Below are 124,386 nucleotides of genomic sequence, written 5' to 3' on the forward strand. Positions count from 1 at the left end.
CTGCAATCGATTGAAAAAGGAAAGATTTTTATACACAATCGATTGCAAATTGCACGATTGCTACAATCCATCTCTGATGTATGGGGGGCTTAAGACTGTGAATAGCTCTCACGGCTGCAGAGAGATTTAAGAGGGACTCATCAAACCTAAAGACGACATGTGAAGGTGTTGCCAATGGTAACCAAACTGATTGTGTCTCAGAGCCGTAACTAGACAATTTGGTGCCCTGGACAACAGCATCTCTCCCCCCATTTTGTACTCAACCACTGTAATCGCCAATCTGTTTTATGTATTACGCAGTCACTTTGTGTCTTTAATTGCTGTGGCTGCTGCCTGTTCATTGGAAATGATTGAAGCTAACAGCGTACCATAAATATAAATATATATATATATTGTTCTGTTGAGTAATGGTGACTAATGTGGATTTACCCTTAAGCATTGCATATTGGGTTAGAATCACCGCATATATGTTTTTTATTAAATAAAATATAATCTATTTGACCAGCATGGTAACACAATGATTGACTTGCTGCCTCGCAGCCTTGATGTCCTGGGTTCGATTCTCACCAGGGCCCTATATGTGTGGAGTTTGTATGTACTCACCAGTTTGCTTGGATTTCCTCTATGTGCTCCTGTTTCCTTCCACAATACAAAAACTTATGTACTGTTTGGTTATAGGTTTCTGAAGCAAATTAACTCTAATGTTTATGTGTATGTCCATGTGATAGGTAATATAGATTGTAAGCTCCACTGGAGCAGTGACTGATGTGAGTGACTAAATATTATCTTAAGCACTGTGGAATATGAGCTCTCTCTATATAATAACTGTTAAATATTTACATTTTTTAATAGGGTCATTTAATCCTGCCCTTGTGCTGTGTACGTCACTACGCTCCCCGCGCCCTGTATTGCCTCTCGCAGAACCTGTCTACTGTAGGGTGGGTGCCCTTTTAGTCCCAGCCAGCAGGGAGGATCCTTGTTTGCACCAGTAAATATGAGTGATGGGAGATAGAGTAGAAATCAGATATGAGGGAGATGATATATGAGAGAGGCAGAAAAGTGCAACTTTTGTATATCCCTATTAAATAACCAGCCTAGATCGCTATAGAGATATTAGATTGCAGAGAGGTAGCGAGATATGAGAGAAAGATAAAGTGGGCAAATAAGTAGAAAGAGATGGGACAAAGTGGACGTGAGTGTGGCGGGGCATCACTGAGGGGCAATTATTGCCTAGGGCAAATGAGTAAGGAAATGAGTCAACTTAAATGTGTCAGCATAACTAGAAATAAATGATATTAAAGTACTACTAATGATAATAAAGTTATAAAAATGATAAATAATAAAAATATTATACTATAAAAAAGGTGGGATAGAATGATAGGGATAGAATGATAGGGATAGAATGATGTGGATAGAATGTTAGGGATAGAATGATAGGGATATAATGATAGGGATATAATGATAGGGATATAATGATAGGGACAGAATGGTAGTGATGGAATGATAGGGATGGAATGATAGGGATGAATGATAGGGACAAAATGATAGTGATGGAATGATAGGGACAAAATGATAGTGATGGAATGATAGGGACAAAATGATAGTGGTAGAATGATAGGGATAAGAATGTTAGGGATAGAATGATGGGGATAGAATGATAGGGGTAGAATGAGCGGAATGTAATGATAGGGATGGAATGATAGGGACAAAATGATAGTGATAGAATGATAGGGACAAAATGATAGTGATATAATGATAGGGATGGACTGTTAGGGATATAATGATAGGGACAGAATGTTAGGGATAGGAATGTTAGGGATAGAATGATAGGGATATAATGATATAGGGATAGATTAGAATGATAGGGATAGATTAGAATGATAGGGATAGCATGATAAGGATAGCATGATAGGGATATAATGATAGGGATAGAATGATATAGGGATAAAATGATATAGGGATAGAATGATAAGGATATAATGATATAGGGATAAGATGATATAGGGATATAATGATATGATAGAAAGATAGGGATAGGAATATTAGGAATATAATGATAGGGATAGGAATATTAGGGATATAATGATAGGGATAGAATGATATAGGGATAGAATGATAGGGATAGAATTATAGGAATAGGAATGTTATTGATAGAATGATAGGGATAGAATGATAGGAATATTAGGGATAGAATGATAGGGACAAAATGATAGGGATAGAGTGATGGGGATAGAATGATGGGGCTAGAATGATAGGGACAGAATGTTAGGGATAGAATGATGGGGATAGAATGATAGGGGTAGAATGAGAGGAATAGAATGATGGGGATAAAATGATGGGGATAAAATTATATGGATAGAATGATGGGGATAGAATGATGGGGACAGAATGATGGGGACAGAATGATGGGGACAGAATGATGGGGATAGAATGTTAGGGATAGAATTATATGGATAGAGTGATGGGGATAGAATGATGGGGATAGAATGATGGGGATAGAATGATGGGGACAGAATGATGGGGATAGAATGATGGGGATAGAATGTTAGGGATAGAATGTTAGGGATAGAATTATATGGATAGAATGATAGAGATAGAATGATGGGGATAGAATGTTAGGGATAGAATTATATGGATAGAATGATGGGGATAGAGTGATGGGGATAGAATGATGGGAATAGAATGATGGGGATAGAATGATGGGGATAGAATGATAGGGATAGAATGATGGGGATAGAATGATGGGGATAGAATGATGGGGATAGAATGATAGGGATAGAATGATAGGGATAGAATGATGGGGATATAATTACTGTGGTTGAAGAAGAGAAATGGAGGAAAGAAAGTATCATTCTTTCACAATACAGTATTAAACGTTTACTTTAACTATTTTCTATTATCATTTGTTCTTTTTTGCTGTAACACCCCACCCCTTATTAAATTAATGACTTTCTGCCACCCAGTGCCCACCACCTCCTTTGTCACTTACATGCCCCTTCACAAAAACAGCTATTTTATTCAGTGTTACTTTCTGCAAGTTGCAGGTAGCTGGGGGCCGCTGGCCATGTTCCACGCTCCTGATCCCTACCCCTTGCTGCTCTTCTTGGGAGATGAGACCTCATTACATCCCATCTCCTCGCCCAGTGTCACTGGCATGCCACAGGAGGTGGAGAGGTGGAGATAGCCGGTTGCACCATTCACATTTTAATTATCATGGTGGGTCCCGCCATTATTCACTGAGGCAGTCTGATAGTGGGCTGGGGCATCATACCCAGGGTGAAGGCACTGGCCGAACCGAGCCCTCCTTACGGCTCTGTTCTAGCTATCATTTACCAACTACATTCTATAGAATTATAGCTAGACTATGATTGGGTTGCTGTTTGCAACACCTCCGTTTTTCCATTTTAGAAGGGCTGATATCTCTCCCTCTAAAGCACATATTTATTAAGGGGATTTTGAGGGAAATCCCTTGTAAGCAGCATTTTTTAGGGTATACCCATAAAAACTAAGGATCCGTAGGATTTATGAATGGAGGGCTGTGGCAGATATCTGCAGCAGTCCCTCCATTTTCTGTCGCATAAGCAGCCCCCGTAGGTTTCACTGTGAGTTGCTAAATTGTCAATTTTACCAAGATGAAGTTAGCCCAGAGTAGGTTACAATATGTATGACTCAATCGCGTTTTATTACTGGAAAAGGATACTTCAGATCCCTCCCCGCCGTCTCGTACTGGCACGTATGTAGCACATTCAGATCCCTCCCCGCCGTCTGGTACTGGCACATGTATAGCACATTCAGATCCCTCCCCGCCGTCTCGTACTGGCACGTGTGTAGCACATTCGGCTAGCCAGGTCCGTATCTGAAAACAAATCTAATGTAATTAGAGATGTGCGCTGACCCCCATGTTTTGTTTTTGGTTTTGGATCTGGATTCATTTTTGTGTTTTGGTTTTACAAAACCACCTTTTGGTTTTGGACCTGAGATTGTTTACAAAACAATTATAAAAAGTTTTTAAAAACAGCTAAAATCATGTAATTTTTGCAATCCAAAACCCTCCGAAATTCCGATTTAAAACTTTGAATTCCGAACAGCGAGAAGATCAGAACCGCGACTCAAGTCTGTCCGGATTCACGAAATTCGGGTGGATTTGATTTCCGGGGATCCGAACCGCACATCTCTTATGGTAATAATAATATATATATATTTTTTTGCTTTTACAGTAATAGCACGAAAAAAGATATAAAAATAATAAAAGGAGGAAAGGTGAACTAAAATGAAGAGATGGAAACATTTCTGAAATGCCGATCAAAGGCTGAATCTGTGAATGGTTAACAGGAACTTTTGTTAGAAGGTATTTACTAAGGACGACTGTAGGCGCTGAGGTTAGAAAAAACATCGGTGGAATCTGGTCCGCCTTGTAAGAAATGTGTAGAAAGGTATAAAGCAAAGTATAAAGCACACATGTCTGAAGGGATGATTAAAACAAACACGACAGGTGTTTGGCAACGGGTTATAAATATAGTTACCAAGGTAAAGGTGACCTGTCAGCTGCGAGATAAATGATCTCCAGGTCACTGCTCATTCATGGACAAGTTATTGTAGGTTGGATATCTCACACGTTAGTGTAACAAGTTGCAGATTAAATCTACACGCAAATAACATGTCATGATAAATAGAGATTGGAGAGCTTTAGCAGACACCAAAGATTTTTCAAAATAATGTCGTGTATCCCAGTTCCGTGCACCTGTATTTGCAGCAGGAGCAGTCACTGCATCTGTACATTCCTTGCAGCAGGTACATTAGTCTTCTGCTCTATGGCAGCCCCTTCCCTGAAAACACTCATTTATTATGTACCGTGTCTCGGTGCTTATTGTAAAATGACTGTAATGCCTGATTGTACCATGTGTGCTTTATACCATTATACGGACCTCTCAGATCTGCCCTGAAAGCAAGCATATACTGTATATAATTATATATATAAACTTTGGCCATATATCTTGCCAATTTCCCCTTTACTTTTCCATTGCTCCACCCACTGTGTGATATACTGTACCCCGGCACTAAATATAAGAGCCTAGCATTCGGTGCATTGGTCCATTACCCTGATGCATCTGGTGTACAGCAGATCACAGGTACGTTTAACACTGGGCTTGATCCTAGCCTAGTCCTTTCCACTTAGCTAATGGTCACGTATTAATGTTGGGTATGCATCTTTTCCGCGTTGCACATATTATTATTGCAATCCTTTATATGGCCCACGAGGGTTCCTCAGCGCCTTACAAAGTACAGAAACAATAGGAACAAAACAAGAAACAAATGTGAAAACTTCATTTGCATACTGTACGCCACGTACATACTCTCCTGTATATCATTTACTTGTCTCTCTTTGAGACTGGAGAATTGGACTAGAGGGAGAAGGAGCAGACACACATAGGCCAAGTGCTGTAGGAGCGAAGGTGTATCTATAATGGGTGCAGGGTGTGTGGTGCACACGGGCCCTTGGTCGCAGGAGGGCCCACCCTGCACCCATATATAGTTATGCTTACCTCTCCGCAGTCTCCGAAATCCTGTGTCTGCCACCAGCACTGCAGAGCAGCAAAAATCACAGGGAAAGTGTCGCAGTGACCATTTTCCCAGTGATTTGAGCATGAGCAGTAGAGACGTCCCTCGGGTGCCATTTTCCAGAAGACCTGTAGAGTCTACTGTGTTGCCAGAGAGGAAGGGGCCCACACCATGGAGTCTTCACATGGGCACTTCTCCTCTCTAAACTGCTCCTATATAGGAAGGTGTTTATGTAACTGCAACCCTGCTAGAAGTAGATGCATCAGGATATATACGCCAGCTGGATACACAGGGAGGATGAAGGCCATCAAAGCACCAGCTACCTACCTCCCGATCTCCTGATTGTATCATTATGAAGTTGTATTCATGTATTTACATTGCTCAGTGTGGACTACTGCAGAAAAGAAGAATTGAGTCTTAAAACAATGAATGTTTGTATTTTAATGTATTTGTGTTTATATAAATTTAAATTACCCCTTGTCACCATTTCTAGACTCAAATGATAGTCAAGCCATTGGTACACTTAGGGGGTTTTTCCTAGTGCCCAGAAAAAGAGAGCTCTGTCTTTGTATCTACTCCAGCCGTGGTCAGTGCTCTAGAGTGCAGGATAGTAGATAGGCATAGGAGAACTGCTGCAAATGCCCTGTAACTCATCTCATGGGTCTTTGCAGAGCTCTAGTGCTCATTTCTTTATAAGGAAGATCCAGCGAGGTTAGTGTGACAAGTGCTGCAGCAATAGAAGACTGCCTGGAAATACTGTACAATGTATTAATATTAAGTCACAGCAATCATCATTTGCATTCTGTCAGGCTCAGAAAATGAAAGATATTATTTAATTCAAAGCCAGACCTAAAAGGCATATAACACATAGTAATACATATATAAAACAAAGCAACAAACCATAAAAAAGGAATAACATACAATATACTGTTATCGTAAATGAACAGACTCTGTTTTAGATCTGTAGTTTCACTCTGTTTTTCTGTGTATGTTTCATCACTGTGATATTGTCAGCGGATACATTGATAGGTAGCGGTATGTGTGAGCAGGTGAGTGTGTGAGCAGGTGAGTGTGTGAGCAGGTGAGTGTGTAAGTGTGTGAGCAGGTGAGTGTGTAAGCAGGTGAGTGTGTAAGCAGGTGAGTGTGTAAGCAGGTGAGTGTGTGAGCAGGTGAGTGTGTGAGCGGGTAAGTGTGTAAGCGGGTGAGCAGGTGAGTGTGTGATCAGGTGAGTGTGTCAGCAGGTGAGTATGTGAGCAGGTGAGTGTGTGAGCAGGTGAGTGTGTGAGCAGGTGAGGGTGTGAGCACGTGAGTGTGTGAGCAGGTGAGTATGTGAGCAGGTGAGTGTGTGAGCAGGTGAGTGTGTGAGCAGGTGAGTATGTGAGCAGTTGAGTGTGTGAGCAGGTAAGTGTGTAAGCGGGTGAGCAGGTGAGTGTGTGAGTGTGTGAGCAGGTGAGTGTGTGAGCAGGTGAGTGTGTAAGCAGGTGAGTATGTGAGCAGGTGAGTGTGTGAGCAGGTAAGTGTGTAAGCGGGTGAGCAGGTGAGTGTGTGAGCAGGTGAGTGTGTGAGCAGGTGAGTGTGCATATACTTGTGTTTCTTGGAGTGTTGTGTGTATGGGTTCAATGCTGGTTAGAAATAGGCTGATACGTTTTTTTTATATTGCGCACAATTCTAATGAATGCAAGCAATGAATACACTGTATATAATTATAAAATGTAAGTGTACTCCCACATATGCTTAGTGAAATAAATAGTGTTAATGAGAGTATTATTCCATCATAGTCTATAATGCTTCAGATTACACTGGCAGAGCAAGCAGCACGTTGGTGCCTACTCATGTAATATGGGTGGAGAGCTGGATATATAATGTTATAAAGAGGTGAGGAAGGTCATTAGTTATTTAATGGTGGGTGGGTGATGTTCTTTTAGTAGTGGGATGATGGTGAGTGCTAGTTAATAGTGGGGACATGGTAGTTCCTATTAATATAAGGTGTGGTGATTGAGTGTTTGGGGGGGGACTTGATTGTGGGGCAAAGTTTGGGGATAAGGATGACAATTTGTTAAGAGTGCTGTATAGACATGACAGTAGGACACATAGCATTGCCTGTGTGTTTTGAAAGGTTTGGGAGAAATATAGCAATGTATAAAATAGGGATGTGCAGGCTCGGATAGGTTCGAGTTTGCACGTGGAGTTCGGATTTTTCCCTCCAAAAAAACGGAACTCAGAACGAGGCAAAACGTCATCTTACATGGACGAACATCATCATTCCTGGACAAAAGACTTAACGCAGGTGATATGACTAATATCTCCTCGTTAAGTCAGTCTCCGTTAATTTCCACACTCCCCATACTTTAGTATGGGGATGCGGAAATTACTGCATTTACCAAACCCTGAAAATATTATATTTTTGGTATTTGATGTTGCTAATGAATGCCATCTGTAGACGGCGTTTACCCTCTGAAAGAGCTCACAAGCTCTTTGTGACTGCACAGGCTGCTTGTGTAGCAGCGCGCTCCTCCTCCCTCCCTTGAATCGGCTCCCGCTGACCGCGCCAGCCACAGTGAGTGACACATTGCATGCTGGCTGGTGCTCCGCGGCGCTGACCGATCCCGCTCACTGCATCCGCATTGCTTGCTGTGGCTGGTGCTCCTGTGGCGCTGACCGCCCCAGTCACAGTGTACAGGTTGCGCATGCCCACTGCAGGTATGGCAGTGTTAAGCATATGATATCGGAGCAGTAAAGTATCACTATCCGAAAAAATGCTTGTGCAGAAATGGCAGTTTTTTGGATTCGATACTTACGTAGCTTCATCATAACGAATACTGCAAACATTTTTTAAAAAATCAATGCTTATTCTAAACTAATTTAACACTTAACAATTTTAAGTGTTGATGAATAGACCCCAAAGTGAGGTGGAGAGAAACTTATTATTCATGAATTTTAGAGAGAAAAAATATTTTTTTATTGAGAATGGAACAGAAAACAGTGAAGCTTCGTCCTTCCAAATAATCAATTGAGCTCCGTAACAGCACAAAAAGCAAAAGTTGAAAAAGACATCTGTCAACACCCATCTCGTTCTTTGAATCTTTGTGATGTCATTAAGCTTCATGTTTTACAAATCACGTTGTCTCGAATCTTGTGATATGAATTTGTCATTAGATTTAAACATTTTAATGAAAAGTGTCCGAAAAAAAAAAAATTTGGTTGGCAGGGTAAAAAAAATTCTCCTATATGGAGATCTTTTTATTTTTCTCTGATGATATTAGCACAAAAATATTTCCCTCACAAAAAGCGCCCCTGAATTCCGATAGCCTCCCAGAGGTTTCGCCTGAATTTGTGTATCTTCGTCATCTCCTTTATATAAATTTTCATGTGTTCGCTTCATACGGTTCTCCAAATTACAGTATTTGCATAGTTGTTGAAATGATTATACTTGAAATGTAAGTGTCTGTTATTTTACTTGTTAGATGTCGGAATTATTGAGCTTCATGGATAACTGTCCTTTGTTGGTTATGAGGTTATTCAGTAAGAGACAATACACTAATGATCTATTTTCTTCTTTTCCCAGCAATGGGGTGTTCTCAGGCTCTGTCGAGCCTATTTCTGCTATGTCTGGCGTACAGTAAGTATATTTTGATGCTTCAAATCCTGAGAGTGATTTAAAAATATACAAAAACAATAGTTTGCTTTACAGGCTGAGTTTATTTAAATGCAGAAGGGGGTCAGTACCATTTGGGGAGGTGTAACCTGTTTTCCAAGTGGGAACACAATTTTCTTACTGCAAAACTACATCCTTTGTGCACCTGCTCTGAGATGCTGAAAGTCTATCAAGTGCAATTTCCTCTGGTGCACTTTACCGTTTTTACATATAACACAGAAATTACCGGAGTCCCCTCACTTTGATGTATTAATTAAAGGTATAATCCAGAGCTATACTGACCAGTGATTTATGAGAAAGACTTAAAAGGTGAATCCACATGAAACGCGTGGTCCTAAAGTGGTGCTAGCTTAGATTTTGAAGTCACATATTTACTGATTCCACTATGCACATTTTTAGGTTGATCTGAAAACCTGCAAAAGTAGGTGCAACCCCATTATTAGTATCTCTCAAAGGCTCTGTGAGGAATCTGCAACAGAATTACTTTCTTTATAGTTGTATGAGTACATAGATCTACTGATATTTTATATACAGTCAGGTCCATAAATATTGGGACATTGACAGAATTTTCAGATTTTGGCCTCTATTCACCACCACAATGGTTTTGAAATGAAACAAACAAGATGTGATTTAACTGCAGACTTTCAGATTTAATTTGAGGGTAAGTATATCCAAATCGGGTGAACGGTGTAGGAATTACAACAGTTTCAATATCTGCCTCCCACTTTTTAAGGGGCCAAAAGTAATGGGACTATCAACTCAAAAGCTATTTCATGGACAGGTGTGGGCTATTCCCTCGTTATTTCATTATCAATTAAGCAGGTAAAAGGTCTGGAGTTGATTCTAGGTGTGACATTTGCATTTGGAATCAGTTGATGTCAACTCTCAATATAAGATCCAAAGAGCTGTCACCATCAGTGAAGCAAGCCATCATTGCAGATGGACAATGACCCGAAGCATACTGCAAAAGCAACCAAAGAGTTTTTTAAGGCTAAAAAGTGGAATGTTATGCAATGGCCAAGTCAATCCCCTGACCTGAATCGGATTGAGCATGCATTTCACTTGATGAAGACAAAACTGAAGGGAAAATGCCCCAAGAACAAGCAGGAACTGAAGACATTTGCAGTAGAGGCCTGGCAGAGCATCGCCAGGTATGAATCCCAGCGTCTGGTGATGTCTATGCGTTCCAGACTTCAGGCTGTAATTGCCTGCAAAGGATTTGCAACAAAGTATTAAAAAGTGAAAGTTAGATTTAGGATTGTTCAGTTTGTCCCATTACTTTTGGCCCCTTAAAAAGTGGGAGGCACATATAGAAACCGTTGTAATTCCTACACCGTTCACCTGATTTGGATGTAATTACCCTCAAATTACATCTGAAAGTCTGCAGGTAAAGTACATCTTGTTTGTTTCATTCCAAAGCCATTGTGGTGGTGACTAGAGGCCAAAATAATATGAGAATTCTGTCAATGTCCCAATATTTATGCACCTGACTGTATATCTCTTTCTCTTTATGTAAGAAAGAGAGAGAGAAAGAGAGGGGTGGATAAAGAGGGAGAAAGAGAAGGGAGGGAAATAGAGAGAGAGAGAGAGAGAGAGAGAGAGAGAGAGAGAGAGAGAGAGAGAGAGAAAGCTTCAGAGAATGAGAGGGGGGAAAGAGGGAAAAATAGAGAGAGGGAGCATGATAATAAGCATCTTCATTGCATCGTATTGATGCATATTGATGAGAATTGAATAAATGCATTTCATGTCTGAAAGGACAAATATTGATAGGGCCACATCACAGAGCATTATATCTTACATGTAAAATATCAGTAGATCTATTTATTGTTATTTTATTTATTGACAGTTATTTATATAGCGCACACAAATTTCGCTGCTCTTTACAGAGAGAATATTTGGCCATTCACATTAGTCCCTGCCCCAGTGGAGCTGACACTCTATATATCTATATTTCCCTATCACATGCTCACACACACACACACACATGCACACCAGGGTTCATTTTTTTTGTTGGGAGCCAATTAACCTACCAAGCACAGGGAGAATATATAAACTCCACACAGTTAGTCCCATAGTGGGATGCAAACCCAGGACCTCAGTGCTGTGAGGCAGTAATGCTAACCATTACACCATCTGTGCTGCCCTATGTACTCATATATGTATAAAGTATGTAATTCTGTATTTTACTGAGTTACTGTACTCAACATCCATTAGCAAATCAAAATTCCTGTCTTGGAATCAGCGGTCCCTGAGGGTCTGTAATACGTTAAATTCTGTAGTCATTATGTGTTATTTCTTAAAAAATGAGAGGGGTGGAATGGACAGGGGCAAAACCTATGGATTACCTAAAGCCTCATGAGATCTTTTACAGGCATTGACTGTACTAATTCCTTTTTCCAATCCCAATATCAGTATATGTTATGTTGAATTTTAAATTGTTGAAATTTTTTTATGAATGTTTTACTAGGCAAGTCTGAGTTTTAATCCTTTATTTATTGGGGATTTATTTTGCATGAGAAGTTGTTAGTATAGAGCTTTAGTAACCAACCACCTTTAAGATTTTTCAGATATTTTCAGGGTCATTGAGACATTAATTCACTCAAACTTGGCATGTTCAGTATAACGTGTTGACAATTGTAATAGACAAATTCTAATACTTTTACAGATGTCGCTGACAGTTTGTTCAACAGCAAATACAATCTTGTTACCTTGGTGACTTGAAAAATACATGCAAAGTGCATAATATAATTGTGAGCCGTCTAGTGATAAGCAACTCGATACACTTCAGGGGCCATATGGGCAGCAATCTAACCTGCAAAAGAGCTGCACAGTACCCTAAATCTCAGTAACGAGGGAAATCTATACGATTAATAAAGGAAAGATACACCTATCTGATAATATCAGCAGGCATTTTATACAAGTGTTACAAGCTATAAGATACAAATATGATGATAAAGCAGGAAGAAGCACAGGGCTGAAAGTGAAGGTTCAGATGGGCACATGGGGGCTGCCTGTTGACTATCAGTGCTGTATTCTCCAAAAAATATATTAAAACTTCTAATCATTTAAATGTAAAAGCCTCCATGTTTAATGGCGAAACGCGTCATAGGTTTTACCAATTGCTGCCGAGGACATCAGCAAATGAAATCACTAGACAGCGCTGAGTACTTTCTCTATACCCTCTGCCACTGGAACGAATCATTCTATCTAATCATTAGAGGGAATCCTAAAGTGGGGAAGGGGACACTGCACATGTGCTGGAGCTGGGAACTGTCTAAGCAGCCAGAAACTTGTCAGAATATATATATATATATATATATATAGATATATATATATATATAGATATATATACTATACCCCTTATATTAGTCCAGACTTGAATATTGCTGCAGGCATAAGAGCACACTCCTTTTTGGGACTTGTAGTTCCACAAGCATTCTCCTCAAGGTGGCTACACAATATATTTATCTCCATGCCCACTTTTGAACTCATGGTTATTGTTTATTAACTTAATGAGCAGTGATCACCTCTGCAGTGTCCTTTATTTAGTTTTTAAGTGCTATTAACATTGTTCATATTGTGATTAATATTATGTGATTACTATTTCTTATTTTTTTTTCAATTATTATTACTATTTTCATTATACTGAAAACACAAAGCTGTATCCATACAGGAACTATTAATTAATTTAATCTCTTTCCCTATTGATATTGCACTTAATATCTATTTTTATCATGTGGGGAGGTGCACCTAAGAATAAATAACATCAATCTAAAAAAAAAAAAGAAACAAGTATTCTTATATAGGGCACACACAGATTATATGTTTTAATAATTCCATGGTTAGATAGAGTTCTGGTTATATAATTAAAGCTTAACTTTTATTGAATTATAGTTATAAGGTGAAATATAATTTACAAAAAAATGTGCATAAATTATAATAACGTGATTGTCCTAATATATAGGTGAAGTAAAATTATGACTTTAATGTTTGTATTATTTTTGTAAGTTATTCCTTAAATTAATAAACTCTTTAATATATATTTGTTTTCTTATTGACCTTAAATGAATAATCTCTTTAATATAAATTTGTTTTCTTATTGACTGCCAAGCTAAGTGTACATCGCTTTCTTTCTGTACAACAGAAAAATTTATATTTATTATTATTATTATTATTATTATTATTCTCAGATATCTAAATTAGAAATTGATCTTAAGTCCAGATATGGTATAGTGACCTGAGGAAATTTCTCAATTCAAATGGAGTAGTAAATGTATACTGACTATATGAATTTATTCTGCTTTATTTTATTTATCCCACCAACATTAATTTTATATTGATTATAATTATCATATCATATATGGTTATATCTGTGGGACTTAATATTACATATAGGTTAGAAATATGTTAGATATTCTCCTCTCCTTTTATCTTTATGTCTGGTCAGTATATATCTCTTTTTCTGGATTTATTATTAGAAATACTGATTACGTGACTGGATGGACTGGCAGGATGTAAATAGCACTATAAATATCCATCACACCACTATTAGTATCAGATAGATGAGAGCTGCTGGAAATTCTTAATGCCATATATTTGTTTATAGATTATACAAAACATCATATTCTGTTTCATTGTTGTACCATTGTTATAGTATCAGCATTGCCGTTCCTCACATGTACAATTAGAGGAATATAATGCTCACATCAGTGGTGAGATCAATCAGGAACGCCTCCGTCTGGGCAGCCACGCCCCCCGCACACCCACCAAAGGGGGCGTGCTGTCACTCATTACTCATTACTCATTATTATTATTACTGTCACTCATAACATTAAGGTTGGTGGGATAAATGTAATAAAGCATAATAAATTCATATTGTCAGTATATATTTACTCCTCCCTTTGAATTGAGGAATATCCTCAGGTCACTATACTATACAGTATCTGGACTTAAGATCAATTTCTAATTTAGATATCTGAGATTAATAATAATAAATATACATTTTTCTGTTGTACAGAAAGAGAGCGATGGTCACTTAGATTGGCGGTCAATAAGAAAACAAATGTTTATTAAAGAGTTTATCCATTTAAGAAAAAACTTATAAAAATAATACAAACATTAAAGATGTATAGTCATAATTTTACTTCACTTATATATTATTTAGGACAATCACTTTATTATAATTTATGCACATTTTTTGCATTTTTTGTTAATTCTATTTCACCTTATAACTTTAATTTAATAAACGTTAATTATATAACCGGAACTCTATCTAACCTTGGAACTATTAAAAGTATATAATCTGTGTGTGCCCTATATAAGAATACTTGTTTGTTTTTTGTTTTTGAGATTACTATATTAAATATATAATGAATTTATATTCAACATGTCTTGACAATATTCAGTTTTTCCTCTATATCAGTTTGAACTTTTACTTTTATTAGCACAATTACTCGTGATATATTAGTAAACATCTAAGGGCCGTATTCAATTAGGTGCGAAAAGTCAGTTTCTGTGGAAAAATTTCGCCGGTGACATAATTTCGCTAGGCGAGAACTTATGTTCAAAATCAATTCCAAAGACATTTTCGCCGGTGCGGAAAGTCAATGCATTGGAATTGGCGAAAAAGATTCGCCTATGAAACCAGGCGAAAAAAAGTGCAGAATTGGGGTTCTGGGGTGAAAACTTGCGGGAACCACCCAGCACCCTTGGGACAGTCCCCCAAAGGTAAACTGTGTAAAAAAAAACTAAAAAATAAACTTAAGAACACCCAAAAAAGTACTTTCATTTTGGGGGCGAAAAAAAACAAAGTTGGGGGATAAACTTAAAAACGAGCTAAATAGACTCCAGGGGGTCCCCCAAGTATGCCCCAGGTGTTTTTAAGATTGTAGGTGTTTGCGGCAAGATGATTTTTAACATTTTTTAAAACTTCACTTTAGCATCTTGAAAATATGCTAACACCCATTTCATGTACCCCAAATTTGTTGGGACTACTTAGTTTGTAGGAAAGATAAAGCAAAATGCTATTCTGCACAACAAATGTAAAGATGCTAATTAGCAGCTATTGATAGCATTGAAGTACCCTAAATACTTGCAGCAAGGCTATTCGGGGGGATCTATAGTGATCCCCAATGTCAATGCATCTTTTGGGGGGTGTCAGGCTGATTTCCCCAAATCTGACAGGACTTTTTGCTGATTTTGAATTCGTCGGGTCCTTTTTTCGGCGACCTGGAATTGAATACGAGAATAAACGGGGACGAACGCGATACTTTTCCGCATGCAAAACCAGCGATGACGGCGAAAACCTCGCCAGCAGGACTTTTCACACCTAATTGAATACGGACCTAAGTGTGTAAGCAAATAAAGAGGAAACAGTTTTGCCAACATTTTATTTATGTTTACTTTATTACAGCCCTCTGCTCCGCTGGGGTTCCAGGGACGGAATTTATAACCGCGTTCATGCAGAACTATAATAGCGCTGCCGACAGTGATCCCGCCCTGTCCATCACCGCCTTCTCCGACTCCACAACTGTCCAAATCAAGGTCAACACAAATTCATTCCGAAAGACGGTCCGATTAGATAAATTCGAGGAAACTACAATTTTGCTCCCACGAGTAATCCTAATGAAAGGTTCTAAACGTTCAACTTATTCTGTGATTGTGACCTCCGACAATCCAGTATCCGTTATTTCCATGAACTTCAATGACCAGAGCTATGACAGTTCCTCTCTGTACCCTGTGGTGGTAAGAAATGTTTTATCCCATATAATGAAAAAAGTCTCTTCTGTTTTTTTGGCTACTATTTATAAAGATTGACATACTGTAAATATTTGACTGATGCCGCGTATCCACTACGCGACATTACTGAGCGATTGCACGATCAAGACATCGTAATCGGGCAATCGCTCAGTAACTGGGCACAAATCGCGCACATTAATGTCAGAATGGGGATGATTGATGTGCCTATACTGAACGACTGATCGGTCAGTGTAGGCACAGCGCAGACTGTGAAACGACTGCACGATTACAATGTCATAATCGTGCAGTCGTTTCACAGTCTGCTAGTGGATATGCAATGACTCTGTTTAGTGATTGGCCACTACTGGGAGTTAGGGTGACTATTTTCTATTTCAGCATAGTATGGCTGTTTCTTAGGGTCTTTATTGTACAGTCTCTTATGAAAACATTGATTGAATAATTGGACTCAAAATGACTTGCACCCTACTCATGTTTATTAAACTGGGTTTCAGTACCAGAACATTTTGTTCTACATCTCTCCTCTCCTACACGGAAATTAATTTTTTTTACGAGATTTGGAATATGATGATAATAGATAAAATTTGGAACATGAGTACTCAACGCGTTTCTCCATCTGTTACATGTACAATATTTATTAGAGAAATGGTCCCAATTTATCATTGATGGATTGTGTGCAAACAACTTTTATGATCCATAATGATGTCTTGTAGTTAATTTGTCTAAAATTGAATTTCTTCTCTTCTTAACTTTAAATGAAAATAGCAATCACTTCACCAAATGGGTAATATTTATATTATATACTGTACAATATATTATTCGTTCCTCCCTCACTGTCAGGATGTTTTGACCCTATGGCCTGTATTCAATTAGCTGCAAAAAGTCAGAATCCACGGATAAGTATGGCGGATGACTTAATTTCACCAGGCGGAAACTTTTCGCCGTATTTAATAGCAAAGACTTTTCGCATACGCAGAAAGTCAATACAATGTAATAGGCGGAAAAGATTTGCCTATGAAAGCAGGTGGAAAAAAAGTACAGAATTGGAGTTATAGGGTGCAAACGCCGGAAAACCACTCAGCGCGCTTGGGACAGCCCCCCAAAAGATAACTGCGTCAAAAAATCCCTGAAAAAAAAGTGAGGGACACCCCAAAAAATTACTTTGAAAAAGGGGGTGAAAAAGCTCAAAGTTGGGGGACAAACATAAAAAGTAGCTAAATAGACTTTTGGGGAGTCTGCAAGTAGGGTGAGGTGTATTTTTGACTGCAGGTGACTGCAACAGGTGGGTTTTTCTCAAAATTTTGAACTTCACTTTAGAGACTTTAACATACGCTCACACCCATTTTGAAGTACCCCAAATTTGACAGAACTACTTTCACCTTAAAATCCTGCTTTATGCCATTCTTCACCACTTGTGCGAAGATGCTAATTAGAAGCAATTGAAACAATTTAAGAAACCCAAACAGCTTTATTAGGCCTATTCAGTGTTCCCCAAAGTTAGTGCACCTTTTTGCGGGGTTCAGGCTGATTTCCCCATTTCTGACAGCACTTTCCGCCTGTTCCGACATCGCGGCTTGCCGTTCTTCGCGTCCTTTGGAATTGAATAGGGTGAATAGAGGGGGCATGCCCGATAAGTTTCCGTGGCCAAAACACGCAATGTAGGCAGAAACTAGATTCCGCCGTTGGCGGTGAAATTATTGTGGCTAATTGAATACGTCCTATGCCTGAGGCACTCCATAGATATTTAAAATAAACTGAGATTAATTACTGATAGTGAAGGGTACTTATAGCAGCACCCGACCGAAATCCAGATCATAATATTTTAAATGCAAAAGTAGGAATGAGCAAATCTTTTGTGATCAGAACCATATTGCGAGTAATCCCAATATTTGGCTTTCATTGAACAAATTTTAGCTTTGCTTCTAGGTCTGCAAATGTTTTGCAATGAGTAACAACTACAAGGTCACTAGATTGATTTATTGGACCTGACAATGAGGTTTTCCTATTGTGCATACACAAAAATATGTTCTCTCTGTGTGTATACTAGAGATGTGCGGATCCGGATTTCTGAAATCCAAACACATCCGAATTTAGGAGTTCAGAGTAGAACCAGGTAAAGGTTTGGATTCACTTCTGTGACCCGGTTCGGATGTGTTGCCGGTTCGGAACATGGATTTAAAGAACCTAAGGTTTTGGATTTGGATATTTTAACTGGTTTTATTGAATTTTATCGATTTTTATCCAAAACCAAAAACAAAACACTTGAGGGTGGTTTTGTAAGACCAAGACCAAGACCAAAACACAAAGATGAATACAGATCCAAAACCAAAACACGGTGGTCTGCGCACATCTAGTATACACATAGAGGTGCACGGTGTGTGAATTGTTTTGGAAATGTATTGGGCAATATTGGTTGGTGTCTGGTTGGTACCATCTTATGGGCGCATTATGGAAGTTTCACAGGAGCACTGCTGAATTACTGCAGTTATGTACAAAGCTACAGTACATCGCTCAAATTGGATGCCATACGCAGACAAATGATCTGCACCTAGTAGGATGTTGCATCTAAAGATGCATCAAGCGTTCTTTAAGCATCTAAAGAGGCACCAAGTGGGCATGTTAGTCCTAGCACATGCAGATGCAATTATGTAACCAGGGAAGGGCTTGGGCAGTATTAGTATAAAGTCATATGCGCTACACCAGCAAAAGACGCACACAAGGGCACTGCAACACTTGCTTTTATCCAACCCAATGTATACCCAAATGTCGCCCATAGAACTCTTCTGCTAATAAGACTTGGGGGCCTATTCATCAACACTAAAAAATTGATGGAGGTAATTAGGTTTAGAACTTGCATGGAGTTCTACCAAATTACTGGAGGAATTCATCATTCCTCCTCTCCATCAGTATCTATTCTGAAAAGCTGTAATTGTTCCCCTCTTCTCCCCTCTCTCACCTACCTGGCTGCCTGTCACAGGCTGCAGCCGCGGATCCCAGCCTCTGTCTGAAGATTTTTTTTTTTTTAAACTTTATTTTGTTTAAAAAACTTTACTGTGTTCTTCCGGGAGAACACAGTCAGAGCAACAGCAGGAGCCAGAGGAGGGACCAGAGAGCCAAGGAGGGAGCCAAGGAGGACTTGCTCACGCTGAAAGCAGGTAAGTATCACCCACTATATGCAACCTGAGAGTGGCGTATAGTAACGCCATCAGATTCCAAAAATACATAATTTTTGGAATTTGATGAATTTCTACATCCCCATACTAATGTACTAATGTACCCATACTAATGTACTAATGTATGTGGAGTGTGGAAATTAATGCAGGCAGATTCAACCAGGAGATATCAGTGATATCTCCTGTGTAAAGTTTGTTAATGAATACTAAAAAATCAGTAATTAAGGAAAATGTCCTTAGCCACTTAACTGACTAATTCTTTTTCCAAAAACCGCTCCAAAATTGTCGGTTTATTTTATGATTGACTTAGGTCAAGAACATAATCTGAAACTTATCCATAACTATTTTATTTGAAATTTATTTTGTTTTAAAACACAGTATACCATAAAAATAGCGATTTTTATGTTATACTGTAGTGATGGCCATTGACATCTGTACCATCGATGGTGCAACCATCTTTAGAAGCCATGAGTTGTTTAGCGATTGGTCGAGGAGATCTGTGTAGACCACAACTGCCGATGTTTCCTAAACATCGATTGAGGGTTGCCATCGATGGTGCAACATTGATGCCCACCAACAATGGCAAACTACTTGTTTTCAGTCAGACCATCGATGGTTTGCAACCATCGATGGTCAGTTGCCATCCCTAATCAAAGGCTCTGCGATATATATATATATATATATATATATATATCGAACATATATATATATATATATATATATAGTATATATGTACATATATTTATATCTGCTGTTGCTTACACACACGTGTGTGTGTGTATATATGTATATATATATATATATATATATATATATATATATGTATATTTACACACACATTACATATAAATATATATATATATATATATATATATATGCACACATATGCGCCTAATCAGCCGTGTGTGAATCATTTATTCCAGAGTGCCGCCGTGTGGATTACACACATATATATATATATATATATATATATGTGTGTGTGTGTGTGTGTGTGTGTGTAATCCACATGGCGGCACTTCCGGAATAAACGAATCACACAACGCTGATTAGGCGCATATGTGTGCATATATATATATATATATATATATATATATGTATATGTAATGTGTGTGTAAATATATGTGTATATATATAGAACAGCGGCGGCTACCAGAGCCGCCGCTGCTTCTTCTACACAGCGATCACTGTGTGTTCCCGGAGCCGCAGTGGGAGGATGTCCCGCTGGCGGCTCTGATACATAGCAGCTGCGGTGGCTATCAGTGCCGCCACTGCTGCTTCTCATTGAAGGGGGTGGGGCCGGCCGGTCTGCCCGACCACTGCTGGCCACAGTGATCGGGGTCACAGCAGCAGCCGGGGCTACATGAACCCTGGCTGTTTCCTCCATTGAAGTGGCGCCAGGAGGGGGGTGTTGATGGTTCCCGATCACTGTCGCCAGCAGTGATCGGGACACAAAGGAGGGGGAGCCGCGGGTGTAGAGGGACCAGAAGGTCCCTCTGATATAGGCGGCAGTGGGAAGATTAACTTCCCTTAGCCACCTAGTGGCCATTTCTGACTGGTCATATCAGATACGACCATGTCAGGGAAAGCCCAGTCTGGTATGGTCGTATCTGATACGACCGTGCCAGGCAAGTGGTTAAAACTGTTATTTTAGTGTTGATGAATAGGCCCCATAGTGCCTAAACAGGAAGGGATTCAATCTTAAAATCTGTTTATGGACAATAAAGACAGCCATAGTTTATTTATGGAAAAGTAAAAAGTAATTAAATCCGCCCATACGTATATGCCGAAGATCTGCCTGTCTGCATGTGGAATCCTAGCCACAACTGTCATCATTGTAATTGGACCCCATGGTGGATGTAAACGATCCAGCAGTAACAGGCATCCAATTTCTGCCCACTCGCTACAATCGAGCAAGGAAGCCAGCATATATGCCCGTACACTCCCATGACACTTCCACGAGACAGAATAGTTCTGCGCCTCCCAGTTACCGCCTCAGATCACCCATTTCAATGAAAGTGTGCTCCTTTGATGGATGGATCAATCCGTAAGCACTAGCGATCCATCGCTTGCGCAGTTGCTGAATTCTTACTATAGCGCATGCGTAGTCTGCTGGAATCATCCCCGAGATCCGTCACTTTCATCTGCCTCAGAATCAGGTCCAATAAGATCCTAAAAGTCGTCACCATTGACCTAAGCAAACACATGCTGTAAGAACACATACTGTACAAAAACTTTAGATTCTGTAATTTAGAGACATACATACAGTAAATGGAAAGTAAACTCTATCTTTCTGACTAATAATATAGTAAAAATATAATTATTACTAAACTGAGTGTTGAGGCCAAGAGGTGGAATAAGCTTGTACAGTATGTAGCGATCTTCCCATTTCAAATATGGAACTTAGATGGCATCTTTATTTTCTATCTCTGGTTTTAAATGATCCTTTTCATTCTGCAGGAATGGGGAACGGAGTATTATGTTTTCACACCTCCTGATGGTTCCTTCAAAGAGTTTGCTATAATTGCCAAGGAGCCTTCTACGTCAATAACAATCACTCCCACTGGAACACTAAACTACCTGGGCAAAAACTACGACAAAGGGAAGACCTTCACTTTTAAGCTTGACGACTATGAGGTGATACAATTCCAGAGTGAGGATGATCTGAGCGGCTCCAAGATTGTTTCCTCCAAAAAGGTTACTGTCCTGAGTGGTCACACCTGCTCCATGAAGTTCACCAGATGCAATCACATCTATGAACAGCTGCAGGCTTTGTATATTTGGGGAACTACGTACTTTATACCAACAGTCTCATTCCAGAGCAAGTACGACCTGGTATACGTAATGGCAGGAACTCAAAACACACAAGTGACCTATCAGGCTGGGTCTTTGATGGAGAAGAAGACACTGAACGCGAGTGATGTGATAGCAATTGAACTCCAAGCAAATGCTCCAATCTTTATCAATTCGACTGAAGGGATTCAAGTGATGTATTACAGTACTGGGGGTCACAAAGGTTCAATAGAGTATGATACAGCTCTTATGACTGTCCCAGATGTAACCTCTTTCTGCACTTCATTCAAAGTGGTTGGTCTGGAACATTTCAGTAATGAAGTCCTTTTTGTGGCTGAAACAGCAGCTTTGAAAGAACTAAGTGTGAATAAAGCCCCACTGGAGGACATCAGCTGGAAGACCATTCCAGGGACTCAGTATTCTTGGGGGGAGTTCCCACTGACGTCAAACTTAAAACCCTACATATTTGAAAGTAGCAAAAGCCCTTTTGGTCTCAGTATAGAAGGGATCTCTTCATCAAATTCCTATGCAGAATCAGCTGTCTGTATTGGCGGTAAGTGTCTGTGTGTTGTCATCAACAAGCAGCACAGGTCTGCAATTGGGTGTGCGTTACCTGGGATATGTGCAGGTACAGGGGTAAATGTGGATTCAGTATGAACCACCGCACGGCCAGTGGTTCAAATCCCGACAGCGGCATCCCGGCAGCAGTGACAATCAAGACCGTCCCAAGGTAAGTATTTCCTACCATATTCTACCCCCTAACCCTCCTCCAAGTGCCTAACCCTAACCCCCCTTCCCCGCTGCCTAAACCTAAGTCCCCCGGAGGGGTGCCTAACCATAACCTCCCCCCAGGGGTTCCTAACCCTACCCTTCCCTTCCCCTAGCCTATCCCTAAACTCCTGGGTGGGTGCCTAACCCTAAGTCTTCCCCGGTACTCTAAACCTAACCCTACACCCCCCCACCTCTGTCCACGGCCGGTTTACCTTCGATCGGTAAGCCAGGTGTCGGGCTCCTGGCGTAGGTAAAATGACAGGTGTCGGGATCTTGACGCCTGTCATTTAACCCCTTGCTGAGATTACACAGTCGGGAAGCTGACGGTCGGGAGATCAGTCTGTCGGCTTCCCGTCTGCTTCCCGTAAATGTAATAGCCTGTGTGATGCTGGCATCAGTGAGTATCTGACGAGTCTGCCCAATGTTTTAAAGGGGCAATCATATAAATGGCAAAACCAACCTGAATATTACATTGGCTTGGGTAAGAGATGGTGGCACTTGGAATCCTGGCGGTCAGAATCCCGACTCAGCATCCCGACAGGGTTAGGCTACTGATACCTGCCGGTAAGTATCCTAACCTTACTTATAACCCTAACTCCCTGCACCCTAAACCAAACCTCTGCCCCATGTGCCTAAACATAACCCTCCCCACTACTGCCTAAACATAACCCTCCCCCTCCAGTGCCTAACCCAGCCTCTATTGCCTAAACCTAACCTTACTTGGGGGTGCCAGCACTGGGGTTCTGATTGGTGTCTGGATTCTGGCATTCTGAGCGCCGGCAACCTGACAGCTGGGATTTCAACTAGGGATGTGCTGGCTCAGAGTTTGGATTTTCCAGCCAAGTTTGGATTTTTTCCGCCAAAAATCGGGTCTCAGAAAGAGGCAAAACATCATCTTTCATGGACTTTTGTCTAGGAATGATAATGTTTGTCCATGAAAGATGAAATTTTGCCTCTTTCTGAGACCCGATTTCTGGCAAGAAAAATATGAACTTGGCTGGAAAATCCGTACTAATCCAAGCCTGCACATCCCTAATTTCAACTATCTCACATTTGCTCCTTACATTTTGTGGGCCTGGAGCAGAGTTGCAAGTAAATTGGGGGTATTGTGCTTAAAAGATGGCTTCACGGAAAAATAGTTACCCCTATTTCTTGAGTTGTACTCCACTTGCATGCGCCTGATTTACTACAACTGTATTCATCACAAGTGCGGACTTGAACCTGCCCAATACTAGGTGAAAATGATACCCCTACAAGAAGGAATATTGTTGCGTATTTCCAATTCTGCAGAGACCGCAATTGTGTGAACGCGCCCTCAATGCACTTTGTTTATTGAGAATGCCCCATTACCATCCAGTTTTGCCTCTTCAGTCATAATTATTGATGTGACTGAAATGCGATCCAGTACTTGGGTGCGCTCAGGTCCAGGGCATGTGAAGTACAAATTCACAAGATATGCACCACAAATGGGCGTGCATACAACTCTGCATCGCCACCTATGTGGGTATACCATACATGAAGCACAAGAAATGTTGCCATTCATTATGTCGACACTGATGATAAGCCAACATGGTCAAAATGTCGACAGTGTGCTTCTGCAGTAAGTCTATCCCTAACCACTAAACCTAAGCCTAATGTTTTGACAATGTCGAAATTTCATATATCAAAACTGTGTCCATGTTGACATTCATAATGTTGACATTTTAACCATGTCAAAATCATAACTGTTAATACTCAGGTGTTGACATGATAAATAGCAACATTGCCAATGCTGACTTCATGACTGCATACAGTTTATATAATATTTCCATAAAGGATGAATGATTTGATTTTTGTGTTTTATTAATTTATTTATTTCTACTTTTTATGTCCACTCTTTAGTTAACACAATTCCAATCTGCTAATCTGTAGCCTATGCCTCTGATATATTCTGTTCCGTTACACAGGCTCCTCCCGGCCCTCCTGCACCCAAGTGAAGTGCAACAGGAAAGAAGTCTGTAAGATCGTTCACGGTAAAGCCGTTTGCCTATCAAATGCAGTGGCCACATGCTGGGCATGGGGAGACCCTCATTACCACACCTTCGATGGAAAGAACTACGATTTCCAGGGGACCTGCTCATACACCATGGCCAAGACCTGTAGCTCCAATACTGACCTTCCTTATTTCAATGTCGAGACCATGAATGAAAACAGAGCTACGTCTCAAGTATCTTACCTCAAATCAGTCAACATTCAGGTGTACGGATTTAATATAACTGGCTTCAGGTCTGAATACGGTGTAGTGAGGGTAAGTGTTGGGTGATGTCAATTTGTTTTTTTCAATTAATAACCTTTTTTTCTTTCTAAATTGCTATAACTGGTCCTGACTTAAATGTAGATGCAACAACTTTACAATGAATATAAATACCCAATAGTTCAATACCCAATAACTGCCATAGCAGGTATACTTACTGTCAGGGGCTGTCTGGCAACTTTCAGTCTGGGGGGCAAACATAAGCAAGTGGCCCTGGCAAATTGCAATTCAAAAAAATGGGTGTGACTTAACTGCTATAGGTGTGGTTTATCTAATGTGGGTGTGGCTTAAAATCGGGAATGACATATTGTTCTGTCAAAAAGCTATAAACAAATATAATACCTACGATTCTCATCTGACAAAGCAGAGACTATTGTAGTGACCACTATTAGAAACTGAGCATTCCTTAAACTGTATACAATACAGAAAGGATTCTAGTTACTGATACACAGTACAGCGAGCATCGACAATACCCAAATAAAATACAGATACTATTCTAATGATCAACATACACAGGAGAGGATTTGGAATTTACAGTGTCTTGTCTCTCCAGCCTCCTGCCACTTGTCTCTCCAGCCTCCTGCCAATTGTCTCTCCAGCCTCCAGCCACTTGTCTCTCCAGCCTCCTGCCACTTGTCTCTCCAGCCTCCTGCCACTTGTCTCTCCAGCCTCCTGCCCTTGTGTTTCTGCAGCCTCCTGTCTCCTGCATCTCTCCAGCCTCCAGCCACTTGTCTCTCCAGCCTCCTGCCACTTGTCTCTCCAGCCTCCTGCCCTTGTGTTTCTGCAGCCTCCTGTCTCCTGCATCTCTCCAGCCTCCTGCCACTTGTCTCTCCAGCCTCCTGCCACTTGTCTCTCCAGCCTTCTGCCACTTGTCTCTCCAGCCTCCTGCCACTTGTCTCTCCAGCCTCCTGCCAATTGTCTCTCCAGCCTCCAGCCACTTGTCTCTCCAGCCTCCTGCCACTTGTCTCTCCAGCCTCCTGCCAATTGTCTCTCCAGCCTCCTGCCACTTGTCTCTCCAGCCTGCTGCCAATTGTCTCTCCAGCCTCCAGCCACTTGTCTCTCCAGTCTCCTGCCACTTGTCTCTCCAGCCTCCTGCCACTTGTCTCTCCAGCCTCCTGCCACTTGTCTCTCATGCCTCCTGCCACTTGTCTCTCATGCCTCCTGCCACTTGTCTCTCATGCCTCCTGCCCTTGTGTCTCTCCAGCCTCCTGTCTCCTGCGTCTCTCCAGTCTCCTGTTCTCTGTGTCTCTTCAGCCTCCCGTCTTCTGTGTCTCTCCACTGCCTACTGCCCCCTGTCACTCCAGCCTCTAAATTCCACCTTTATGGCAGCCAAGGATCCATCCCATGGGGGTAGGGAAATGCTGTGCTGCTGTTGCATATGCGCTCAGTCCTCAGCCATTGCCTGCACGCTGCTGCTGTGTTGTGTGGCCATGCAGCGTGAATCTCTTGGTCTTGGTGGTGCTGCAAACAGCAGTGTGCATAGGCTTGCCATATTATCCCTTTAATTTGAGACACATATGAATAACACAGGTTCTGTGGCTGGCTTAATTCATGTCTGAATTTCACCTGGTATTAATTAGCCAAATGAGTCCCGGATTAAAAGAATATTATGGCAAGCCTATGTATAATACAGGATGGGTGACAACACTACCCCACCCCCCTGCCTTCTATATTTTGTTTTATAACCTCCTCTCTGTCCTCTGTCCTGCATTGTTCTTTCCTCTCTGCCCTGCATTGTCCTCTTCTCTCTGTCTTTCTTGATCCCTCTCATCTTCCCTCTGTTTTGCATTGTCCTCTCCCCTCTGTCTATTATTGTCTTCTCCCCTTTGTCCCCTGTCTTGCATTGTCCCCACAGCTCTGCCTTGCATTGTCCTCTGCCATCAAAGTTCCCTGTCTTCCCCTGCTCTTTTGTGCTCGGAGCTCCTCTGTCCTGCTGCTGCTTCTCCAGGTACACCGCAGAGTTGACAGTCAAACGGCATTGACGGCAGCATCATGACATCATCGCCTGACGTCCGCACCGCTGCCTGGATGTAGTATGCTGCGGAGGAGGGGATCAGTCCCATGGGCTTCCACCGGCCACTGACTGAATGGCTGGGAGGCAGGCTGACGATTCTCCCTGTAAGCTGGGCCAGCATGCAGGGAGAATCGTCCACCTATTTCCCGCCGTCACTACAAAAGTGTTAGTTTTTAGACCTGAATTTCATGAATGTGGACAGATCCGACTCACGGTTCTAATCTCCTGAAGAGGTCCGGATAAATCAGAGATGCAATACTGATGTTCCATTGGTTCAGAATTTGGATTTTAAATTCGACTTCCGGGTTTTGGATGGCAAAAATTACATGATTTTAGTTCCAGATCCAAAACTCAAACCAAAACACTGCAGGGGTGATTTTGAAAAACCAAAAGATGAAGATAAATTCAGATCCAAAAGTAAAACCAAAACACGGGGGTCAGCGCACGTCTCATGGCGTTCCTAGGTACAATACCACACAAGGGAGGAAAGTGTGAATACAGACTATAGATGGACAGTTAGACAGAGTAGCCATAGAGGTTGTGATATTACCTGTCTTGGGTCACCTTAATCCCCCACATTCACGTAGGGCCACTTAGATCGTTAGCTCTGGTACAGTGGATCAATAATCCCAGTAGCTGGTACCAAGGCACAGAGATGGTACATATTACAAGAACAGCAGACAAGACTTATTACTGTATGATCTACATGATTGTCACAGGGTCATTTGCAGGTGACATATATGTGTTACAGTAAATATATTTCCACAGAAAGCTGTATCTACTGTATGAACAAGATAGACAAGATGCAGGTAACGTTCCATACTGTTATAGTAAATGTGCACACAGACTCCAATACAATCCTCCAAGATTGTCTTTTTTTCCCCTATGGATTTAGGGCCTGGTGGTGGTCTTGGTGGTCGATGGTGGCCCAGTACGCATGCGCATGACGGAGAGGGCTCCGTCGTGCGCATGCGCGAGACCCGGATAGCGACGGGCAACCGTCGCTCCGGGTCTTGTACCAAAGGGGGCGTGCTGTCGATGTTGAGTGACAGCACGCCCCCTTTGGTGGGCGGGCCAGGGGAGTGGCTGCCCAAACGGAGGCGTTCCCATGAGTGATGTCAGTGGGAGAGATTTCGGCTCTGTGAGAGCTGAAATCTCTCTGGGGCTTGCGGCCACGAGACCCTACCACAAGGGATCTATTTCTGCAATGTTGGTTGTAGTGCCTCAAAACCCGCAGCATGATTGACACGCTGCTGCCCTTGGGGTGGCGATGGGGCGGTGACAGTGAGCGTTCCAGAAGACGGTGATGCTTTTGGCCTCATTCTCTGGGCGTACCAAAGCCAAGGTCTGCCTCCTTGGATGCAGCGTCACTGGCCTCAGCAGCATGATTTACCTGGACACCCTGAGTAACCTGAGGGTCACTCAAATGTCTGATACTAACACAGCTGATCCATTGCTGAGTCTTCAGATGCCTGATTCACAGATGAATGCAATGTTGTTGTCAGACCCAGGGGAACGACTTATTGGTAGTATGCATGCGCCCAAGCCGCACTGCGCACGCTCAGCTATAGGTTAGCGACGCCAATCAAAGAGAGGATTTTTTCACAAAGTGAGTGACAGCTGGTCAGTGTTTGGGGGAGGTAATAGGGCGTGGCTAGGAAAATGCAGGCACAACGGGACCATTTTCTGGGGTTCTGCAAATTCGTACACAGCTGGAGAGACCCTGGCATCCTAGGTGAGCCGTTCTTTCTGAGACAGCATAGGCTTACTGAGAGGTTCAATGTGATGGTTTTGCAGGTAAGCTGCGGATGTTAGATGCAGTCAGAGGGTGTCTCTGTGCCCAAGAAGGCGGCTGAGACCATTAGTATATTTATGCAAGTCAGTTTATTACGGGATTGTAGCAGCGAATGGCATTTCATGCATCTATGAACCACTGTGTATTCCCAATTTATATACATGACAGGACCACAGTGATGTACTTACCATATATAGAGAGCTTGGGCATCGCAGAAATCATTTAGGGGACCTGCAAGGCTGCAACACACAGATGATATATCTGAAATACTTTGTAATACTGCAGGTGTTTTATATCATTGACGAACCAACACTTATAATTTTGTTATTTATATACTTTATTCATAATGGCACCATTTTGGTACTAGTGATAGTGACATGTTTATATTGTTGCGTGAAATAAATAGTTAGATCAATATTGTTATAATTGTTTCCCATTAGAATTGATATATTTATTATTTTTATTTTAGATAAATAATCAAAAGTCTCAGCTTCCAGCCCAGCTGTTAGATGGGAAGCTGACGATATCCCAAAGTGGAACATCTTTGATTCTTCAAACAGACTTTAAACTTAAAGTCCTCTATGACTGGGACATTCTCCTGAAAATCATTGTTCCCGGGAGCTACTATAACAATGTCTGTGGTTTGTGTGGCAATTATAATGACAACCAAAGCGATGACCTCACTAAAGGAGGCGTGGCATTAAGTCCTATAGAATATGGTAAACTTTGGAAAGTTAATGACAACAGCGATGCGTCATGCTGGGATGACTGCAATGGGCCGTGCGTGACTTGCACCCCTGAACAAAAGTTACTGTATGGAAGTAGTAAGAGTTGTGGCATCCTCAGAAGTACTGATGGACCCTTCAAAGTATGTCATGAAAAAATTGACCCCGGGGTGTACAAGGATAACTGTGTCTATGATCTGTGCCTAAACCAAGGCTTCAACCAGATTTTGTGCCAGGCATTGAAAGCTTACAGCGATGCATGTGCAAGAGAAGGTATACAGGTTGGCGAATGGAGGAGTCGAACGGGATGCCGTAAGTACAAACACGTCTTCTCCTCTGTGACAGTGTCACCTTGAGGTTCTGTTGGAGGTATAATAAAGAGTGACTCATCATCTCATACACAATGGGCTCTATTCATTATGTTAATTATCGGGGCCGGAATGGCACGCGAGCGCTGGAGCAATTCATCATTGCTCCAGCGCGGAGACAGCTGATCCGAAAATCATCTATCTCCCCGAATGCTTTCACTGCTTCTTTCACTAGTGCACCTGCGTGACCTGCAATATTTTCAGAGCTTTACTGCGGGAGCATTCACCATCATCAGATGGTGTTTTCTCCCGCTACCCGTTCCTTCCCTACAGGTCACGCATGCGCACAAAAGCCCTGGCGTCCGGCAGAAGGAGGCAGACAAGGGTGGAGGATCTGGAAGAATCCTTCTTCTGAAGATGGTGAATGCTCCCGCCGTAAAGCTCCGAAAATATTGTATTGTCAGACCTTGATGAATTCTGTCCCCATACTAGTGTATGGGGACAGTGGGCCTTTCCGTCAGAGAAAGGTAAGCAGGAGATATCTGTGATACTAGTGTATGGGGACAGTGGGCCTTTCCGTTAGAGAAAGGTAAGCAGGAGATATCTGTGATACTAATGTATGGGGACAGAGGGACAATCCGGGAGAGGAAGGTAAGCAGGAGATATCTGTGATACTAGTGTATGGGGACAGTGGGCCTTTCCGTCAGAGAAAGGTAAGCAGGAGATATCTGTGATACTAATGTATGGGGACAGCGGGCCATTCCGGGAGAGAAAGGTAAGCAGGAGATATCTGTGATACTAGTGTATGGGGACAGCGGGCCATTCCGGGAGAGGAAGGTAAGCAGGAGATATCTGTGTTACTAGTGTATGGGAAAAGCGGCCATTCTGGGAGAGAAAGGTAAGCAGGAGATATCTGTGATACTAGTGTATGGGGACAGCGGGCCATTCCAGGAGAAGAAGGTAAGCAGGAGATATCTGTGATACTAATGTATGGGGACAGCGGCCATTCCGGGAGAGGAAGGTAAGCAGGAGGTATCTGTGTTACTAGTGTATGGGGACAGCGGGCCATTCCAGGAGAGAAAGGTAAGCAGGAGATATCTGTGCTACTAGTGTATGGGGACAGCGGCCATTCCGGGAGAGGAAGGTAAGTAGGAGATATCTGTGATACTAGTGTATGGGGACAGCGGCCATTCCAGGAGAGGAAGGTAAGTAGGAGATATCTGTGATACTAGTGTATGGGGACAGCGGCCATTCCGGGAGAGGAAGGTAAGTAGGAGATATCTGTGATATTAGTGTATGGGGACAGTGGGCCATTACAGAAGAGGGAGGTAAGCAGGAGATATCTGTGATACTAGTGTATGGGGACAGTGGGCCATTCCGGGAGAGGAAGGTAAGCAGGAGATATCTGTGATACTAGTGTATGGGGACAGTGGGCCATTCCGGGAGAGGAAGGTAAGCAGGAGATATCTGTGATACTAGTGTATGGGGACAGTGGGCCATTCCGGGAGAGGAAGGTAAGCAGGAGATATCTGTGATACTAGTGTATGGGGACAGCGGGCCATTCCGGGAGAGAAAGGTAAGCAGGAAATATCTGTGATACTAGTGTATGGGGACAGCGGGCCATTCCGGGAGAGAAAGGTAAGCAGGAAATATCTGTGATACTAGTGTATGGGGACAGCGGGCCATTCCTGATATCTGTGATATCTCCTGCATTTCCTTTTTTGATGAATGGCCCAATAACTTAATTTCTACAAAAGCAGGTGAAAATGTTAATTTTCCCCTGCTTTTGTAGAAAGTAAGTGATGATGAATAGACTCCATTTTTCTCTACTGCTTTTCTGTTTGGCGAGAACAGGGCTTTTCAGTAAAGAAATGTAGGTATGTGTATAATACAAAATAATTGCTTATATACAGTAGGACTAATTAATTTATTCTTATATTTTATCAGCTATGGAATGCCCCGGTAACAGCACTTATAACCAAAGAGGAAGCGCTTGTCCCGCCACGTGCCAAGATCCAGAAGCTCCATCCAAATGCACGGAGCCCTGTCTAGAGACCTGTGAGTGTAATTCAGGCTTTGTAATGATCGAGGGAAAATGTCAACCCCAAGACAACTGTGGCTGCACTTACAAAGGACTTTCTTATCCTCCAAGTGCCTCATTCTGGGATGACACTGTTTGCAAGAGGAAGTGTGTCTGCGATCCAGACACTCGTATGGTTCGATGCTACAACACCAAATGTGCAAGTGGACAACGATGTTTTGTCAAAGATGGTATACTGGACTGTTACGCAACCTCAACCAGCACCTGCACCGGCTCTGGAGACCCTCACTACATCACGTTCGATAACTTTCACTATGACTTTCAGGGAGCTTGCCAGTACCTGCTCTCTGAGCTCTGTAAGCCAAAAAGTTATTTACCCTATTTCCAAGTCATTGTGCGCAATGAGAATCAAGGAAGCCTTGTTGTCTCTTATACCACAGCTGTTACATTCAAGGTCTTTGAAAGGGAAATCCAGGTCCTTAGAGAATATCCGGACGTCGTTTTGGTAAGTTCAAATTTGAAGCAAATGTCAAACTGTGGTAGACCTGAATTATACACTTCTGAGAACACGTCAAAAGGACATTCAGGGTCTGATTCAGAGCAGCATGCAAAGGCGAGTTTCACGTAGTTGATCAATTTTTGCTACTTTGCGCATGGAGAAATCCCTAAAAACTCTTTTGGCGATATGCATTATGCAGTGTACGCACCAAGACGCTGTTGCGATTAAAATGCCCAGTTTCAGAAATGTCTGGAAATGTGTTGGGTGTTCCTGGGCAGAAACTGGGTGTTATGGGCGTGTTTTGGACCTGTAGCTCCAGTGTTTTTATACACAGATGCTCAATCGTTCTCATTGGAATGCCATACTCAGATAGAAAATCTGCACTCGCCATTGGACTGGCGGAAGTGTTGATAGTACGACTGATGGTGGTATCTAAAGATGCATCAGGTGGTAATGCAGCATCTACAGATGCTCAAAGTGGGCGTGTCATTCCTTGCACATTCGTATCCACGGATGTATAACAGGGAATGGTGTTTAGTGGCATTTGCATAAAAACAGGCGACCGCCATTAGACGCAGTCACGGATGTGAATTAGGCCCTAAGAGTCATTTATAAATGGCAATGGTGTATGACCGCAGTGTAATTGTTCTTTTGTGATGTACTGCACGCTTTACTGCGATTGCAGTGGAAAGTGTATGGAGCTGCCAGACCAGATGGTGGCGCCGGCGGGTGTGGGAACATTTTCATTGTTTCACGGGAACAAGCGGCCCTACGACCACAGCTGCAGGAAATAAGGATAACACTAAAGCATGTGACACTAATGGACTGCTTGGAACTTTCGGTAGCGTTAATGATGACTATGGTCCTCATTCAGAGCCGCTCGCTAGCGGCCGTAAGCTCGTTCCGAGCGATGTTCGCACATCTGCGCATGCGTATGGTTTTTAGTACGCATGCGCGAACCAGTCAGTGTGGCCGAAAATCGTTTGTACGCTATATAGCGAGTGCCTGCTATTTTGAGTGACAGAATGAGGCGTATGTGGGTGGTAACAGGGGAAGGTGCTTGTAAACGGGGAGTGGAGATCAGAACGCAGGCATGCTTAGAGGTCAAAACGGGCGTTTTAAGGGTGTGCATAATTAATCCAGCAGCGTCATTGACCACGTCACTTGGTTTTTTTAACTCAGAACTGCTCGCAAAATAGCGGTTGAAAAAACCAACCACAAGAATAGCGAGCAGTTCATACGCTGTACGATGTACTCGATTAATCTAATAAATAGCGGACATGACGTATGGTGCGAGCGGCCAGGGGGCGTTTTTAACAAATAAACGAGCGTATGTTTTGCTCGCTCGTTCAGACTTAGTAGTGTGAACAGACTGCAATTTGCGAACGGATCATTTGAATAGCCACCCCTTGTTTTAGAACGAACGACCGCAAATAGCGAGTGGCTCTGAATGAGGGCCAATATTAGTGTAAATTGACTTTATTTTCCTCATCACATGTAAAATTGGAAATAACTTCAACAACTTACATAAAGAAACGGATGCAAACAAAAATGTAGCCCGCCACGTTTCAGAATGAGAATTGGCTCCCGACCATAATAGTATTGAATCTTAAATGGACATGAAAGTATCACTCATCTCTGCTGTGTTCCCAGTGGAATTAAACGTTGAAGATAATATTGTAAGTGCTGAACATGTCCGTTTTCTTTATGCTACTTAACTCTTTGTTCTCTTTACAGGTGGACGGTGTAAAATCTAACCTGCCAGTGTCACTGAGGCTAGCGGTTGGCAATATTGCTATATCCAAGGCCGGAAGGCAGTGTATAATTCAGACCAGCCATGGGATCCGTGTTACATTTGACTGGGAAGCTCGGGTTGGCGTGACGCTCCCCTCCACTTACGCTGGATCAGTGTGTGGTCTCTGTGGCAACTTCAACAACAATACAAACGATGAACTCATTAGCAGGGAAGGTAACCTGCAGCCTAACATTACTCTCTTTGGTCATAGCTGGAGAGAAGGCGAAGATGCAGATTTATGCAAAATCGTCAAGGAAAATAACTGCACTAATCTCCGTCCGTTGGAAGTCGAACAGAAGAAAAACCTGAAGCAGTGCGGTATGGTGCTGGACAAAAAAGGACCTTTTAGAAAGTGCCACGCCCTAGTTGACCCTACCCCTTACTTCCAGGACTGTGTCTATGACATTTGTGCATATGGAGAAAGAGAGGACCTTATCTGCCGACTGCTGACTGGTTACACTGCTGCATGTCAGGAAGCCGGAGCTGACCTCGACCAGTGGAGATCTGACATAATCTGTCGTAAGTATAATTATTGCTGGGTTAGCAAACATACATTATAATCGTGCACCTATGGGCTCATGGGAGACAGAAGGCACTTTAGCTATAGTAACCACACTACTGATGTGATAGGCGGAGACTTTTCACAGGAATATTTAATTGATTACCCAACCTTTGCTGTAGGATTGTCAGTTATATGTCCCCAATAGCTCAGATCCAACATGCCTATGCAACCTCTACACCAGAGGTTCTCAAATACGGTCCACAAGGCTCCCCAACAGTTCAGGTTTTAGAAATATCCAAGGTTGAGCACAGATTACTTATTTAGTACCTGTCACAAGTCCCCACAGAGACCCCAGAACCAGACCCTGCTACTTACCTTTGTGGGTGCTCACATGGATGCTGCAGCGGCTCCATCCTCTCCGGCTGGCTCCGTCAGCATCCTCCCTCCTGGACACAGGCACCTTTATTCTGCTCCAGCTCCAGCTTCTGCATGGTTGGGCTGCTGCCCTCCGGTCCATGGGCGCACCATATTGGATTTGCCCACGTGACTCCGCCTCCACTAATGGAACAGCTCCTTCACAGTTCTCCACCAACCAGCCTCCTGCAACCTCTATAAAAGGATACCTGCTGCAGTAACAAGTTGCCAGTGCAACAGGACTCTTAGCCTCATCTAGGGAGCTTCCTTACTGTGCTCCACCAAGTGTATCTGCTGATTCTTCAATTGCTACACTTCTTTGTGTATCCAGCTGTCCCCCATTACACCTGGAGTCCAGTTATCCTCCGGTCCTGCCTGGAGTTCCAGCCATCCTCCATTACACCTGGACTCCACTTATCCTCCGGTCCTTCCCGGAGTTCCAGCCATCCTCCATTACACCTGGAGTCCAGTTACTCTCTGGTCCTGCCCGGAGCATAAGCCGACCTCCATTACAGTATATCTGGAGTCCAGTTATCCTACGGTCCAAGCCGGAATTCAGACGTCCTTCAGTATTCACTCAAAGGCCACTTCAACCAATATATTACTACATGCGCAGGAACTTCATTAAACCAAATTCTTTCCAGAGCATACCTGACCCAAACAAAACAGACCCAAGACCCAGCCCGGGAACACAGCCTCAATTCCTTCATCTGTGACAGTACCTCAGTCATTTTGATTCAACCACATGCGCTCAATCATGGATACCTCTAAAACCTACACTGTTGGGGAGCCTTGAGGACCGCGTTTGGGAGCCTCTGCTCTACACTGAAGTAATAGCAAATTATAATACTCTATTGTGGTCTGGGAGGGCAAAAGAGGGGGAGAAGCGAAACAGAAGGCGGAGGGGGAACTACAAATGCCTGAGGATACTTTAGAACTATCAATTTACCAGTAGCTGATGAGAGACACAGGGGGCCTGTTTCTGAGTCAGATGTAGCGGCGATGTCGGACGCAGTCGAGCGATGATTTTCGTCTGCGCATACATCTGAGTTGCGCCATGCATGCATCCCGACTTTGCTTATACAGAGTCACAGTACACATTTAGACGCACGGTAGCAGAAATGTGAGGGGTGGTCCTGGATGGGAGGTAACAGGTAGGCACCAAGATGTTGGCCCTGATTTAGAAGTGCACGCGATGGCAATGCCACATGCAAGCAGCCAAGGTTCTCAGTCTTTTGGGAGTTGGGAGCTGCTGAACAAATTTGGACACAAAAGCTGGGGATTTCAGTGGGCGTTCCTGTGGGGCAACATGGGGTGTGGCTAAAAGGACGCAGACGTGTCAAGGTCAGCGACTTCATCTAAAGATACAGGCGGCCATGTTCAGACGCATTATCTGCACCTCCCTGGGGCTGGTGCAATGTAAGATGATGGTGCGACCAATTGTGCATATTAATACACGCAGCGAGGGATTAGCGCAGCAGCTGGTGGGCGCCTCTGTATGACTAAAATCGGCCACGGCATTAGCATTAAGGTGTAATTGGGGGAGATGTACTAAGTCTTGGCGAGTGATAAAGAGAACTCGGTACATCCCTCCTCTCATTGGGTACATACTGCAGTTGATTACCGCGGTATGTATCTAGAATATCGCAAAGGACAGCTGTCCCGGTAAGATCTGTCCTTAGCGATGGCTCCAGATACAGGGAATTCCAGATTAACACCCAGGACTCCCTCTGGCATCTTTCTGCACATGAGGGCTGCAGGGGGGGGGGGGAGGGATCTGATTGGATCCCTCTCAGGGGAGGCATCCCAAAAAGAAACCTATAGGCCTCTATTGGGTAACGTCACCTGAAGATGGCGTTATCCATCGGGACGAATCACTGGAATGCATCTTCTTTGTACAAATGAAAAAAATGTGGTTAAGCCCCCCAAAACTGCATTTTCCCCTTTAGTACATCTCGCTCAAAGTAACAACCAATAAGCTCCTCACGGTCACTTTGCAGTCTACGTTTGTAAAAAGACAGTTAGGAGCTGTCTGGTTGGTACTTTTTCTCCATCCACTTTATCTCTCACTTAGGCCCTGATTCAGAGCCGGACGCTCTGACCAGAGCGCTCGCTCTGAATCAGGGCCCTCCTCCATTAAAATGGAGCGTCCTCCTGGACGCTCGTATAGCTGTGGGTCACCACCCACAGCATATACGAGCGTCCATCAAGATGGTCGCGATGGTCTTGGCCATCACGACCATCGGACTTGCCAGTGAAACCCTGTGGTCGGGTTTCACAACCGCAAGCCCTTTAGTGATTTTGGCTCTATCAGAGCCAAAATCACTCCCACTGACATCACTAGTGATGTCAGTGGGGCCGGCTTCAGACGTCTGGCAGGCACACCCCCGGCACGGCCACCAAAGGGGGCGTGCTGTCAATCAACATCGACAGCATGCCCCCTTTGGTGCGAGACCCGGAGCAATGGAAAGTCGTTCGCTCGTCGGGTCTCGCGCATGCGCACGACGGAGCTCCCTCCGTCGTGCGCATGCGCAGTGGGGAACATAGACCCACTTGTGAGCGTACTGCCGCTCGCGAGTGGGTCTGAATGACCCCCTTAGTACGCCTATCCCATTGCCTTATGGGAGTGCTGTGGGCGTGTCGCTGATAATGGCTGCGTTCATAGACACAGAACCGCTCACCACACTGGAGGCCATACTGGTTAACCTGCACCTGCCATAGGACTGGTAGAAGAGTCAATGCTGCAGCCAATGGTGGCGCCTAAAGACACAACAAGCCGGGATTCAGCATCTACGGACGCTGACTTTAGGTGTCTCAGTCCTTGCACAGTTAGACACAAGGACGGACACCAGGGACGAGCTTTGTAGCAGCATTCGCCTAAAGTCAGAGACATGCATTACATCGTAATCGCGCAATCGCTCATTAACCATCCACAAATCGTGCACTCTAATGTCTGATACGATCAGCGATGCGCGCTCCCGCTAGTCATTTCCGACATCAATCACGGTGTGAACATGCCGGTCAATCTGCCGATAACGACAGATTGCGCATGTTCACAGATGATGGAGGCTGCCTGCACTGAATGACAAATCGCTCAGTGTAGGCACTCGGGGAAACAGGAAAGACTGTACGATTACGATGTCGTACTCGTACTGTGTTTCCGGAGTCGGCCAGTGGATGTGCGGCTTTAATTATTGTTTATTGCTGAACGGACCTGTTCCATCTATGGATATTTGTGTTGATGTTAAGTCAATAGTTAGTTCCCCAAAACATAATTTTTTTTAAACCTGATTGTTCTCCCTTCGGTGCCTGTAATTAGCGATGACTGATTAATGCAAACTGGCTGAAATGTCATGAAATTTGGCCGGTTTGAGGCCTCAAACGTGATTTTAACAGCAAAAGTGACTTTTTTTTTGTTGAGTTCATCGTTTGTTGCTGGCTCGGAAAGATGTTAAACTATAGACATTAAACTCAAACATTATAAGCTTGGCAGCAGGGCCCTCTTACCTATATGCCTGTCTCTTACAACCCAGTCTTCCTCTTTTAATGTTGTTTCAAATTGTAAAGCGCAACGGAATATGCCGCGCTATATATTAAGCTGTTAATAAATAATAACATAAATTTGGCCGGTTTGAGCGCTGTCGGACCTATTCACCCAGACAGACTTTGAGTTTTGAGAGTTTATCTCAAATTTTCAAGCTCATCGAACGGAAGAACTAGTTTGGCCGAATCAGAAACCACTCTAAACTCTTTTGGTTATCTCTATATCCTCTAAATTAGCACTAGGGGCCTTATTCTGTGTTGTACACAGCTGAGTCTGTCTTTTGCTGGAGTAGGGTCTGTGACTAGGCTAATACAAGCCCCTTCCCTGGTGTACAGCCATGTGTCTGATTCTGCAAGGACTGATACAGTGTCAGACACTATGCCGGGATAACACTAATTGTAACTTCTCAGCAGACACCTGCCCAGGGCCGAATTAAGGCTTGTGGGGGCCCCAGGGCACCTAAGTGGTGGGGGCCCCCTCCAAGCCACAATATTCCCAAACCCCCCCCCCCCCGCTGTTGACTCACCTGGCGTGCCAGCCGGCAGAGCTGCTACTGAGTCCCCTCCTCAGTGTCACCCTCCTCCCTTATTATTACCCAGCTCATATCACCCCCTGATCATTACCTCCTCACATCACCCCCTTCACTCATCATTACTTAGCTCACGTGACATCACCCTCCGTCATTACCCTCCTCACATCACCCCATAATCATTACAGCGCTCACATCACCCCCTCCCCTCCTATCACCCCATGGCCCGTCATCATTACCTCCCTCCCATATCACCTGGCTGCTTGAAGTTGTCAACAACTATTCATTTTCTCCAGCGCCTCTCAGCCCGCCCCTTGCGTGACATCAGGGAAGTCTTACAGAGCTTAGGGGTCTATTTACTAAGCTTTGTTAGGAGATAAAACGAACGGTGATAAGGTACCAGCCAATCAACTCCTAACTGCCATTTTTCAAACGCAGCCTGTGATATGGCAGCTAGGAGCTGATTGGCTGGTACCTTACCTCCGTTCACTTTATCTCCTAACAAAGCTTAGTAAATAGGCCCCCTTAGTGCGGCCACATCCACTGGGCGATAGGTGCTTCCCCTGTACTGTACAGCCGCTGCCTGTGTGTGGGCCCCTCTGTGTGTGGGGGCCTCGGGATATCCGCCCCCTGTCGCCCTCCCCTTAATCCGGCCCTGCACCTGTCAATATTAAGAACAAGTTTAAAGGTACAATTAGTATTATACCGGCTTAGTGTCTGACGTAACATCAGGCCCCGTGTGTCGCACTGCCATATTGAAAAACCACTTCATTACATTTTGATATTGAAAATGTAACTCAAAAAGTTTAGTAATTTATTCTGAATGCAAATCTTTCCTTTTCTGTTTATTTTGCAGCAATTAAATGTCCTCTCAACAGCAAATACACCATATGCGTTACTGGCTGTCCCTCCACATGCCAGTCCATGACGATGTCCTCAAAATGTGATGTTGATTGCAGGGAAGGTTGTGAGTGCGAGACGGGCTACGTACAGAGCGGCAGCGAGTGCGTCCCCATGTCCCAGTGCGGCTGTATTTACGACGAGAAATATTACAAACCTGGGGAGATCTTCTATCCCGAAAACACGTGTGAGAATAAATGTACCTGCAGCAATGGCGGGGCCGTAACCTGCGAGCGCACCTCGTGTCGGCCCTATGAGGAGTGTAGCGTGGTGAATGGGGTGCAGAGCTGTAACCCTGTGGGGATGTCCGTCTGCTCAGCTATTGGAAAAACAAGCTACAGTACGTTTGATAATTTGGGGTATGACTTCATCGGAAATTGCACTTATACATTGACGAAGACCTGTCTAACCGAGGGATCCACGCTGACTCCATTCCATGTCCTGATGAGAAATCTAGAGAGCACAGCGTCAGCCAATAAGAACGTATGGCTGGAGGTCTACAATTATACCGTCACCATTCTTCAAGGACCAGAAAATAAAATCCTAGTAAGATAATGTCCTGCGTTACTTTTTACGCTTGTAATATGTGTTATCTTGTGACTCAAAGGGCAAGATTTACTAAGCGGCGGTTTGACGGCGGGTTCTATTCTATTCTAAACCCCGGCGGTTTGACGGCGGTTTCTATTCTATTCTAAACCCCGGCGGTTTGGTGGCGGTTTCTATTCTATTCTAAACCCCGGCGGTTTGGTGGAACCTTTAACAACAGACATGATCATTTTATTGTGTGTTAGGCTACAGACTATGGTGAATTTCACCAGGTCAGTTAACCTACTAGTTTATGTTTGTATGTGGGAAGAAACCATAACATGAGGGAAACCTCTGATAGCATGAGGAGAGCATACAAACCCCACACTTAGAGATGCTCAAAGTACATCCGTAGCACTGTGGGGGGGTCAATGCTAACCACAATGCCGGCAGTCAGATTCCCGACTTGGAGCCGTATTCAATTTGAGCAGACCCGCGATACTTTTCCGCCTCCCGGACTTTTCGCCTACGTCGCCTGTTTTGCAGGCGGAAAAGCATCACACACGTGCCCATGTATCCCCGTATTCAATTTGAAAGTAAGCGAAAACGGGACCAGGCGAAACTTAAACAAGCGGAAAGTCATGTCAGATTTGGGGAAATCAGCCTGACACCCCCCAAAAGATGCTCTGACATGGGGGTTAGCTATGGTACCCCCCGATTTAGCTTTCTGAAGGTATTTGGTGTTTTTAAACGGCCTCAATAGCTGCTAAATAGCTCTTTGTATAAGTGGTGAAGATTAGTATTTAGGGGTTTTTTTGTTTTGCAGGAAATAACTTATCCCAGCAAATTTGGGGTACTTGAAAATGGGGGTCAGCATATTTTAATGTTGCTAAAGTTAAGTTAAAAAAATCATGAAAAATCCACCTTCCGCAAGCACCTGCAATGAAAAAAACACGTGGGGCATACTTGGGGACCTCCCTGGAGTCTAGTTTGCTAGTTTTTAACTTTGTACCCCAACTTTTTTTTTTTCACCCCCAAATTGAAAGTGTTTTTTTTGGGGTGTTGTTAAGTCTTAAAAAAAATAAAATAATTTGACACAGTTTACCTTTGGGGGACTGTCTGAATGCTGCACGGGGGTTCCCGCAATGTTGCACCCCAAAACCCCAATTCTGCACTTTTTTACACTTGCTATTCATAGGCAAAACTTTTTCGCCTATTACATTGCATTGACTTTCCGCCTAGGCGAAAGTCTTTCAAATTGAATATGGCGATACTTTTCCACCTGGTGAAATGACGTCATTGGCGAAACTTTTTCGCCGATTCCGGCTTTTCGCTCCAAATTGAATAGGGCCTTGGTTAGAATACTGACCCCTTGGTTAGAATACCATCACTTGTAGGTCAGTATTCTAACCCTCCCCCTCTCCCTACCCTAAATCTCCCTCCCCTGCCTGACCCTAAACTCGCCCCTAGTGCATAAACCTAATCCCTCCCCCTGAACCCTAAAACTAACCCTCCACCTTAGTGTATAACCCTCCCTCTAGTACCTAACCCTAACCCCTAAACCACCCCTAACTCCACTACTTACCTCCGGGATTCTGGTTGTTGGTATTCCAGCACCAGAATTGTGAGCGCAGGAATCCCCACGGTCGGGATATTGACCGCATCCCACAAAGCCATCTCCTTGCAAAACCTATGATATACAACTAACTAAGTATCTAGGTATTAATCATGACACAGTGTAATAATAAGTGCATATAAATCCATCAATTTCATATTCATTTAGTAATAATATACATCAGAGCTGTCTATTTAGACAGAGAGTTAATGGCCAATTGTAGCGCACCAAGGCTTTTTAGTTGTCCTAGCCTTCTATGACAACCTCAATAGAGTACATTGTTTTATATACAGATAATTTACTTTTTTATCTGTATTTGACCCATGAGCTCACTGTTATAACCTAAATACTGCTTTGTCCATGGAGCACTTAAGGCCCCTACACACTACATGACATTGCTGATGATTTGGCCGATTCCAACGCATCAGAACAACAAATCGTCAATATAGTGTGGTAGTAGTGCAGTAGTAGTGCAGTAATAGTGTGGTAGTAGTGCAGTAGTAGTGCAGTAATAGTGTGGTAGTAGTGCAGTAGTAGTGCATTAGTAGTGCAGTAATAGTGTGGTAGGAGTGCATTAGTAGTGCAGTAATAGTGTGGTAGTAGTGCAGTAGTAGTGCAGTAATAGTGTGGTAGTAGTGCAGTAATAGTGTGGTAGTAGTGCATTAGTAGTGCAGTAATAGTGTGGTAGTAGTGCACTAGTAGTGCATTAGTAGTGTGGTAGTAGTGTATTAGTAGTACATTAATAGTGTGGTAGTAGTGCATTAGTGTGGTAATAGTGCATTAGTAGTGTGGTAGTAGTGCATTAGTAGTGCAGTAATAGTGTGGTAGTAGTGCATTAGTAGTGTGGTAGTAGTGCATTAGTAGTGAGGTAGTTGTGCAGTAATAGTGTGGTAGTAGTGCATTAGTAGTGCATTAGTAGTGCAGTAATAGTGTGGTAGTAGTGCAGTACTAGTGTGGTGGGAGTGCGATAGTGCTGTAGTAGTGCAGTTGTAGTGTGGTAGTAGTGTATTAGTAGTGCAGTAATAGTGCAGTAATAGTGTGGTAGTAGTGCATTAGTAGTGCAGTAATAGTGTGGTAGTAGTGCATTAGTAGTGTGGTAATAGTGTGGTAGTAGTGCAGTAGTAGTGTGGTGGGAATGTGATAGTGCTGTAGTAGTGCAGTTGTAGTGTGGTAGTAGTGTATTAGTAGTGCAGTAATAGTGCAGTAATAGTGTGGTAGTAGTGCATTAGTAGTGTGGTAGTAGTGCATTAGTAGTGCAGTAATAGTGTGGTAGTAGTGCAGTAGTAGTGTGGTAGTAGTGCATTAGTAGTGTGGTAGTAGTGCATTAGTAATGTGGTAGTTGTGCATTAGTAGTGTGGTAGTAGTGCATTAGTAGTGTGGTAGTAGTGCAGTAATAGTGTGGTAGTAGTGCAGTAGTAGTGTGGTAGTAGTGCATTAGTAGTGCAGTAATAGTATGGTAGTAGTGCAGTAGTAGTGTGGTAGTAGTGCATTAGTAGTGTGGTAGTTGTGCATTAGTAGTGTGGTAGTAGTGCATTAGTAGTGTGGTAGTAGTGCATTAGTAGTACAGTAATAGTGTGGTAGTAGTGCAGTAGTAGTGTGGTAGTAGTGCATTAGTAGTGTGGTAGTTGTGCATTAGTAGTGTGGTAGTTGTGCATTAGTAGTGTGATAGTAGTGCATTAGTAGTGCAGTAATAGTGTGGTAGTAGTGCAGTAGTAGTGTGGTAGTAGTGCATTAGTAGTGTGGTAGTTGTGCATTAGTAGTGTGGTAGTAGTGCTGTAGTAGTGTGGTAGTAGTGCAAACAACAGAATTAATCTGGGCTCTCATCTCCTTTAGGTTGTGAGACAATTCACAAATAGATAGTGAATCAGATGTACAAACATATTTGGGTCTGGTTGAATAAATATTATCATCTTTCTCTGTGGCATCAAAACATTCCACACTGCCATGAAAAATATAAAATTACATGTACATGAAAATCAATATGAAATGTACAAAGATACATTCAATTGTCGTTTATTTGCATCTTTCTTCATACAGGTGAATAACATACAACGAAATCTTCCTTTCGAAGTGGAAGCCGGGAGACTCCGGGCCGACTATCAGGGTGGAGGAATTGTCCTTAAAACTGACTTTGGCTTAATCATAACTTCTGACAACGCCATTCACATCACTGTGCCTGGAAACTATCACAACCAGACCTGTGGTCTCTGTGGAAACTACAATGATGACCTGAAAGATGACCTTAGCCCATACAATGACGATGTCGTATCATTTGCTGAATCCTGGAGGGAATTGGATGAGATCTGCAGTACCAGCGAGGTCTGTAAGGCAGGGAACGAAACCTGCTGCCCCAAAGCTAAACAAAGAGAATTCTCTGGGCAAAACTTCTGTGGTATCCTGACGGATCCAAGTGGCCCATTCTCGCCCTGTCATGGAGTGTTTGATCCTATTCCATATCTGCAGAGCTGTGTGAGTAATCTGTGCTCAGCTACAGGAGACCTTTGTCCCATCCTTCAAGTTTACGTCAAAGTTTGCCAAGATGCCGGCGTGGTTATGAAGCCGTGGAGGTCACCGAGTTTTTGCCGTAAGTTCTGCTTTTTCTCGGTTGCCATGAAGCTCATAGCTAGAATGAAATATCATTTACAGATGTGACCTCACACGTCTAGCCTCAGGGGGCGATTCTGCTGCCGTCACAAGTGCTATCGCAGCTGCTAACATGTTAGCAGCTGCGATATGGCCATTATGGTAATACAGCAGGATGCGTCACACCTCCTGCGTGCATTACTTTTCCGAGCTGCGTCAAAGAATGCAGCATCGGATAATCTGCGATTCCATCAGCCGGCTGAATGACCCACGGGGTCACGCCTACCGCCCGCCGCATATCCAATGAAGAGGCCAGGAAATATCTGTCAGCCAACGGAGATCCTGTCCTCTACTCTCCTCCCCAATGGGGGCAACGACCCTCCATTTTGGGAAACCAAGGCCGTTGCCGCTTCCTCCCCGGCCACAAATGGCAGCAGACTGTCAAACAATAACTGACCGTCTGCTGTCACTCTGCGTAGGATCACATGTGCAGTACGGGTCTGGCACCTGCACAGATTTCTGACCATTGGGAATCTGCGTTTAGCAGTGTACATACGCGCACTGCTGAATCAGGGCCTCAATATGCGTGCAAGGTAAAACTAGCTGTGTTGTTGCAGCAATGTGCCGCTGTTATCAGCATTCCCATGCTGCTTCAGCGCCACAGAACCCACATAGAGAGTCTAACCCAAGATATATACCAAATCTCACCAATCTCTTTTTCTCTGTACAAATATAATTAATTCCAATATTCAACTTGACTACCAATCCACTTTTAGAATGTACATACTGTAGATCAGTGGTTCTTAAACTCGATCCTCAGGACCCCACACAGGTCACCCAGCAGGTGCACAGGTGTATTCATTACTCACTGACCCATTTCCCAGGTCACCCAGCAGGTGCACAGGTGTATTCATTACTCACTGACCCATTTCCCAGGTCACCCAGCAGGTGCACAGGTGTATTCATTACTCACTAACACATTTCCCAGGTCACCCAGCAGGTGCACAGGTGTAGTCATTACTCACTGACACATTTCCCAGGTCACCCATCAGGCGCACAGGTGTAGTCATTACTCACTGACCCATTTCCCAGGTCACCCAGCAGGTGCACAGGTGTATTCATTAGTCACTGACACATTTCCCAGGTCACCCAGGAGGTGCACAGGTGTACCTCACTTAATCACTGACACATTTTAAAAGATCCACAGGTGGAGATAGTTATATCACTTGCGATTCTGTGAGGAGACCTGGAAAACATGCACTGAGGACCCAGTGTGAGAACCAGTGCTGTAGATAGTTTGTCATGTATTTTTGCAAGTATGAAATGTAGAGTTACAGTAACGTGTTCTCCTCAACAACGTTGTCTGTTCTGACATTCTAGCATACACCTGCTCAGGGGAAAACAGTCATTATGAGTTTTGCGCTGACGTCTGCACCACCAGCTGCTCCTCCCTCTACGACATCGCCATCTGCCCGAAGACCTGCTCCGAAGGCTGCCAGTGCGATGATGGCTATTTCTTCCAAAATAATCTCTGTGTGACCGCTGACGTGTGCAACCGCTGCACCTTGAATGCAACATTTTATATGGTAAATGGCCTCATGGGCTAATGATACAGAAATATATATATATCACATCCTATTGAGGAACATTATAGAGACTCCAAGCTAAGTGATGTTTATTATAGAATTGTCTACAGAAAATCCTCTCACGTTCTTATAGCAACATGTGTCGCAGCTCTGATTTATCATAGATACAAATAATCTTCTTATACACGTTGCAGAATTATAATATAGATTAGCTTTGAAGCATTTACTTATTGTGTTGGCAAAGTTTGGGATTTTAGGCAAAAGTGTTGAGAAAACTGCATTTGTAGTATGTTATGCAGGTATGTTATATTATATAATATTATATGTTATGCAGGTATTCTATATGTTATATTATATAATAGTATATGTTATGCAGGTATTCTATATGTTATATTATATAATAGTATATGTTATGCAGGTATGTTATATTATATAATAGTATATGTTATGCAGGTATTCTATATGTTATATTATATAATAGTATATGTTATGCAGGTATTCTATATGTTATATTATATAATAGTATATGTTATGCAGGTATTCTATATGTTATATTATATAATAGTATATGTTATGCAGGTATTCTATATGTTATATTATATAATATTATATGTTATGCAGGTATGTTATATTATATAATATTATATGTTATGCAGGTATTCTATATGTTATATTATATAATAGTATATGTTATGCAGGTATGTTATATTATATAATAGTATATGTTATGCAGGTATGTTATATTATATAATATTATATGTTATGCAGGTATGTTATATTATATAATAGTATATGTTATGCAGGTATGTTATATTATATAATAGTATATGTTATGCAGGTATGTTATATTATATAATAGTATATGTTATGCAGGTATTCTATATGTTATATTATATAATAGTATATGTTATGCAGGTATTCTATATGTTATATTATATAATAGCATATGTTATGCAGGTATTCTATATGTTGTATTATATAATAGTATATGTTATGCAGGTATTCTATATGTTATATTATATAATAGTATATGTTATGCAGGTATTCTATATGCTATATTATATAATAGTATATGTTATGCAGGTATTCTATATGTTATATTATATAATAGTGTATGTTATGCAGGTATGTTATATTATATAATAGTATATGTTATGCAGGTATTCTATATGTTATATTATATAATAGTATATGTTATGCAGGTATTCTATATGTTGTATTATATAATAGTATATGTTATGCAGGTATTCTATATGTTATATTATATAATAGTATATGTTATGCAGGTATTCTATATGCTATATTATATAATATTATATGTTATGCAGGTATTCTATATGTTATATTATATAATAGTATATGTTATGCAGGTATTCTATATGTTATATTATATAATAGTATATGTTATGCAGGTATGTTATATTATATAATAGTATATGTTATGCAGGTATTCTATGTTATATTATATAATAGTATATGTTATGCAGGTATTCTATATGTTATATTATATAATAGTATATGTTATGCAGGTATTCTATATGTTATATTATATAATAGTATATGTTATGCAGGTATTCTATATGTTATATTATATAATATTATATGTTATGCAGGTATGTTATATTATATAATATTATATGTTATGCAGGTATTCTATATGTTATATTATATAATAGTATATGTTATGCAGGTATGTTATATTATATAATAGTATATGTTATGCAGGTATGTTATATTATATAATATTATATGTTATGCAGGTATGTTATATTATATAATAGTATATGTTATGCAGGTATGTTATATTATATAATAGTATATGTTATGCAGGTATGTTATATTATATAATAGTATATGTTATGCAGGTATTCTATATGTTATATTATATAATAGTATATGTTATGCAGGTATTCTATATGTTGTATTATATAATAGTATATGTTATGCAGGTATTCTATATGTTATATTATATAATAGTATATGTTATGCAGGTATTCTATATGCTATATTATATAATAGTATATGTTATGCAGGTATTCTATATGTTATATTATATAATAGTGTATGTTATGCAGGTATTCCATATGTTATATTATATAATAGTATATGTTATGCAGGTATTCTATATGCTATATTATATAATAGTATATGTTATGCAGGTATTCTATATGCTATATTATATAATAGTATATGTTATGCAGGTATTCTATATGTTATATTATATAATAGCATATGTTATGCAGGTATGTTATATTATATAATAGTATATGTTATGCAGGTATTCTATATGTTATATTATATAATAGTATATGTTATGCAGGTATTCTATATGTTACATTATATAATATTATATATTATGCAGGTATGTTATATTATATAATATTATATGTTATGCAGGTATGTTATATTATATAATATTATATGTTATGCAGGTATGTTATATTATATAATAGTATATGTTATGCAGGTATGTTATATTATATAATATTATATGCTATGCAGGTATGTTATATTATATAATAGTATATGTTATGCAGGTATGTTATATTATATAATAGTATATGTTATGCAGGTATGTTATATTATATAATAGTATATGTTATGCAGGTATGTTATATTATATAATAGTATATGTTATGCAGGTATTCTATATGTTATATTATATAATAGTATATGTTATGCAGGTATTCTATATGTTGTATTATATAATAGTATATGTTATGCAGGTATTCTATATGTTATATTATATAATAGTATATGTTATGCAGGTATTCTATATGCTATATTATATAATAGTATATGTTATGCAGGTATTCTATATGTTATATTATATAATAGTGTATGTTATGCAGGTATTCTATATGTTATATTATATAATAGTATATGTTATGCAGGTATTCTATATGCTATATTATATAATAGTATATGTTATGCAGGTATTTTATATGCTATATTATATAATAGTATATGTTATGCAGGTATTCTATATGTTATATTATATAATAGCATATGTTATGCAGGTATGTTATATTATATAATAGTATATGTTATGCAGGTATTCTATATGTTATATTATATAATAGTATATGTTATGCAGGTATTCTATATGTTGTATTATATAATATTATATGTTATGCAGGTATTCTATATGTTATATTATATAATAGTATATGTTATGCAGGTATTCTATATGCTATATTATATAATAGTATATGTTATGCAGGTATTCTATATGTTATATTATATAATAGTGTATGTTATGCAGGTATTCTATATGCTATATTATATAATAGTATATGTTATGCAGGTATTCTATATGTTATATTATATAATAGCATATGTTATGCAGGTATGTTATATTATATAATAGTATATGTTATGCAGGTATTCTATATGTTATATTATATAATAGTATATGTTATGCAGGTATGTTATATTATATAATAGTGTATGTTATGCAGGTATGTTATATTATATAATAGTATATGTTATGCAGGTATTCTATATGTTATATTATATAATAGTATATGTTATGCTGGTATTCTATATGTTATATTATATAATAGTATATGTTATGCAGGTATGTTATATTATATAATAGTATATGTTATGCAGATATTCTATATGTTGTATTATATAATAGTGTATGTTATGCAGGTATTCTATATGTTATATTATATAATAGTATATGTTATGCAGGTATGTTATATTCTATAATAGTGTATGTTATGCAGGTATTCTATATGTTATATTATATAATAGTATATGTTATGCAGGTATGTTATATTCTATAATAGTGTATGTTATGCAGGTATTCTATATGTTATATTATATAATAGTATATGTTATGCAGGTATGTTATATGGGAATGGGATTGAAATACCGACGGCTTAATAGCCGCCGCTTCTAATCTCGACAGTGAGAGACCGACGGATGAAGATCCCGACATGCGCCTGTAAGTATACTAACCCTCCCCTCCTCCCCTTCTAACCATAACCCTCCCTTAGGGGTGCCTAACCCTAACCTCCCCCCCTAGTGCCTAACCGTAACCTCCCCCCCTAGTGCCCAAACCTAATCCCCCCTCCCCACACCCTAAACCTAAGTCTCCCGGGGGGGGTGCCTAACCCTCTCCCCCCTGGTGCCTAACCCTAATCCTCCCTTTCCTTATCCTAACCCTAACCTTCCCCGGGGGGATTGCCTAACCCTAACTCCCCCATCCCCGGGCTAAGAGTATACTTACCCGGCATGAGGACGATCGGTCTGCATCCTTCGGCATTCCAGCGTCAGGATTAACATAGGCGTTGGTATTTTGACACATATGTTGTCTCAATCCCTTGCCGTGATGACACTGTCGGGATTGAGACTGTTATATGTTATATTATGTCATATTATATGTTATACAGGTATGTTATATATTATATTTTATATAGTATTTGTTTTGCAGGTATTCTATATGTTATATTATATTCTAGTATATGTTATGCAGGTATGTTATATTATATAATATAATATGTTATGCAGGTGTGTTATATGTTATATTATATAATAGTATATATTATGCAGGTATTCTATATGTTACATTATATAATATTATATATTATGCTGGTATGTTATATTATATAATATTATATGTTATGCAGGTATGTTATTTTATATAATATTATATATTATGCTGGTATGTTATATTATATAATAGAATATGTTATGCAGGTATGTTATATTATATAATATATGTTATGCAGGTATTCTATATGTTATATTACAGTATATAATATATGTTATGCAGTTATGTTATATTATATGTTATATTATATAATATAATATGTGTTATAGTATTATTTTCTGTTATATTTTTCAGTGCACTATAACATTTTGTGTACTCTTGTAAAAACACAATATTGTAGATATCTCCATCCATTGTTCTGTCTCTTTGGCAGATAAATGAGACCGTCATATCAGAGGATTGCAGCCAGTTGTGCACCTGTAGCTATCACCAGGTCATGGACTGCCAGCCCTACAGCTGTGCTGCTGATGAAGTTTGCAGGGTCCTAGATGGAAAAGTTCAATGTATTAATAAGGGTAAGTACACGACACTCGCCACTGACTCTGTGTGTTTAATAACATTTCAGATCAATAAAGGTGAGAAGGGGTGAAGGGGGTCGTTCAGAGGTGGATGGTTTGCAGTAACACCTGTGACCATGGTCCCCGCCCAGAAAGACCCATGTTACGGATAGTATGATCTGCCGACAGGTGGATCAATCTGTAAGAGAACCCTATGTGCGTGTGTATGCCTGATCTCTGGCACCTGAGCAGATGCTAATCTCTCTCATTGTCCAGGCTAATATGCACATTTGTGTCAATGGCTTCACTATATGAAAGATCTGTCAAGTAGTTCCTAATGACTGAGCTAAGTGACATGAATGTTGCATTGAAGACATCTGCGTCTGAAGATCTGCTGTAATGCAGAAACAATATTGAAGATGTCATTAGTGCAGAAGCATGCCTCCCAACATAAAGCAGGACACCGCTGCAAAAAGCCTATCCCAGGAGCCTGATATTAATTAGGACATTACACACATTTGCATAATGACCTAATCATGGCTGTGGCATGAGTACATCACACCTAACATGCATGGAGCGCGCCGCAGCTCCCAACGCGAGCACAGTGCACATGGGATGGGAGAAGCGTAGCGGCTGCGGAGGCAGAGCAGCTAAGGTGACCCATCACTTGCCATGTCCATTTATTTGCTAGTAATCTATATGTATATGTCAGTTATTATTACAGAATTAGTAATCTTCTTAGATTTACATGATCCATATCACAACAACATTATACCTTTATTATGTGGTCAGATGACTTCTAAAATTAATTATTATTAATATACAAAGTAGAGATGTGCGGGTTCAGATTCTGGAGCACATACTCACCCGAACTTAAGGGTGTTACAAAATATAACATAATTTTTAGGGTGCCACCTGGCTTATACTAAGGGTGCTGTGAGGCTGTTTCTTGTGTGTTCAGGGCCTTTAGGCACTGTTAAAAACATTTCATAAAACACTTGTGTGTTAAAAAATATAAAGTCATAAAGGATGCTACCATTACTAGTAGCGCTATGAGGCACTGTGTTGCGTGTTCAGGCACTGTTATAAAAAGCTAAAATTATAAAATATGTGTGGCATAATGTCATTAGGGTGCCACCCTTAAACTCACTATGATTTGATATGGATCAGTCGATAGAAGAGCAGCAGCAGCAACCCAGTACTAGTGCTGCAGTTGCTGCCAGCAGTCATGGTAGTAATTCAACGTCTACTAAAGGTGGTCCAGGGAAATAAAGGTTAAGAAAGTGCACCCAAATTCTAAACAGTATTTCACAATTTCACAATGTTAAAGAAAACATCACCTCTAAAAAGACAAGGAGAAATTACTGACGGAAAAAAATTAATTGCCAACATTCTATACACCACACACAGTGGCAAGGAAAGGCTCATACCATGGCCTTCCATTGTGAGTGGTGGTCCTACTACTGATGTTCATGCACTAGAATGACTGTAGAGAAAGCCGGATCCAAACATTCCGAAACCTCATATGCAACACCTTCTCATTCTGAGGCTACTGTCTCAACTTTAAAACAGGCAAATCAGTTTGCCAAAATAAAACTAATGTTGAAGCAAAAACTGTATGTTCACAAACTTGACAAATCACTGAGGAGAGTCTAAAGCTGGGTACACAATGACAGATATATTGGCCGATCAATTGATCAATATATCTGCTGCACGTCGGCCAGTGTGTACTAGCGATATGTCTGTGAATGACGTTGTTCACAGTCATATTACATTGGCTGTGCTGCACAGCTGATGGACAGATATGTCTGCAGACATATCTGTCCATTTGCAAGTGTGTACTGGCGGTCTGCAAACCGCCCGTACACATGCAGCGACAGCCGCAGGCCCCCTGGAGGCAATAATTCAGTCAGCTTGTGACCGCCTTTGTTTTTAGCTGCTAGTTCAGAACTGATGAAAAGGCTTTAACTCTGCATACAGCAAACCAATAACCGCTTTTTACTAGTCAGAGGTACCTGCCACTTACCTTGCCGGACATTCTTCCAAGTTATTCGTTCAACTATAACATGCAGTTATTGGTTTGCTATATGCAGAGTTAAAGTCCTTTTCATCAGGTCTGAGTTAGCAGCTAAAAACAAACGCAGTCAAAAGCTGACTGAATTATTGCCTCCGGAGCTGCAGAAGGTGGGTTCGTCAGGTTGCTTGCTTGCAAACCAGGAATCTTTATTCTATCACTACAAAAGAAAACACAGCTATTATACCAAACCTCCATTGTCACAGACATGGAAGTCTGATTACTCAGGACTGAAAGACTCAATATATAAGTCCGGTAAGAACTGTGATCTTGATATAAATATTTTAAGTAAGATTGATTTACTTTTTACACTGACCAGTCTGTAACTTATACATTTACATAAGGTTTTTTATTCTTGGCTTCATTAAGACCTACAGTATTGTCTATGCATGATTTTGGACAATTTATCATTTGTTGTTTTTTATATACATAATTTTTGAATAGATACTAGATTGGCATCTTGGTTCTTTATTTCTGACATGTCAAGTTTTTTTTTTTATATATGTATGAACATTAGCGCAACACTATTTAAGTGGTTTATAGAATTTGAATATGACCCATGTTTTGCATAGAAAAATGGGATCACCCTAGCTCTTAAAAACACATGTTTTGCACCCACAATAAATTTGGTAGTTCAAAATTTAAAAAAAATAAATGGTGTGTACAGAAGATGCTGGAAATTTTTGGCATGCAGCAACCGCATGTAAAAGATTGTAGTGGCTGCAAGAACTGTTCAATTTGTTCTGCCACCAACTGAAGCAAGAAGTAGTGACCACATGGAATTCCACCTTTTGTATGCCTCAGCAAAAGGAGGAACAGCAACAAACCTTCCAAACCTACACAACAAGCCATGATTTAGGGAGAGTAGGGGAATGTACCTTACTCCAGCACACTGGAGAATACTCTCTGTTTTATGCAAGCTACTGAAACCAATTCAAGTAGTAACTAATGAAGTGAGTTTAGACACTGCCAGCTTGAGTTAGGTGATTCCATTAATAAAATTGCCACAAAAGCAGCCAGAGAAACTGAAAGAGGAGATAAACGAATTCCGCTAAGTATGGTGGAGTTGTAGATCAACTTCTTTGTTCGCTTTTACAGATCCAAAGGGTTGTCAATAACTTGCAATTGAATAACTACATTTTAGCAACCAAGCTTGATCCTAGGTTTAAGTCATACATAATATTGTAGACACAGGGCCTGATTCAGAGGCGCTCGCTGTTTGCGAGCGCTCACTCTGAATCAGGGCAGAGTTTTTTTTTTACCAGCCCACTCGCTAAGCTGTGGGTGCCCACCAACAGCTTGTGCAAGCGGGCTGGAGATGGTCACGATTATTGCGACCATCGGCATTGCGAGAGCAGGAAGTCCACAACTGACATCACAAATGATGTCAGAAGGGCCACCCACAAATGGCTGGCGTTCCTTCGGGAATGCCTCCGTTTGTGCAACCACCCCCCCTGCCCACCTACAAAATGGGGCGAGCTGTCAATCACCATTGACAGCTGCCCTGTTTTGTTGCAAGCCCCAGAGCGAGTGAAGTTCTCACTCGCTCCGCGGCTCGTGCATGGCGCGTGCCATGCGTGCACACTGGGCCACCATTGACCCGCTTGCGAGCGGGTCTGAATCAGGCCCACAGATCTTAAGCAATGCAAAGAGCTCCTTGCCAGTAAGTTGTCAGCTGAAATGGCACATGACACGACAATGTATCCTGCTTCAGTTTCTCCTGAAAATGCTTCTGCCAGGAAAAAAACTAACCTTTTCCATAAGACCCACTGGGGTAGGGTTGATGAGTCAGCTTGGTGCACCAAAGTGAAACACCATTTTGACATATGGTCAGGCTTAAAATAATTGCCCACAATTATTGATACCTCTACCTTGATTCAATCTGATACAGTAAGCATCAGTAGGATGGTGGAGGTTTATTTTAATGACAATGTACAAATTTGCATGTCACACAGTCGTTTGATTACTGGGAAGAAAAAAAGGCAATTAGTAGCCCCTCATACAAACTAGTTTTGGTGTACTTAAGCTGCTCACCCTCCAGTGTGTAAAGAGTCATTAGCAAAGCTGGGAACCTTGGGAGCGATTTTCGTAGGAGGCTACTTCCTCAAAATGTGAAAAACTCATGTTCATTTTTATGAGGTCTTCCTCATAGAATTTTAATGAATTTTAAAATATATCAAGGGTTTGAACAAGGTGCAGGATTCTTCAAAAGAAGAAAAGTATTAGGACAAGTGGACATGAACTGAAACTGGAGAGAGGTAGATACAAAGGAAATTGTAAGAAAAATTACTTCACAGAATGAGTATTGGATAAGTGGAATAGCCTCCCATCAAAGGTGGTAGAGGCTAAGACAGTAGAGCAAGACAGACTTGGGATAGGCATAAGAATATCCTTACAAAGGATAAAATTATTTATCTGCCATCAAATTCTATGTTTCTATGTTACATACTCCACCTCCATTTCCCCGTACAGCTATCTCCCCGCCTCATTCTCAGACTTCACCTCATAAATGTACTAAAGGAGTGTGTTACCCAATTATGAAGAAGGGAGGAGGGGTAGTATGGCCAGCTTCTCTTGCAATCCTTGTCCGTAATCCTTGGCTCTTCACATTGTATTCTTTTATGGCCTTTTCTCTTCTCAGTTGCTACAAAACAGGTCTTGCTAGGCCATTTCTCAATTTAATTTTTTTTAATTAATCAATTGAATCATTATGAGTTGTGAGGTGGTCAAAATTGGAACTGACTGGAAAATATTGTTATTGAGGTTAATAATACTGCAGGAACAAAAACAGGCCCAAATGACATGATTTTAGCTGTTTTTGTCAATATTTTTTGTAAATCCAAAACCAAAACACACGAGGGTGGCTTTGGCAAAACCAAAACATGACCATAAATTAACACAGGGCTCCGCGCACTTCTCTAATACAAATCTTTCTTTAAAGTAATTTCATTTAAAACAATGATTTTGTTTGTTTTTAGATCCATGTAAATCCGTCACATGCAGAAATCAAGAGCATTGTGTAAATATTGATGAAAAGCCTGTTTGTGTCCCCGACTATATAAGCTCCTGCACGGTGTGGGGAGATCCTCACTATACGACCTTTGATGGCTATAGCTATGACTTCCATGGCACATGCACATATGTTTTGGCCACATACATTGGGCTTGATACAACCTTGGAGTCCTTCCGTATTGAGGAGAAGAATGATAACAGAGGAAACCCAACATCCTCTTCTGTCAGACTAGTCAATATCTTTGTGTACAACTTCAACGTTTCTATCATGAAGGACGAATCAGGACAAGTTCGGGTGAGTAACTGACATTCCGCAATTAGGTATTCACATGTCTAAATTTAAGTTTTGTTTATCCTTTTGAACCATACTTACAGTACAGTGCAATTAAAAATGACCATCGGTCAATATTTATTTTATATGTCCGTGCACACAACAAAGTTTGACATATTGTCCAATAATGGCTAATTTCTTTGGCCAAGAAACTGTTCTAATCTGTGTGATTCCCTAGGTTTATGATTGAAACTAAGAATTTATAACTCTTCTGGATCCTGACAATTCAGTTTTCCAATACTACATGTTATTTTACTGGAACATGGGAAAATAATTCTGAATCTAGCATCTCTGTCTCTGTGTCTCTCTCTCTCTGTCTCTTTCTCTCTCTGTCTTTGTCTCTCTCTCCAGATTTTGATGGGGTTTTCACTATTCTATACAGCATTGGTCATTGAAGGTTTAGGTGTATGAAACATTGATCTGTTACAAGAGGGAGCTGAGCAGTGACGATTTTAGTGAAGCAAGTCACAGGAAAAAAAACTTGCACCAAGCTGCTGTATAGGAGCTGGCCAGCATATGAAACTGAGACTTGGAATGAAGCAAGTCACAGAAAAACTTGTGCTGTGTGAGTGACAGACTGCTGCATTGCTAAGGGCTGCACTCTGGCCTTTTGAGACAGAGCCAATCAGAGACAGCAATGTGCCCTGTTACTTAGCAGCCTAGAGAGGTGAGGGAATCAGGGACTGTGAAGGGTCACATCTGAGGCAGACAGAGAGTGAGAGATAGGCTCCAACGAACCCATGAAGATGCCCTGCTGCAGACAAAGAAGCCAGGAAGGAGACAGGGGAGGCATAGCTGTCAGGAAATTAAAAAAAAAACATTGGAACACCATTGAATGATTTCCATTCAATGGTGGCAAACATTGGACCGCCACCATCAATTGGAAAAAACACTAACATCTGAACAAAAACATTACTATGTCCATCCCTATGCTGAACCTGCAGGTGTACTCTGGCCACCACTCCTCCACCATGAAGTGCTCCCTCTTCAGCATGATGTTCTCACTCAGCCACATGCCCTCAGTGAACAGGAGGCACCTCCCATGGAAGTCAGCACTGTTCTCGGTCAGGGGCACCATGTGAGGAATCTCAACAGGAAGCCCAGGAAATACAGGGCACATTGTGCAAAGAGGACATTGCTCATTACCATGTTTGGCAGCTGGGGGGGAGGGTGAGCTAGTAGACTGTGGAAATATTCACAGGTGCAACAACCACGGGGACATTTTGCTGATGATGCTTATGGTAGCTGCCATACAAATATCTCATCCATAATCCTCCTGCTTTTCCCAGCACATTCCAGTGGCCAGGCCCCTGCCAGTTGCAGGGCAGCAGCAGTGGAGATTGCAGGGGGTAGGAGTTAGAAGTAGGAGGTCATTGTGAAATGCAGGGGCTGTAGTTACATGACCTTTTTAAAATTTGAGGGTGAAGATGGACATCTGTAGTCCTGCTTGATAACATCTGAGAGAGTGAGAGAGAGATAGCTGGAAGAAGGAATGCGAGAAGAGGAAGAGGGAGAGTGAAAAGGCAGGAAAAAGGAGAGTAAAAGTTAAGGGTGGAAAAGTGGAAAAGACAGAATAAAGAAAGAGAGATGGTAGGAAAATTATAAGAAATAGAAAGGAGGAAGAGAGATAGATGGTAGAGAAGGGAGAGAGAGCAGGAAGTAGGGGATATATGGGATGAAGTGAGAGAGATAGGAGAAGAGGGAGAAATAGAAGGAAGGAAAAGAGTGTGAGAGAGAGTGAGAAATGGAAGGATGAGGAGGTCCAGAGAGATGAGAGGAAAAGTTGAAGAAAGAGGGATGGGAGAAGAGTGGAAGATAGTGAATAAAAAGTAGTGGGGAGAGAGAATGAGAGTAAGAAGGATAGAGAGAAGGAAGGAAGAGGGAAAATAGAAGAGTGGAAGAGGGAGAGTGAAATAGAAGGGAAGAAAAGGGAGAAAGAGAGAGCGAGCAAGAGAGAAGGGAGGAAGAGGGGGCAGAGAGAGAAATGGAAATAAATAAAAAGAGGGAATAGGGAGAAAGATGAAAGAAAGGAGAGAAAGAGGGATAAAGATGGAGAGAGAGATGACAGGAAGTGGTGGAGAAATGGATGAAGAGTGAGATAGGACGAAGAGGGAGAGAGAGAAAGAGATGGTAGGAAAATAGAGAGGGATAGAGAAATGGAAGGTATAGGGGGCAGGAGAGATAAGAGGAAGAGGGTTAGAAGATGGGAGGAAGAGTCTGAGAAAGAAGGATGGGAGGAAGATGGGGAGGCAGGGAAAATAGAGAAATGGGAGTAAGAGGAGGAGGGAGAGAGAAATGGGAAAATAGAGGATGAGGGGAAGAAAGAGGGATGGGAGGATGAGTGGGAGACACTGAAGAGAGAGAAGTAGGGAGATCAAAATGTGAGAGGAAAAGGGGGACAGAGAGATGAGGTGAAAAGAAGAGAGAGACAGAGGAATGGGGGGAGTAGATGAGGGACAGAGATGGATGGGAGGAAAATGGGGGAAAAATATGGGAAGTTGGGGGAAGAGAGATAAAGAAAATCTGCAACGCCGGAAACAATAGCTAGTAACCCGGCCATGCAGGACCCAAACTACTATGAACCTTTATCAGGTCTATCTTACCAATTAAAATTATTAGATCTATTTAAAGCACCACTTAATTATATTTAGTTTTAGAAAATAAAACAGAGGATTCATTTACTTATTGTACATCCATAATGGCACATTAGAAGAATGGATAACCTTGGTTGAATTCCTTATGTTGTGGTAAATCATACAGCAAATTTACACAATAGACCTAAAACTAATAAAAACATTTTCTCATTTCTAGGTAAATGGTGAAATTGCAAACCTCCCTCTGATTTTACTAAATGGGAAAATCACTGTTACTTACAGTGGGCTATACGCTGTCCTGAAAACTGACTTTGGCCTTCAAGTGAGCTACGACTACAACTGGCATGTGGAAATCACACTCCCCAGCAGCTACTATGCCAGCACAGGTGGCCTCTGTGGAAATTTGAATGGTAATCCTCGTGACGACAAGGTGTCGCCCGACAATGAGAAACTAACTGTAATCACAAAGTGGGCACAGTCATGGAAAGTCATCGAAGATGATGTCTTCTGCTGGGACAGTTGTCATGGCAACTGCCTGGAATGCAATGAGACCAATAAGGCCCTCTATGAAGAAGAACAGTTCTGTGGTATCATCGAGGCCGACGATGGACCTTTTGCAGCTTGCCATAGCACAGTCAGCACCTCCTTATTCTTCGACAATTGTGTAAAGGATCTTTGCAGTCATGATGGGGTGGGCTTATGCCAGGCTTTGGAGGCCTACGCCGCAGCATGTAGAAAGCAAGGTGTGGAGCTACCAGTTTGGAGAGACGCTACTGGATGCAGTAAGTTACTATTATGAGCTATTTTTATGAAATTTACACAATTCATATAAAAGAATTTCAAATAAATAGAAAAAAAATATATAAGTGTTACATTTGTTTTATGATCCTGGTACTGTATGTAGGCCTTTGCCTGTTTCCCCCAGTGTATGATGTATCAGCAAGAAATAAGGTCCTCGCATTGCTCATCTATTTTATTGTTTTTGGTAGAAGCAGTGAAATCTTTTCATTTTACCAAGTCTATTTCCTACCTCTGCCAGGCCAAATTAGCCGAGTAGAGCTGTAGGTAAAGATAATCAAATATCCAGTAGAATTTTTGTTTTTTCAAACAAATTATTGCATTTTTTTCACAAATATAAAAAGTACAAAAACAGAAAGTATCACCAGCAGTGATATCGTAAATGTACAAAATAAAAAAAACTTAAAATAAGTGGAGTGGAACATAAAAGTTTTTGAAAATATATATATATTATTTTATACGCAAACAAAGTAATGTTTTATATTATATTATATATTTGTCTGTGTATTTGATTATCCAATTGGCCACTCAGTTGATAAGAGGCCCAGCAGTGGTGGGTACTTAAATAGCAGACCCAGGGGTGTAACTAGGTATTTGAAAGCCCCATAGCAAAAGTTTGTAAGGGCCCCTATGTACCACCCAATTGTGAAATAATTATATAACACATGTAACTTTGACAATGAAGACGGAGTGTCCCTTAGCTCTGGGCCACATAGCAGCTGCAGCCCTTGCATCTATGGTAATTACGCTCATGAGCAGAGCCAGTCAACATTGCTCTGGAGCGGAGACAGGTGATCCGATGATCAAACCTCCCCACGATCCCTATCACTGCTTCTTGTGCTACAGTGAAGCAGCACTCCCGAGCCTGGCTTGGCAATGCTAGTGCGCATGTCTGAACCGGGGTCCAAACATGTGCACAAAGTGACTGATGCCCAGCAGAGGGAGCCGAACAGGGGCAGACAAATCTGATACTATTTTGCAACCCAGACTTCAGTCCTATAGAAAGGAGTGAGGGCCCGGGAACAAGGACCATCTGTAGATGTTGTAGGTTCCCACTGTCAGGATCTGAAAATGTAGTATTTTCAGAGCTTGATGAATTTTATTCCCCATACTATTGTATGGGGATGCCGGGGATAGGTCATGACTGGTAGATAAGCAGGAAATATCCGTAATATTTGCTGTGTTACCGTTATGATGAAATGTTAATTTTCACCTATTGTTGTACAAATGATGGGATAATGAATAGACCTCCGAGAGGCATAAGCAGACATTGCAAATTACAATCAAATACGGTAAAAAAAGGAGTGTAACTATATAGCACTACACCCCTTAATGTGTGCACTATATAAATATGCGTAACTAGTAATGAGGTACCTATATTTATTACAACACTCCCGTTTATATTCCCAACACATTTTTCTCTGCCATTAATAGGATTATTTCTTTCTTTATTTGGGGTGATAAAAAAGCTAGAATTAAGCCCGACACATTATGTTGATGTAACAGTTTGAGTGCTTTGGCTCTCAACAATTTACAGTTGTATTATGTGACTCCCAATGAACTCATTTGCGGGAGTGGTTGCGAGATTATAGGGGAAGCACACTGAAGGGGTTCCTTGCTGAGCAGACGGGGTCTCTCCTTACTCCTCTACAAGTTTTGTTGACGATACTTAGATCATCCGATGTCGCACCACTGATCCGACAAGCCTCACTCTTATGGCTTTTCGCACAAACTCTCCTTGGGGGTGTCGGAGTTGACCCTGATACTTATTTGAGGTTCAGTGGGACCTTCTCTGGGCAAGATGCATACTGATAACTTTTGGATTAGATACAGTGTTGTTACCATTGGACAGGGTTACCCTGCTGGCCATCTTTGGTATTGCACTTGAGAAAGACTTTCAGTAAAGCTTTATAAAAATATTTTCTGTGCCTGACCACTCTGGTGAAAGTTGTGCTGGCTAGAACTTGGCTTGCATGGATCCCCCTTCCTTTCATATGTGGCAGGCTCTTGTTAATGACTATGAGGACCATGAAAGGTACTTATACACCTCCAGGAATGCTACTCATAATTATCATAAGATTTGGGGTAGCTGGTGTCAGTCTCAATACGGCCTCCACCTGACGGGGGATGGGGATAGTGTTGTTTTTAGAGTTTGCTGTTTATTTATTTTTTGTTTGTTTGTTTATATTGTGTTAGCCTGATTCTGCGCACCATGGGTGATACGTTTATACATAATATTAACTCGATTTTAATTTAAAATCTGTTTATGACTCTTCCTTTTTAAAAAAAATAAATATTATTTAAATAACTTTCATTGACTTTATCATATTTATGTATATTATTATATGTATAATATACCGATTTAGACACTACTTCTTTGACTCCCATATCATATGTCTTATTTGCTATTTATTCTGTTATTGGTTATGTTATGTTAATTTTTATTAAATTATGATAATAAATTCTTAACCCCCCCAAAGAAAAAACAATTAATGAATGTAATATACAAAAATGTATTTTAGTCTAAAATATATATTTTGTCCTTTATGAATAAAAGGAAATATTTTCCAGTTATAATTTGTTTCATCTTCTGCTAGATATGATCTGTCCTGAGAACAGCCACTACGAGTACTGTGCCAGCGCTTGTCCTGCCTCCTGCTCTGACAAAACCGCTCCGGACAGATGCACGGAACCCTGTGTGGAGGCGTGTCAATGTAACGAGGGACACGTCTCTAGCGCTGGCAATTGTATTGATGTCCCATCATGCGGCTGCTTCTATAACAATCTCTACTACAAGCCCGGCCAGGAGTTTTGGGCTGACGATAAATGCAGTGTGCTCTGCAAGTGCGATCCCTCCCTGGGGGTGGTAGTGTGCACGGAAAAGCCGTGCCAAAATAACACAAAGTGTATGATAAGAAATGGAATTAGGGACTGCTACCCAGTAAGTTACTCCATGTGTGTCAGTACCGGGGACCCCCACTACACTACTTTTGATGGGAAGAAATACGACTTCATGGGAACCTGCATCTACCAAATGACTGGAGTTTGCGTCACAGATCCTAACCTCGTCCCTTTCCAAGTTAAAGTACAAAACGAGAAGAGGGGAAGCAAAGATGTGTCCTATACAAAGTCAGTGACCTTAGAAGTATACAACCAAAGCATCACACTAACCAGGGACTATCCACACAGGGTTATGGTAGGTATTTTATAAAAGTATTCTATGTAACAACGTATCCATAATAGTATTCTATGTAACAACGTATCCATAATAGTATTCTATGTAACAACGTATCCATAATAGTATTCTATGTAACAACGTATCCATAATAGTATTCTATGTAACAACGTATCCATAATAGTATTCTATGTAACAATGTATCCATAATAGTATTCTATGTAACAACGTATCCATAATAGTATTCTATGTAACAACGTATCCATAATAGTATTCTATGTAACAATGTATCCATAATAGTATTCTATGTAACAACGTATCCATAATAGCACTGAGATCTAACATGACCAGAACTGCTCCATAACTCTGTGGATCTGATGTCATTTGGCGTAATGTGTGGCATCAGTCTTGTTTCAGACGATGTTTGGCTACAGCTAGAGATTGCAGCAATAAACCATTAAACTAATCTGAATTTAAAGGAATGTGATTGGTTACAGTAGAAGCCTTCACCGATGACTTTTGCTTTTGGCATTACGTATTAATGAGTTCATATACAGCAGCATATGTTTAAGTGGGTGTGGTACAATATGCCAACATCCAGAATGTCAACACCAGAATGTTGCCATGGTCTAAATGTCGACATTCAAATTGCTGACATGGGCGCTATGTTGACATTCAAAATATGTTGACATTCAAAATTTAAACATTGCCAGAATGTCGACATCATGTCAACATAGTGTTTTTAGCTGATTGTGGCCCTAACCCTAAGGGCAGCCTATCTCTAACCCTACCCTAATCCTAACCATAGCTTAAAATTAAACCTACCCCTAACACTAAAACGGACTGTCGACATTCTGCCTGCCAACTTTTACGATGTCAAAATTATGTCCATGTCTACATGCAAAATGTTGCCATTCAGACCAAGTCTGCGCTCTAATGTCAACATTTTTGAATGTCGACATTCTGATTGCCGACATAATGACTGCATGCCTTTTTGGTGGCTTATTGGTGTTTAACCACCTTGCATCAGTCACAATTATCTGTTGTCACTTTTTTTTTTTTTTTAGGTCAATGGCGTTGCCAATTATATACCTTGGTCGCTGAATTCCAACCAGATAAAAGCATTTATGAATGGAGAACACGCCTTCGTCAGGACTGATTTTGACGTAACAGTGAATTATAACTGGGACAGTTATGCGCGGGTCACGGTGCCCAATACCTACGCTGGAGCACTATGCGGCCTCTGCGGAAACTTCAATCAGGATCCGAGTGATGACCTGACCCCAGCAGACGACAAAGTAAATGAAATTAAGTTTGCAGACAGGTATAAGGTGGGTGAAACGGCCGGATGTAGCGGAGGCTGCAAAGGAGAATGTCCCCAGTGCAGTGATGAGCAAGTACTCAAGTACTCGAACCAGGCGTATTGTGGCATTCTCATCAAGAAGGACGGACCACTAAGTAGCTGCTACGCGACCATTGATCCATCTTCATATTTCACTGACTGTGTGTATGATAGCTGTCAGTATATGGGCCAATACTCTGCTGTATGTGGGGCCATTGCCAGATACGTTGCCGAGTGTCAAGATAAAGGGATCGAGGTTGGAGAATGGAGGAAATTTACAATCTGTGGTAAGTATTAAAATTATAGACACCTGCTTTTATTAGCAGTCTCTGGGGGCTGGTTCTAAGTCGGACGATGTGGCACCTGCGTCTCTATGCTAATGCTGCTACAAAGCTTTTCCCAGGTAGACATCCATGCGTCCGAATGTGCCAAAGCTGAGATGGCCGCTGTCTGTTTCCGTAATGTCACTTAGCAGGTGCAGTTTCTCTGCCTGAGTGTGGCCTCCTATGTCAGCGGTTCAGTGTCTTTATACATAAACACTTTCAGCGATACACTCGCGACACTCCCATAATACCCCATGTCTCTGTGCATCTCTTTAGCCAACCCCGTTACCTCCCAGTCAGCGCCCAGTAATGCTCCTTACATTTCTGCTACCGTGTGCCTACATTTCATCTATGACTGTCTTCTAACAATATCGGGATGCGTTGCCGGTGCGACTCAGACAGGTGCAGATGAAAAAACATTGGACCTTCGTGTGAATACCGGCATAGCGTGCGACTCAGAACCAGGTTCTCTATGTGTTTTAGCAATAACACGAATGATAAATATAATTTATCCATATATCATTGCTTGGTGAAGCAATCAGATAACCTCAACCTCAATTAATGTAGTCTTGATTAACATCTGATAACCAAATCCAATTTTAATTGTGTCTGCTGAATATTTCGAACAAACATGGGCCACCAGACTGTGGCAAAGGTGAGAAAGGCTGGATCAAATAATCTAATACATGTTCTACACTCTTTTTTCAGAACCTTTCTGTCCCCCAAATAGTCACTATGAGCTCTGTGGGCCTGGCTGCCGTGCTACGTGTTCAAACATTAATTTAGCTTCTGACTGCAAGAAGACCTGCACAGAAGGATGTTATTGTGACAGTAACTTTGTGCTCAGTGGAGACACCTGTGTCTCCATCTCTGAATGTGGCTGTGACTTCAATAACACTTACCACCAGAGAGGCGAGATATTTTACCCTGGAGAGCGATGCAATGAGCAGTGCCAGTGTAAGGACAATGGGGAAGTCCAGTGCCAAGCAGCGTCTTGTGGCCCCAATGAAGAGTGTACATTGGTCAATGGAGTCATCAGCTGCCATTCTAAGACCACTGGCACTTGCCTTGGGGCCGGAAACAGCCACTTCCTGTCGTTTGATGGTCTTGCCTACCTCTTCCAAGGCTCGTGTTCCTACATTGTGGCTGAAGTCTGCCGTAATAACATAGAGCTGGGGAACTTTTCGATTGTTGCAGAGAGTGAAAAAGGCAACATTTTTGGGATAAGTGCATTGAGAGTGAATGTATATGGCTATGAGATTACCATGGAGCGCGGTACACCATGGCAAGTGAAGGTAAGTCATTAGTAATAGTAAGCTTCCAAAATTCATCTATGGTCTCAGTTGGATAATCCATTGACCTGTTATGGAGCCATTAGATTTGATGGGAATTTACTTTTCATTGTACGTTTGACTTCCTGTCTGAGAACCTATCATCTAATCCTTACAATGTCTGTAGTGAAGATGTAAAATGTTTCTGCTATGGTAAAAAAACGTAACTGAATGCTGATATATCTATCTAAAATATGATGGCGCTGCACATTTTCTGTCTAAATTATTTATTTTTCTGATCAACCAAATCTGATGTATTTATTTTGAAAAACCTTGTTTTAAAGTCTTTTCCATCTGATGAATTTCTTGGGCTTGTATATGCCTAGCAACATTAACTGCACATATTTCTCTAACTTTCTTAGCTTAATAGACGTGTAATGATTCCACCAGTCAATGTTGTTCGTCACAATCTGAAAGGCTCTATGCATTAAATACAATCATATTTGGAGAAGATCTTACTAATGTATTAGAAGGCAACCAAAATAAACATATATGCCTGATGATATAAAGAGATGGCTAAAGTGCATAGAACAGTGGTTCTCAAACTCATTCTGTGAGGAGACCTGGAAAACATGCACCGTTTGGGGTCCTGAGGAGTGTTTGAGAACCTGTGGCATAGAATGAACATTAAACTACAATAATGTTTATGCATTTCTTAATGTTGTACAGGGCAAACAAATGCACTAAGGATATAAAAGGAGCAAAGTCCTTTTCAATCGCTAATCATTTTAATAAGGTCACATGTCTCTTCCCAGGTTAATGAGGAGGATCACATTCTGCCTCTTATTTTGGAGAATGGAAAAACTCATATCAACCAGGAAGGCTCCAATATAGTACTACAGACGGACTTTGAGCTGCTTGTGCTGTACGATTTAGCTAACTCGATTCATATTACAGTCCCTGGTGTGTATCAAAGTTCCATGTGTGGCCTGTGTGGTGATTTCAATGGCGAGCCCAGCGATGACCTCCGCCTGCCATCTGGGCAGCTGTCCACCAGCGTGGAGGAGTTTGCGGCAGCTTGGAGTGCAGACCCGCAGGTGACAGATTGCAGCTGTAAAGAGAATTGCAAAGGTTGTGAGGAACTGAGGGCTGCCATATTCAGCCGGGACGAGGCATGTGGGCTGCTGCTGTCTGAAGATGGGCCGTTTGTGGACTGCCACAAGCTTGTTAATGCCACTGATTACTTTAACCAGTGTCTGTTTGATATGTGTGCAAGTGACGGTCAAGAGCAGACCCTATGTGAGAGCCTTCAGGCTTATGCGACTGCTTGCCAGGCTTCTGGAGCCGATATCAAACAATGGAGGTCACCCACGTTCTGCTGTAAGTAGCTCTATCTTCTGTTACTAATGGAGGCCCATCATGTATACTCCATGAAGGAACCAGATGCAGTACATTAATCACTTTGCTTTGGCCCACAGCACCGCGTTGCCCAGAGAACAGTCACTATGAGTTGTGCGCTCGCACGTGTGACGTCACGTGTTCTGGGCTGATAGCACCTGCTTTCTGCGCGGGACTATGCTCAGAGGGTTGTGAGTGTGATGAAGGATTCCTTTTTGAAGGTGGTTACTGCGTGTCTATGGACAAATGTGGATGTTTTTACAATGGAAGATCTTACAATGTAAGTTCTACTAGTCCCATTATTTTACCATCATTATTGTTACTGTTACAATATTAGGGAGAAATTGATTAATAAGACTCAAGGGCAGAGTCAGCAAATTTGAATGGCATACTGTATCTTGCGTTGTTTAGTTCTGTGCATGCTCAGTAAGTGAATGTATGTATACAACCGTAGGGAGGGGCTCTAGACTGCAAACCCTAATAGTAATGAAAGGTGCCATCATGCTGAGATTTGAAAGTAATATATACAGAAAAAGGGTATGTGTTTATGATGCCGGTGGTTGCTATGCCGACCGCCGGCATCTCCACTACAAAATCCCAGCGAGGGTTAATTAACCTACGCCGGCAGACCGGCGCCCAGCATCTCGATCGAAGGGATGCCGGGCACCGAGCGCAGACTGCTGCGGGGGGGGTTTAGGCTTACGGTTCCGGGGAGGACTTAGGGTTAGGCACCCCCCTGGAGGTTAGGGTTAGGCTAGGAGGAGGGAGGGTTAGGCACCCCCCGGGGGACCTAGGTTTACATGGCAGGGAAAGAGGGGTTAGGTTTAGGCACTTAGGGGGGGGATTAGGGTTAGGCACGGGGGGGAGGTTAGGGTTAGGGACCCTAAAGGAGGGTTAGGGAGTAGATTAGGTTAGATAATACTTACCTTTCGCACGATCGGGATTTCCTTCCACGTCGGGCTGGTGCTGCCGGAATTTGCGGCCGGCGGTGTAACATATGTATTCCAGAAAATTTGTTGCAGATGCACTATGCGATCATTACTGTTCACATCTAAATGTATTTTGCAATTAAATATAATTTCAGAGGTGGTTGGCATATCAGTGGCCAATGATACGGGCCTGCCCACCAGCGTCAAGGTCCCCTCATTGAGCAAGTCCCTAACACTCTGGGGTTAGTTAGTTGAACATGACAGTATTGATATGTTCATGATGTCAACAATCGGCACCGATGTAATGTCAACATTGTTGAAAATTTTCTGTTATTCTACAATATCTCTTCCCCACACCCTAATGCTAACCCTAATGGAAATGTCAATATTATGACAATGTTGACATTTTCTATGCCAACGTTCTCTCAATGTCGACAATTTAACCATGTCAACATCATGAATGGCAACCTTCTGCTGTTGACACTCTGAATGTCCCTCGACAATCTAACCTGGGAAATGACATGGATTTTTGGATAAAATGTTAATACGGAATTTGAGATTAGTAATCATCCAAGTTATTACTGAAGTATGGCCTGGTTACCTGTTGGCATTCGTAGGGCCTTCTTTGTGCATAGCTCAGACATGCCCCCAAGCCACACTCTCATTCAGCCGGCTCATCTCTTCCTGGGGTGGCACTGGATCGGTGAATCTTCTGATGACGCTGCCTGTGCTGCCCTACTCCAAGGACCACGGCCAGGATCGGTGTCTGCCGAATACGGTGCAGTCACTGCAATTAATATTATTATTTATTATTATTAATAATAATAATCAGTACACCACATACAAAAAAGTCAGGCTATTATGCTAGACTGTCCTTGTCATATATATCTTTGTCAAAAATTTTTTTATTTCTCTTCTCTTACAGCTTGGGGATTCAATTGTGTCAGAAGACTGTCACCAACGCTGCACATGTCAGAATGGTGGTGTTGAGTGCACCGATCTGGGTTGCTTAGACACTGAGTATTGCGGTCTGCAGGAAGGAATACGAGGCTGCTTTCAGAAACACGGCACCTGTACCCTTAGCGCTAAGGGCAGCCTAATGTCATTTGACAAGTTGTCAGGCTCAGTTGCAGCTGACAATACCTTTGACCTTGCCTCCGTGTGCGACCTCGAGGATGACTCTTGGTTCCGACTGGTTGTGATTACCCAGAGTTGCATAAAGGATGATGAAAGTGAAATTTCTGCAGTTCACGCCTATTTCCACGATGTCTCCATTGCGTTAGCGCTAAATGGAAAGGCTTGGGTAAGATCCACAGTATAAATGTGGCCTCGTAAGATAACTAGAGGGGAATATGCTAGAGATAAGCGATACAAAGAAGATTACACTCATCAAATTGATGGTCAACCTGTGTACAAAGTTCTGCGATGCGGTGGACGCGGCTTTTTCTCACGCCAAGTTCTGTGGTGCTTCATCTGCAACTTTTTACATTTTTAACTTTAAAACCAATTCTTGCGTTGTGAAAGTCGCAGCCCATTATCTCTAGTGCACTGCGAGTGGTGTTTCAAAGCATCTGAGAATATGATGCAAAATTTAAAGAAAAAAATGGTATACTACACCTCTCGGAGCAGCTAAGTCGCACCGAGTGCCCCACACCATATAGGGCGTATAAAGTGTATGAGGTCCCACCTGTAAGAAAGGTTTTAATCTCCATAAGAAAAGTACAAAGTCTATAGTCACACACTACTGTCCGAGGATGTCACTGGTTCATGTGAAGCAACCAGTCATTTTTTTCACTTTTGGTGAAAAATTGTATTAAATAATAGAGAATAAATATAGTGTTTTATATTATCACATGGCTGACCAGACTGTGGAAGATGTCTTCCAGAGATAACTTATTGTTGTCCTTTATTGTAATTGTTTGCTTGTATTTTAGGCGAATGGTCGACCAGTTAGTCTTCCTTATACATCCGGCTCTGTGACAGTGGAGTCCACAGATGAAGGTGCACAGATAAGGAGAGGCAAAGACATGGAGTTTAGAATGAACAAGAACGGAGACCTCATCCTCAGTGTGGAACAGCAATTCACTGAGTCTCTATGTGGGGTCTGTGGGAATTTTAACAGGAAAAAGTCGGATGATCTTCAGGGTCCAGGAGGAAAGTCCGTTTCAAACTTTGCTGAGTTCATTGCATCTTGGAGAGCCCTAGACTTTGCCAGATGGTAAGAGTCCTCTTTGACCTAGCTGTCCATATGAAAACATATAATGGCGTTGTCTAGTTCTTGAAGTACAAATCCATAACCTTGATTACTAAAAACACAGCCCCATGCTTTTATAAGGAGAGTAACTTATGCTCCGCTCCTGGCACATCATATATCAATGCTCCAACATGATGCTCTCTCTCAGAACTAAAAACCATGGTTGGACGTTGGTCTACTGTTACCCAATGACCTGGATAGCTAGGTCCCCTTATCCAGTTACTTGAGCAACAATTAGCAATTAGCTATCAGCCAAGAGCTAGATAGAAGAAATAGCAAAATGTTTCATTAGAGATGATTTGCATCTAAAACCGTGAACCGTGACAAGGAGGCAGAGTGTGGAAAGCGGGTGCAACCAAAAAGAGCTCCTAGTAAACAGATCGGCATCATCCCATGTTACTTATAACATCTGCCTGCCTGTTCTGGGCTCTAAAATGGGCACAAGCAAATAACCGCAGACATGGGGAGACAGTAACCGTCTGCTCAGAGCGGAGTTACCGGCCTGATAAGGATTTTATTACATTTTAGGATTACTCTAGATGTGGTTTTAGGCAGGGATGGGGCCATGCTCGCTCGCTCGCTCGCTCGCTCGCTCCCTTCCTGTTAGCAGCCCTTTTATATCTGCTGTCCTGCCCTATCACTCCTTTACTTGTATGCAATAGGGACTGGGTGGTCTAGTAGGGAGTAACATGGAGGACAAAACAGCTGGTAACGTCACAGGTAAAAATGAGATGGCTGCTTCCCCTAAAGGGCCTATTTAATATCACCAACGGGCCCGTTATACATGCAGGAACACCAGTTTCTGCATGTTTTAAGTATTTAATTAATACCAGTTACTTATATAGCGCACACATATTCCGCAGCGCTGTACAGAGAATATTTGGCCATTCACATCAGTCCCTGCTTACGCTCTATATTCCCTGTCACATGCTTACACATATACACATTAGGGGTAATTTTGCTAGGAGCCAATTAACCTACCAGTATATTTTTGGAGTGTGGGAGGAACTGGAGCACCCAGATTAAACCCACGCAAGCACAGGGAGAAGATACATATTCCACACAGTTAGGGCCATGATGGGAATTGAACCCACAACCTCAGTGCTGTGAGGCAGCAATGCTAACCATTACACCATCTGTGCTGTAGTAACAGGCCCATTCATTATTAGGGGCCATATAGGAATGCCCAGTATTCAGGACACTGTAATAACTGAACGTTTTTGGAATTTGCTTGCGTGAACCAATGGCGTCTTCAGATCCCTCCACCGCCTCAGATCACGAATGCACACAAGGCCGGCCCAGCAGTACTAAGGAACACTAATACTTTGGTAGCAGTGTTACTGATCACGGGGACAGCCGCTTTTCAAGAGCAGCTTACCCCACACTGGAGAAATGCTGAATTGCTCTGGTAATTATTGTTTCCACCATTAGGTACTTAATCATCGTGGGCCAAACAGCTCCTATTCAATAGGAATAGGCCCCATAATGTTATAGGTCAATGCTTAGTTAAAATAAATCCCTTCAGGGTCTAGTAAAACCATGTTACACAGCAGGTGGGGCAGATTTAAAATGTGGAGATTTAGAGTTGGGAGGGGTTTGTGCTGCATGAAAAAAAGAAATAAATCCATTTGCACCTCACACATTGCAGAACGGATCTCCTCTGACTCCCTGTGCCCCAAATAAATTGGCAGTTAAGTGGTGAAGATAAAATAAAAAAATATATAGAACATATATATATATATATATATATATATATATATATATATATATATATTAGGGATGTGCAGGCTCGGATAGGTTCGAGTTTGCACGTGGAGTTCGGATTTTTCCCTCCAAAAAAACGGAACTCAGAACGAGGCAAAACGTCATCTTACATGGACGAACATCATCATTCCTGGTCTTTTGTCCAGGAATGATGATGTTCGTCCATGTAAGATGACGTTTTGCCTCGTTCTGAGTTCCGTTTTTTTGGAGGGAAAAATCCGAACTCCACGTGCAAACTCGAACCTATCCGAGCCTGCACATCCCTAATATATATATATATATACACTGTATATATATATATATCACTCCAGGTCTGGCTCTCCCAGGTATTTAAACAGTAAGTGACCAGTTGCCCTCATAAGTAAAATTAGTATATACTTAACATCTGGATGCGACACCCACGGTTCTTGCAAAAACGATTTAATAAGTCAGCAATGTTTCCGTGCCATGTATACACAAGCACTGTCCTCAGCTGAGGACAGTGCCTGTGTATAGGTGGCATTGAAATGTTGCTGACTGTTATGTTATTAAATCTTTTTTGCAAGAACCATGAGTGCCGCATCCAGATGTTAAGTATATGTATGTGTATGTATGTATATATATATATGTATATATATATATATATATTTATTAATAATAAAATATATTTTATACAGCGTGTATAAATTAAAATGAATTGTTCTTTAAATAAATATGTATTGTAAAAAATATTTACATAATACTATATAATAAATATCTATCTCGTTAAGTTGCGCTGTATTGTTAAAGCCCCGGGAAATAAGTGTCACCATACAGATTACCCAATACAGTATGTTTCTCTATTACAGTTAAGTTTAAAACTATCTCCGCTCCTTTTTCATCAATTTAATGTGTTCAATAGATTTTATTGACAATGTTTTCAAATCATCTTCTTGACAACTTAAAACATTGTTATAAAGTATTTAGAACATCCCATCTATTTTTTCCAAAATAGGGATTTTTTAAATAGCATGTGGTCCATACTACAAGGTATTGACTGAAGCCATACTGGATTATATATTTCATACTGTATCACAAATATGGACCTACAGTTTGATAAATCATTAAATATAAATGTAAAATCTTTTGACACATAAGACACAATCTATAAATTCCCTTCCTTATAGAATAAAAGGGGGTTTGGGGTTTTCAGACTTTCTAAAGAGTACCTTACCTTTGTCTTCAATGACAGGACTAAATTAACAACCAATTTTAGGGGATAGTTTTTTCATATGATTTTCCTAATATTTGATGTATGCCAGGTATATACTGTTAGAAAAGAAATGGTCTTATGGCAATTCTTACTCAGTTTTGATTTCTCTACCATACATCCATATTTTTCTTCATTACAACCTGATGTATAGTACCTGTGTAATTTTACCAAAAGCTTAGACTAAAATAAAACACTCGGATATTCCTGTTGTAAAAAATTATTTACTGTATATAAACCACAGGCTTGTCATTTATAAGCTTTATCTGTACAATAATTAAGTTTTAGTCTAAGGAATTAACCTTTAAGGATATTATCCCACCAGGAAATTAAATGGCTAGTTTTATAGTTAAGGTATCTGTTTTAAACCCCTTCCTTTACACACGTTTCCATTATTAGTCTCCCATACTTTACCAATTATGTCTAATTGAATGGGACATAGAATGCAGGCGCACACACTAAGAACAATGATAATCAAAATAATCCTGATAAACTCTACTATTAACTTGGAGTATAAGTAAGGTTCTTAGTACATATTTTCCCATCCACCACTTCAATGTGACCCCCATAAGGTGGGTCCCTAATGCTAACACATTAAGTCAATTTATTCAGGACTTACCTCTAATAGTGCCCATTCTAATATGTAGACAAAAATGTAAGAACATGGGCTGATTAAAAACACTGAAGGGCAGATGGGCATAGCAGCATCTCTTACTATGTTTAAACTTAGGGTGTGCAGTCCAAGCCCACTCCCCCTTTTTAATCGTGTAATATGTAATGTGCCTGTAATTGAGAGAAGGATCTAAATAACTAGTACATTTGAAACCAAAATTAATGTCACAAATTGAAATAACAAAATCAAAGATAGAATCAACATACCGATTCTAAACTATAAAAAAGTCATCAATATACCCAACATAGCATACCAAGTTGATCCCCGAATGTACTGTACTTATCTGCTCTTCCATGAAGAGCCCCATATAGAGGATAGCATAACATGGTATGAATTGGGTTCCCATAGATGTGACCAGTGTTTTAAATAAAATGTTGCATCAAAACAAAATTGTGCATCAATAGCTGATGAGACAAAATCGTGCAGTCTGAGGCAGAGAACAGTCACATTTTGAAAGAAACACTGTACTGCCTTAATTCCAATGTTATGTGGAAGACTTTTATGCAATGATTCATCATCACAAGTTTGTAAGTAATAATAATTACTTCTCCATTTTATGAGGGATATGTACGAAGTCTTATGCTGCATACACACGTAAAGATTTTCTGTCCAACCATCCAACTAGGTGATTGGTTGGAATGAAAATCTGGTAACGTATGGGAGTAAATTATGATCAGCAATTTGCTACAAAATGCCAGAAAACAGATGAAAATTGTCGTTCAGACAAGTTTGTTAAATGTTTGATCTAAACAATTTGTTCAAACTACAGTTTTTGTCCATTTTCCGGCATTTGGGAGCAAATTGCTGATTGTCATTTGCTTTCATACCTTACCAGATTTTCTTTCCAACCAATCAACTAGTTGGATAGAAAATCTTTATGTGTTTACCCAGCTTTAGACTGAGATAAATTACCAACCAATTAGCTCCTAACTGTCATGTTACAGGCTGTGTTTGAAAAATTACAGTTAGGAGCTGATTGGTTGGTACTTTATCTCTCGCCAAGGCTTAGCACATCTCCCCCTATATCTATCTATATATAATATATATATAAACTAGGGGTGTGCACCGGCCACTTTTCGTGTTTTGTGTTTTGGTTTTGGATCTGGATCTTTCTTCGTGTTTTGGATCTGGATTGGTTTTGCCAAAACCACCCTTCCGTGTTTTGGGTTCTGGGTTTTGTGTTTTGGATCTGTATTTTTTTTTAAAAAAGCATAAAAACAGCTAAAATCACATAATTTGTTGGTTTCTCTGCTCCTATGCTATTATTAACCTCAATAACCTTAATTTCCACTCATTTCCAGTCTATTCTGAACACCTCACACCTCACAATAGTGTTTTCATGTCCAAAAGGTTGCACCGAGGTAGCTGGATGACTATGCTAAGCGACACGAGTGGGCGGCACAAACACGTGACCCATCTAGGAGTGACACTGCAGTGGCAGACAGGATGGCAGTTAGAAAAACTAGGCCCCAAACTGTACATAATGCAAAGAAAAAAAAGAAGTGCAAGATGGAATTGTCCTTGGGCCCTCCCACCCACCCTTATGTTGTATAAACAGGACATGCACACTTTAACAAATCAATCATTTCAGCGCCAGGGTCTGCCACACAACTGTGGCTGAAATGATTGGTTCGTTTGGGCCCCCACAAAACAAGCTGGAAATTAATGTGTCCCTGCACAAACTGGCTCTACGGAGGCAAGATGTCATCCTCATCCTCCTCATCCACCGATTCCTCACCCTCTTCAGTGTGTACATCCTCATCCTCACAAAGTATTAACTCGTCCCCACTTGAATCCACCACCACAGGTCCCTCTGTACCTTCTGGAGGCTGGTCTCCCTGGAAGAGCTGATAATTCATTTTGATGAACATCATCTTCTCCACATTCTGTGGAAGCAACCTCCTACGCCTTTCGCTGACAAGGTTCCCGGCTGCACTAAACACTCTTTCGGAGTACACACTGGAGGGGGGGCAACTCAGGTAAAATAGAGCCAGCTTGTACAGGGGCCTCCAAATTGCCTCTTTTTCCTGCCAGTACAGGTATGGACTGTCTGACATGCCTACTTGGATGCTGTCACCGATGTAATCCTCCACCATTCTGTCAATGGTGACAGTATCATATGCAGTGACAGTAGACATGTCAGAAATTGTTGCCAGGTCCTTCAGTCCAGACCAGATGTCCAAACTTGGTCCTGCCTGCCCTGCATCACCGCCAGCGGGTTGCTTAGGATACCTAAGTTTTTTCCTGGCAGCCCCAGTTGCGGGAGAAAATGAAGAAGGAGCCGTTGACGTGTCACGTTCCGCTTCAGCTGACAGTGTGTTCACCAGCAGGTCTTTGCACCTCTGCAGGCTTGTGTCGGCCGGAAAGAGAGACACCACATAGGCTTTAAACCTAGGATCAAGCACGGTGGCCAAAATGTAGTGGTCTGATTTCAACAGATTGACCACCCTGGAATCCTGGCAAAGCGAATGAAGGGCTTCATCCACAAGTCCCACATGCCGAGCGGAATCGCTCCGTCTTAGCTCCTCCTTCACTTTCTCCAGCTGCTTCTGCAAAAGCCTGATGAGGGGAATGACCTGACTCAAGCTGGCTGTGTCTGAACTGACTTCACGTGTGGCAAGTTCGAAGGGCTCGAGAACCTTGCACAACACGGAAATCATTCTCCACTGCGCTTGAGTCAGGTGCATACCCCCTCCTTTGCCTATGTCATAGGTGGATGTATAGGCTTGTATGGCCTTTTGCTGCTCCTCCATCCTCTGAAGCATATAGAGGGTTGAGTTCCACCGCGTCACAACCTCTTGCTTCAGGTGATGGCGGGGCAGGTTCAAGAGTGTTTGCTGGCGCTCCAGTCTTCGGCACGCAGTCGCTGAATGGCGAAAGTGGCCAGAAATTTTTCGGGCCACCCAAAGCGTCTCCTGCACGCCCCTGTCGCTTTTCAGAAAATTCTGCACCACCAAGTTTATTGTGTGAGCAAAACATGGGACGTGCTGGAATTTGCCCAGATGTAATGCCCGCACAATATTGGTGGCGTTGTCAGATATCACAAATCCCCAGGAGAGTCTAAGTGGGGTAAGCCACTGGGCGATGATTTCCCTCAGTTTCTCTAAGAGGTTGTCGGCGGTGTGCCTCTTACTGAAACCGGTGATACACAGCGTAGCCTGCCTTGTAACGAGCTGGCGTTTCTGAGATGCTGCTACTGGTGACGCTGCTGCTGTTGCTGCGTAAGGTGATACATCTACCCAGTGGGCTGTCACAGTCATATAGTCCTTAGTCTGCCCTGTTCCACTTGTCCACATGTCCGTGGTTAAGTGGACATTGTGTACAACGGCATTTTTCAGGACACTGAGGACACTTTTTCTGACGTTTCTGTACAGTCTCGGTATCGCCTGCCTAGTGAAGTGGAATCTAGACGGGATTTGGAACCGGGGACACACTACCTCCATCAATTGTCTAAATCCCACTGCACTAATGGCGGATACCGGACGCACGTCTAACACCAACATAGCAGTCAAGGCCTCAGTTATACGTTTTGCTTCAGGATGACTGCTGTCGTACTTCATCCTCCTCGCTAAGGACTGTTGGAGGGTCAATTGTTTAGTAAAAGTAGTGGTGTTCCTACTTCCTCTCTGGGATGATGAACGACTCCCAGCAGCAGCAACAGCAGCAGCGGCAGCAGTAGGCGTAGCAATGCAGGATCCTCCAGAGGAATCCCGGATAGGAGAGTCAGTCATGCCAGTGACATGGCCTGCAGGACTACTTCCGATCCTGACTAAGGAGGAAATTGACGAGGAGGGAGTTGATGGTGTGGTTTGCAGGCGCTTGGATACAACAGGACAACGGGATTTAGGTGTCCCTGGACTGCTTACGGTCTTAGCCAAAGTTTCTGAACTTGACAGTAACTTTTTATGAACGCGCTGCAGGTGCCGTATAAGGGAGGATGTTCCTAGGTGGTTGACGTCCCTACCCCTACTTATTTCACCTTTACATATGGTACATATGGCAAGACAGTTGTTGTCCGGATTTGGATAGAAATATTGCCAGACCAAAGAGGTGGAATGTTTGGTCTTCTGCCCAGGCATGACCGTGATGGGCTTTTTCATCCCACGGACAACAACTGTCTCCCCCGGAGCCTGATTTAAACAAACCACATCACCATCAGAATCCTCCTCGCCAACTTCCTCCTCAGCGCCAGCTACACCAGTATCCTCATCCTGTTGTACTTCAACAGTGACATCTTCAATTTGCATATCAGCAAGTGGACTGTGGGTGCTCCTTTCAGCACTTGCAGGGGGCGTGCAAATGGTGGAAAGAGCCACCTCTTCCCGTCCAGTGCTGGGAAGGTCAGGCATCGCAACCACCACCACACTTGGACTCTCCTTGGGGATTTGTGATATCTTCTTAGAAAGCACAGTTCTTCGCTGTGCTTTTGCCAGCTTAACTCTTTTGATTTTTTTAGTGGGAGGAGGGCTTCCATCGTCATGTGAAGCTGAACCACTAGTCATGAACATACTAGGGATCGACCTTAGCCGTTCCTTGCCACTCCGTGTCGTAAATGGCATATTGGCAAGTTTACGTTTCTCTTCAGCTGATTTAAATGTCTTTTTCAAGGTCATTTTCCTGAACTTTGCCATTTGGGATTGTATGTGCCCTCTACTATGACATTGGGCATCGGCCTTGGCAGACGACGTTGATGGCATGTTATCGTCTATGTCATGACTAGTGGCAGCAGCTTCAGCACTAGGAGGAAGTGGTTCTTGATCTTTCTCTATTTTATTTTTATCGGAGAAAGTTTGGTCCTCCATTTATGTTATATCGATTTGATATATACGTGCGGCTAAACACAGAAAATATTTTTTTTTTTGGTTTGGACTGGAGTGTACTTTGTGGGTTACAGCACCCTTTAACGGTCAAGCCAGCCGGCCCTTTACTTATGACACAGGCGCACGCTTGGCACTACTTTGTTGATGCACGTGCGGCTACTGCGCACACAATTCACAAACACAGAAAATAATTTTTTTTTGGTTTGGACTGGAGTGTACTTTCGGGGGTTACAGCACCCTTTAACGGTCAAGCCAGCCGGCCCTTTACTTATGACACGGGCGCACGCTTGGCACTACTTTGTTGATGCACGTGCGGCTACTGCGCACACAATTCACAAACACAGAAAATAATTTTTTTTTGGTTTGGACTGGAGTGTACTTTCGGGGGTTACAGCACCCTTTAACGGTCAAGCCAGCCGGCCCTTTACTTATGACACAGGCGCACGCTTGGCACTACTTTGTTGATGCACGTGCGGCTACTGCGCACACAATTCACAAACACAGAAAATAATTTTTTTTGGGTTTGGACTGGAGTGTACTTTCGGGGGTTACAGCACCCTTTAACGGTCAAGCCAGCCGGCCCTTTACTTATGACACAGGCGCACGCTTGGCACTACTTTGTTGATGCACGTGCGGCTACTGCGCACACAATTCACAAACACAGAAAATAATTTTTTTTGGTTTGGACTGGAGTGTACTTTCGGGGGTTACAGCACCCTTTAACGGTCAAGCCAGCCGGCCCTTTACTTATGACACAGGCGCACGCTTGGCACTACTTTGTTGATGCACGTGCGGCTACTGCGCACACAATTCACAAACACAGAAAATAATTTTTTTTTGGTTTGGACTGGAGTGTACTTTCGGGGGTTACAGCACCCTTTAACGGTCAAGCCAGCCGGCCCTTTACTTATGACACAGGCGCACGCTTGGCACTACTTTGTTGATGCACGTGCGGCTACTGCGCACACAATTCACAAACACAGAAAATAATTTTTTTTTTGGTTTGGACTGGAGTGTACTTTGGGGGTTACAGCACCCTTTAATGGTCAAGCCAGCCGGCCCTTTACTTATGACACAGGCGCACGCTTGGCACTACTTTGTTGATGCACGTGCGGCTACTGCGCACACAATTCACAAACACAGAAAATAATTTTTTTTTTGGTTTGGACTGGAGTGTACTTTCGGGGGTTACAGCACCCTTAACGGTCAAGCCAGCCGGCCCTTTACTTATGACACAGGCGCACGCTTGGCACTACTTTGTTGATGCACGTGCGGCTACTGCGCACACAATTCACAAACACAGAAAATAATTTTTTTTTGGTTTGGACTGGAGTGTACTTTCGGGGGTTACAGCACCCTTTAACGGTCCAGCCAGCCGGCCCTTTATTTATGACACAGGCGCACGCTTGGCACTACTTTGTTGATGCACGTGCGGCTACTGCGCACACAATTCACAAACACAGAAAATAATTTTTTTTTTGGTTTGGACTGGAGTGTACTTTCGGGGGTTACAGCACCCTTAACGGTCAAGCCAGCCGGCCCTTTACTTATGACACAGGTGCACGCTTGGCACTACTTTGTTGATGCACGTGCGGCTACTGCGCACACAATTCACAAACACAGAAAATAATTTTTTTTTTTGGTTTGGACTGGAGTGTACTTTCGGGGGTTACAGCACCCTTAACGGTCAAGCCAGCCGGCCCTTTACTTATGACACAGGCGCACGCTTGGCACTACTTTGTTGATGCACGTGCGGCTACTGCGCACACAATTCACAAACACAGAAAATAATTTTTTTTTTTGGTTTGGACTGGAGTGTACTTTCGGGGGTTACAGCACCCTTAACAGTCAAGCCAGCCGGCCCTTTACTTATGACACAGGCGCACGCTTGGCACTACTTTGTTGATGCACGTGCGGCTACTGCGCACACAATTCACAAACACAGAAAATAATTTTTTTTTGGTTTGGACTGGAGTGTACTTTCGGGGGTTACAGCACCCTTTAACGGTCAAGCCAGCCGGCCCTTTACTTATGACACAGGCGCACGCTTGGCACTACTTTGTTGATGCACGTGCGGCTACTGCGCACACAATTCACAAACACAGAAAATATATTATTTTTTAGCACTTGGGGGGAGCACCCCTGATGGACAGAGCACCCCCTGGACAACACTACAGCACTCCTTTAGGACTGGGACACTGCACAGGACTTTGGAGTGGACACAGCCCCTATGGAGAACTGACTGCACAACACAGTCCAGCCAGCCCCTATGGACTTTGAAGTAGTGGACACAGCCCCTATTAACAACAGCAGCACAACACAGCCAGCCCCTATGGACTTTGAAGTAGTGGACAACAGCAGCACTACACTACACTACACTACACAGCCCTAACTCCCACCCTCCCTCTTCACTGTCCACAGCCGAGTGAGAAAATGGCGCCGACGCGGGTACCTTATATAGGATCCAAAACCCGCGAGACTCGGAAGGCGGGATGATGACGTTTTGCCTCGATTTCAGATCCGAGTCAGGCGGGAAAAGTCGAGCCTGACTCGGATCGGACTCGGATCGGGGGGGCTCGGGGGGGTTCGGATTTCAGAAATCCGAACCCGCTCACCCCTAATATAAACATGTATCTTTAATATAAGATTTCAATGACTCGATGGGACTTTGTTAAAAAAATAAATAAAAAAATAAAAAAAGTCAACAAAATGAATGTCAGATTATTCCTTAAAGACCCTACCCCCAAAATATTTGGTCTACTTGGTCAAGTAAGATAAATTATAATAAGAAGACACCACTGGATGTGGAGAAGCAATCATTGCCAAGTGTCCCTGGAGATTTTATCTTCAACAAGGATTTCATCTAATAATCCTTCAATTTATTCTTATAAAGGGTAATGGGCTTGCCTTATAATTTCCTACTGTATACCAAAATTAGTTTTCCAATATGTAAATGCTTCACACACATAATCCTTTGTGCTTTGCATGACAATCCCACCACCATTACCAACAGGCTCCAGTATATGCTGCCATACAAGGATCCAGTAAGTGATCCGGAGATCTCACCCCTGCGTAAAACTTTGCCAAAGTAGTTTATAGGCTACAATTGGTTCCGCCATCTCAACTTTATTGTTGCACTTAGTGAACGCTTGTTAAAGCTTGACTAATTTTCAATTGAAAACATGGAGACGGCAGTAAGTTAGATTAAAGATTTGCTTTCGGAAATAGCAATGATACTAAAATCATGAATCTTAAAATATAGTCACTGTAGTCCTAATTTTAATTTATACAGTTTAGTAACGATATTTATGGGTTTGAATGTTATCATGTATAGCGTAATACTGTATCACTGATATTATTTAATGGTATATTGTAAATCTGTTATCTCTGCAGTGGCCCATAAGGATTCTTTTGATGTTACATCGGACCCCTCAGAACTCTAACTCTGTATAATTCAGTCTCGTGTTCTTCCTCCAGTCGACCTGAAAATTACATTCAATAAAGAATCATGAAAACCTACCTTTAAAGCAATGAATTTCTAATAATCATTTTATTCAAATTATTTTCTAATCTTTTGTATCGTTCCTCTGAAACTGGGGAATCAGTATATGGGCAACCAAAAAACCCAACTAAACTGTATAACAAGAATGTTGTGAAATATCTAGTTTAATATATTTTTCTATGTTCTTATGTTTCCTGTGTTTTGTTTGAGTTCTTTGTACAACATTATTTTGTATTGCTCACAAATGTACATTAGAAGTTACAGGATAGTGACAGTAAAGGTTGTATCCAATCTACAGGGATTACAGCTGGTCATACTTCAACCGCTTGGCCTGACCCTCCAGTATATCTCATACACCTTCCAGACATAGCACCTGGGAAAATAGGTATTTCCCGGGTCTATCAACCCTGGAAATTCCCAGGTCTTAGTCTGAGACCCCCATTCACACTACACCAAAACCTGGGAAATTCCAGTGTCTGATACATTCACACTGAACCAGAGTCTGCCCTGGAATTTAGTGTTGATTTAAAGGGGATACTTTTTTTTTTTTTTTTTGATCACAGTAATGACATAATATAAAAATTAGCATTTTTAGAGTAAAGGCCACAAAGTTTGTTTCCAATGTTTTTTTTTTATTGAAAACCAATACAGTTTTACATCACAATATAAAAAAAAATTTATGAATATAGCCTATTTTCAGTCTATACAAAGACAAAATTTTCACATAAAGAAAGTTAAACATAAAATAATACACACGTAAATTCATTTGCTCCCCAGCCATGTGGTCTGGATGCCTGCAGGTGAACAGAACAGCCAATGAAAAAGTTTTCTTAAGACCCGGGTCTAAAAACCTGGGTTGGATGCATTCACACTAGATGCTACCCAGGTTGCACCCGGGAAAAACCCTGGTACAGAGCAGAGTCATGGACCCAGAACTTCCACCGGGTCGTTTCTGTTCACACATAGCAAAAACCTGGGTTGAGGTACGTTCATTGCCGAAAACCTGGGTTTTTGCTGTATGTATGAAAGGGTTATAACAGACCTGGGCATTTGGTGTTCAGGTCAGACGTCTGGATCTGATGGAACAGCTACTGCACAATTATCATCTGATGTATCTCCCAAATGTCCCAAGTGTCTGATTTCTCACCAAAAGATGGAGGTCAGAATTCACAATCTTTTTATACCCATACGTGCAAAGATTTGTGACCGACCATGTAGGAGATGTATTAAACCTTCTAAACAGTTGAGAACTGGACAAGTGGAGAAGTTTTCCATAGCAACCAATGATCTGTTACCTATCATTTGATAGACTGTACTTGATAAATACTAGCTAGAGATTTATTGGTAGCTATGTGTAACTTCTCCACTCTTTAGAAAGTTTGATATGTTTCCCATATCTCATATGCTGGAATTAGCAGTTTATTAAGGCATTTCACTATTTTTGTACCATTTTGTATGCACAGAATCCATTATGGGGTTCCAAATTACGGATTAAATATGGAGTGAACGCAGCATACAAGCTCACGTGAGGGCCTGGTTAGCAGTTGTTCTGTGAATACAAGTTATATAACCTGTAAAACGAAGGTCAATCTAAAAAATGTACATGGTTTAATATGTTTTAATTGAGCTGGATTAGTATAGATATAGTAAAACAATTTATGTACTGTACATGTAGTTGTAGTAATAACAGTTTGTGTCCCAGTACACATGAAAGGTTTAGTAGACTAAGGGGACCATTTGTCTACGCATTTTATCATACGCAACAAGTTTTAACACTTGTTGCATAATGATCAACGGTGCACCAGCCAATCAGATCCCAACTCTCATTTTTCATTTACAAACAGATGACCTTTGGGAGCTGATTGGCTGGAGTACAGTTATAAAAGCCTATACAGATACACACAAATGCAGCCAGCAGCCCCCCCACATAAAAAATTAACACCCTTCCCGCAGCAGCTTAGCCATCCAATCCCCCCCGGGCACAGCAATTTAGCCATCCAATACATCCCCCCATGGCAGTTTAGCCATCAGCCCCCGACCGCCCCAAGAACTTACCTGCGGTGAGCGGCGATTGAGCGCGCCGGGGAGGGAAGAATCACTCCTCACCCGGCACAGACAGCAGCAGTCCAGGTCAAGAGGAGGATAGAACTTAGTAGGAAGGCTGCGAGCCTCCACTGCAGCTCCCCCTACAGGCAGCCAAGCCAGCACCAGGCTAGCAGGCACACTTGCCTGCTCATTAAAGGGCTGACTAAGGACACAATGGTAATGTGGGGGGAGGGTGTGCGAGTACAATGCCCTGGCCGGCGGCGCACCCCTCTGCTGGGCTTGCCATGGCACCAGAGGGCACATGCCCCGCTCACCCTGCCCAAGTTATGCCACTGAACACAATCTTGTCAAAGTTCATCATGTAAAGTGGCACATGGTAGAATAGTCTTTGGTTATGTTGTATTTTAAAAATGAACAATTTGTTTAACAAACCATTGACTTCAGCGACAGGGTCTGCCACTTTTGTGGCTGAAGTGTTTGGTTGTTGGGGCCACCACAAAACAATCTACCAATGAGCTTAAGGCAGATAACAGTGTTAATCTCTACAGTTAGAAGCGATCCTCACCATTACCCTCAGTGTTCATATCACACAATATTAGCTCATCCCACTGGAATCCACCATTACAGAAGTCTCTGTACTTAGAATTGTGCTGTTTTTATGATCAGTTTTCCACATTTATTGGAAGCCTCCTATGCCAATTGCTCACAAGGTTCCCGGCTGTACTAAACTCAGAGTACACACTGGAGGGTGGTCAGCTTGCAAAGCTAGTTTGTACAAGGAGCTCCGAAGTGCCTTAACCTCCCCGTATTTAAATAGACTAACCTGCTAATTTGCTGTATTTAATATCATTAAAATGGAGCACTGAGAAAGTAATTAGGTGTAGGTTCTCTTTGAATCTAAAAAGCTTAGGCTACGTACATACCTATAGATAGATATGCATGTCCAATCTGTCTGATGGGAAGAAAAATGTGATCAGTTTTTTAGTGTTTGGGAGCAAATTTATTTGCTCTCATACATTAACAGATTTTCCTTCCCACCAGACATATGTATATGTGTGTATGCAGCCGCTTACACCGGTTTGCGGAGCGTACCTTGTGTAATTTCACTCTGTGTGCCCAGGAGCTGTATGTGCACACTTTCACAATTCTGCCACTTAAGGTGCCCACACACTTAGCGAGGTGTTCATAATGCGATATTGTGTCAGATTTCCCCTTGAACACCCTGGCAGTTGTGGGCACAATTTGGTGTTAAAAACTGTCCAATGTGACAAACAATCTATTGCGCCTCCTAAACTATTCCAGTGCATCGTGATTTATATGGTCAGATCTTGCCTGCAGCAGGCAAGATTTGAAGAAGCGATGTACGACCAGCGGGTCCATGTATCGTGATCGTGAGTGGACACTCACGATTAGGACATTTTACATGATCTGTCGTCACGATGCGTTGGAATTGGGCTGATCGGGCAAAATATCGCCTAATGTGTGGGCACCTTCACTGTGGTCTGTGCCTGGAGAGGTGGGAAGGTGACCATGTGATACCCTACAACTGGTTAGACGTACGAATGAGGTTTCTCGGTTCTCATTCAACACAGAGAGGTAAAGAGGTAATTTATTACAACAAAGAAGTTACATATTATTACATCACATTCATGTAGCATAAATCATAGGTTCACTTTGAAAGGTAATTACTATAACAATTACTTTTACAATGTCAATTCAGATGAAACTAAACAATGACACAAGTTTTTATTGTACAGGAACTTCGCCTCCTGGCTACGATTAGTATCACGCTGCTCCTATGAATTTTAACAGGTTATGGCATGCGACATCATAAAACTGTAGATTTTACTTACTATAACGAAACAGCGACAATAACGGATAACAGTCTATAAATGAATCCTTATGTATGTTAACTATCCTAACGCTTGCTGGCCAGAAGCTACACTTTAATGAATTAATAAAGTATCAAGTCTTGCTAAGTGTACACTGCATTGCCCGGGATACTGGTTAATCCAATTGTCCTTAGCCTGGTTTGTAACTAGAATGGCTCCGCTGGTAAGGAATGTAAGGCGTAGTTATTCCTAACTGCAAATGCTCTTTGTGTCCTAGACAGCCGACATACTGAGACCCAGTTACTGTCTGTACACCCCAAAGCAGCACCTGGGAGGGGGGTGATGAGATATGTTGCAGAAAATGTCACTGCATCTGTAGATTTAGTCCCTAGGCTCAGTTTGCTGCAATATCCCGGAAGTAGCTCGGCTTTCCCTATTGCTACTAATTACCAATAGCCTTTTCTGGAGATTTTGGCCGGCTGCCAGCTCCTGATACAAAGTTACTATTTCGGTCAAACCACGCAGTAATAATAGGGGGACGAGGGGCTGACAATGTCAATGCGACTGTGACTTTGTAACATAGGTCTGCTTAAATGGGGAGTTAAATTGAAGCAGTCTCTTGCGCTTGTGGGAGGGGACACTATTATATGCTGCCCCACCAGACTCTCCGGCACTGGTGTAAATGGGAGGAGTTTTATAAGTTCCACTAGAACAGGGGTTAATGGGGGAAAGCTTGTCAGTCCCGCTAGCAAAGGGGTCCTTGGCTGTATTCTTTGGGTAACTGAGGGTACATACGGCTGGTAGTGACAAGGATGCTGATTAGCCTCTTACCCCCACCGTGATCAGCCTTAATGTGCGATCTCCGTGCCTCTCTCAGGGTCTGTCACCACCTCCGATGAGTCTCTCCGGCAGCCGTCAATCAGACTTTTGAGGGGCGGGGAATCTCACAGGAAAGCAGCTCCATTACTGCCGCTGGTTCCTTCGTGCTGACAGACGCCGATCAGCTCCAATTGGCGGTACATGCCTGCAGCACAAGTCTCCTCTCTTAGCATGCTCCCTCAGGACTCACTAACTGTCCGATACCTCAGGAGAGGCCGCACTACAACGGTCATAACTGTCCATTAACCAAGCCACCTGAAGATGGTTCCAGTACGAGTCATGTGACCTGCTGCTGACTCACCACATACTCCCTGTGTACCAGAACATATATTTTGTTTTTATAGGGGTTTTAAATACATTAGTGATACCCACCATAGGCTTAAACACATGTTTTGGTGGGGTATCACAACCATAACATAGGACAAGTACAGTAAGGGAGAGAGTATTAGCAGATCTGTAGAAACACCCGTGTTAGGAGGGGCCTCTGCCCCCGGCAGAGCAGCTGGATACAGACACTAAAGGGAATTTCTGTATGTGGCAGAGGCAATGTCACACAGCCGTGAGGTGCCCCTGTGTATGGGGAAATGGGTCATTTGGCCATCAACTCAAATGTCACCAGATGGACTATTTTATGGCACTGGATGATTTTTATGTTAAAAACCCAATAGATTTGTAACAAGTGAAAAGTATGAAGTTTATACCATATTGTACATTCATATCACACAGTCCCTTAGATGCAAAATGCAACCGATCCTCAGACAAGTCCTTTTCTCTAGACCCTCTCCCTCCTATTACTGTGGCCATAGGAGTAAATAAAAGTGACTTGTTTCCTTGCTGCACTATAGCAGGCTGTAATTTGCCACAGACTGGCAGCTTGCAGGGGGGAACATACAGCCAGATTGTACACTAACCTCTTAGTTATCCAGCAGTCCCTACTTTTCCCCCCATACCATCCGATGAACTTGTTAACTTCCAGAAACATCTGGATCTCCCTCATAGCTGTAATTACATCTCTGGGCTGACCTTATGGCCAATACACTGTTACAGCTCTGTAAAAATAAAGGTATATCACAGAGCAGTTCTGCGCTATACCTAACACTGCTAGATGGAGAATACAAAAGCTAGAAGTCCTTGGTGAAACAGACAAACAGAATAATAAGAGTTGTAGTATTTTATTCATAGTAAGCCATGATATAAGCCACATAGGGAAATAGCAATTTTCCTAATAATTAGTTATAGCTACTATATATAATCTTTAATTCAATATCTTCAGGAGGAGATTTACTGCTCATTTGTGTCAGTGTCAAATTCCCATTAGTTGGTTTCCGGCCTCTTCATACTGGTTTATGCTAAATAAAAAAAATAAAAGAAAAGAAAAGTCCAGGTGAGTCATCAAACACAACTTTACTGCATAAATAAACATGAAATTGAAACTAAAATACAGAAATGGACAATAGGATCAGCATTAAGACCTAGTAGATTAAAGGTAGTTTCTCTAGAGAGCTTCACCCCAAAGTACCTATAATGGTCCTTTTCCAGGTCCGTAGAAGCCAAAACAAGGCCATGATGGGGACCCTTTAATCATACTTACCTACTTTGCTGGGCAGCTTTCCGGGAGCAGCATGAGGGGACCTGCTGCTCTCCTCTTCCGCCCCTTCCCGACGGACCCGATAATCTCAGGTAAAATCTCCCCATCCTGCCCACTTCACTAGGAAGTGGGCGGGATGCGGGAGATATGCCTACGATTCCTGGGAGAGTAGGCATGTATGCCTTTAATACAGGCCAAGCAAGGGACATTAAAACAGGGGTGGGCAATAAGCAGCCCTCCAGCTGTTGAACTACAAATCCCAGCATGCCCCGCAATAATTTTAGCATGGCTATATAGCAAAACAGTTGCAGGGCATGTTAAGAAGAGTAGTTCCACCACATTTGAGGGGGCCCCACTTACTGTGCACTCCTACATTAAAACCACGTGTATGGGAACCTATAGGAGGTCAGTTTGCCCCCATGAAATGCAATAAAGCACCATCTAGCTGTATTTGACAATAGACTAATTTGTGGCTACACCAAAAAAAAAAAAAAAGCACACAACACCTCTTGATAAAGGATCTTTGGAACAAACTTTTTTTTTTTTTTTTAGTATCAAATAGTCAGTAGGTTAGAAAACTATACAAACCACCTTCTCTCTTGTGTTTAATCACTTCTGCACTTTCAACACAATAGATATGTGCTAAAGTGTCTCAAGTCTTTCATGGTGCTCATGTTGTAGAACATACAAATATCAGTTTGTGCAGTGTATGGGGAGGCTGGAAGAGGTGCGATTCCTCTGCCCAGGCTGGTCCATGTCCATGCAAGATCTGCTGTGTCATTTACATTCCCTTGGTCAGTGTGACTGCTTTACTCTTAAGGCAAGTACACACTTGCCAATGTTTTGGACAGCCAGTGTGGACGCTAAAACTATGCCTGCTCCCGTGGGCCGTTGGTCATTGTCGTTAATCGCCCGAACATGCAGGCCACCCCGACTATATTGTCAGGTTGTTGCATGCTCGGGGATGAAAGGGGGGGCGGGGGGGCGGTGGCCGGCACTGAACGATACTATTCAGTGTGTGCTCAAAGTCGTTAACGACACAGCAACCTCCCCTGCTGGGGATGCACTAGGCTATAATCGCTCAAAGAGCAAATATAGTCTAGTGTGTAGGCACCTTTACACTGAGCATCTGTTACATTATGCAAGTCACTTCTTGTATCACTCATTGTTAATATACTGTTAGGTGCTGCAGGCCATTTGTGACCCAAAATAAAGGACAATTACCACATCCAGACGGTTACAAATGAGGAGCAGAACGTGAAATGGGTGTAAGGGGTGGGTGGCAGGCTTTCTCATCTCCCTACCAATAGTCTGTTGCTAGACAGGTTTATTTCAAGTCCCAGGTAAAGTGTTTGAGGCAGACAGCAAGTGTGATGTGAATGTATTACATACCAGCTGTTCAGGTCATGAGCTCTCCAAGATGCTATGAGCTGTAAGTAGTTAGCGACCATCCTCCCTCCAGGAGCCCTGAGGTCATCAGAGGCATCTCCATTAAAGTTTCCACAGGCCCCGCAAACCGCCTCAGACAGCCAATCAGAAACATGGAGCGAGAGGCTTCCACTGTCACTCAGCTCAACCTTCAAGTCTTTCCCAACCTGGATGAAGATGGAACCATTCCTAGCACTGGCTGACAGAATGCCGGACACCGTGGGAAGAGGATCCATTCGCCCATTCACCTGTAAGATACATACATCAGCCACTGACTGCAATGCAGATTTAAAGCACATTCAGCACTTTTCTGCAACTCCAACTGTATGTGCGGGGAGCCAGGAATCTGGTTGGTTTACTCTAAATGAGCAGAAGTTATTGACATTTCCCTATTATTCTCTAATTTTGGGAACTTATTTTAATGGTCGATTAGTTGGAAGCAAAATGGGGGAACCCCAGAACAAAATACACCTTTGCACCTGTTTGGACACCCCCTCCCAAATAACAATTTTTCTGCCCCACCTGCACGGAAATATTGTTTTGCCATGGTGCAAGTTACTTGCTTTGCTCCAAACTCCAAACCCACTTCTTAAAGCTATTCTTGGTGTTTACAGTATTACCCATATAAAACAATTTTGGGATCCAGCTCCACCACTGAGCTACCTGAGAACAAGATAAGGGCTGACATAGGAGCCCAGCACAAACTCATGCAAAGCCGCCTCTTCTGGGCACATGCTTGGCTCTCTGCAACTGCTTGAGTGTTACATTTCCACAACACTCAGGAGCTTTCTGACCCAAGCACACAGATTTTTAGCCTAGAAAGATAATTCCCTTACGTTTTCTAGCAACCTATATAGCAAAAAACTCAGGCCAGAGCCATGTACCGGTGTAGATCACTACATTGCCATGTCCTGTAGCCAAAATGGGCTCCTATTCTGCTCTGATCATATGCAGAGACTATGCTCATCTGCTTTAAGGCACTACTTGCTACCCTGCTTACCCTCAGATGTTGGGTATAGGCAGAAGCATAAGTACCAGCCCTCGCTTTATACAGTGTTTTCTATGGTATAACACATCTGGTGGGTGCTTACAGACTAACTTTTTAGCAAGTTCTGCATAGGCTACTTACCCAGACCTCCTTGTCGTTCGAGATGGTAACTAGGGAACCACGAATGAAGATATGGAGTCTGTAAATTGATGGTCCTTTTCCACAACTCTGGACATCAGCAACAACTCTGAACCATTCAGGAGTAACATTACACAGAGATGTAACCTCTATTGGGCCATTTCCAAGGGATCCTCCCGAGAGGCCATCAAAAGTGACCAACTTTTGTGGGCTCAGAGAACATTCACCTTCCACCTTGTAGCAGCCTCGCACCCCATTGACAAGACCACATCGCTCCTTGGAAGTACATGAAACTGCTGTGCAAGTCACACCTCCAGCTTTGCACGTACACTGAAGTGTGCAGTCTGCAGAGACAAAGGACTCTCCCTCCTAAAACAGATAAATATGAATATATTAAGTCCTAAAAAGTGGATTTTAATGGAAAGAATAAGATAAAGTGCCTTTGGACATAGAATCAATATCCATACAGTAGAGAACCCAGGCAAAGACAATGGGGTACAAGTATAAGAGTAGATTACAGTATATAGATTACACACCTACTCATTGTGTACTCGTACCGCAAGTCAATTATGCACCAAGATCAGACTGCCTCTGTTACACTAATCCCAATGTTTCATTCCTAAAACCCTATATTTGGCATATTGCAATAGAAAAGAACCAGGATTATGGGGCGGGATGTACCAAGCATCACATCCGCAATGCGGTACATCCCGCCTCTTCAGGTACATACAGTGGTTGATTACTGTAATATGTACCTAGAAATTCCATTTACATCACGAAGGGCAGCTCTCCCAATAAGAGCCATCCTATGCAATGCCCCCAGCTAGAGGGACTACCGGGTTTAAACACACAGGAGTCCCTCTGACGTCCTTCTGTACATTTGCAGAATGATGCCGGGGTGATAGGAATCCAAATCGGATTCCTCTCTGGGGACACAGTCTCGATAATCCCATAGGCTTTTATTGGGTAACTCCTCCTGAACATGGCGTTGTCCACTGGGATGAAGTGATGGAACGCATCACTTAGTACACACGGAAAATGCAGTACAGCCCCTGAACACTGCATTTTCCACTTCAGTACATCCCACCCTCTATCATTTTAAAATTGTTAATTTAGAGTTTAACTAAATTAATTATACCTTTTTTGTGCATGAATCTATTCAGTATCAGTCTGACCCACCAACACCTTATATAGTAAAGGTACACAGGTATAACTGCGCCCAAGCATGAGTGCTGCCGAGAGAACCCAGGGTCCTTTAAGCATTTGGTCACATCTGATGCTAAAGGGAGGCTGCTGCCACCGAATAGAGCAGTTCTACTTTCTGGAGAAGAATAAGGCTGCAAAGTCAGCAGAAGCCCCTACAACAGGTCATGGAGGAGAGTACTAGTAGCAGGGAGGACAGGCATACTGTGGGCACTGAGCCATACTGTGCTGGGAACTTTGTGCAAACTAATTGTTGGTAAAATTGCCCACAAGTTATTTGCCCTGGAGCCCCCCACTAACCTAAAACCAGTCTCAAAACTACAGGTCTATAGATCAGTTTTAGCAAAGTTTGAATAGAAAACATTTTAGCCTATTCTAAACAAGAAGTGTAAAAGTATTTAATGCAAATATCTTCTAGAACTATTAAATGGACTAGAAACAATTCACTGTGCTACTATGATACATACACTCAAGTATCGTCCAGTAAATACACATCCACATTTGTCCATGGTGACACATTCATCTCCATCTAACATATAGCCGGCATCACACTCGCAACCTTCGAAACATCGCTCTGTACATCTCATTGGCTCGGTGATTCCAGAGCAAGTTTGCTCACAGGTTCTCGTACAGAGAGAATAATGACTGTTTGCCGGACAGGACATCGCTATAAAAATGGGGGAAAACAAAGCAAACATATCCTCAGTAACACAAGAGGCAAAATTGGACATGAATGTAACATCACAAGTAGATACATTCCAGATTAAATAAGTTTAGGCTATGGCAGAGTCTGTTCTATTTTGCCTTTTATAGAAAAACATCACTTTGTACTTACGACAGAACACTGGTGTCCGCCAAGAGCTTATAGTAACACCAACAGTATGACAAACTGCTGCATAGGCCTGGAGCCCCTTGCATAGAATATCATCTTTCCCATTAACCACACAAGAGTCATAGGCACAGTAGTTAAAGTAGTCAATAGGGTTAATCTTGGAATGACAATCTTTAAATGGCCCGGCTGGGTTGGTGATCATGCCACAAGAGGATGTAGCCTTAAACGGTTGAAGCTTGGTGTCCTCACATACTGGACATTCTCCAGCAGCACAGCCATCACTGCACTTGGCTCCAGCAATGCTCACTTTCCAGGCTGAACCAAACACCTTTACAGATGTGACAACCTCACTGCTGGGAAGCTGGAATTCATCTTTGCTATCACCATTAAAGTTGCCACAGAGACCACCCATCTTGCCACGGTATGTACTGGGAATACTAAGGACCACATGGTAAATTGTATCATAGATAATCTTCAAGCCAAAGTCTGTCTGTAAGACAACATTGGTCCCTTCTTGATTTACTAGGATGTGATCTATGGTCAATGGCAATTTGTTGAGCTCTCCATCAACCTATGGAAAGACAATTATAAAGTTCCATTAAGACTGACAAAGATTGTATCATGGCAATGAAAAAGAAAGCAAATACAAACTAACTGCAAATATTTGATACCAACCTTTACTTTTGACCTTCTGCCTTTTTCAATGGCCACTGTGTAACCAAATACAGATATCTGTACAAGTCTTGTAATAGAAACTTTACCATTTCCATAGCTTTCATTCTCAACTACCACTGAGAAGTTCACTAGACGAGGGTCATCCACCACAACCTTTGCAAAGATGTAGGTGCAAGTGCCTTGGAAGTCAAAATGGAGACCATCAAATGAGATGTAGTGGGGATCACCAGAAGCCACACATCTGCCAGACCCTTTAGGTTGACATCTCCAAGCCCCATTGACCAGTTGGCATTCTTCCTCAGCTCCACAACTTTCCAATTGGCACTTGACAATGCCATCAGCCCCACACTGACACTTGTCATTGCATTGACCATTTGGATAAAAGACTTGATTCATCTGGTAATATTTATCTTGATAGACACAGCCACACTGGGCAATGGGGACACATTTGTAACCACTCAATATGAACCCATTGTCACAGTAGCAAGATTCTTGGCAAAGAGAGTCACAGCCAGTCGGTGAAGACAACCCATGACAGGTGACAGCACAGGCATCTCCGCACAATTCATAATGACTGTTTACAGGACAGGAGGGACCTAGGAAAATTGTAGAAGTAAATATTAGCACTTTTCATACAAGTAATAAAAAAAACACTACAGATATTAAAAAATCTGCCATATAGCAGAGTGCTTGTAATAAACACCATATTGTTCAGTAGGTGTCAGATTGATGGACACTTTCTAGCCAAAAAGAAATAAATCAAACTTCTTAACTGACGTGGTCTCATGGGGATCAACTGCAGCCAATTGTGCATAGGCTGACAAGGTGCAACGCACCCTTGCGGTGTTTTAAGAAAGTAAATACTACAAATGCAGACTGGATGTCTTTGACTCCCCAGACCCGGCAATTAAAAAAAAAAAATAAATAAAAAAGTGGTTAAAGTATGATCTTTGCAAATTAAGTCTTACGTTAGTTAATAGTTGATACTTTAATGCCAACTAGATTACACATGAAATTATGACCTATACCATATGTTCTGGGTAAAAGTAATTTCCTCCATATCAGAAATAGGACAAGATCTGACTGCAAGAAGTTGGATGTAGTATTTATAATTGTGTTCAATTTAAAGTCTCTTGAATTTTGCTTTAAATAGTCATTTTAATAAATTTTGATGTTGGGCTATATGCATTCTTTTGGATATACATCCTCAAGACAACTCTAGTTTAGAACATACAAATTAAAGACAAGGTCTTTAAATAGGATGTGGTCCGTATCTTGATTGTAGGGATTCTGGCACTTAGAATGTCAGTGCCGGAATCCCGAAGGTAAGTAACGGTGTTAGGAGGGGGTTGAGAAAGGTTTATGCACTAGGAGGGAGCGTTCGGGTCAGGCACAGGAGAGAGTTAGTATATGTAACAAGTATTCTAACCCTGTCAGGAAGTCGGCATTGTGATCCCATACCGATCCCCATTAAAAACAGCCTTATGAATTATTTGCAGGATACAAAGTTCACATTTCATGATATCATCAAAGCCCTTAATTCTAGATTAGAACAAATGACGAACCTGTTATTTTGGGCAGATTTAACCCCTACAAATTGTAGGAATAATCATGCAGTTTAAGAAGGTCAACACCGAGTGATAATTGATAAGGACACAAAGTGCACATTTACAGCACAAGGGGCAGCAGGCACTTCCATTCATATACATCAGCCACAACTATGCACGATTAGGGTTTTGGTTCACCTGCACTTCAGTAAATCTCTTCCCTGCTATAAACATCACTTTAATGAGAAATATGTAGAACCATAGCTTACTGCAGAAAGATGCTGATCTCCATTCCTGAAGGGTGATACCAGCAGCCTGACAGGCGCCCACATAGAGACCTATAGCATTGCAGTACGATGAGGGATGCCCCTTGTATTGGCACGCATCAAAAATGCAGTCATTGAAGAAAGGATTCGGGTCAACAACTGAGAGACACTGGCTGAATGGCCCATTAGGATTAGTGATAAGCCCACAGAATTGGTAACTCCTGTACTCTTGCTGTTGCACTTCAGAACATAGAGAGCAGTTGCCCATACACTCTGGTGTACAACCAGCAACCTCACCAACTTTCCAACTGTTACCAAACTGAACTGCGTTTGCTGCTATTCCACCATTCTTCATGCTGAAGTCATCATTAGGATCCTTGTTGTAGTTTCCACACAAGCCAGCAACAGCATTGGAATAAGTGCTAGGTATTGTCACTGCCACATAATTATTCCAGTCATATGTTACAGTGATGTCGAAGTCGGTCTTTACAATCCCCTGGCGGCCGCTGATGTATGCTACAACTTTGTTAGTTTGGAAGTAGAAGGGCAGGGAAGTAACAATGCCATCAACCTGAACAGAGACATAATACATTAGCGATACAATATAGATGGGCAGACACTTTACATCCCCGGTATTGCTGTGACCCCTAATTAGAATTCTTGGTAAATGCCATCAGAAGATGACCACTGTCCACCCATGTGGATGGTCAATTGGCAACTGCAATATTGAGTACTAGTGATGTATAACTGACTGGCCACGTTACATTTGTCCTACTGTGTACATAAATTACAAACATTGCACTCAACTCTAAGGCCTACTAGTATGAGACATGTATAAACCCCTCCATTACCCAAATTACTAAGTTGACCTCATGCATACCAAAATTCGACGAGGGTAGTCCATGCCAAGAGTCAAAACCATATTATAGACTTCCAGAGTAACCAACTTTGTGTAGGACACAGCTTTGTTCCCACCACGGTTGTTGTTTTGGACCTTGACAGTAAAACGGGTCAATGATGCATCACTGGAGGTCACACCAACCAGTTGGTATATGCAGGTTCCCATGAAGTCAAATCTCTTGTTGTCAAACGTTGTGTAGTGAGGATCTCCTCTGCCTGTGCATGTGGAGAAGCTGATGGGTTGACAGCCACGGACTCCATTCACTACCATGCACCTTTCAATTTCTTTACAGCTGCTCTCCTTACAGACCACCATGCTGAGGCTTGGATCACACTTACAAAGAATTCGACAGTTGTCATCGGACCAAAACTCCTGGTTTGGTTGGAAGTAGGCACCATTGTAAGAGCAGCCGCAGCTTGAAGCCTGAACACATTTATCTGCACTGAGAACATAACCATCATTGCACTGGCAGGTCTCCACACAGTCTTCAGTGCAACGGGATGGAGCAGTACGATCCGTGCAGGTGCCTGGACAGGCATTTCCACAGAATTCATAGTGACTGTTTGCAGGACATGGCAAGGCTAAAAGAAAATAAGGTTTGGAAAAAAAAAAAACATTAACATGGTAATTCAGTAGCGGTGTTCATTTTACAAATTTTGGCAAAGTCATTTGTGTAAAGTGAGCATATGACCATTTACAGTTTTATAGTAGAAATACTGAGTGAATGCATTGATTTTACTGAATCTCACTACTTACTGCATCCAGAAGGTGTTCTAAAATCATATATTTTAATGCCCTGTTTTCGGCAGGTGTTGGAATAGACACTGAGGGCCTGGCATAGGAATTGGGTAGCTCCACCATTAATGCAGACATCGTATAAGCAGTTATCAAAGAAAACATCTGGGTTAACTTTCAAGTGACATTCTCTGAATGGCCCATCTAGGACTTTGCTGATGAGGCCACATTTCTTTTCATCTCCATACAAGGCCTGTTTGCTGTCATCACAAGTTGAACAATTGCGTCCAGAGCATATGTCAAAGCAGAAAGGATCTCGGTCATTGACTTTCCAACTCTTAGCCCAGTCTACGATGGAAGTAACGGCTTTGTTGTCAGCAGTGATCATCTCATCTTTAGTATTTTGGTTAAAGTTGCCACAAAGACCACCAGTAAGTCCATAATAGCTGCTGCCAAGTGTGACCACAACATGCCAGTTATAATCATAGGTCACCTGAAGTCCGAAGTCTGTACCCACCACAGCATTGAGACCACTGATCCTGGCTGTGATCTTTCCTGCCAACAATCTCACTGGAAGGTTTCTGATCTCATCATTTACCTGTTAAAGAAGGTGGCATTAGATTGGCAGTTGGAAAACAATTGTTATATTTTTCTCATGGATTATGAAGAGTTAAGAGTGGAGTAAAAAACAGATTTTAGAGTTGTGAAAGGGGTTAATAGAGATGGCAATACGATGCTTCTATATAGCTCAATTTGCACAAACTTTGTTTGAGGCACAAAATATTAAAAATATTGCATTAAAATACCTTCAGGTTCAGTGTACAAGGTGTATATGAAACAAATGAATTTCATTTATGTACGCAAACTTTGTGTGAGCCACAAAATCATATAAAACTACCTGCAGGCTGTGTATAAGGTGTATATAACACAAATACATTCTAGGTTTAGATTTGGGGCTCATTCCCAAGATAATTCATAAGGGTGTGCAAATATTCCAAATTATGGGATATTCAGATATCCAAAATACCCCTGGTCCCAAGCATTTTGGATATGGGAGACTCAACCTGTATACATTTTAGAACTTATCTGGTTCTTCATGCACATTTTGAAGATAGCCATCTACATGGCAAGGTGATTCCTTTAAAATTAAGGGTGTTAATGTAAGTTCCCATCTGAAAATAGTCACCTTACATCTCAGAATGCGTATTCTACTGTATTTCCAATCACAGCAATGTACAGTAGCACTTTAATATAGATTTGTAATTCATGATGTGCAGACCATTCACTTGGACTTTTGGTTATAAACTATATCAGCAGACTTGTAACAAAGTTACTTTGCTTGAAGTACAGTTATTGGTATCTAAAGAAAAGGATAACTCACCCGTACTTTACCAGACTCCCCCTTCTTAATGGTGATCTTATACCCATACGTGTATATGCTGACCATTCTCACGTAGGACACCGCTTGGGTGCCTCGGTTGTTGTTCTTCTCTTCAATTGTAAATGGCACCAATCCATTATCCCCACCACCATATTTAGATAGAATATATGTGCAGGTTCCCTGGAAGTTGTAGTTATAGCCATCAAAAGTGTGATAATGAGGGTCTCCCCAGGCCCAACAGCTGCCGGTGTAATCTGGAACGCAGACTGGCCTTCCATCTTGTACCATGCAAGTTTCCTTGAGCCTACACTTTGTGGCCTTACACGGATCTGAAACAAAGAATGGCATTCAAAAAGTTTACATTAATCACATTAATTGAACCTCAGCCACCCTGATATAATGTAGTTTACGCTCATGCAGAAATGCTACAATGTTAATCAAATCTATAGAATGAGATCTAATGTAGCTGGTTAAAGTCCTGAAATTAAGTGGAGGGGGCACAAGCTGTAGATTTATTGGTTTTACAGTGATTAAAACCAGTCACACAATGTAAGCTACTTCTGCTCCAATATTTACAAGTAACAGGATTTACTGTACATTCCTCTTCAGGCAGCAGAAGGGCAGTTGTCCTAACTAAACCTATAATATTGTTACAGAGAGTTGAACACTTTCTTACAGCCTACGCCATTGCTTGTTAGTAATAAATGGTTCAACACTATCAGTCCATAGGCAGCAATAAGCAGTGTGTCATCTACAGACCCACATACAGTAATGTCCTATCCTAAACAAAGATTCACTCAATGAAAATGATCTACTTATGGGGGTAGGGGACCCCATTACCTAAATTAACACATCCAATGACACCATCTCTATTCTGGCACTTCTCGTCCTTGGCACAGCTGGTGTCCTCACAGATAATGCCCACTGGGAGGCATGTACAAAGAAGTTTACAGTGGCCGGATAGCAATTGTTCATTGGGCTGTTGAAATTAAACATGTTAAAATGTAATTCTAGAACAAGCATGCATAAAACTAGATTTTAATACTGTATTAAAGATTATATATATGTATTACATAAACATACAGCTAAAATCATGCAGTTTGGATTTTTTTTTTTTTACAAAACCAGTGTTTGGTTTTTGAATCAGGGTCCCAAACTGACAGCATACTTAACCCAGGAATTTGACACTTGGAACCCCAAAGTGATACAGAACTGGGACTAGATTCGATAAAGTTTGAGTTTCTGTATTTCAGATAAAACAAACCTCTAAAAATAAAAAAAAGGTTTAGAATTACTAAGGTAAAGACTCAAAGGAATTGGAATTTAGTGCTAAAAATGGTGGTGGCGAGTCTTCTTCTGTTAAGGTTTGAACAGGATTAGATTATTTTTCAAGAGCACAGGTACACCCACCCGATAGTATTCTCCATCTTCATAGCAGCCACAATTGTTCATAGACACACAGCCCTTCCCATCAAAGAAGAAGCCATCGTCACACTCACAGCCCTCTGAGCAGGTGGTGGGGCATTTGGCTGGATCGGTGATCCCAGCGCACAATGTAGAACAGACATCGGCACAGACTTTGTACTTGCTATTGGCTGGGCAGGACATTGCTATTGTAAGAAAGGTTTAAAACAAAAGTAAAATTACACAAGATATGTTCTTGTAGTAGAAAGATGCATTGTTTTTTATTAGAGAAATTCTCAATGAGGAGCCAGTAGTTACTTTGGTCAGGTTCTTATAGTAGAGTCAGATTTAATACTACAAGGGGCTGTACACATATAAAATACTTCCACCTTTTGCGAATAAATTATGTAAGTATCAAAAAAACAAACAAACCCTAGTGTAGGTTTATACAGAAAAAAAGATTGTAAGCTCCACTGGAGTAGGGACAGATGTGACTGGACAAATATTCACTCTGTAATGCACTGGAATGTGTACGCTATATAAACTAGTAATAAAGTATAATTTTATATAAACTATGTTTGATATCTATGGTATATTTAAAGGTTTCATTCATACATGTGTGGTAACTCAATAGAAAGTTTGCTATAGTTCTTTTACAGTAATATACCCAATAATATTTCAGTAACAGGTTGGTCTCAAGCTGGAAACCTGGTATTGTATGAAATGCTGACTTGTCACAACGTATGGAGAATGCCGACTACTTCTATATTAATCATTGGCAAACAGGTGAGTGTGGGGAGGATCTCAGTTGCCCAAAACCAAGTTTCCCACTTAGCTGAGCCAACATCATAACAAATAAGTGTACTAGAGACATGGTCAACATTCTATATAAGGGACATTATTACGCATACCCAGAGGCAGCAACTTCTCCTTCCAAGTCTGCTGTGTTGTCCAGTGGGGAAATGTGCTTTCAACACCTCAGTTCTGTATTTTACTGGTTATACTATACTTACATTATGGGAGGTTTAAAAAAATTGACCACTTGAGTAACATACAAGATAAATATGTACAGCAATACAGAAGTTTTTTTTTTTTTAGATTTCAGGACCATCAACAGTGCATGCTTCACAGATCTCCTCAGTATTACAATCAAAATAATTAAACATTGGCTAATAAAGTCAGTCAGAGACAGGCAGTAATGACTACATATGTGCACCAGCTAGGAGACCTGGAACACGTCCAGGGCTGGTGCCAGGTTGTTCTGCCACCCCCACAGACTTGCTCCAGTGGGACTCAGATTGTGGAATGGTGCCACATCCAGGGGTGGGGAGGAATTCAGGATGGCTGCCCCTACTGTTACATCCAATGACCGATCACTGGCCCTGTATATCTGATGTATCACCTACACTGCACTTGAGACAGACTATGGCTTGTGAAGTGACAATTATGCCCCAGTCATGTGCTGTCCACACCAACTCAGGCATTTGAAAGACTCTACTGGAAATCCTGCATTTGATAATTACCTCACCCTTTAATATAGGTCAAATATAATTTGCCAAACTTGCAGTATTATATTCATCCAGTTTACTCATCGTGAAGTATAAACATTAACTGTAGGTTATTTACCAATTGATAAAACTCAGAAGACTTACGGCAGAATGTGTCGGTTCTCCATGGCTGTATGGCAACACCGGCTGCTTGGCATGTTGCAACATAGCTGTAAACATTATTGCAAAGGATGCTTCCATCCCCATCCCCTGCACAGAGGTCATAGACACAGCTGTTGATATAAGTATCAGGGTTTATAGTGTCATAGCAAGCACTCAGGGGACCTCCAGCCTTCTTTAGGAATCCACAGTAGAGATCAGTCTTGAAGAGTTCTACTTTTCGGTAATCGCATGATGGACAGGAATTACCACTGCCACCACACCCATCATCACATGTTACACCAGGGATGGGAACCTTCCAGGAGGCTCCAAATGTGGTAGCATCTGTAGCCAGCTTCTTATCAGGGAGCTGGAAGTCATCATTTCTGTTGCCATTGTAATTGCCACACAGGCCACCCAACTGCTCCTTGTAGTTTCCTGGAACAGTCACTATTACATGGTAGAATAGGTCATAACTAACCTGAACACCAAAGTCGGTGTCAATAATGACCCTGACGCCATGCTGGTAAGCTCGGATCTTGCCATCTCCTATGTTTACCGGGAGGTTATTGTACACTCCATTAATCTGCAGTAGACAAATGGCAAAAGAAAATAATTTGGTTTTAATTAATAAATCTCAACTTGTCATTGGTATAAAATATTTGGTTTAAACCACGTTTAAGAATCTCCCAGGCAGCCAGGAGCATGTACATGCCATTTTATAGAATCTCAAAAAAAAAAAAAAAAAAAATATGAAGGGTGGGGGTTTGAGCCTACGGTCATGGTTGCCGAGAGGAGGGGGAAGTGGGTACAGTTTACCCGGGCTTGCTAGAGGGGTCCAGAAGGGCACGGCATCGCATCGCACCCCCCCCCAGCTCAGCACGCAGCTTGTGCTGGGCTGCTGTGAGAGACTGCTGCAGCAGCCGGAAAAGTGATATTTTTTCAAGGGGGCATGGCCACAGCTCCCATGATTATGCCATGCCCTCCTTTACCCGGGACCAGCCAGGCTCTCTACGGCCCTGCCTATGGTTGCCTATAGTTTGACAATTTGGTCTGTATTTATATATCTTAGTGAGGATAGATTGTCCTTTAATTCACCAATAAATAAAACTAACCATGTTCTTTGAGAGAAAAGTTGAAACACATTCTACATAACATTTTTCCAATATTTTAGTAGTCCTAAAAATATTAAAAAAAAAGTTTGTACAGAACCACATTTGCAAAAAGACTTCCATTAGTGTTAATTGAAACATTGACAATAACTTGCCTTAATCAGACCTTTGACATTCGTAAGAGTTAGGTTGATTCTGTAGACTTCAAACGACACCAGTTTAGTGACAGAAACCTTTCCATTACCCCATTTTTCATTCTTTACACTGATGGTAAAAGGCACAAAGTTTTCTTTGCTTGTGATCATCTTGGCGAGTGTGTAGGTGCAGGTACCTTGAAAATCAAAGGCCCGTCCATCAAATGACATGTAGTGAGGATCACCTGCTGCAGAACACTGAGCAGAACCTACAGGTTGACATTTTTGGACTCCATCAATGACTTTACACTCTTCATTGGGTCCACATGAGAAAGCCTTACACTCCACCACTCCACTAGCGGTGCATACACACTGCTGGTTGCACAATTCATTGGGGAAAAATATTTCATCTAACTTGTAATATTTATTGTTGTAGCTGCAGCCACACATGAAAATGAAGACACATTGTCCCCCATTAAGGATTAATTCATCATCACATACGCATCCCTCAGAACATGTAGGGTTACATCCAAGGGGAGGTGAAAGTGATAGACATGTTGGGGCACAGCCAGATGCACAGATTTCATAGTGACTGTTAACTGGACACACTGGACCTAAGGGTAAAGAGGTCACAAATCTTAGTATTCCATAATTATAAGGTCATTCCATATGAATATAGTTTTTACAATATCATTGCATATTCTAAAGGACTTACTGCAGAACTTGTTGGTTCTCCACGGGTATATGGTGACCCCAGCCTCTTGACACAAGACTGCATAGCTGGCTATTATTTTGCATATAACATCTTGTCTGCCTTCATAGAAGCAAGCATCATACACACAGCTCTTGAAGTGACCTTGTGGGTCTATCTTGGCGTGGCATTCCCGGAAAGGACCATTCTTGTCTGTAATTATTCCACATCCCTGCTTGTTGTTAGTATGTTGAAGTTCCAGTTCTGCCAATTTGGGGCACTGTGCTTTGTCATCTTCATAGCAACTAGACACATTTTGCACCTTCCAGCTGTTGCCAAAGACTGTTGGCTTGGTGGTTAGCTGGTTGTTTTTCATTAGAAAATCATTGTTCTTGTCCCCATCAAAGTTACCGCAAAGACCACACACTGCTCCAGCATAGCTCCCAGGAACTGTGACAGTAACACGACTCTCCCAATTGTAAGACACACGTAAACCAAAGTTTGTCTGGACTATAGCAGCATCACCCTGCTTGTAGATGGACAGCTTGCCATTATCAACTATGAAGGGGAGGTTTGTTAATATACCATTCAGCTGTATAGGGAAAAACAAAAATGCACATCAATCAAAACTGAAATTAATGGGTAAGCCATTTGTGTAGCTCATTTAACACAATGGTGTGTAATAGATGTATGCCAAATTGTCTGAATTGCATAGTTACATGTGCATAATGTTGGTGAACTCACCAAAATCTTATTCTTGAACTGCCTTCTGATGACAATATCAAAGCTATAGAGCTTGACTTGGACTGCGGAGACATAAGACACAACTTTGCTTCCCCTGTTCTCATTCTGACTATAGACTTGGAAGTCCATCAGATCTTCTGACTTTTTGCAGAGTCCAGCAAACTGATAGATGCATGTACCCTGGAAGTCATATCTCACACCATCAAAAGTGACATAGTGGGGATCTCCTGAGGCTGAGCACTTGCCATAAGATATGGGATAACAGTCTTGGATGCCATTTACCACTGAACATTTCTCTGATGACTTACACTGGGTGGATTTGCATTCAACGTTCCTGGTGGCAGGATTGCAAGTGCACTGCTTCTCACACTTACTATCACCCCAGAACTTCTCATTGACTGCGTACAGCTTGCCTTGATAGATACATCCACAATTGGCCTTGGATATACATTTTCCTTCATCTAGCACGTATCCATCCTGACACTGACAGGTCTCCACGCATGACTCAGAGCACACGGATGGTTTAGCATCTTCATTACAGGTAAGTGGACATGCTGGAGCACATAGATTGTACTGGCTGTTCTCAGGGCATTGCATTGCTGCGAGAGAAAAAAAAATAAAAAAAATATAAAGGGCAAATCCCTCAAGTGAGTTCTGATGGTCCAATAAATATATATATATATTTTTTTTTAGTGCTTGATTATTAAACAGATGTTCTTAGATTACCTATATAATTTGTTAAACAGTCTCCCAAGTGACCATATCTGCATTCAAAAAATTGTTAGACTAGATACTAAACTAGGGTTAGATGAACGTCACCTTCTGCCGATGTTCATTCATAAGTTTACTAAAAAAAAAAAAAACATTCCAGCTGCATTCTTACAGTCACCAAGCTAAGCATCTCATTATTTAGCCAACTCAGAAACGAAAACCGTGAATTTAAAGAATTTGAATTTACAAATATCCTGAGGATTCAAGCAATTGCTTACAGTATACTTTGCTTTTGCTAGGTTTTCAATTGGTTTGTTGCTTAGAAAAATTGAGCTGAATGATTGCTGGGAACCAATTGCTGCGCCAACAATAATTTAAAAAAAACAAAAACAAACTAAACTATTAAAAGGTCAGTATTTGGTTCCGGTCAATAGGACCTGTTAGTTTGTGGAGAGATGTTGCATCTTATACTTACGACATCCAGAGACTTGTCTCCATTCTCCAATCTGAACCTTGCTTCTCTGGCAGGCGTCAGCATAGGTTTTTAAACTCTGGCACAAAATCTGCTTGGAACCCGCATTCATGCATAGATCATAGACACAGTTATCCAAGTAAGGTTTTGGATCTATGACAGAATGACACTGTCGGAAGGGACCATCAAGCACCTTAGATAGAAGGCCACAACTTTTTTCACTTTTGTATATTTGTTGGGTTTCAAGAGGGCAGGTCTTGCATTCTCCATTACAGTTGTGCCAGCATAATCGGTCACCATCTTCCACTTTCCAGCTTTTGCCAAAATCCTCCAAATTAGGAGTCCGAGTGCCATCTGGTTTTGCAAAGTCATCTGAAGGGTTTCCATTGTAGTTCCCACACAGGCCACAAACACTGCCAAAGAAGCTACTGGAGATGTATATTTTTAGTACAGAGTTCCAGTCATAATAAACCTTCAAGGAAAAGTCAGTTTGAAAAACAACAAAGCCACCAGATTGATAGAGTCGGACCTTTCCATCATTCACACTGAAGGGGAGACGTTGACGTTGGTTGTTCAGCTAAAAGTAAATAAAAATGGGAATTCTATTAATTTCTGTATGTAATCAGTTAGATCCCTCCCACACCATCACAAGTATTGATACTTACCCTCACAAATCCATACTCATATCTCACTACAGAGAAAGTGTTCTCATATACTTGTACTGTAATGTAGCTGACATAAGAAACAAGGGTACTGCCTCGATTTTCATTCTTTGCTTCTATAGTGAAAGTCGGAAGGCTCTTGTCACTACCACAAGTCTTTGCAATGGTGTAACTGCAGGTGCCTTGGAAGTCATAGTAGCGACCATCAAAAGTGCGGTAATGGGGATCACCAACAGCATAACAATAGGCCTCCGAGTCTGGAACACATGTTGGTTTCCCTTTGGACATAGTGCATGTCTCTCTAGCTCTGCATTTTATGGTGCTGCAAGATGGACCAGTGTTACCTGGAATAAAAAAATAAAAGGAAGTTATTACCATGTGAATTAAATGTACTATGTTAAGTTATGCAAACCTCAAACTGATTTAAGAAACCAAATAAGCACATCTTTTAGACAAACTTTAAAACTTCAGTCATGAAGTTTGAAATCTGCCAATTTTATGGACGTCTTGCTTTGCAAATTGCCAAATTAAAACTATTCTATCAATATCAGAATGGATTGTTGCACAGAACCAACTTGTGGTGCTCAGTGAAAATCCTTAAGACAGGATCAAAACTAAAGAATGGCACATCCAATTTACAATATCATCTAAATGCAAACTGATAAATTGGAACAGAGACAATGACTCCATACTGTAAGAAGTCACTCAGCTTGTGTATACACTTGAAGCACCATATGAGGTCGGCACTACCATTAGCCTACACTACTTGAGTTGCTGTTAAAATAAATGTTTTATTATCTAGTTTTGAGGAAAGTCAACTTACTGTTAATGCACATAGCTGGGGATCCATAGCTGTTAAGACTGATAAACCCATATGACAGCAACATAAATGGCGATTGGTTCTCAACCAATGGAAAGCTGAAGCCTTTTCCTAAGCTTTGAGCTGCCCATGAATAATTGGATCCAGGAATGTTATTCCATGATAACTCTTGGGCAGGGATTTTGTTGATGAGGATTGTAGAGATGTCTGTGGTCATTGCTACTATTGTGCCATAATTATCAAAGTCTTGTTGGCCATATATGTAATAGGAAGAGCAGTAGCTGCTAACAGGTGGGATAGTCATCAGCAGAGGGTCATATTGTGTTAAATTCTGGTCTGTCCAGCCAGTACAGTAGTAAATGACTTGTATTCCAGCATTGGCAGAAAGGTAAATTGATCCATTGACTGGTATCGTCAGCTGAATTACTTGCCCTGCGCTCAAGTTCTGGGTCGATTTCATTGCATTAATTTGGTAGTTGATCTGTGTACTCCCAGCAGCCACCACAAATACAATATCAGTCTTTGTCTGTAAGAAGATTGGAGGTATGATGAAAGTGTTTCCCCAGCTAGAGACTGGCCTCAGTTGCTCGAACACGTGATTGCACTTTGTGTTCTTCCATGTACATGTGTGACCACTCAAGACTGCTACAGGTTTCTGAGATACCACTCTGGTCCCAGACAGATCATCTCTACTGAGTAGTTGAAGAGCGTTATATGGTTCTAGGAGGACAGTGAGCTTGGCTCCAGCTGGGTAGAGTTTCTCTTGATAAGAGACTGCCCCTTTCAGATAGATGTCTACATTGGTAGCTTCTTTGTTGCTGACTACAGAGAATTCCTTAAATGCATCATCAGGACCACCCAGAGGTGTCACCACATAGTAGTCATTGCCAAGGTCTTCATCAGGATACACAATGCTAGTGTCAGCGCTTTGTAACTTATAGTTCAGAGACAAGACCGAGATCTCTTTATCAGCCTGGATTACAATGACATTGCATGACAGACTGACACCAGGCAACTCTGCATTTGGAGGGATCTGGACACTAAGTGTGACTCGGTTATTTACATTCAAGACCTGTTTGAAGCTGGATTTGTTCATCCACAGTGTGACTGTAGTTGAAGGATTGTACCCAGTAATTATCAGCTTGAAGATGCCAGTACTGTAAGATAACTGGTTGTTCTGCATAAACACCGTAACAAAATTCTTGCCCAGTGGACCTGCCAAGCAAGTTCCTAAGGAAAAAACCAAGACAGATTGCTTAATTTAAAGTAAACAAATATGACTTCATACCAAGAAATATTCTATAGTCCCTATTTTCAGAGGTATAGCATTGCCTTAGTGTAGTTGACGTTACTATGATAAATGACTAGGAGACACTAGGAGATGTACTTCTCCTTGGAGAAGGATAAAGTGAATGGAGACAGAGTACCAATAAGCTCTGGTCATTTCTCAAATGCAGCCTATAACATGGCAGTTAGGAGCTGATTGGCTGGTACTTTATCACTCTCCAAGGCTTAGCATATTTCCCCCATTGTTAAGAGAAATGCAGCTATCAATCATTTTTTACATTTGTATCGACCGTCAGCCAATTCCATTGATTTGATAAAGTTCTGCAAAACATTGATATTTACACAAGTTCTGAAACTTCCTGATCAGTTTAATTACTTCATCCAATGTCTGGTGGAATCTTATACATTTCCCTGGGCTGGTGTATAGTTCTCCTCAAACCATAGCTTCCACTTCAAACAGTTTGAACATTTGTTGCATAAGAAAATATACAAAATAACTAAGAAGTGATTAACCCTGTTCCGGGATGCAGTCATTATACAGACAGTAGGGATGCCGGCACTGGAATCCCGACCACCAGTAAGTACTTGGATTAGGTGCAGGGAGGGTTTAGGCACTGGGGAGGGAGGGTTAGGATATTGACCCACAAGTGTTTGTATCCTAACCCCACAAGGATGCCGGTGTCAGGATTCTAACAACTGGGATCCTGAACACTGGCATCCTGTACCCAACTGTAGTTATTGAGACCCCAACAGTCCTGATTGTTATATCCATGCTTGAGCACAGATGTTGAGCGAAAATGAATGAGAACAGGACAAATTAATCAAAACTGCAGTATTCCACAATATGTATTGATCCCCATGCATATTAAAGAGACCTGCAGCAGATATATATCAGATACTGCATCTGTGGCACAGCTGTGATACACCTGTATGCTGTATACTCAGGAAAGCTTAACTTTCTGGAGCAGGTGTCCTATAGGAAGCGCTATCTATAGATGGTGCTGCCTTTAGAAGCCTATGGTTTTTTTTTTTTAAACTAGAAGTCCCTGTAGAAAGATCCAAATGATCAGTTTCCTGGATTGCACAGGTAACTTGCTGTGAATTAGGACTCCAAGGTCATGAGGATGGTAGAATATTTTTTGCTGGGATAGCTATATCAGAAGACCTGCCCCAACTGGCAAGGATTTCTGCATATACTCCAAGATAAGTAGTATATTGTAGTGGTTTTTAATTTTGCATCTTCAGCTCATTACAGATGCACAAAAAAAAAAAAACACTTGAAGTGTACTAGAGCTACTGGGCTGGACTGGCCAGCTGGCACTTCTGGCAAATGCCAGGAGAGCGGATGGCCTTATGGCCCGGTCCAGATTGAAACCCTGGCCAAGCACTAAGCCAGAATCTAATGCACCTGCACAGCATCACTAGATAAAGGAATGGGCCCGCACCGAGTCTGCACACAGGCCCCCTCCTCTTAAAACACCCCTGGTCCCCGAGAAAGATCCAGTACCAGGAGTCTCTGCTGTGGTTGGATTATTATAGCCTCTTGCACTACATGACTAGTCACACTGGCAAGAAAAACTGCACTTGTCTATGCTTAAACCCAATTTCCTTGTACGATCTCATATTTAGGACCTGTATTTTCAGAAACTGCATCTGGCCACCATGTTTGACTCAAGGACCAGTTATGGACCATGGAAACCTTTCTACTGGCCACAGGCTCAAGGCCATACATTACAGGGATTCAGGGGTAGTGAGAGGTTTACATAGACTCATAATAGTGTCAGTTTATGGCTTTTAATTTGATTGTGGAGGGAACCAGAAACCAGTTATTGGCTGTTGGGAAACTGAATATATTCCATGTATTTATAGAACGTGGACAGAAGAAGGGAGCGATGCTAATATTTTATACATAGTACAGGATAGATAACTATAGCAGATTTATAGCACTCACCACATAAAACAGCCAGTAAGGCCCACAGCAGCCGAACAGTCTCTCTACCCATGGCTGAAAAGACAGACAAGATTAATTTAAAAAAATCTAGACTCCTTCCACTCATTGTGCCAGTTTAACACCCTTCTGGTTAGAAGTTAAGGACCATCAGACTAGTCCAGAGGTTCCCAAACTCTGGACCTCATTCAGAGTCGGTCGTTGCAGCCGCACGGTCGTACGCCACCGATGTTCACTAAACTGCGCATGTGCAAAGTTCACAATGCGCGTGCGCAAACTAGCTGCTACGATCAGAAATTTCTCTCTCCTTGAACACAGCCAGGTCGGTAGTTTGCGTGACAGAATGAGGCGTTTGTGGGTGGTAACCGGGGAAGGTGCTTCAAAACGGGGGTGTGGAGATCCGAATGCAGGCGTGCCTAATTATGCGAACGGCATTTTATGGGAGTGCATAATTAACAAAGTAGTGTCATGGCACACGTGACATGGGTGGTTTGTACACTGACCTGATCGTAGTGCTTAAGAGAGGGTATGGTCAACCTTAAGCTCTACGACCAGTTCCGATGGTTCCCGATGGTCTCGATTAATCCTTACATGCCCGGAGATTATGTGTAATGTGTACGAGAAGGGGGCGTTTTTTTGGTCTTATGGCCGCATCCTGCCCTTGGTCGGCCAGCTAACGATCCGATCTTAGGGACGCAACTTGCGAGTGCATCATTTGCATATCCGGCCCCTTTTCCCTTATGACCGTGCAGCCGCAACGACCAACTCTGAATGAGGTCCTCTGTCCTTAAGGAACCCCAATGGTCCAGGTCTTAAGCATATCCACAATTGAGCACAGATTGTTAAAATAAAAAAAAAAAAAAACACTGAGGTACTAATTAAGTCACACATGTCCAAGCATAGTTGACATGAAAACTTGGAACTTTAGAGTTTGGGAACCTCTGGACTTGGCATATAAAACACAAGCCTATCACATTGACTGGTTACACACAATTGTTAAACTTTTTCCAGCTAACTGGGCTAATTTACCAAAATAATGGGATCTTGGACTTTTTGGGGCAAACAGGCAGCAGTTTGCTCTTTCCTCTGCTGCCCACCTCTGATGATCACCTTAAAATTCAGAAGCAACATTTGAATTTTTTTAAAACATTCTAGAAAAGGTATATACTGTACAGTATGTGCAATACATTTTAAAACATACTAAAAAGTTATTTTAATAGAACACTGAAGACACTAGTGGACTAGACAAAATACAAACAGAACTAAAAGTATCACTGTAAATGTAAAACACTTAGGGCTCTATTTATTTACATTATTTTTACTAAAATAAAGTGATAGAGGCTGTTTTGTGTTGTCACACCCTTTTCACATTTTAGTATCACCTAAAGTTACTAAAGGGCAATTGGAGTAGAATTCGTAAAATTCTACTCCATCCCCTAAGTATCACTTATTTTTAGTAATCTGATCGCATTTCCCAAAATTGTAATGAGAAATGTGATCTGGCCAAAGTTACTAAAAATAAATTGTGAAAAAATATCGGGGAAATCCCTGTGTAATAACACTACCTGGAGGTGGAGTTATCCAGGGTCTGCTCCAGTTACAAGACTCCTGCTCCGCTATAACGGGGAGAGCGGAGCCTGGAGTCGGCTCCAGTAATCAGCTGTGTGGTCTAAACAGACCGCACGCTGATCACTGCTACACAGACCACACGCTGATCACTGTCAAACACACCACACGCTGATACAGTGTAAAAAAAAAAACACCCCCCCCCTCCAAAAAAACCCCCAAAACAACAAAAAAAACTTACCTGACTCCAGGGACCGGTGATTAGGGCTCTGGTGATGTCCTCTCTCTGGTCAGCTGGTCTCCCATGCTGCACTGCGGCCCGGTCGTAACCTGACAGGGTCCCAGTGCAGTATGGGATGTCAGCTGACCAGAGGACATCACGCAGGTAAGTGTAATTAAGGAAGGGGGGGGGGGGGGGAAGGGGAGGTCCGCGATCACAGGGGCGGTGCTTGATGATGGGGACAGGGCTTTGCGCCAGGGGGGGTAGTAGCGGCAGCCAGTTGGTGCATGTGCGGGGCACTTGTCACGGTATTTTTTTGCAAAAATACCGTGACTAGTGTGCGGAGGGGATTCGCAGGGACACAGCTTTCTCGCAAGCTCTGTCCCTGCAAGGAATTTGAAGTAAACTCGGTAATATCACACTACAATCTGCATTCCCAGTGCGGATTGTAGTAAATAGAGCCCTTAACCGCAACATTTGCAATTTTTCAATACGTGAATTGAGTGCACGGTCTGTATCAATGGCTTTTATTTTCCTAAAAAAAAAAAAAAAAAAACACTGTGATCTCTCCATATTTTTATGAATTGAAGCTATGAGCTAATAGCACATTGCACATTAACACTGCCTATCAAAGACCCCATCATTATCAATGACGACTACAACCTCTGCCCTACACACATAGGGGAGTATGCAAAAAGTCGGAATCGGCGATTAATTATCGCCGATGACATAATTTTCACATGTTTCAATCATCCCCGTATTCAATTTCAAAGAAAAAAAGTGCAGAATTGGGGTTTAGGGGTGCAGGCTTAAAAAATTAGCCTGCACCCCTGCTAATTTCATTTAAAAAAGGAACTGTGTCAAAAGAAAAAAAAATGTGTTTGAAAAAAATTATTAAATTAGCGGAGTAGCCTCAGGGGGGTCCACATGTATGCGGCAGGTGTTTTCTAGAATGCAGGTGCATATTTGCAGAATTTTGAAAAGTCATTCTAGGGACTTAAAAAAAAGCTTATCCCCATTTTCATGTACCCCAAATTTCATGGGACCACTTAAAAAAACAAACAAACAAAAAAAAAAAACCTAAGTGCTCTTCTGCATCACTTCTTCAATGTCAGGAAAAAAAACACCTGCCACAGCTATTTAAAACCCCGACTTTCTTTTGCAGCCAAAAACAGGGGTACCCATAGTGATCCCCCATGTCTGGACAGCTTAAGGGGGGTCCTACAATTAATTCCCAAAAATTCCAGTTTTTTTTTCGTTCCTCCCAATTCGCCGGGTCCCGTTTTCGCTGATTTTTAATTGCATACTGGGATAAAGCGGGCGCGTGCCGATACTTTATCCCAGGAAAAGCTCATATGCGGAGCGAAAAGTCCAGCACAAACTTTTCGCTCCCATATTGAACACCCCTCTGAGAACTCCACTTTTTGGAGAGTGGCTCCAGTAGTTTACTCCATATCCAGATTGTGATTTTTCTTTTTTTAAGAGGATCTATGGACTATGAAATATGCTGGGATGACCATATTGAAATTATTGGAAGGTTGGGATAGGAGAAGAAACAATTGAAAATAAAGTTAGTGGCAATAAAGAGCTTTTATAGAAGTTCTGCAATTCACAATAACATACAATAGGGAGGGCATTGTTCCTTATAAGACAAAAGATCCCCCAAGTCAGCACTGAAGTGATAACAGCCCTACACACGGTTACACAGATCTCTATAACATCACTATGTACTATGAGATCTCAGGTGTGAATGCAGTTTGGTTATTGCATGCAGGGAAATACTGGCTGGGTGTGTAGGAGCCTGAAATACTGATCATTATAATACAGGAGGTTTAGAACTGTACTAGGACACTACAAACACTAATTCCCCTCCCATCCATAGCACAATACACCATACACCTAGGTGGAATGACCTCACATTGTAAAGGAGACTCAGACAAGCAGTGCAGCCTAATTACAGATATGTCTCTAGATGAAGTCAGACTGCAGTGAGTGTAATCCTGCAAAATGCATTTTATATACCTGCCTGATAAATCAGTTATACTGTATAGAGAGGTGTTGGCAAGTTAGTGGGGCCCTTACAAACATTTGCTATGGGGTCTTCAAATACTTAGTTACACCCCTGGCCTAGATTAAAGTCTATATGAAAACAAGTTTAGCAATTTAGTTAACCACAACCAGACATAATAAACATTACAAATGTTGTGCTCAAATAATATACTGCACCTTTATTATAATGAAACTCATGTGTGCATTACTTAGCCCTAGAAACAAAAGGTTTTCTAAATAACAAAGCCTCCACTTTTGTATTGAATAACCAGTTATTTGTTTTCCCAATGTGAAAAAAGTACTAATACATTAAAACCTCATCCACTATGTAACACCACCCTCTCTCCCTTACCTGCAGGTGCCTGGATACAGGCCACAGACAAGCCCAATACCTTATATACACTTCTGAGAACTCAGGAGCCGATGGGTAATCACATACATGGAGACCAGCTGTGACAAAGCTCTCCAGCCAGTAAAGCCCCCCATACATCAGAGATTGATTGCAGCAATCGTGCAGTTTGCAATCGATTGTGTATAAAAATATTTCCCTTTTTCAATCGATTGACTCAATTTTGCAATCTGCAATCGATTGAAAAGGGGAAAGATTTTTATACACAATCGATTGCAAATTGCACGATTGCTGCAATCCATCTCTGATGTATGGGGGGCTTAACTCAGTGAGACTGGTACACAGGAAAGGAATTATATAGAGAAATAGAGCTGGAGAATAGTGAAAGACATTTGCTTAACTACAGTACATGAAGAACAAACAAACTGCTGAAATACTGTGTATACTGTACATCAACAATACTATAAATGGAAAATGTAGTGAAATGTGAGTAATTGCTCTACAAAGTTAATGAAGATGATGTTGGAAAAAGTATTTTTTTTTTAATTTTTAGATGAAAGGGTCCTATGAATTAATCATTGCGGTGGTGATGAAATTATTATCAGTCCATATTGCGACAGAGTTTCTCATTTTAACAAAAATATGCCCACTGCGTACTAATTGGGGAATTAAATCTACAGCATGCTAACTGAGCCCCCAGGGATATTCAATTAACCCTCAAGGCAGGCTGCACTAATCAGAGATTTTTTTTTTGAGGGGTTCTGATCAGATCCGAAAAGAAATCCCTGATAACAAGTCAGTTAACGGGTGAAGCGAGGCACTTGACGCATAGATCCCTGAACTTATCGCGGATTCAGGGGCCTGATTCAGTAAAGATCGCTATTTCGTTTACAGCTGCAAATTTGCATGGAACATAGCGGAGAAAATATGCTAATTCCTACCACAGCTCAGCCGACATGAAGACGCCCACTGCTGCTTCCTCACATCCGTCCAATGTCGCGCTTCTGCGTATACATCGGTACCATCGATGCACATCGCACAGGTGCGCAGCACTTACACCAAGTCTGACCACTCGCAGAAACTGCAAGTCTCCTCGCACGCAGTGGGCGTATGCAATCGCAGTGACTAATTTAGCCATGCCCAAGCAACGGCATTCAAATGGGCTGTCACACCTGCATTTTTCCAACCACTTTCCCGTCATCGCCCCCAAACGCTGACAGCCTGTCTCTCACTCTGCGATGGATCGCTCTGTGTCCGTAGTCTCAGTGCGATCGCAGCTAACCCGCAGTGCCGCTTATACACATGCACAATGGCTAACAATCGCTCGATCTGCGTACTTAACTGCATTTGCGATCCTTACTGAATCAGGCCCTCTATGTGTTAACGCCTGTTAACACATGTTAAAGCCCGTTAACACGTTGATTTAACAGGCGTTAACAAGCCACTCAATTGAAATAGGGACTCTAAAGCTGGGCATACACGTCCAGATAAAATGTCTGTCAGACCGACAGACATTTTATCTGGCAGCCTGCCAGCCGCAGATGTCCCCGGCATACACTGTGTGATTTCTCATACAGGGGTATTCAATTTGTAGAGCGAAAATTTCGGAATCAGCGATAAATTATCGCTGGTGACGTCATTTTTGCCGATTTCAATTATCCCCGTATTCAATTTCAAAGACTTTTCGCAGGTTCGAAAAGTCTTTGCAAAAAACGGGGATAACTTTGCACCACTGAATAGGTGGTGAAAAAAAGTGCAGAATTTGGGTTTAGAGGTGCAGGCTTAAAAAAAAGTAGCCTGCACCCCTGGGAGTGACATTTTAAAAATAACTGTGTCAAAAAAAGTTTTTTTTAAAAATAGGGACACCCCAAAAAAATTATTTAAAAATTGGGGTGAAAAAAAAAAATGCAAAAAAAAGTGTTTAACAATAGGGAAATAGGTTCAGGGGTCTTCTGTAAGTATGCGGCAGGTGTATTCTAGAAGAGGCTATTAGCGGCAGGTGTTTTCTAGAATAAATTATTAGCGGCCGGTGTTTTCTAGAATAGGCTATTAGCGGCCGGTGTATTCTAGAATAGGCTATTAGTGGCAGGTGTATTTTAGAATAGGCTATTAGCGGCAGGTGTTTTCTAGAATAGGCTAATAGCGGCAGGTGTATTCTAGAATAGGCTATTAGAGGCAGGTGTATTCTAGAATAGGCTATTAGAGGCAGGTGTATTTTAGAATAGGCTATTAGCGGCGGGTGTTTTCTAGAATAGGCTATTAGCGGCAGGTGTTTTCTAGAATGGGCTATTAGCGGCAGGTGTATTCTAGAATAGCCTATTAGCGGCAGGTGTATTCTAGAATAGATTTATAGCGGCAGGTGCATTTTTGCAGAATTTTTTAAAAATTACTTTAGGGACATAAAAATATGCTAGTACCCACTTTCATGTACCCCAAATTTGATGGGACCAATGAAAAAAATGAAAAAAAAACCTAAGTGCTATTCTGCATCACTTCTTTAATGTCGGGAAAAAAGCACCTGCCGCGGCTATTTAAAACCCCAACTTTCATTTGCAGGCTAAAACGGGGGTACACAGTGATCCCCCATGTCTGGACAGCTGTAGGGGGTCCTACAATTTATTCCAGGTAAATCCCGTTTTTTCTGCCGATCCTATTTCGCCGGCTCCCATTTTCGTAACTTTTAAAATGAATACGGGGATAAAGCGGGCGCGCGCCCGATACTTTATCCCAGGAAAAGCTCAGATGTGGAGCGAAAAGTCCAGCATGGACTTTTCGCTCCCATATTGAATACCCCTGATAGTGTATTAGCCCGTCATCTGCGCTCCGCCCCATTGGAAGGAACACAGGAAATGTCGGTCTGTTGGCCGCGGCTGGGCATACACTGCCGGATGCGGCCGACAGGTTACCCCCAAAATATTGCATCAGACGGGTGTGCTGGTCAATCCGGCATGCCCGACCGAGGAATATTTAACCCTTGGTCGGCCGCACACATGCTACAATTATCGGGGCGATCCACGGATATCGGGCCGATTGCCCCGATAATTGTAGCGTGTATGGCCAGCATTAGGCGTTAAAGCCTGAGACTATCAATTTTTTTCAGCCCCGTTAACTTAACGAAACTATTGGAATTTGGCCCTAAATGTAACTACAGGGACAGAAGTTGCGAGAACTGGACATATCGGAGGAGTCTAACACATTTTTGGAAGATTCCTCCTGAGATTATGACGCAGCTCATTCAGCGCTAATAAGCCGTTTCTGTGACATCTCCTGCATTTTGCTGTTTATAGGTTCTGCATAAGTTTTATGAAACACAGGCTGGATACTGTACATATGCTGAGATTTGCTTGTGAAATGTGTGTACTACTATAGTATTTTTATATGGATTGATCAGATTCAGAAGTTACAGATTAAGAACCTTATTGAATATTCCAGCTGCCGGAGGCTTAGGGGCGGACATTAAATGGTTCACCACTGATTTACATTGACAGCGGAAACCATCCATGGTTCAAATCATCTATGGGCATCATAACCTGGGGATGGTATACGTTTAGGATGCCGGCGACCGTAATACCGACCGCCGGCTTCCCGACTCCTCAATCCCGGCTAGGGTTAAATGACAGGCGTCTAAAATCTAGACGCCTGTCATTACCCCTACACCGGGAGACCGGCACCCGGCATCCTGATCGAAGGGATGCCGGGTGCTGCGAGCGGACAGCCGCGTGGGGGAGGGTTAGGTTTAGGGGTCCCGGGGGGGGGACTTAGGGGTAGGCACCCCCCCAGGAGGGTTAGGGTTAGGCTAGGGGAAGGGTTAGGCACCCCCCTGTGGGACTTAGGTTCAGGCAGCGGGGAAGGGCGGGTTAGGGTTAGGCACTTAGAGGGTGGATTAGGTTTAGGCACTTGGGGTGGAGGATAGGGTTAGGCACCCCTAAGGGAGGGTTAGGTTAGGTTAGTTAGTACTTACCTAGGGACAATCGGGATTTCCAGCGCTGTCAGGCTGCCGCTGCCGGGATCTCTTCCTCTGTCGGTCTGACGCTGCTGGGATTCGAACTGCCAGCCATGTGGCCGGCTGTATTACATACCGATTCCGCTGGGGACATGTAAATGCAGTAGGCCAGTCAGAGAAGGAGGGCGGGGCTAAGCAGGACACAATAGGGGCAGGGCTAAGCGCCATGCGATGAAAAGAAAACAAACATTGGCGCTTTACCATTATACACCCGCCGTCACTGGTGGAGAAAATTGGACCTCTTCTATTGACGGTAAATCCATTGACCATCGGTGTCATTCATTGATGATTGATAAATATTTAAGATCGCCGGCCATCCTTATGAATGCTGCGCCTTTACTGTGCGAGATGGATGCAGGTGCCGAAGCAAATGGCTTTTATCTTGTTCTTCTTACAGTTTAAAGAGAACCTGTCACGTTCTAGATACTGTAATACATGTGTTGTACAGTGCTGTATGTACAGGCTACAACAGCCCTGCTCAGTTACACACCGAGGGGCTCATACACAATGAGTATTACTCCAGCTATGTACCATATACTGGGCCTAATTCATCTGACGATGAACATACATCTCCGATTGTTAGGGGCCTGCGACTGCGCTGCATACGTTCTGCGCATTTGCAGAAAGGGTCCTGCAATCTCGCTTGCAGACCCCAAGACGCGGCATGATTGATATGCTGTGGCGTTTGGGGGTGGAGCGGGGGCGTGCCTGGTCACCAATCCCGGAAACGGTTGTGTGTCGCCCCTATTTTCCGGGAGGGAAGAGGCTAGGGCGAGTGTCAACGGAACGCAGATTGATGGCCTCTGAGGTGACCAGCACCTGGTCAGGCCACACAGGGGTGCCGAGAGGGGGGAGGAGCGGGTACAGATTACCGGGGCCCGGGCTTCCGGCGCCGCTCCCCCTCCCTCACAGCAGCCCAGCACACAGCGTGTGCTGAGCTGCAGTGGAGACTGCTCGTGGCTGCGGAGCAGCAGCCACAGCAGTCTCCTATGCCTGTGCGGGGGAGCGATCACACTGATCGCGCCCCCCCTGGCTTTGAGCAGGGCTGAGGGGGCCCAGAGCGCCCCCCCTCCCCAGCGCTGAGCGGCGCTGCACATCATAGTTTATTTTTTTTTTTCCGGAAGGGGGCGTGGCCACAGCAAGCTTCAGCTTCACCATAGGAGCAACCATCGGTCGTGATTGTTGCAATGGTGATCCCGGCTCTGCGACCGACGTTGCGGGTTGTTGCAGGTGTCTGACTCCTCTTTCTTCATTTGTATCAGAGATGGACGGAAATGCACATCCTCTTGTATGCGACTCTGCAAATCTGTCCATCTCTGAATGAGGCCCTTTTTTGTGTGTTTCCTGTGCACATGGCCAGAACAGTGTGAGCACACTTATGTGATAATGTATATGGGGAGAATGGGGGGTCTCAGTGGTGTCGGAGCGGGAAGGTGACAATATAACATACAATACTGTAGGTCACATACAGTAAGAACATTTTTGTGTAATTTGCAAACACATACAGACAGGAAATGATGCATATAGGGCTGGGACAGACGTATTATTAGCAGGGTGTCAGGGTCAGCTAAAGGATTATTGATGACAATATATAATACTGCAGACACCTCCCTGTGTGACACCCCCTACCCTGGGTATACGTAAGAATGGGGTTTCTAGGTTCTTTCTTGGGTACAGAGAGGTAAAGAGGTGAGTAGACTGACTTTGGACAAGTATATTAGGTATTTTATTACAATAAAAAGATCATATGTCAATTGGCACTTTTACAATGAAAATTACAGGTTCAATTTCTATTACAATTCACAAGAATAACACAACAAATTATATTTTATTGGTCAGGAACGCAGCCTCCTTGCAATCGATAAGGACTCCTCTCCTGCTGATTCCAAAAGATGAATACATGCAATGCTTTTCCATCAACAGTTTATCCTAAATACTTATAAGCAAACAATAGTGACAATGCATAACAGTCTCTATTTAGTCCTTCGATATGCTAACTAATTTCCTAAGATTTCCTGGCCAGACTCCCTAATAGTTCATGAGCTCATATATACTTAAAGTCCTGTTGGTGCACATGACGTTGCCCGGGTTATTGGATGCTAGCACTGACTTTAAACGGTCCCTGTTGGTATTACTTTCCTCAGTCTCACACTATGTACGGGCTTGTCTCTTATGTCACTCCTTCCCCACTGAATGTCCTTCTGACAGTCTCAGCTGCATCGTTATGTTAGCAGAGATGTGTAGTAATTTGCAGCATTTCCACAAGCTACACATTACTATTTAACAGATACAAAAATAATGACAGGAGGATTCGTTTATAACAACTGTATCTATAAATACAAAGCTCCCTGAAGTCTATCTCAGTACTCAGATTCCATTGCTCTACATTAGCTATTTTATGTAGCTACTCAGAATTGTCTAATTACAGCGTCTTTTCCACTGTGTCCCCCTCTGCTGCTAGTATCTCCAAAGGTGACAGCCACTTATTAACATGCGCAGCGGTTGGCCGTGTCGCAGTGAGGGGTCTCCAGAGAGGCTTTTTAATGGGCCGTAAACTTGCTAGGGCACTGGGTTTAACTGACTGTCAATAACAGTGGGTGGGTAGTAGCCACTGTAATGAGGTGTGCATATGGTGCAGTCTCTTACCACCTGGCTTCGCTGATTCACCCCCGTCTCCTCTCTCCTTCTGCAGAGACGGTTACTGCAACCATTATTAAATCTCTGGATCTTATTCTCTGTTGAAAAATTTAGATTTGGTCCGATTTTCGCAAGTCAAGTTTTTGGTCGTTCTGTTGGTGGTTCACATTTTTGACTAAATGGTTCATTTGCAAAATAGATTGAAAAACTACCAAATACTTCAGTAAATTTACCTTTTAGGGTCACCACCCAAAAGTACAGAGATGTCACAGGCACCTATACAGCAGCTTTGGGTATACATAAGTGAATGTCGACATCCTGCTTTTGAGAACTGCTCTTGAAAAATCAGGGAAACCAGCCCATGTTGAATAGCTCTGGGACTCCCCCTGGCACCTGTGTGCTAGAATTGTGGTTTTAGCATTAAAATATTAGCCATATTTGTGGAGATACATTCCATTGTCTGTTTAGGCTTATGGCTGCCATGTAACAATGGGCCTAATACAGAGTTCTACACAAACCAGATTTACGCACATGTTTTGCGATCTGCACTGTACATATGCCAGTCTGTGATGACTGACTCAATGCCCCCAGAGATGCAGCTTGATCGCGCTGCTGTGACCAATTGGGGTGGTTGCAGCTAGCGACCCAGAAGATGAATGTAGCAGACCAATTTTGGGGGGAATTCCGAGACAAATGGTTTGAGTCTTAGGATGCAGCTTCGCTGGCCCAGGAGGCGTTAAACATGGCTATCCAGCACAACCCGAGGGTCACTTACTCAGATGGCCGATGGTCTCATCTCCGGATGTATCATCGGATAAGAAGCCGGCGGTAGGTGTATATTTATGTTAGACACCACCTGCAACGTTTTGAGTTTATGGTTGTAGCACAGCTGCTGTCAGTGCTACAGCGCAGATCTGAATCAGGCCCATTTCATCAAAAAAAAAAAAAAAAGGGAAGGAAGAAGCACATCTCTGCAACCAGAACTGCAGTTGCAGATTAATATAAAATTTATACAATGCTATAGAATGTTTTCATTAATCAAGAAATTGATCAGAGCACAGGTGAATGGATGTGGAGTATTTAGTGGAAACCAGGTAACGGATTTGTTGTAGTTTAAAAAAATGTCTTTGGGATTTTTTTTTTAAATTAAAGTGGAAACTGAAGACAAACAAATCACAGGATATAAGACAGTAACAGTCTAGTTGAAGTCGATAATTATGTGATTACCTTATGACATTACACTACAAATATATTCTGTATCTGCAAAGCAGAAGAAAACTGGGCCTATATGACTCGATGAGAAACTGATTGCAAGATACAAAACATTAAACGCCCTAGTAAAGTACAGTAACACACAACCTGTCACACAGTCTTGTAAAAGTCCATAGTGTAAAAGTGGCATATGGTAGAATGGTCTTGGGTTATGTTGTATATTAAAAATGGACAATTAGTTTAACAACCCAATCACTTCAGCGATAGGAACTTCCACTTGTTTCTGAAGTGCTTGGTTTTTTTGGGCCACCACAAACTGGTGTACCAATGGGCTTATATCAGTTAACAGTGTTAATCTTTACAGTTAGAAGAGATCATCCTCACCATTACCCTCAGTGTTAATATCACACTCTTAACTCATCGCACCTGAATCCACCATTACAGAAGTCTCTGAGGATGACTTTTGCTGCCAATTACAAGTACAGACTGTTCATTTTTCTGATCCAATTTTCCACATTTAATGGAAGTAGCCTCCTATGCCAATTGCTCAAACTTCCCAGCTTTACTAAACTTTCAGAGTACACACTGAAGGATGGGCAGCTTGCAAAGCTAGTTTGTACAAGGGGCTCCAAAGTGCCTTTTATCTCCCTGTACTCAAATAGACTTTAGTAATATGGGTGATGAGTCCACACCAGTTGAGTGGTATATTATTTTAATCTACAGAAAGAGGTGGTCTCTCCAAAAACATAATTGTCTCTCACAATATATATTGGATGAGGGTCATCCAATATTAAATACAGCAAATTAGCAGGTGCACCACCAACCTAGGGTAGGTTGGTGGTGCACCTGCTAATTTGCTGTATTTAAGATCATTAAATGGAGCCCTGAGAAAGGAATTACAGTAGGTGCATTTTTTATTTAAATCTAAAAGCTTAGGCTTTGTACACACCTATAGATACATCTATCCAATCTGTCTCCTGGGAAGGAATATCTGGTTTTCCAGTGTTTGGGAGCACATTTCTATTACTTGCTCCCATACATTACCAGATTTTCCTTCCCACCAGACAACTATAGGTGTTTATGTAGCCTAAAGTAGACCAGAGCTTACACTGGTTTGTGGAGTACCTTCTGCGATGTCACTGTGTCTGCCCATTAGCTGTATGTGCACATATACAGACACAATTCTGCCACTTACTGTGGTCTGTGCCATGAGAGGTGGGAAGGTGACCAGAACATAGGACAAGTACAGTAAGGGAGAGAGTATTAGCAGATCTGTAGAAACACCCGTGTTAGGAGGGGCTCTGCCACCTGCAGAGCAGCTGGATACAGACACTAAAGGGAATTTCTGTATGTGGCAGA

The 124,386-nt window shown here is 42.0% G+C and overlaps 2 protein-coding genes across 2 annotated transcripts; one reads left to right on the forward strand and one right to left on the reverse strand.

The window, feature by feature from the left end:
* Nucleotides 1–9,124: 9,124 nt before the first annotated feature.
* Nucleotides 9,125–83,105, forward strand: LOC148453841 (IgGFc-binding protein-like). Its single transcript, XM_088461613.1, has 21 exons — nucleotides 9,125–9,178; nucleotides 15,627–15,958; nucleotides 21,601–22,486; nucleotides 24,651–24,991; nucleotides 29,276–29,843; nucleotides 31,787–32,385; nucleotides 34,117–34,693; nucleotides 40,020–40,609; nucleotides 44,241–44,787; nucleotides 46,167–46,372; nucleotides 51,310–51,451; nucleotides 56,486–56,814; nucleotides 59,662–60,226; nucleotides 62,840–63,438; nucleotides 64,485–65,046; nucleotides 65,791–66,377; nucleotides 67,169–67,733; nucleotides 67,832–68,031; nucleotides 69,606–69,983; nucleotides 70,615–70,898; nucleotides 82,813–83,105. Exons 1-21 carry the CDS (start codon nucleotides 9,127–9,129, stop codon nucleotides 82,820–82,822), a joined length of 8,919 nt encoding a protein of 2,972 aa, XP_088317739.1. The 5' UTR covers nucleotides 9,125–9,126; the 3' UTR covers nucleotides 82,823–83,105.
* Nucleotides 83,106–88,834: 5,729 nt separating this feature from the next.
* LOC148453842 (IgGFc-binding protein-like) lies at nucleotides 88,835–111,048 on the reverse strand. The gene is made up of 20 exons (XM_088461612.1): nucleotides 110,995–111,048; nucleotides 107,760–108,986; nucleotides 106,940–107,280; nucleotides 106,278–106,851; nucleotides 105,092–105,690; nucleotides 104,372–104,939; nucleotides 103,678–104,270; nucleotides 102,417–102,996; nucleotides 100,771–100,970; nucleotides 100,201–100,339; nucleotides 99,361–99,689; nucleotides 98,001–98,577; nucleotides 97,224–97,825; nucleotides 96,347–96,914; nucleotides 94,531–95,126; nucleotides 93,859–94,426; nucleotides 93,491–93,690; nucleotides 91,824–92,189; nucleotides 90,659–90,942; nucleotides 88,835–89,027 (listed from the first exon to the last, which is right to left on the reverse strand). Exons 1-20 carry the CDS (start codon nucleotides 111,044–111,046, stop codon nucleotides 88,982–88,984), a joined length of 9,009 nt encoding a protein of 3,002 aa, XP_088317738.1. The 5' UTR covers nucleotides 111,047–111,048; the 3' UTR covers nucleotides 88,835–88,981.
* Nucleotides 111,049–124,386: the final 13,338 nt, after the last annotated feature.

The sequence above is a fragment of the Taudactylus pleione genome, unplaced genomic scaffold (genome assembly GCF_031769625.1).
Source record: "Taudactylus pleione unplaced genomic scaffold, aTauple2 ptg001080l, whole genome shotgun sequence".
Classification (NCBI taxonomy): Eukaryota; Metazoa; Chordata; class Amphibia; order Anura; family Myobatrachidae; genus Taudactylus; species Taudactylus pleione.

What these genes read in the sequence shown, in the direction of transcription:
- LOC148453841 (XM_088461613.1), top strand. Translation starts at nt 9,127, where the DNA reads ATGGGGTGTTCTCAGGCTCTGTCGAGCCTATTTCTGCTATGTCTGGCG. An exon ending in ATCAGCTGTCTGTATTGGCG is followed by an intron (nt 22,487 to 24,650) that starts GTAAGTGTCTGT and finishes TCCGTTACACAG; the next exon opens with GCTCCTCCCGGCCCTCCTGC. An exon ending in ACTATCCACACAGGGTTATG is followed by an intron (nt 63,439 to 64,484) that starts GTAGGTATTTTA and finishes TTTTTTTTTTAG; the next exon opens with GTCAATGGCGTTGCCAATTA.
- LOC148453842 (XM_088461612.1), bottom strand. Translation starts at nt 111,046, where the DNA reads ATGGGTAGAGAGACTGTTCGGCTGCTGTGGGCCTTACTGGCTGTTTTA. An exon ending in GAGAACCAACAAGTTCTGCA is followed by an intron (nt 104,271 to 104,371) that starts GTAAGTCCTTTA and finishes CTTTACCCTTAG; the next exon opens with GTCCAGTGTGTCCAGTTAAC. An exon ending in GCGGACACCAGTGTTCTGTC is followed by an intron (nt 93,691 to 93,858) that starts GTAAGTACAAAG and finishes CCATTTTTATAG; the next exon opens with CGATGTCCTGTCCGGCAAAC.